This window comes from Mesoplodon bidens (assembly GCF_964165515.1).
Source record: "Mesoplodon bidens genome assembly, contig: HAP1_SCAFFOLD_130, whole genome shotgun sequence".
Classification (NCBI taxonomy): domain Eukaryota; kingdom Metazoa; phylum Chordata; class Mammalia; order Artiodactyla; family Ziphiidae; genus Mesoplodon; species Mesoplodon bidens.
In genome coordinates this window covers 1,311,887-1,456,065 of record NW_027671513.1, presented here as the reverse complement: position 1 = coordinate 1,456,065, position 144,179 = coordinate 1,311,887, and positions in this window count along the sequence as shown.

Genomic DNA, 144,179 nt, shown 5'->3' with positions numbered 1-144,179 from the left:
TGGCAGCAGTTCTCCCTTACCAAATCTGGTTACTAGGGCAACAGAGCCTCAATGGAAGTCATGTTCTAGATGGGAATTTAGAATGGAATGTGCCAGGAGAAAGCCCCTCAAGTTTGTCTCCCTACTTCTTGTTCGTGTTTTTATTTTAATTTTTATCTTTTTTATTACAGCAAATTTGATTACAATGTTTGGCTTGTTGTAGGTGTGGAAGATGTGGTTCTTTTACACATATACAGATGTCTGTTTTTCCTGGTATCCTTTTCCCATGTACGTTATGTCAGAATGTTGCGTAGTCTTTTGGTACTCCGTAGGTCTTTGGTGATTATATATGTCACCTGTGTTTGTATATGTCTGTTAACCCCAATATCGTAATGAAACCAATCCTCACACCTTTCCATGGGTGAACCATAGGTTTGTTTAATGAATCTGTGATTGCCCTTCTCCGTGGAAATATTTGCCCTGGTATCCATTTTTAGGTAACACCTATAAGTGATATGATATGATATGTGTCTTTCACTTTCTGACTTACTACATGTCACGTGATTACCTCTAGACTCATCTACGGTGCTGCAAATGGCATTGTGTCCTTTTTTTCCTTGCCTTCCATTCTGCCTTAGCAAGGTCCATTTTCAACAATGTGATTCCCTGCGGGTTGTGGATTAGCTGACGTGGGCAACCTTATCCTGCCAGCCGGCCCTCCCCAGGTGCGCCTTGTTGAGGTCAATATAAACAGCGCTCCAGGCAGCAATAGCCCCTGAAGCTGTGCCTGACTCCAGATTCTCTGCCCCGCCAGCAGTCTCGGGGCTGTGCTGGTGGGAGGGAGTGAGGGTCCTCAGCTTTGTTGGTGGCCCCGTGTGAGTGGGGTTCTGCTGGCCTTTCTACAGGAGTTGACTGGCTGCCTCCTGTAAAGAATAGGATGTGTCACCCATACCTTCCGCTGGAATTTCTCTCTGGACAGAGGTGAGGAAGGAAAAAAGCAGTGGGGGCCGGGACAGGTGGGGTATCTCAGGCAGGACAATGGAAAGCTTCCGGAAGAGCGCCCGGGTCCAGGACCACCCTGGCTGGCCTGCAGGCACCAAGTTGGCCTGCGTGCTGTCGCTGGTGTGGCTCCACGGCCCTTCCTCCAGTCTTTCAAGCCCTGTTACATATTCATCTGTTTTACCTGGGAATGGTGGGAACAGTTCAGCAGCAGCTGGCCTGGGCCTCAGCACACCTTTATTCAGAGATGCCTCTGCACGGTCCCCCAGCTTTGCAATGAGGATTCTCCTTGTGGGGGGGTGGTTTGCTGGCTGTATGGGAGATGATTCCCCACCTCTGACCAATTTCAGAATTTTTTACCGCTGGAGCAAGTGCCCTGATAGTGATTTCCTCTGTATAACTGGTGGGTTCAGGTTTTTCTTCTTTTATGGTTCAAATTAGCTTTTATTCCTCTTTTATGTATTTATAGATATAAGCATGGAAATAATTCATTCCTATAAATACATCTGTGTGAAGGGAAGAACTTTTTTCTCTTTTATTTTGAAATTTTATTTTTTATAATTTTGAAATTTAATTTTATTTACTTTATTATACAGCAGGTTATTATTAGTTATGTATTTTATGCATATACATGTATACAGGTCAATCTCAATCTCCCAACTCATCCCACCACCACCACCCCATGGCTTCCCACACTTGGTGTCCATACGTTTGTTCTCTACCTCTGTGTTTCTATTTCTTCCTTGCAAACCAGTTCATCTGTACAATTTTTTAGGTTCCCATATATGCATTAATATACAATATTTGTTTTCCTCTTTCTGACTTACTTCATTCTGTTTGACAGTCTCTAGATCCATCGATGTCTCTACAAATGACCCAGTTTCATTCCTTTTTATGGCCGAGTAATATTCCATTTTATACATGTACCCAATCTTTATCCATTCATCTGTCTGTGGGCATTTAGGTTGCTTCCATTACCTGGCTATTGTAAATAGTGTAGCAATGAACATTGTGGTGAATGTGCCTTTTTGATTTATGGTTTTCTTTGGGTATATTCCCAGAAGTGGGATTGCTGGATCAGATGGTAATTCTATTTCTAGATTTTTTAAGGAAACTCCATAGCGTTCTCCGTAGTGACTGTATCAATTTACATTCTCACCAATAGTGGAAGAGGGCTCCTTTTGTCCACACACTCCCAGAATTTGTTGTTTGTAGATTTTCTGATGATGCCGATTCTAACAGGTGCGAGGTGATACCTCATTGTAGTTTTGATTTGCATTTCTCTAATAATTAGTGCTGTTGAGCAGCTTTTCATGTGCGTCTTGGCCATTTCTGTGTCTTCTTTAAAGAAACGTCTCTTTAGATCTACCCATTTTTGTATTGGGTTGCTTGTTTTTTTAATATTAAGATGCATGAGCTGTTTATATATATTGGAGATTAAACCTTTGTCCATTGATTCGTTTGCAACTATTTTCGCCCCTTCTGAGGGATGCCTTTTTCCTTTCTTGTTTTTTTAACCAAAAAAGAAAGAAAGAAAAAGAAGTAGAAAACTAATATGCGTAAAATTTGCCTTTTGAAACGGTCGTTTTGAAATATGGACGTCCTTTAAATTTTTTGGTCGATAAGTGACCCCAGGATTTGTTTTCAGGGCAGGTGTCATTTACAGTTCTGCAATGATTTTGAATATCAAATGACCATTAGCGCTGGGATTAAAGCTGCTGTTGTGTGAAACGGCCACAAGGTGGCAGCAGTTCTCCCTTACCAATTCTGGTTACTAGGGCAACAGAGCCTCAATGGAAGTCGTGTTCTAGAGTGGAATTTAGAATGGAATGTGCCAGGAGAAAGCCCCTCAAGTTTGTCTCCCTACTTCTGGTTCGTGTTTTTGATTTAATTTTTATTTTTTTTTTACAGCAAGTTTGACTACAATGTTTGGCTTGTTGTAGGTGTGGAAGATGTGGTTCTTTTACACATATACAGATGTCTGTTTTTCCTGGGATCCATTTCCCTTGTACGTTATGACAGAATGTTGAGTAGTCTTTTGGTATTCCGTAGGTCTTTGGTGATTATATGTGTCACCTGTGTTTGTATAAGTCTGTTAACCCCGATATCGTAATGAAACCAATCCTCACACCTTTCCATGGGTGAACCATAAGTATGTTTAATGAATCTCTGATTGCCCTTCTCGGTGGAAATATCTGCCCTGTTTTCCATTTTTAGGTAACACCTATAAGTGATATGATATGATTTGTCTTTCACTTTCTGACTTACTATATGTCATGTGATTACTTCTAGAATCATCTACGGTGCTTCAAATGGCATTGTGTCCTTATTTTCCTTGCCTTCTGTTGTGACTTAGCGAGGTCCCTTTTCAACAATGTGATTCCCTGCGGGTTGTGGATTAGCTGACGTGGGCAGCCTTATCCTGCCGGCCGGCCCTCCCCAGGTGTGCCTGGTTGAGGTCGATATAAACAGCGCTCCAGGCAGCAATAGCCCGTGAAGCTGTGGCTGACTCCACATTCTCTGCCCCGTCAGCAGTCTCGGGGCTGTGCTGGTGGGAGGGAGTGAGGGGCCAAAGCTTTGTTTGTGGCCCGGTGTGAGTGGAGTTCTGCTGGCCTTTCTGCAGGAGTTGCCAGGCTGCCTCCTGTAAAGAAGAGGATGTGTCACCCATACCTTCCGCTGGAATTTCTCTCCGGACAGAGGTGAGGAAGGAAAAAAGCAGTGGGACAGGGACAGGTGCCGTATCTCAGGCAGGACAATGGAAAGAATCCGGAAGTGCAGCGCCTGGGGCCAGGACCACCCTGGCTGGCCTGCAGGCACCAAGTTGGACTGCGTGCTGTCACTGGTGTGGCTCCACGGCCTTTCTTCTAGTCTTTCAAGCCCTTGTACATATTCAGGTGTTTTACCTGGGAAGGGTGGGAACAGTTCAGCAGCAGCTGGCCTGGGGCTCAGCTCACCTTTATTCAGAGATGCCTCGGCTCGGTCCCCGAACTTTGCAATGAGGACGCTCCTTGTGTGGGGCGGGTGTTGCTGGCTGTATGGGAGATGATTCCCCACCTCTGACCATTTTCAGAATTGTTTACCACTGCAGCAAGTGCCCTGACAGGGTTTTCCTCTGTATAACTGGTGGTTTCAAGTTTTTCTTCTTTTATGGTTCAAGTTAGCTTTTATTCCTCTTTTATGTATTTATAGATATAAGCATGGAAATAATTCATTCCTATAAATACATCTGTGTGAAGGGAAGAACTTTTTTCTGTTTTATTTTTAAATTTTATTTTTTATAATTTTGAAATTTAATCTTATTTACATTTTTATACAGCAGGTTATTTTTAGTTATGTATTTTATGCATATATATGTATACAGGTCAATCTCAATCTCCCAACTCATCCCACCACCACCACCCCATGGCTTCCCACACTTGGTGTCCATACGTTTGTTCTCTACCTCTGTGTCTCTATTTCTTCCCTGCAAACCAGTTCATCTGTACCATTTTTTAGGTTCCACATATATGCATTAATATACAATATTTGTTTTCCTCTTTCTGACTTACTTCATTCTGTATGACAGTCTCTAGATCCATCGATGTCTCTACAAATGACCCCGTTTCATTCCTTTTTATGGCAGAGTAATATTCCATTTTATATATGTACACCATCATTATCCATTCATCTGTCTGTGGGCATTTAGGTTGCTTCCATTACCTGGCTATTGTAAGTAATGATGCAATGAACATTTTGGTGAATGTGCCTTTTTGATTTATGGTTTTCTCTGGGTATATGCCCAGAAGTGGGATTGCTGGATCAGATGGTAATTATATTTCTAGTTTTTTAACGGAACTCCATACTATTCTCCATAGTGACTGAATCAATTTACATTGCCACCAATAGTGGAAGAGGGCTCCTTTTGTCCACACCCTCCCCAGAATTTGTTGTTTTTAGATTTTCTGATGATGCCGATTCTAACAAATGTGAGGTGATACCTCATTGTAGTTTTGATTTGCAGTTCTCTAATAATTAGTGCTGTTGAACAGCTTTTCATGTGCGTCTTGGCCATGTCTGTGTCTTCTTTAAAGAAACGTCTCTTTAGATCTGCCCATTTTTGTATTGGGTTGTTTGTTTTTTTTAATATTAAGCTGCATGAGCTGTTTATATATATTGGAGATTAAACCTTTGTCCATTGATTCATTTGCAACTGTTTTCGCCCAGTCTGAGGGATGCCTTTTTGCTTTCCGGTTTTTTTAACCAAAAAAGAAAGAAAGAAAAAGAAGTAGAAAACTAATGTGCGTAAAATTTGCCTTTTGAAACGATCGTTTTGAAATATGGACGTCCTTTGAATTTTTTGGTCGATATGTGACCCCAGGATTTGTTTTCAGGGCAGGTGTCATTTACAGGCCTGCAATGATTTTGAATATCAACTGACCATTAGCGCTGGGATTAAAGCTGCTGTTGTGTGAAACGGCCACAAGGTGGCAGCAGTTCTCCCTTACCAATTCTGGTTACTAGGGCAACAGAGCCTCAATGGAAGTCGTGTTCTAGATTGGAATTTAGAATGGAATGTGCCAGGAGAAAGCCCCTCAAGTTTGTCTCCCTAATTCTGGTTCGTGTTTTTAATTTAAATTTTATTTTTTATTACAGCAAGTTTGATTACAATGTTTGGCTTGTTGTAGGTGTGGAAGATGTGGTTCTTTTACACATATACAGATGTCTGTTTTTCCTGGGATCCTTTTCCCATGTACGTTATCACCGAATGTTGAGTAGTCTTTTGGTATTCCGTAGGTCTTTGGTGATTATATGTGTCACCTGTGTTTGTATAAGTCTGTTAACCCCGATATCATAATGAAACCAATCCTCACACCTTTCCATGGGTGAACAATAAGTTTGTTTAATGAATCTCTGATTGCCCTTCTCGGTGGAAATATCTGCCCTGGTATCCATTTTTAGGTAACACCTATAAGTGATATGATATGATGTGTCTTTCACTTTCTGACTTACTATATGTCACGTGATTACCTCTAGACTCATCTACGGCGCTGCAAATGGCATTGTGTCCTTTTTTTCCTTGCCTTCTATTGTGACTTAGCGAGGTCCCTTTTCAACAATGTGATTCCCTGCGGGTTGTGGATTAGCTGACGTGGGCAGCCGTATCCTGCTGGCCGGCCCTCCGCAGGTGTGCCTGGTTGAGGTCGATATAAACAGCGCTCCAGGCAGCAATAGCCCGTGAATCTGTGGCTGACTCCATATTCTCTGCCCCGTCAGCAGTCTCGGGGCTGTGCTGGTGGGAGGGAGTGAGGGGCCACAGCTTTGTTTGTGGCCCGGTGTGACTGGAGTTCTGCTGGGCTTTCTGCAGGAGTTGCCAGGCTGCCTCCTGTAAAGAAGAGGATGTGTCACCCATACCTTCCGCTGGAATTTCTCTCCGGACAGAGTTGAGGAAGGAAAAAAGCAGTGGGGGCCGGGACAGGTGCCGTATCTCAGGCAGGACAAAGGAAAGCTTCCGGAAGAGCAGCGCCCGGGGCCAGGACCACCCTGGCTGGCCTGCAGGAACCAAGGTGGCCTGCGTGCTGTCGCTTGTGGGGCTCCACGGCCTTTCTTCTAGTCTTTCAAGCCCTTGTACATATTCAGGTGTTTTACCTGGGAAAGGTGGGAACAGTTCAGCAGCAGCTGGCCTGGGGCTCAGCTCACCTTTATTCAGAGATGCCTCGGCTCGGTCCCCCAGCTTTGCAATTAGGACGCTCCTTGTGTGGGGGGTGTGTTGCTGGCTGTATGGGAGATGATTCCGCACCTCTGACCATCTTCATAATTGTTTACCACTGCAGCAAGTGCCCTGATAGGGTTTTCCACTATATAACTGGTGGTTTCAAGTTTTTCTTCTTTTATGGTTGAAGTTAGCTTTTATTCCTCTTTTATGTATTTATAGATATAAGCATGGAAATAATTCATTCCTATAAATACATCTGTGTGAAGGGAAGAACTTTTTCTGTTTTATTTTTAAATTTTATTTTTTATAATTTTGAAATTTAATTTTATTTACTTTTTTATACAGCAGGCTATTATTATTTATGTATTTTATGCATATACATGTACACAGGTCAATCTCATTCTCCCAACTCATCCCACCACCACCACCCCATGGCTTCCCACACTTGGTGTCCATACGTTTGTTCTCTACCTCTGTGTCTCTATTTCTTCCCTGCAAACCAGTTCATCTGTACCATTTTTTAGGTTCCACATATATGCATTAATATACAATATTTGTTTTCCTCTTTCTGACTTACTTCATTCTGTATGACAGTCTCTAGATCCATCGATGTCTCTACAAACGACCCACTTTCATTCCTTTTTATGGCCGAGTAATATTCCATTTTATATATGTACCCCATCTATATCCATTCATCTGTCTGTGGGCATTTAGTTTGCTTCCATTACATGGCTATTGTAAATAGTGCTGCAATGAACATTGTGGTGAATGTGCCTTTTTGATTTATGGTTTTCTTTGGGTATATGCCCAGAAGTGGGTTTGCTGGATCAGATGGTAATTCTATTTCTAGACTTTTAAAGGAAACTCCATAGTGTTGTTCATAGTGACTGTATCAATTTACATTCCCAGCAATAGTGGAAGAGGGCTCCTTTTGTCCACACCCTCCCCAGAATTTGTTGTTTTTAGATTTTCTGATGATGCCAATTCTAACAGGTGTGAGGTGATACCTCATTGTAGTTTTGATTTGCATTTCTCTAATAATTAGTGCTGTTGAGCAGCTTTTCTTGTGCGTCTTGGCCATCTCTGTGTCTTCTTTAAAGAAACTTCTCTTTAGATCTGCCCATTTTTGTATTGGGTTGTTTGTTTTTTTTTAATATTAAGCTGCATGAGCTGTTTATATATATTGGAGATTAAACCTTTGTCCATTGATTCGTTTGCAACTATTTTCGCCCTTTCTGAGGGATGCCTTTTTCCTTTCCGGTTTTTTTAACCAAAAAAGAAAGAAAGAAAAAGAAGTAGAAAACTAATGTGCGTAAAATTTGCCTTTTGAAACGATCGTTTTGAAATATGGACGTCCTTTGAATTTTTTGGTCGATATGTGACCCCAGGATTTGTTTTCAGGGCAGGTGTCATTTACAGGCCTGCAATGATTTTGAATATCAACTGACCATTAGCGCTGGGATTAAAGCTGCTGTTGTGTGAAACGGCCACAAGGTGGCAGCAGTTCTCCCTTACCAATTCTGGTTACTAGGGCAACAGAGCCTCAATGGAAATCGTGTTCTAGATTGGAATTTAGAATGGAATGTGCCAGGAGAAAGCCCCTCAAGTTTGTCTCCCTACTTCTTGTTCGTGTTTTTAATTTAATTTTTATTTTTTATTACAGCAAGTTTGATTACAATGTTTGGGTTATTGTAGGTGTGGAAGATGTGGTTCTTTTACACATATACAGATGTCTGTTTTTCCTGGGATCCTTTTCCCATGTACGTTATGACAGAATGTTGAGTAGTCTTTTGGTATTCCGTAGGTCTTTGGTGATTATATGTGTCACCTGTGTTTGTATAAGTCTGTTAACCCTGATATCGTAATGAAACCAATCCTCACACCTTTCCATGGGTGAACAATAAGTTTGTTTAATGAATCTCTGATTGCCCTTCTCGGTGGAAATATCTGCCCTGGTATCCATTTTTAGGTAACACCTATAAGTGATATGATATGATGTGTCTTTCACTTTCTGACTTACTATATGTCACGTGATTACCTCTAGACTCATCTACGGCGCTGCAAATGGCATTGTGTCCTTTTTTCCCTTGCCTTCTATTGTGACTTAGCGAGGTCCCTTTTCAACAATGTGATTCCCTGCGGGTTGTGGATTAGCTGACGTGGGCAGCCTTATCCTGCCGGCCGGCACTCCCCAGGTGTGCCTGGTTGAGGTCGATATAAACAGCGCTCCAGGCAGCAATAGCCCGTGAATCTGTGGCTGACTCCATATTCTCTGCCCCGTCAGCAGTCTCGGGGCTGTGCTGGTGGGAGGGAGTGAGGGGCCACAGCTTTGTTTGTGGCCCGGTGTGACTGGAGTTCTGCTTGCCTTTCTGCAGGAGTTGCCAGGCTGCCTCCTGTAAAGAAGAGGATGTGTCACCCATACCTTCCGCTGGAATTTCTCTCCGGACAGAGGTGAGGAAGGAAAAAAGCAGTGGGGGCCGGGACAGGTGCCGTATCTCAGGCAGGACAATGGAAAGCTTCCGGAAGAGCAGCGCCCAGGGCCAGGACCACCCTGGCTGGCCTGCAGGCACCAAGTTGGCCTGCGTGCTGTCGCTTGTGGGGCTCCACGGCCTTTCTTCTAGTCTTTCAAGCCCTTGTACATATTCAGGTGTTTTACCTGGGAAAGGTGGGAACAGTTCAGCAGCAGCTGGCCTGGGGCTCAGCTCACCTTTATTCAGAGATGCCTCGGCTCGGTCCCCCAGCTTTGCAATGAGGACGCTCCTTGTGTGGGGGGTGTGTTGCTGGCTGTATGGGAGATAATTCCGCACCTCTGACCATCTTCATAATTGTTTACCACTGCAGCAAGTGCCCTGATAGGGTTTTCCACTATATAACTGGTGGTTTCAAGTTTTTCTTCTTTTATGGTTCAAGTTAGCATTTATTCCTCTTTTATGTATTTATAGATATAAGCATGGAAATAATTCATTCCTATAAATACATCTGTGTGAAGGGAAGAACTTTTTTCTGTTTTATTTTTAAATTTTATTTTTTATAATTTTGAAATTTAATTTTATTTACTTTTTTATGCAGCAGGCTATTATTATTTATGTATTTTATGCATATACATGTATACAGGTCAATCTCAATCTCCCAACTCATCCCACCACCACCACCCCATGGCTTCCCTCACTTGGTGTCCATACGTTTGTTCTCTACCTCTGTGTCTCTATTTCTTCCCTGCAAACCAGTTCATCTGTACCATTTTTTAGGTTCCACATATATGCATTAATATACAATATTTGTTTTCCTCTTTCTGACTTACTTCATTCTGTATGACAGTCTCTAGATCCATCGATGTCTCTACAAATGACCCAGTTTCATTCCTTTTTATGGCCGAGTAATACTCCATTTTATATACGTACCCCATCTATATCCATTCATCTGTCTGTGGGCATTTAGTTTGCTTCCATTACCTGGCTATTGTAAATAGTGCTGCAATGAACATTGTGGTGAATGTGCCTTTTTGATTTATGGTTTTCTCTGGGTATATGACCAGAAGTGGGATTGCTGGATCGGATGGTAATTCTATTTCTAGTTTTTTAAAGGAAACTCCATACTGTTCTCCATAGTGACTGTATCAATTTACATTCCCACCAATAGTGGAAGAGGGCTCCTTTTGTCCACACCCTCCCCAGAATTTGTTGTTTGTAGATTTTCTGATGATGCCGATCCTAACTGGTGTGAGGTGATACCTCATTGTAGTTTTGATTTGCATTTCTCTAATAATTAGTGCTGTTGAGCTGCTTTTCATGTGCGTCTTGACCATCTCTGTGTCTTCTTTAAAGAAACGTCTCTTTAGATCTTCTGCCCATTTTTGTATTGGGTTGTTTGTTTTTTTTTTAATATTAAGCTGCATGAGCTGTTTATATATATTGGAGATTAAACCTTTGTCCATTGATTCGTTTGCAACTATTTTCGCCCCTTCTGAGGGATGCCTTTTTCCTTTCCGGTTTTTTTAACCAAAAAAGAAAGAAAGAAAAAGAAGTAGAAAACTAATGTGCGTAAAATTTGCCTTTTGAAACGATCGTTTTGAAATATGGACGTCCTTTGAATTTTTTGGTCGATATGTGACCCCAGGATTTGTTTTCAGGGCAGGTGTCATTTACAGGCCTGCAATGATTTTGAATATCAACTGACCATTAGCGCTGGGATTAAAGCTGCTGTTGTGTGAAACGGCCACAAGGTGGCAGCAGTTCTCCCTTACCAATTCTGGTTACTAGGGCAACAGAGCCTCAATGGAAGTCGTGTTCTAGATTGGAATTTAGAATGGAATGTGCCAGGAGAAAGCCCCTCAAGTTTGTCTCCCTACTTCTGGTTCGTGTTTTTAATTTAATTTTTATTTTTTATTACAGCAAGTTTGATTACAATGTTTGGCTTGTTGTAGGTGTGGAAGATGTGGTTCTTTTACACATATACAGATGTCTGTTTTTCCTGGGATCCTTTCCCCATGTACGTTATGACAGAATGTTGAATAGTCTTTTGGTATTCCGTAGGTCTTTGGTGATTATATGTGTCACCTGTGTTTGTATAAGTCTGTTAACCCCGATATCGTAATGAAACCAATCCTCACACCTTTCCATGGGTGAACCATAAGTTTGTTTAATGAATCTCTGATTGCCCTTCTCGGTGGAAATATCTGCCCTGGTATCCATTTTTAGGTAACACCTATAAGTGATATGATATGATGTGTCTTTCACTTTCTGACTTACTATATGTCACGTGATTACCTCTAGACTCATCTACGGCGCTGCAAATGGCATTGTGTCCTTTTTTCCCTTGCCTTCTATTGTGACTTAGCGAGGTCCCTTTTCAACAATGTGATTCCCTGCGGGTTGTGGATTAGCTGACGTGGGCAGCCTTATCCTGCTGGCCGGCCCTCCCCAGGTGTGCCTGGTTGAGGTCGATATAAACAGCGCTCCAGGCAGCAATAGCCCGTGAATCTGTGGCTGACTCCATATTCTCTGCCCCGTCAGCAGTCTCGGGGCTGTGCTGGTGGGAGGGAGTGAGGGGCCACAGCTTTGTTTGTGGCCCGGTGTGACTGGAGTTCTGCTGGCCTTTCTGCAGGAGTTGCCAGGCTGCCTCCTGTAAAGAAGAGGATGTGTCACCCATACCTTCCGCTGGAATTTCTCTCCGGACAGAGGTGAGGAAGGAAAAAAGCAGTGGGGGCCGGGACAGGTGCCGTATCTCAGGCAGGACAATGGAAAGCTTCCGGAAGAGCAGCGCCCGGGGCCAGGACCACCCTGGCTGGCCTGCAGGCACCAAGTTGGCCTGCGTGCTGTCGCTTGTGGGGCTCCACGGCCTTTCTTCTAGTCTTTCAAGCCCTTGTACATATTCAGGTGTTTTACCTGGGAAAGGTGGGAACAGTTCAGCAGCAGCTGGCCTGGGGCTCAGCTCACCTTTATTCAGAGATGCCTCGGCTCGGTCCCCCAGCTTTGCAATGAGGACGCTCCTTGTGTGGGGGGTGTGTTGCTGGCTGTATGGGAGATGATTCCCCACCTCTGACCATTTTCAGAATTGTTTACCACTGCAGCAAGTGCCCTGATAGGGTTTTCCACTATATAACTGGTGGTTTCAAGTTTTTCTTCTTTTATGGTTCAAGTTAGCTTTTATTCCTCTTTTATGTATTTATAGATATAAGCATGGAAATAATTCATTCCTATAAATACATCTGTGTGAAGGGAAGAACTTTTTCTGTTTTATTTTTAAATTTTATTTTTTATAATTTTGAAATTTAATTTTATTTACTTTTTTATACAGCAGGCTATTATTATTTATGTATTTTATGCATATACATGTATACAGGTCAATCTCAATCTCCCAACTCATCCCACCACCACCACCCCATGGCTTCCCACACTTGGTGTCCATACGTTTGTTCTCTACCTCTGTGTCTCTATTTCTTCCCTGCAAACCAGTTCATCTGTACCATTTTTTAGGTTCCACATATATGCACTAATATACAATATTTGTTTTCCTCTTTTTGACTTACTTCATTCTGTATGACAGTCTCTAGATCCATCGATGTCTCTACAAATGACCCAGTTTCATTCCTTTTTATGGCCGAGTAATATTCCATTTTATATATGTACCCCATCTATATCCATTCATCTGTCTGTGGGCATTTAGTTTGCTTCCATTACCTGGCTATTGTAAATAGTGCTGCAATGAACATTGTGGTGAATGTGCCTTTTTGATTTATGGTTTTCTTTGGGTATATGCCCAGAAGTGGGTTTGCTGGATCAGATGGTAATTCTATTTCTAGATTTTTTAAGGAAACTCCATAGTGTTGTTCATAGTGACTGTATCAATTTACATTCCCAGCAATAGTGGAAGAGGGCTCCTTTTGTCCACACCCTCCCCAGAATTTGTTGTTTTTAGATTTTCTGATGATGCCAATTCTAACAGGTGTGAGGTGATACCTCATTGTAGTTTTGATTTGCATTTCTCTAATAATTAGTGCTGTTGAGCAGCTTTTCATGTGCGTCTTGGCCATCTCTGTGTCTTCTTTAAAGAAACGTCTCTTTAGATCTTCTGCCCATTTTTGTATTGGGTTGTTTGTTTTTTTTAATATTAAGCTGCATGAGCTGTTTATATATATTGGAGATTAAACCTTTGTCCATAGATTCGTTTGCAACTATTTTCGCCCCTTCTGAGGGATGCCTTTTTCCTTTCCGGTTTTTTTAACCAAAAAAGAAAGAAAGAAAAAGAAGTAGAAAACTAATGTGCATAAAATTTGCCTTTTGAAACGATCGTTTTGAAATATGGACGTCCTTTGAATTTTTTGGTCGATATGTGACCCCAGGATTTGTTTTCAGGGCAGGTGTCATTTACAGGCCTGCAATGATTTTGAATATCAACTGACCATTAGCGCTGGGATTAAAGCTGCTGTTGTGTGAAACGGCCACAAGGTGGCAGCAGTTCTCCCTTACCAATTCTGGTTACTAGGGCAACAGAGCCTCAATGGAAGTCGTGTTCTAGATTGGAATTTAGAATGGAATGTGCCAGGAGAAAGCCCCTCAAGTTTGTCTCCCTACTTCTGGTTCGTGTTTTTAATTTAATTTTTATTTTTTATTACAGCAAGTTTGATTACAATGTTTGGCTTGTTGTAGGTGTGGAAGATGTGGTTCTTTTACACATATACAGATGTCTGTTTTTCCTGGGATCCTTTCCCCATGTACGTTATGACAGAATGTTGAATAGTCTTTTGGTATTCCGTAGGTCTTTGGTGATTATATGTGTCACCTGTGTTTGTATAAGTCTGTTAACCCCGATATCGTAATGAAACCAATCCTCACACCTTTCCATGGGTGAACCATAAGTTTGTTTAATGAATCTCTGATTGCCCTTCTCGGTGGAAATATCTGCCCTGGTATCCATTTTTAGGTAACACCTATAAGTGATATGATATGATGTGTCTTTCACTTTCTGACTTACTATATGTCACGTGATTACCTCTAGACTCATCTACGGCGCTGCAAATGGCATTGTGTCCTTTTTTCCCTTGCCTTCTATTGTGACTTAGCGAGGTCCCTTTTCAACAATGTGATTCCCTGCGGGTTGTGGATTAGCTGACGTGGGCAGCCTTATCCTGCTGGCCGGCCCTCCCCAGGTGTGCCTGGTTGAGGTCGATATAAACAGCGCTCCAGGCAGCAATAGCCCGTGAATCTGTGGCTGACTCCATATTCTCTGCCCCGTCAGCAGTCTCGGGGCTGTGCTGGTGGGAGGGAGTGAGGGGCCACAGCTTTGTTTGTGGCCCGGTGTGACTGGAGTTCTGCTTGCCTTTCTGCAGGAGTTGCCAGGCTGCCTCCTGTAAAGAAGAGGATGTGTCACCCATACCTTCCGCTGGAATTTCTCTCCGGACAGAGGTGAGGAAGGAAAAAAGCAGTGGGGGCCGGGACAGGTGCCGTATCTCAGGCAGGACAATGGAAAGCTTCCGGAAGAGCAGCGCCCGGGGCCAGGACCACCCTGGCTGGCCTGCAGGCACCAAGTTGGCCTGCGTGCTGTCGCTTGTGGGGCTCCACGGCCTTTCTTCTAGTCTTTCAAGCCCTTGTACATATTCAGGTGTTTTACCTGGGAAAGGTGGGAACAGTTCAGCAGCAGCTGGCCTGGGGCTCAGCTCACCTTTATTCAGAGATGCCTCGGCTCGGTCCCCCAGCTTTGCAATGAGGACGCTCCTTGTGTGGGGGGTGTGTTGCTGGCTGTATGGGAGATGATTCCCCACCTCTGACCATTTTCAGAATTGTTTACCACTGCAGCAAGTGCCCTGATAGGGTTTTCCACTATATAACTGGTGGTTTCAAGTTTTTCTTCTTTTATGGTTCAAGTTAGCTTTTATTCCTCTTTTATGTATTTATAGATATAAGCATGGAAATAATTCATTCCTATAAATACATCTGTGTGAAGGGAAGAACTTTTTCTGTTTTATTTTTAAATTTTATTTTTTATAATTTTGAAATTTAATTTTATTTACTTTTTTATACAGCAGGCTATTATTATTTATGTATTTTATGCATATACATGTATACAGGTCAATCTCATTCTCCCAAATAATCCCACGACCACCACCCCATGGCTTCCCTCACTTGGTGTCCATACGTTTGTTCTCTACCTCTGTGTCTCTATTTCTTCCCTGCAAACCAGTTCATCTGTACCATTTTTTAGGTTCCACATATATGCATTAATATACAATATTTGTTTTCCTCTTTTTGACTTACTTCATTCTGTATGACAGTCTCTAGATCCATCGATGTCTCTACAAATGACCCAGTTTCATTTCTTTTTATGGCCGTGTAATATTCCATTTTATATATGTACCCCATCTATATCCATTCATCTGTCTGTGGGCATTTAGTTTGCTTCCATTACCTGGCTATTGTAAATAGTGCTGCAATGAACATTGTGGTGAATGTGCCTTTTTGATTTATGGTTTTCTTTGGGTATATGCCCAGAAGTGGGTTTGCTGGATCAGATGGTAATTCTATTTCTAGATTTTTTAAGGAAACTCCATAGTGTTGTTCATAGTGACTGTATCAATTTACATTCCCAGCAATAGTGGAAGAGGGCTCCTTTTGTCCACACCCTCCCCAGAATTTGCTGTTTTTAGATTTTCTGATGATGCCAATTCTAAGAGGTGTGAGGTGATACCTCATTGTAGTTTTGATTTGCATTTCTCTAATAATTAGTGCTGTTGAGCAGCTTTTCATGTGCGACTTGGCCATCTCTGTGTCTTCTTTAAAGAAACGTCTCTTTAGATCTTCTGCCCATTTTTGTATTGGGTTGTTTGTTTTTTTTAATATTAAGCTGCATGAGCTGTTTATATATATTGGAGATTAAACCTTTGTCCATTGATTCGTTTGCAACTATTTTCGCCCCTTCTGAGGGATGCCTTTTTCCTTTCCGGTTTTCTTAACCAAAAAAGAAAGAAAGAAAAAGAAGTAGAAAACTAATGTGCGTAAAATTTGCCTTTTGAAACGATCGTTTTGAAATATGGACGTCCTTTGAATTTTTTGGTCGATATGTGACCCCAGGATTTGTTTTCAGGGCAGGTGTCATTTACAGGCCTGCAATGATTTTGAATATCAACTGACCATTAGCGCTGGGATTAAAGCTGCTGTTGTGTGAAACGGCCACAAGGTGGCAGCAGTTCTCCCTTACCAATTCTGGTTACTAGGGCAACAGAGCCTCAATGGAAGTCGTGTTCTAGATTGGAATTTAGAAAGGAATGTGCCAGGAGAAAGCCCCTCAAGTTTGTCTCCCTACTTCTGGTTCGTGTTTTTAATTTAATTTTTATTTTTTATTACAGCAAGTTTGATTACAATGTTTGGCTTGTTGTAGGTGTGGAAGATGTGGTTCTTTTACACATATACAGATGTCTGTTTTTCCTGGTATCCTTTTCCCATGTACGTTATGACAGAATGTTGAGTAGTCTTTTGGTATTCCGTAGGTCTTTGGTGATTATATGTGTCACCTGTGTTTGTATAAGTCTGTTAACCCCGATATCGTAATGAAACCAATCCTCACACCTTACCATGGGTGAACCATAAGTTTGTTTAATGAATCTCTGATTGCCCTTCTCGGTGGAAATATCTGCCCTGGTATCCATTTTTAGGTAACACCTATAAGTGATATGATATGATGTGTCTTTCACTTTCTGACTTACTATATGTCACGTGATTACCTCTAGACTCATCTACGGCGCTGCAAATGGCATTGTGTCCTTTTTTCCCTTGCCTTCTATTGTGACTTAGCGAGGTCCCTTTTCAACAATGTGATTCCCTGCGGGTTGTGGATTAGCTGACGTGGGCAACCTTATCCTGCCGGCCGGCCCTCCCCAGGTGTGCCTGGTTGAGGTCGATATAAACAGCGCTCCAGGCAGCAATAGCCCGTGAATCTGTGGCTGACTCCATATTCTCTGCCCCGTCAGCAGTCTCGGGGCTGTGCTGGTGGGAGGGAGTGAGGGGCCACAGCTTTGTTTGTGGCCCGGTGTGACTGGAGTTCTGCTGGCCTTTCTGCAGGAGTTGCCAGGCTGCCTCCTGTAAAGAAGAGGATGTGTCACCCATACCTTCCGCTGGAATTTCTCTCCGGACAGAGGTGAGGAAGGAAAAAAGCAGTGGGGGCCGGGACAGGTGCCGTATCTCAGGCAGGACAATGGAAAGCTTCCGGAAGAGCAGCGCCCAGGGCCAGGACCACCCTGGCTGGCCTGCAGGCACCAAGTTGGCCTGCGTGCTGTCGCTTGTGGGGCTCCACGGCCTTTCTTCTAGTCTTTCAAGCCCTTGTACATATTCAGGTGTTTTACCTGGGAAAGGTGGGAACAGTTCAGCAGCAGCTGGCCTGGGGCTCAGCTCACCTTTATTCAGAGATGCCTCGGCTCGGTCCCCCAGCTTTGCAATGAGGACGCTCCTTGTGTGGGGGGTGTGTTGCTGGCTGTATGGGAGATGATTCCCCACCTCTGACCATTTTCAGAATTGTTTACCACTGCAGCAAGAGCCCTGATAGGGTTTTCCACTATATAACTGGTGGTTTCAAGTTTTTCTTCTTTTATGGTTCATGTTAGCTTTTATTCCTCTTTTATGTATTTATAGATATAAGCATGGAAATAATTCATTCCTATAAATTCATCTGTGTGAAGGGAAGAACTTTTCCTGTTTTATTTTTAAATTTTATTTTTTATAATTTTGAAATTTAATTTTATTTACTTTTTTATACAGCAGGCTATTATTATTTATGTATTTTATGCATATACATGTATACAGGTCAATCTCATTCTCCCAACTCATCCCACCACCACCACCCCATGGCTTCCCACACTTGGTGTCCATACGTTTGTTCTCTACCCCTGTGTCTCTATTTCTTCCCTGCAAACCAGTTCATCTGTACCATTTTTTAGGTTCCACATATATGCATTAATATACAATATTTGTTTTCCTCTTTTTGACTTACTTCATTCTGTATGACAGTCTCTAGATCCATCGATGTCTCTACAAATGACCCAGTTTCATTCCTTTTTATGGCCGAGTAATATTCCATTTTATATATGTACCCCATCTATATCCATTCATCTGTCTGTGGGCATTTAGTTTGCTTCCATTACCTGGCTATTGTAAATAGTGCTGCAATGAACATTGTGGTGAATGTGCCTTTTTGATTTATGGTTTTCTTTGGGTATATGCCCAGAAGTGGGTTTGCTGGATCAGATGGTAATTCTATTTCTAGATTTTTTAAGGAAACTCCATAGTGATGTTCATAGTGACTGTATCAATTTACATTCCCAGGAATAGTGGAAGAGGGCTCCTTTTGTCCACACCCTCCCCAGAATTTGTTGTTTTTAGATTTTCTGATGATGCCAATTCTAACAGGTGTGAGGTGATACCTCATTGTAGTTTTGATTTGCATTTCTCTAATAATTAGTGCTGTTGAGCAGCTTTTCATGTGCGTCTTGGCCATGTCTGTGTCTTCTTTAAAGAAACGTCTCTTTAGATCTTCTGTCCATTTTTGTATTGGGTTTTTTGTTTTTTTTAATATTAAGCTGCATGAGCTGTTTATATATATTGGAGATTAAACCTTTGTCCATTGATTCGTTTGCAACTATTTTCGCCCCTTCTGAGGGATGCCTTTTTCCTTTACGGTTTTTTTAACCAAAAAAGAAAGAAAGAAAAAGAAGTAGAAAACTAATGTGCGTAAAATTTGCCTTTTGAAACGATCGTTTTGAAATATGGACGTCCTTTGAATTTTTTGGTCGATATGTGACCCCAGGATTTGTTTTCAGGGCAGGTGTCATTTACAGGCCTGCAATGATTTTGAATATCAACTGACCATTAGCGCTGGGATTAAAGCTGCTGTTGTGTGAAACGGCCACAAGGTGGCAGCAGTTCTCCCTTACCAATTCTGGTTACTAGGGCAACAGAGCCTCAATGGAAGTCGTGTTCTAGATTGGAATTTAGAATGGAATGTGCCAGGAGAAAGCCCCTCAAGTTTGTCTCCCTACTTCTGGTTCGTGTTTTTAATTTAATTTTTATTTTTTATTACAGCAAGTTTGATTACAATGTTTGGCTTGTTGTAGGTGTGGAAGATGTGGTTCTTTTACACATATACAGATGTCTGTTTTTCCTGGGATCCTTTTCCCATGTACGTTATGACAGAATGTTGAGTAGTCTTTTGGTATTCCGTAGGTCTTTGGTGATTATATGTGTCACCTGTGTTTGTATAAGTCTGTTAACCCCGATATCATAATGAAACCAATCCTCACACCTTTCCATGGGTGAACAATAAGTTTGTTTAATGAATCTCTGATTGCCCTTCTCGGTGGAAATATCTGCCCTGGTATCCATTTTTAGGTAACACCTATAAGTGATATGATATGATGTGTCTTTCACTTTCTGACTTACTATATGTCACGTGATTACCTCTAGACTCATCTACGGCGCTGCAAATGGCATTGTGTCCTTTTTTCCCTTGCCTTCTATTGTGACTTAGCGAGGTCCCTTTTCAACAATGTGATTCCCTGCGGGTTGTGGATTAGCTGACGTGGGCAGCCTTATCCTGCCGGCCGGCCCTCCCCAGGTGTGCCTGGTTGAGGTCGATATAAACAGCGCTCCAGGCAGCAATAGCCCGTGAATCTGTGGCTGACTCCATATTCTCTGCCCCGTCAGCAGTCTCGGGGCTGTGCTGGTGGGAGGGAGTGAGGGGCCACAGCTTTGTTTGTGGCCCGGTGTGACTGGAGTTCTGCTTGCCTTTCTGCAGGAGTTGCCAGGCTGCCTCCTGTAAAGAAGAGGATGTGTCACCCATACCTTCCGCTGGAATTTCTCTCCGGACAGAGGTGAGGAAGGAAAAAAGCAGTGGGGGCCGGGACAGGTGCCGTATCTCAGGCAGGACAATGGAAAGCTTCCAGAAGAGCAGCGCCTGGGGCCAGGACCACCCTGGCTGGCCTGCAGGCACCAAGTTCGCCTGCGTTATGTCGCTTGTGGGGCTCCACGGCCTTTCTTCTAGTCTTTCAAGCCCTTGTACATATTCAGGTGTTTTACCTGGGAAAGGTGGGAACAGTTCAGCAGCAGCTGGCCTGGGGCTCAGCTCACCTTTATTCAGAGATGCCTCGGCTCGGTCCCCCAGCTTTGCAATGAGGACGCTCCTTGTGTGGGGGGTGTGTTGCTGGCTGTATGGGAGATGATTCCCCACCTCTGACCATTTTCAGAATTGTTTACCACTGCAGCAAGTGCCCTGATAGGGTTTTCCACTATATAACTGGTGGTTTCAAGTTTTTCTTCTTTTATGGTTCAAGTTAGCTTTTATTCCTCTTTTATGTATTTATAGATATAAGCATGGAAATAATTCATTCCTATAAATACATCTGTGTGAAGGGAAGAACTTTTTCTGTTTTATTGTTAAATTTTATATTTTATAATTTTGAAATTTAATTTTATTTACTTTTTTATACAGCAGGCTATTATTATTTATGTATTTTATGCATATACATGTATACAGGTCAATCTCATTCTCCCAACTCATCCCACCACCACCACCCCATGGCTTCCCACACTTGGTGTCCATACGTTTGTTCTCTACCCCTGTGTCTCTATTTCTTCCCTGCAAACCAGTTCATCTGTACCATTTTTTAGGTTCCACATATATGCATTAATATACAATATTTGTTTTCCTCTTTTTGACTTACTTCATTCTGTATGACAGTCTCTAGATCCATCGATGTCTCTACAAATGACCCAGTTTCGTTTCTTTTTATGGCCGTGTAATATTCCATTTTATATATGTACCCCATCTATATCCATTCATCTGTCTGTGGGCATTTAGTTTGCTTCCATTACCTGGCTATTGTAAATAGTGCCTCAATGAACATTGTGGTGAATGTGCCTTTTTGATTTATGGTTTTCTTTGGGTATATGCCCAGAAGTGGGTTTGCTGGATCAGATGGTAATTCTATTTCTATATATTTAAGGAAACTCCATAGTGTTGTTCATAGTGACTGTATCAATTTACATTCCCAGCAATAGTGGAAGAGGGCTCCTTTTGTCCACACCCTCCCCAGAATTTGTTGTTTTTAGATTTTCTGATGATGCCAATTCTAACAGGTGTGAGGTGATACCTCATTGTAGTTTTGATTTGCATTTCTCTAATAATTAGTGCTGTTGAGCAGCTTTTCATGTGCGTCTTGGCCATCTCTGTGTCTTCTTTAAAGAAACGTCTCTTTAGATCTTCTGCCCATTTTTGTATTGGGTTGTTTGTTTTTTTTAATATTAAGCTGCATGAGCTGTTTATATATATTGGAGATTAAACCTTTGTCCATTGATTCGTTTGCAACTATTTTCGCCCCTTCTGAGGGATGCCTTTTTCCTTTCCGGTTTTCTTAACCAAAAAAGAAAGAAAGAAAAAGAAGTAGAAAACTAATGTGCGTAAAATTTGCCTTTTGAAACGATCGTTTTGAAATATGGACGTCCTTTGAATTTTTTGGTCGATATGTGACCCCAGGATTTGTTTTCAGGGCAGGTGTCATTTACAGGCCTGCAATGATTTTGAATATCAACTGACCATTAGCGCTGGGATTAAAGCTGCTGTTGTGTGAAACGGCCACAAGGTGGCAGCAGTTCTCCCTTACCAATTCTGGTTACTAGGGCAACAGAGCCTCAATGGAAGTCGTGTTCTAGATTGGAATTTAGAATGGAATGTGCCAGGAGAAAGCCCCTCAAGTTTGTCTCCCTACTTCTGGTTCTTGTTTTTAATTTAATTTTTATTTTTTATTACAGCAAGTTTGATTACAATGTTTGGCTTGTTGTAGGTGTGGAAGATGTGGTTCTTTTACACATATACAGATGTCTGTTTTTCCTGGGATCCTTTTCCCATGTACGTTATGACAGAATGTTGAGTAGTCTTTTGGTATTCCGTAGGTCTTTGGTGATTATATGTGTCACCTGTGTTTGTATAAGTCTGTTAACCCCGATATCGTAATGAAACCAATCCTCACACCTTTCCATGGGTGAACAATAAGTTTGTTTAATGAATCTCTGATTGCCCTTCTCGGTGGAAATATCTGCCCTGGTATCCATTTTTAGGTAACACCTATAAGTGATATGATATGATGTGTCTTTCACTTTCTGACTTACTATATGTCACGTGATTACCTCTAGACACATCTACGGCGCTGCAAATGGCATTGTGTCCTTTTTTCCCTTGCCTTCGATTGTGACTTAGCGAGGTCCCTTTTCAACAATGTGATTCCCAGCGGGTTGTGGATTAGCTGACGTGGGCAGCCTTATCCTGCTGTCCGGCCCTCCCCAGGTGTGCCTGGTTGAGGTCGATATAAACAGCGCTCCAGGCAGCAATAGCCCGTGAATCTGTGGCTGACTCCATATTCTCTGCCCCGTCAGCAGTCTCGGGGCTGTGCTGGTGGGAGGGAGTGAGGGGCCACAGCTTTGTTTGTGGCCCGGTGTGACTGGAGTTCTGCTGGCCTTTCTGCAGGAGTTGCCAGGCTGCCTCCTGTAAAGAAGAGGATGTGTCACCCATACCTTCCGCTGGAATTTCTCTCCGGACAGAGGTGAGGATGGAAAAAAGCAGTGGGGGCCGGGACAGGTGGGGTATCTCAGGCAGGACAATAGAAAGCTTCTGGAAGAGCAGCGCCCGGGGCCAGGACCACCCAGGCTGGCCTGCATGCACCAAGTTGGCCTGCGTGTTGTCGCTGGTGTGGCTCCACGGCCCTTCCTCTAGTCTTTCAAGCCCTTGTACATATTCAGGTGTTTTACCTGGGAAGGGTGGGAACAGTTCAGCAGCAGCTGGCCTGGGGCTCAGCTCACATTTATTCAGAGATGCCTCGGCTCGGTCTCCCAGCTTTGCAAAGAGGACGCTCCTTGTGTGGAGTGTGGGTTGCTGGCTGTATGGGAGATGATTCCCCACCTCTGACCAATTTCAGAATTGTTTACCTTTGGAGCAAGTGCCCTGATAGGGTTTTCCTCTGTATAGCTGGTGGGTTCAGGTTTTTCTTCTTTTATGGTTCAATTTAGCTTTTATTCCTCTTTTATGTATTTATAGATATAAGCATGGAAATAATTCATTCCTATGAATACATCTGTGTGACGGGAAGAACTTTTTTCTGTTTTATTTTTAAATTTTATTTTTTATAATTTTGAAATTTAATTTTATTTACTTTTTTATACAGCAGGTTATTATTAGTTATGTATTTTATGCATATAGATGTATACAGGTCAATCTCAATCTCCCAACTCATCCCACCACCACCACCCCATGGCTTCCCACACTTGGTGTCCATACGTTTGTTCTCTTCCTCTGTGTCTCTATTTCTTCCCTGCAAACCAGTTCCTCTGTAAAATTTCTTAGGTTCCACATATATGCATTAATATACAATATTTGTTTTCCTCTTTCTGACTTACTTCATTCTGTATGACAGTCTCTAGATCCATCGATGTCTTTACAAATGACCGAGTTTCATTCATTTTTTATTGCTGAGTAATATTCCATTTTATACATGTACCACATCTTTATCCATTCATCTGTCTGTGGGCATTTAGGTTGCTTCCATTACCTGGCCTTTGTAAATAGTGCTGCAATGAACATTGTGGTGAATGTGCCTTTTTGATTTATGGTTTTCTCTGGGTCTATGCCCAGAAGTGGGATTGCTGGATCAGATGGTAATTCTATTTCTAGTGTTTTTAAGGGAACTCCATAGTGTTCTTCATAGTGACTGTATCAATTTGCATTCCCACGTATAGTGGAAGAGGGATCCTTTTGTCCACACCCTCCCCAGAATTTGTTGTTTGTAGATTTTCTGAAGATGCCGATTCTAACAGTTGTGAGGTGATACCTCATTGTAGTTTTGATTTGCATTTCTCTAATAATTAGTGCTCTTCAGTAGCTTTTCATGTGCATCTTGGCCATCTATGTGTCGTCGTTGAAGAAACCTCTCTTTAGATCTTCTGCCCATTTTTGTATTGGGATTTTTGTTTTTTTAATATTAAGCTGCATGAGCTGTTTATATATATTGGAGATTAAACCTTTGTCCATTGATTCGTTTGCAACGATTTTCGCCCATTCGGAGGGATGCCTTTTTCCATTCCCGTTTTTTTAACAAAAAAGGAAAGCAACAAAAAGAAGCAGAACACTAATGTGCGTAAAATATGGCTTTTGAAACGGTCGTTTTAAAATATGGACGTCCTTTGAATTTTTTGGTCGATATGTGACCCCAGGATTTGTTTTCAGGGCAGGTGTCATTTACCAGCCTGCAATGATTTTGAATATCAACTGACCATTAGCGCAGGGATTAAAGCTGCTGCTGTGTGAAACGGCCACAAGGTGGCAGCTGTTCTCCCTTACCAATTCTGGTTACGAGGGCAACCGTGCCTCAATGCAAGTCGTGTTCTAGATTGGAATTTAGAATGGAATGTGCCAGGAGAAAGCCCCTCAAGTGTGTCTCCCTACTTCTGGTTTGTGTTTTTAATTTAGTTTTTTTTTTTATTACAGCAAGTTTGATTACAATGTTTGGCTTGTTGTAGGTGTGGAAGATGTGGTTCTTTTACACATATACAGATGTCTGTTTTTCCTGGGATCCTTTTCCCATGTACGTTATGACAGAATGTTGAGTAGTCTTGCGGTATTCCATAGGTCTTTGGTGATTATATATGTCACCTGTGTTTGTATAAGTCTGTTAACCCCGATATCGTAATGAAACCAAACCTCACACCTTTCCATGGGTGAACCATATGTGTGTTTAATGAATCTCTGATTGCCCTTCTCCGTGAAAATATCTGCCCTGGTATCCATTTTTAGGTAACACCTATAAGTGATATGATATGATGTGTCTTTCACTTTCTGACTTACTATATGTCACGTGATTACCTCTAGACTCATCTACGGTACTGCAAATGGCATTGTACCCTTTTTTCCCTTGCCTTCTATTGTGACTTAGCGAGGTCCATTTTCAACAATGTGATTCCCTGCGGGTTGTGGATTAGCTGACGTGGGCATCCTTTTCCTGCCGGTCTGCCCTCCCCAGGTTTGCCTGGTTGAGGTTGATATAAACAGCACTCCAGGCAGCAATAGCCCCTGAAGTTGTGGCTGACTCCATATTCTCTGCCCGGTCAGCAGTCTCAGGGCTGTGTTGGTGGGAGGGAGTGAGGCGCCACAGCCTTCTTTGTGGCCCGGTGTGAGTGGAGTTCTGCTGGCCTTACTGCAGGAGTTGCCAGGTTGCCTCCTGTAAAGAAGAGGATGTGTCACCCATACCTTCCGCTGGAATTTCTCTCTGGACAGAGATTTTGAAGGAAAAAAGCAGTGGGGGCCGGCACAGGTGGGGTATCTCAGGCAGGACAATGGAAACCTTCCGGAAGAGCGCTTGGGGCCAGGACCACCCTGGCTGGCCTGCAGGCAACAAGTTGGCCTGCGTGCTGTCACTGGTGTGGCTCAAAGGCCCTTCCTCTAGTCTTTCAAGCCCTTGTACATATTCAGGTGTTTTACCTGGGAAGGGTGTGAACAGTTCAGCAGCAACTGGCCTGGGGCTCAGCTCACCTTTATTCAGAGATGCCTCGGCTCGGTCCCCCAGCTTTGCAATGAGGACGCTCCTTGTGTGGGGTGTGGGTTGCTGGCTGTATGGGAGATGAATCCCCACCTCTGACCAATTTCAGAAGTGTTTACCATTGGAGCAAGTGCCCTGATAGGGTTTTCCTCTGTATAACTGGTGGGTTCAGGTTTTTCTTCTTTTATGGTTCAAGTTAGCTTTTATTCCTCTTTAATGTATTTATAGATATAAGCATGGAAATAATTCATTCCTTTAAATACATCTGTGTGAAGGGAAGAACTTTTTCTGTTTTATTTTTAAATTTTATTTTTCATAATTTTGAAATTTAATTTTATTTACTTTTTTATACAGCAGGCTATTATTAGTTATGTATTTTATGAATATACATGTATACAGGTCAATCTCAATCTCCCAACTTATCCCACCACCACCACCCCATGGCTTCCCACACTTGGTGTCCATACGTTTGTTCTCTACCTCTGTGTCTCTATTTCTTCCCTGCAAACCAGTTCATCTGTACCATTTTTTAGGTTCCACATATATGCATTAATATACAATATTTGTTTCCCTCTTTCTGACTTACTTCATTCTGTATGACAGTCTCTAGATCCATCGATGTCTCTACAAATGACCCATTTTCATTCCTTTATATGGCCGAGTAATATTCCATTTTATATATGTACCCCATCTTTTTCCATTCCTCTGTGTGTGGGCATTTATGTTGCTTCCATTACCTGGCTATTGTAAACAGTGCTGCAATGAATATTGTGGTGAATGTGCCTTTTTTGATTTATGGTTTTCTTTGGGTATATGCCCAGAAGTGGGATTGCTGGATCAGATGGTAATTCTATTTCTAGATTTTTTAAGGAAACTCCATAGTGTTCTCCATAGTGACTGTATCAATTTACATTCCCACCAATAGTGGAAGAGGGCTCCTTTTGTCCACACGCTCCCCAGAATTTGTTGTTTGTAGATTTTCTGATGATGCCGATTCTAACAGGTGTGAGGTGATACCTCATTGTAGTTTTGATTTGCTTTTCTCTAATAATTAGTGCTGTTGAGCAGCTTTTCATGTGCGTCTTGGTCATCTCTGTGTCTTCTTTGAAGAAACGTCTCTTTAGATCTGCCCATTTTTGTTTTGGGTTGTTTGATTTTTTTAATATTAAGCAGCATGAGCTGTTATATATAGTGGAGATTAAACCTTTGTCCTTTGATTCCTTTGCAACTATTTTCGTCCCTTCTGAGGGATGCCTTTTTCCTTTCCGGTTTTTTTAACCAAAAAAGAAAGAAAGAAAAAGAAGTAGAAAACTAATGTGCGTAAAATATGCCTTTTGAAACGGTCGTTTTGAAATATGGACGTCCTTTGAATTTTTTGGTCGATATGTGACCCCAGGATTTGTTTTCAGGGCAGTTGTCACTTACAGGCCTGCAATGATTTTGAATATCAACAGACCATTAGCGCTGGGATTAAAACTGCTCTTGTGTGAAATGGCCACAAGTTGGCAGCAGTTCTCCCTTATCAATTCTGGTTACTAGGGCAACAGAGCCTCAATGGAAGTCGTGTTCTAGATTGGAATTTAGAATGGAATGTGCCAGGAGAAAGCCCCTCATGTTTGTCTCCCTACTTCTTGTTCGTGTTTTTAATTTAATTTTTATTTTTTATTACAGCAAGTTTGATTACAATGTTTGGCTTGTTGTAGGTGTGGAAGATGTGGTTCTTTTACACATATACAGATGTCTGTTTTTCCTGGGATCCTTTTCCTATGTACGTTATGACAGAATGTTGAGTAGTCTTTTGGTATTCCCTCGGTCTTTGGTGATTATATATGTCACCTGTGTTTGTATAAGTATGTTAACCCCGATATCGTAATGAAACCAATCCTCACACCTTTCCATTGGTGAACCATAAGTTTGTTTAATGAATCTCTGATTGCCCTTCTCCGTGGAAATATCTGCCCTGGTATCCATTTTTAGGTAACACCTATAAGTGATATGATATGATATGTGTCTTTCACTTTCTGACTTAGTACATGTCACGTGATTACCTCTAGACTCATCTACGGTGCTGCAAATGGCATTGTGTCCTTTTTTCCTTGCCTTCTGTTCTGACTTAGCGAGGTCCCTTTTCAACAATGTGATTCCCTGAGGGTTGTGGATAAGCTGACGTGTGCAGCCTTATCCTGCCGGCCGACCCTCCTCAGGTGTGCCTGTTTGAGTTCAATATAAACAGCGCTCCAGGCAGCAATAGCCCTTGAAGCTGTTCCTTCCTCCATATTCTCTGCCCCTTCAGCAGTCTCGGGGCTGTGCTGGTGGGAGGGAGTGAGGGGCCAAGGCTTTGTTGGTGGCCCTGTGTGAGTGGGGTTCTGCTGGCCTTTCTGCAGGAGTTGCCAGGCTGCCTCCTGTAAAGAGGAGGATATGTCACTCAGACCTTCTGCTGGAATTTCTCTCCGGACAGAGGTGAGGAAGGAAAAAAGCAGTGGGGACGGGACAGGTGGGGTATCTCAGGCATGACAATGGAAAGCTTCCGGAAGAGCGCCCGGGCCCAGGACCACCCTGGCTGGCCTGCAGGCACCAAGTTGGCTTGCGTGCTGTCGCTGGTGTAGCTCCACGGCCCTTCCTCTAGTCTTTCAAGCCCTTGTACATATTCAGGTGATTTACCTGGGAGGGGTGGGAACAGTTCAGCAGCAGCTGGCCTGGGGCTCAGCTCACCTTTATTCAGAGATGCCTCGGCTCGGTACCCCAGCTTTGCAATGAGAACGCTTCTTGTGTGGGGTGTGGGTTGTTGGCTGTATGGGAGATGATTCCCCACCTCTGACCAATTTCAGAATTGTTTACCGTTGGACCAAGTGCCCTGATAGGGTTTTCCTCTGTATAACTGGTGGGTTCAGGTTTTTCTTCTTTTATGGTTCCAGTTAGCTTTTATTCCTCTTTTTTGTATTTATAGATAGAATCATGGAAATAATTCATTCCTATAAATACATCTGTGTGAAGGGAAGAATATTTTTCTGTTTTATTTTTAAATTTTATTTTTTATAATTTTGAAATTTAATTTTATTTACTTTTTTATACAGCAGGCTATTATTAGTTATGTATTTTATGCATATACATGTATACAGGTCAATCTCAACCTTCCAACTCATCCCACCACCACCACCTCATGGCTTCCCACACTTGGTGTCCATACGTTTGTTCTCTACCTCTGTGTCTCTATTTCTTCCCTGCAAACCAGTTCATCTGTACCATTTTTTAGGTTCCACATATATGCATTAATATACAATATTTGTTTTCCTCTTTCTGACTTACTTCATTCTGTATGACAGTCTCTAGATCCATCGATGTCTCTACAAATGACCCAGTTTCATTCCTTTTTATGGCCGAGTAATATTCCATTTTATATATGTACCCCATCTTTATCCATTCATCTGTGTGTGGGCATTTAGGTTGCTTCCATTACCTAGCTATTGTAAACAGTGCTGCAATGAACATTGTGGTGAATGTGCCTTTTTTGATTTATGGTTTTCTTTGGGTATAGGCCCAGAAGTGGGATTGCTGGATCAGATTGCAATTCTATTTCCAAATTTTTTAAGGAAACTCCATAGTGTCCTCCATAGTGACTGTATCAATTTACATTCCCAGCAATAGTGGAAGAGGGCTCCTTTTGTCCACACCCTCCCCAGAATTTGTTGTTTGTAGATTTTCTAATGATGCCGATTCTAACAGGTGCGAGGTGATACCTCATTGTAGTTTTGATTTGCATTTCTCTAATAATTAGTGCCCTTCAGCAGGTTTTCATGAGTGTCTTGGCCATCTCTATGTCTTCTTTGAAGAATCGTCTCTTTAGCTCTTCTGCCCATTTTTGTATTGGGTTGTTTGTTTTTTTAATATTAAGCTGCATGAGCTGTTTATATATATTGGAGATTAAACCTTTGTCCATTGATTCGTTTGCAACTATTGTCGCCCATTCTGAGGGATGCCTTTTTCCATTCCCATTTTTTTAACCAAAAAAGAAAGAAAGAAAAAGAAGCAGAACAGTAATGTTCGTAAAATATGCCTGTTGAAACGGTCGTTTTGAAATATGGAGGTCCTTTGAATATTTTGGTCGATATGTGACCCCAGGATTTGTTTTCAGGGCAGGAGATATTTACAGGCCTGCAATGATTTTGAATATCAACTGACAATTAGCGCTGGGATTAAAGCTGCTGTTGTGTGAAACGGCCACAAGGTGGCAGCAGTTCTCCCTTACCAATTCTGGTTAGAAGGGCAACAGAGCCTCAATGGAAGTCGTGTTCTAGATTGGAATTTAGAATGGAATGTGCCTGGAGAAAGCCCCTCAAGTTTGTCTCCCTACTTCTTGTTCGTGTTTTTTTTTTTTTTTTTCGGTACGTGGGACTCTCAATGTTGTGGGCTCTCCCATTGCGGAGCACAGGCTCCGGACGCGCAGGCTCAGCGGCCATGATTCACGGGCCCAACTGCTCTGCGGCATGTGGGAACCTCCCGGATTGGGGCATGAACCCGTGTCCCCTGCATCAGCAGGCGGACTCCCAAGCACTGCGCCACCAGGGAAGCCCCGTGTTTTTAATTTAATTTTTATTTTTTATTACAGCAAGTTTGATTACAATGTTTGGCTTGTTGTAGGAGTGGAAGATGTGGTTCTTTTACACATATACAGATGTCTGTTTTTCCTGGGATCCTTTTCCCATGTACGTTATGACAGAATGTTGAGTAGTCTTTTGGTATTCCGTAGGTCTTTGGTGATTATATATGTCACCTGTGTTTGTATAAGTCTGTTAACCCCGATATCTTAATGAAACCAATCCTCACACCTTTCCATTGGTGAACCATAAGTTTGTTTAATGAATCTCTGATTGCCCTTTTTGGTGGAAATATCTGCCCTTGTATCCATTTTTAGGTAACACCTATAAGTGATATGATATGATATATGTCTTTCACTTTCTGACTTACTACATGTCACGTGATTACCTCTAGACTCATCTACGGTGCTGCAAATGGCATTGTGTCCTTTTTTTCCTTGCCTTCTATTCTGACTTAGCGAGGACCCTTTTCAACAATGTGATTCCCTGCGTGTTGTGGATTAGCTGACATGAGCAGCCTTATACTGCCGGCCGGACCTCCCCAGGTGTGCCTCGTTGAGGTCAATAAAAACAGCGCTCCAGGCAGCAATAGCCCCTGAAGCTGTGCCTTACTCCATATTCTCTGCCCCATCAGCAGTCTCGGGGCTGTGCTGGTGGGAGGGAGTGAGGGGCCACAGCTTTGTTGGTGGCCCGGTGTGAGTGGTGTTCTGCTGGCCTTCCTGAAGGAGTTGCCAGGCTGCCTCCTGTAAAGAAGAGGATGTGTCACCCATACCTTCCGCTGGAATTTCTCTCTGGACAGAGGTGAGGAAGGAAAAAAGCAGTGGGGGCCGGGACAGGAGGTGTATCTCAGGCAGGAAAATGGAAAGCTTCCGTAAGAGCGCCCGGTGCCAGGACCACCCTGGCTGGCCTGCAGGCACAAAGTTCGGATGGCCTAGGGAATCTAATTCTGGTATTGATTGGTTTTGGTGATTGATTCCCCTTGTAGTTGATTTCTTCATTATTGTGTAAATTTAGATGATGAGCTCATGTTTAGCTAAACAGCTGACCTTGTATGAGGCTTAGGTGTGAACGCTCGTAAGCTTCACCCGAAAGTCGGCAAAGATTTACATGTGTCCCTCCAATGAGTTGCCCGCGAGGACCCCGTTTTCTACAAGTGTTGGTCCAATACTCCCTCTACTGGCAGGGGCCTCAGAGAGGGCTGTTTGCAGCCCCCGATCTGGGGCAGGGGCTGAGGGCGGCCTGTGGCCCAGGCAGGAACCTCTCCGCGTGTGTCCCAGCGACACATCTGCCTGCGAACTTCGGTCACATGGCAGGAAGCTACGATGCCCAGACTTATGGTTAGCTGTGCAGCGATGTGTACTGCGCGGACAGGTTCCACACACACTTCAAGTAAGTGGGCGGCCTGAGGGGAAAGGTGAGAGTTTGGGCAGCTGTGCAGACAAAGATGGCGCCCTTTGGCCTTGGCCTAAATGCCTGTGGCACCCCACTGGGCCTGCCGGTCTCTGAGGGCCCTGCCCAGGGCCCCCTGCACCCCTGCCCTTTGTTCAGTCACAGCAGAGATGGCCACACCCACTTCCTCAGTGAGGGCAGTGTTCCAACCTCGCTCAGCCTCTCCCCCTCACCCCAGGTTACCATGGACTACAGATGCTGCATTCTGAGGCCTGGGCGTTCCGAGAATGCCAAGGACAGATATGATGACCTTAAAATATTTCCTCTTGTGTCAGTTTTGGTAAACCTTCGGAGCTAGGAAAAAGTCCACTCTACAGAAATATTCAAATATACTTGTATTTTATATATTCTCTGCTATTACATTGTCCTGATTCTTTTGTATATTATTTACTTATGTTTTTGTTTTCCTTAATCAAAGTGTGTCTTTTAAATCTTTCAAAGAATATTCTTTGGACTTACTACATCACCTGAATTTTATACGTTTTCTGTTGTATTAAGTTCTGCTCATATCTTTATTTATCTTTTTTCTATGTTCTCAGGGTTTATTGTTTTGATCTTCTGATGTCAATTAAAACACTTGGTTATTCATTTTAATAAATCTTTTTACTTATAAAGATTTGAACTTTTGAAGATTCCAGTTTACTTGTAAGTTTCTAAGGGTCAGGTCCTCTACATTGTTGCTGGCCTAAGGCTTAGTTCACCATATAGCAATGTATATATTGACCTATTTTCCCCTCGGCTTTCTGTGATTCCCTACATCTCACCTTTCTTTGCAGACAAGCCATTTGAAATACCCTTAACTTATTTCACAGCCAATAAGTCTTTGAAATTATGTGTATTTTTTAGAGAAATCTTCTTATATAATTAGGCAGAAAATCTGACCTGCCACAGTTTTCAAAACAGCATAATTTCACTCTTCTCAATGATGAATCTGTTGTCTTACACAACTTCTGAGTATTTAGCTTTATCAATGACATGTACTTTAAAAATATTTTAGAGATCCTACCAGTCTTTGAAAACATCCTTGTTCCTTGTTTCAGTTCCAGTTTTGTGTATATTTTCTGCCTTGCACCTGATTATTCCAACATCTGATTGATGGCCTAGGGAATCTAATACTGGTATTGATTGTTTTTGCTGATTGTTTCCCCTTGTAACTGATTTCTTCATTATTGTGTAAATTTAGATCAAGAGCTAATGTTTAGCTAAACAGCTGACCTTGTAAGAGGCTTATGTGTGAACGCTCGTAAGCTTCAGCAGAGGGTCCGCAAAGAGTTATTTGTGTTCTTCCAATGAGTTGCTCGCGAGGACCCCGTTTTCTACCAGTGTTGGTCCAATACTCCCTCTAGAGGCAGGGGACTCAGAGAGGGCCGCGTTGCGGCCCTCAATTTGTGGCAGGGGCACTGGGCGGCCTGTGGCCCGGGCAGGAGCGTCTCCGCGTGTGTCCCAGGGACCCATATGCCTGCGAACATCGGTCACCTGGCAGGAAGCTACGATGCCCAGACCTATGGTTAGCTGTGCAGCCAGGTGTACTGCGTGGACAGGTTCAACACACAATTAAAGTAAGAGGCGGAATGAGTGGTAAGGTGAGAGTTTGGGCAGCTGTGCAGATAAAGAAGGTGCACTTTTGCCTGGGCCTAAATGCCTGTGGCACCCCACTGGGCCTGCCGACGTCTGAGGGCCCTGCCTTGGATGCCCTGCTCCCCTGCCCTTTGTACAGTCACAGCAGAGATGGCCACACCCACTCCCTCAGTTTGGGCAGTGTTCCAACCTCCCTAAGCCACGCCTCCTCTCCGCTGGTTACCATGGACTACGGATGCCATATTCTGAGGCCAGGGCGTTCCGAGACTGCCAAGGGAAGACATGATGACATTATATGATTTCCTCTTATGTCAGTTTTGGTAAACTTTACGAGCTAGAAAATGGTCCACTTTACAGAAATGTTTAAATTTACTGGCATTTCAGATATTCTCTGCTCTAACATTGTCCTGATTCTTTCTGTATATTCTTGACCTATGTTTTTGTTTTCCTTAATCAAAGTGTGTCTTTTATATCTTTTCAAAGAATATTCTTTGGATTTATTACATCACCTGAATTTTATCCGTTTTCTGTTGTATTAAGTTCTGCTCATATCTTTATTTATCTTTTTTCTATGTTCTCAGGGTTTTTTGTTTTGATCTGCTGATGTCCATTAAAACACTTGGTTATTCATTTTGGTAAATCTTTTTACTTACAAAGATTTGAACTTTTGAAGATTCCAGCTTACATATAAGTTTCTAAGGGTCAGGTCCTCTACATTATTGTTGGCCTAAGGCTTAGTTCAACCTATAGCAATGTATATATTGACCTATTTTACCCTCGGCTTTCTGTGATTCCCTACATCTCACCTTTCTTTGCAGACAAGCCATTTGAAATACCCTTAACTTATTTCACAGCCAATAAGTCTTTGAAATAATGTGTATTATTTAGAGAAATCTTCTTATATAATTAGGCAGAAAATCTGACCTGCCATAGTTTTCAAAACAGCATAATTTCACTCTTCTCAATGGTGAATCTGTTGTCTTACACAACATCTGACTATTTAGCTTTATCAATGACATGTACTTTAAAAATATTTTAGAGATCCTACTAGTCTTTGAAAACATCCTTGTTCCTTGTTTCAGTTTCAGTTTTGTGTATATTTCCTGCCTTGCACCTGATTATTCCAACATCTGATGGATGGCCTAGGGAATCTAATTCTGGTATTGATTGTTTTTGGTGATTGTTTCCCCTTGTAGCTGATTTCTTCATTATTGTGAAAATTTTGATGATGAGCTCATGTTTAGCTAAACAGCCGACCTTGTATGAGGCTTATGTGTGAACGCTCGTAAGCTTCAGCAGAGGGTGGGCAAAGAGTTATTTGTTTTCTTCCAATGAGTTGCCCGCAAGGGCCCCGTTTTCTACAAGTGTTGGTCCAATACTCCCTCTAGTGGCAGGGGACTCAGAGAGGGCTGTTTCCGGCCCCAGATCTGTGGCAGTGGAAGTGGGCGGCCTGTGGCCAGGGCAGGAATATCTCCAAGTGTGTCCTAGCGAGCCAAATGCCTGCGAACTTCGGTCACCTAGCAGGAAGCTACGATGCCAAGACCTATGGTTAGCTGTTCAGGGAGGTGTACTGCGCGAACAGATTCCACACACACTTCAAGTAAGTGGGCGGCCTGAGGGGAAAGGTGAGAGATTGGGCACCTGTGCAGACAAATAAGGCGTCCTTTGGCCTGGGCCTAAATGCTTGTGACACCCCACTGGGCCTGCCGGGCTCTGAGGGCCCTGCCCTTGGCCCCCTGCTCCCCTGGCCTTTGTTCAGTCACAGCAGAGATGGCCACACCCACTCCCTCAGTGAGGGCAGTGTTCCAGCCTCGCTAATCCCCGCCCACTCTCCGCAGGTTACCATGGACTACAGATGCTGCATTCTGAGGCCAGGGCGTTCCGAGAATGCCAAGGGCAGACATGATGACCTTAAATGATTTCCTCTTGTGTCAGTTTTAGTAAACTTTAGGAGCTAGGAAATGGTCCACTTTACAGAAATGTTCAATTTTACGGGCATATCATATATTCTCTGCTATAACATTGTCCTGATTCTTTTGTATATTCTTTACTTATATTTCTGTTTTCCTTAATCAAAGTGTGTCTTTTAAATCTTTTCAAAGAATATTCTTTGGACTTATAACATCACCTGAATTGTATACGTTTTCTGTTGTATTAAGTTCTGCTCATATCTTTATTTATCTTTTTTCTATGTTCTCTGGGCTTAATGTTTTGATCTTCTGATGTCTATTAAAACCCTTGGTTATTCATTTTAATAAATCTTTTTACTTATAAAGATTTGAAATTTTGATGATTCCAGCTTACATGTAAGTTTCTAAGGGTCAGGTCCTCTACATTGTTGCTGGCCTAAGGCTTAGTTCACCATATATAAATGTATATATTGACCTATTTTCCCCTCGACTTTCTGTGATTCCCTACATCTCACCTTTCTTTGCAGACAGGCCATTTGAAATACCCTTAACTTATTTCACAGCCAATAAGTCTTTGAAATAATGTGTATTTTTTAGAGAAATCTTCTTTTATAATTAGGCAGAAAATCAGACCTGCCATAGTTTTCAAAAGAGCATAATTTCACTCTTCTGAACTATGAATCTGTTGTATTACACAACCTTTGAGTATTTAGCTTTATCAATAACATGTACTTTAAAAATGTTCTGGGCATTTATCAGTCTTTGAAAACATCCTTGTTCCTTGTTTCAGTTCCAGTTTTATGTATATTTTCTGCCTTGCACCTGATTATTCCAACATCTGATGGATGGCCTAGGGAATCTATTTCTGGTATTGATTGTTTTGGTGATTGTCTCCTCTTGTAGCTGATTTCTTCATTATTGTGTAAATTTAGATCATGAGCTCATGTTTAGCTAAACAGCTGACCTTGTAAGAGGCTTAGGGTTGAAACCTCGTAAGCTTCAGCAAAAAGTCAGCAAAGATTTATTAGTGTTCCTCCAATGAGTTGCCCGCGAGGACCCCGTTTTCTATAAGTGTTGATACAATACTCTCTCTAGAAGCAGGGGACTCAGACAGGGCTGCTTTGTGGCCCCGTTCTGGGGCAGGGGCTGTGGGCGGCCTGTGGCCCGGGCAGAAGCCTCTCCGCGTGTGTCCCAGGGACACATCTCCCTGCGAACTTCGGTCACATGGCAGGAAGCTACAATGCCCAGACCTATGGTTAGCTGTGCAGCGAGGTGTACTGCTTTGACAGGTTACACACACACTTCTAGTAAGAGGGCGGCCTGAGGGGAAAAGTGAGAGTCTGGGCAGCTATGCAGACAAAGAAGGCGCCATTCGGCCTGGGCCTAAATGCCTGTGGCAACCCACTGGGCAGGCCGCACTCTGAGGGCACTGCCATGGGCCCCCTGCTCCCATGACCTTTGTTCAGTCACAGCAGAGATGGCCACACGCACTCCCTCAGTGAGGGAAGTGTTCCAACCTCGCTCAGCCTTTCCCCCTCTCCGCAGGTTACCATGGACTACAGATGCTGCATTCTCAGGCCTGGGCATTCCGAGAATGTCAAGGGCAGACATGATGACCTTAAATGATTTCCTCTTTGTCAGTTTTGGTAAACTTTAGGAGCTAGGAAATGGTCCACTTTACAGAAATGTTCAAATTTACTGGCATTTCAGATATTCTCTGCTATAACATTGTCCTGATTCTTTTGCATATTCTTTACTTATGTTTTTGTTTTCCTTAATCAAAGTGTGTCTTTTAAATCTTTCCAAGAATATTCTTTGTACTTACTACATCACCGGAATTTTATACGTTTTCTGTTGTATTAAGTTCTGCTCATATCTTTATTTATCTTTTTTCTATGTTCTCAGGATTTATTGTTTTGATCTTCTGATGTCCATTGAAATACTTGGTTATTAATTTTAATAAATCTTTTTACTTATAAAGATTTGAACTTTTGAAGATTCCACCTTACATGTAAGTTTCTAAGGGTCAGTTCCTCTATATTGTTGCTGGCCTAAGGCTTAGTTCACCATATAGCAATGTATATATTGACCTATTTTCCCCTCGGCTTTCTGTGATTCCCTACATCTCACCTTTCTTTGCAGACAAGCCATTTGAAATACCCTTAACTTATTTCACAGCCAATAAGTCTTTGAAATAATGTGTATTTTTTAGAGAAATCTTCTTATATAATTAGGCAGAAAATCTGACCTGCCATAGTTTTCAAAACAGCATAATTTCACTATTCTCGATGAATCTGTTGTCTTACACAACTTCTGACTATTTAGCGTTATCAATGACATGTACTTTAAAAATGTTTTAGAGATCCTACCAGTCTTTGAAAACATCCTTGTTCCTTGTTTCAGTTCCAGTTTTATGTATATTTTCTGCCTTGCACCTGATTATTCCAACATCTGATGGATGGCCTAGGGAATCTAATTCTGGTATTGATTGTTTTTGCTGATTGTCCTCCCCTTGTAGCTGATTTCTTCATTATTGTGTAAATTTAGATCATGAGCTCATGTTTAGCTAAACAGCGGACCTTGTAAGAGGCTTAGGTGTGAACGCTCGTAAGCTTCATCAGAAAGTCGGCAAAGATTTATTTGTGTCCCTCCAATGAGTTGCCCGCGAGGACCCCGTTTTCTACAAGTGTTGGTCCAATACTTCCGCTAGAGGCAGGGACTCAGACAGGGCTCCTTTGCGGCCCCCGATCTGGGGCAGTGGCAGTGGGCGGCCTGGGGCCCGGGCAGGAGCCTCTCCGCGTGTGTCCCAGGGACCCATCTGCCTGTGAACTTCAGTCACCTGGCAGGAAGATACGATGCCCAGACCTATGGTTAGCTGTGCAGCGAGGTGTATTGCGCGGACAGGTTTCACACACACTTCAAGTAAGAGGGCGGCCTGAGTGGATAGGTTAGAGTTTGGTTGGCTGTGCAGACAAAGAAGGCGCTCTTCGGCCTGGGCCTAAATGCTTGTGACACCCCACTGCGCCTGCAGTGCTCTGAGGGCACTGCCCTGGGCCCCTGCTCCCCTGCCCTTTGTTCAGTCACAGCAGAGATGGCCACTCCCACTCCTTCAGTGAGGGCAGTGTTCCAAACTCCCTCAGCCCCGCCCCCACTCCGCAGGTTACCATGGACTACAGATGCTGCATTCCGAGGCCAGGGCGTTCTGAGAGTGCCAAGGGCACACATGATGACCTTAAATGATTTCCTCTTGTGTCAGTTTTGGTAAACTTTAGGAGCTAGGAAATGGTCCTCTTTAGAGAAATGTTCTAATTTACTGGCATTTCCTATAGTCTCTGCTGTAACATTGTCCTGATTCTTTCTTTATATACTTTACTTATGTTTGTGTTTTCCTAAATCAAAGTGTGTCTTTTAAATCTTTTCAAAGAATATTCTTCGGACTTACTACGTCACCTGAATTTTATACGTTTTCTGTGGTATTAAGTTCTGCTCATATCTTTATTTATCTTTTTTCTATGTTCTCAGGGTTTATTGTTTTGATCTTCTGATGTCAATTAAAACACTTGGTTATTCATTTTAATAAATCTTTTTACTTATAAAGATTTGAACTTTTAATGATTCCAGCTTACTTGTAAGTTTCTAAGGGTCAGGTCCTCTACATTGTTGCTGGCCTAAGGCTTAGTACAACATATAGCAATGTTTATATTTACCTATTTTCCCTTCGACTTTCTGTGATTCCCTACATCTCACCTTTCTTTGCAGACAAGCCATTTGAGATACCCTTACCTTATTTCACAGCCAATAAGTCTTTGAAATAATGTGTAATTTTTAGCGAAATCTTCTTATATAATTAGGCAGAAAATCTGACCTGCCATAGTTTTCAAAACAGCATAATTTCACTCTTCTCAAAGATTAATCTGTTGTATTACACAACCCTTGAATATTTAGCTTTGTCAATGACATGTACTTTAAAAATGTTTTAGAGATCCTCCCAGTCTTTGAAAACATCCTTGTTCCTTTTATCAAATACAGTTTTATGTATATTTTCTGCCTTGCACCTGATTATTCCAACATCTGATGGATGGCCTTGGGAATCTAATTCTGATATTGATTGTTTTTGCTGATTGTCTCCCCTTGTACCTGATTTCTTCATTATTGTGTAAATTTAGATCATGAGCTCTTGTTTAGGTAAACAGCAGACCTGTAAGAGGCTTAGGTGTGAAGGCTCCTAAGCTTCATCAGAAAGTCGGCAAAGATTTAATCGTGTCGCACCAATGAGTTGCCCGCGAGGACGCCGTTTTCTATAACTGTTGGTCCAATACTCCCTCTAGAGGCAGGGACTCAGACAGGGCTGTTTTTCGGCCCCCGATCTTGGGCAGGGGCAGTGGGAGGCCAGGGGCCCGGGCAAGAGCCTCTTCGCGTGGGTGCCAGGCACCCAACTGACTGCCATATTCGTTCCCTGGAAGGAAGCTACAATGCCCAGACCTATGGTTAGCTGTGCAGTGAGGTGTACTGCGCGGACAGGTTCCACACACACTTCAAGTATGAGGGCGGGCTGAGTGGAAAGGTGAGAGTTTGGGCAGCTGTGCAGACAAAGAAGGCACCCTTTGGCCTGGGACTAAATGCTTGTGACACCCCACTGGGACTGCCGGGCTCTGAGGGCAATGCCCTGGGCCCCTTGCTTCCTTGCATTTGTTCAGTCACAGCAGAGATGGCGACACCCACTCCCTCAGTGAGGGCAGTGTTCCAACCTCACTCAGCCCCGCCCCCTCTCCGCAGGTTACCATGGACTACAGATGCTGCATTCTGAGGCCAGTGTGTTCCAAGAATGCCAAGGGCAGACATAATGACCTTAAATGATTTCCTTTTGTGTCAGTTTTGGTAAACTTTAGGAGCTAGGAAATGGTCCACTTTACAGAAATGTTCAAATTTACTGGCATTTCATATATTCTCTGCTATAACATTGTCCTGATTCTTTCTGTATATTTTTTACATATGTTTTTTTTTTCCTTAATCAAAGAGTGTCTTTTAAATCTTCTCTAAGAATATTCTTTGGAATTACGAAATCACCTCAATTTCATACGTTTTCTATTGTATTAAGTTCTGCTCATATCTTTATTTATCTTTTTTCTATGTTCCCAGTGTTTATTGATTTGATCTTCTGATGTCAATTAAAACACTTGATTATTCATTTTAATAAATCTTTTTTCTTATAAAGATTTGAACTTTTGAAGATTCCAGCTTACTAGTAAGTTTCTAAGGTTCAGTTCCTCTACATTGTTCCTGGCCTAAGGCTTAGTTCGCCGTAAAGCAATGTATATATTGACATATATTCCCCACGAATTTCTGTGATTCCCTACATCTCACCTTTCTTTGCAGACAAGCCATTTGAAATACCCTTAACTTATTTCACAGCCAATAAGTCTTTGAAATAATGTGTATTTTTTAGATAAATCTTTTTATATAATTAGGCAGGAAATTTGACCTGCCATAGTTTTCAAAACAGCATAATTTCACTCTTCTCGATGATTAATCTGTTGTAATACACAACCTTTGAGTATTTAGCTTTATCAATGTCATGTACTTTAAAAATGTTTCAGCAGTGGTTGAGAGTCCGCCTGCCGATGCAGGGGACGCAGGTTCGTGTCCCAGTCCAGGAAGATCCCACATGGCGTGGAGCGGCTGGGCCCGTGAGCCATGGCTGCTGAGCCTGCGCGTCCAGAGCCTGTGCTCCGCAACAGAAGAGGCCACAACAGTGAGAGGCCCGCGTACCGCAAAAAAAAAAAAAAAAGAAAAAAAAAAAGAAATATAAAAATGTTTTATAGATCATACCAGTCTTTGAAAACATCCTTGTTCCTTGCTTCAGTTCCAGTTTTATGTATATTTTCTGCCTTGAAGCTGATTATTCCAATATCTGAATAATGGCCTTGGGAATCTAATTCTGGTGTTGATTGTTCTTGCTGATTGTCTCCCCTTGTAGCTCATTTTTCATTATTGTGTAAATTTAGATTATGAGCTCATGTTCAGCTAAACAGCTGACCTTGTAAGAGGCTTAGGTGTGAACGCTCGTAAGCTTCATCAGAAAGTCGGCAAAGATTTAATTTTTTCCCTCCAATGAGTTGCACGCAAGGACCCTGTTTCCTAGAAGTGTTGGTATAATACTCCCTCTAGAGGCAGGAGACTCAGACAGGGCCGCTTTGCGGCCCCCGATCTACAGCACGGTCAGTGGGCCTCCTGTGGACCAGGCAGGAGCATCTCTGCCTGTGTCCCAGGCACCCATCTGCCTGTGAACTTCAGTCTCCTTGCATGAACCAACGATGCCCAGACGTATGGTGAGATGTGCAGCGAGGTGTTGTGCGCGGAAACGCTCCATGCACACTTCATGTAAGAGGGCGGCCTGAGTGGAAAGGTGAGTGTTTGGGCAGCTGTGCAGAAAAGAAGGCGCCCTTTGGTCTGTGGCTAAATGCTTGTGACACCACCCTGGACCTGCGGGGCTCCGAGGGCCCTGATCTGGGCCCCCTGCTCCCCTGCCATTTGTTCAGTCACCGCAGAGATGATCACACCCACGCCCACAGTGACGGCAGTGTTCCAACATCCCTCAGCCCCACCCCCACACTGTTGTTTACCACAGGCTACAGATGCTGCATTTTAGCCTTCTTTGTCTCCACAGATGCCCAACCTCTCATCTTTCCACTAGCAAGCCCTCTTAGTTGAAGTGTGTGTGGAACGTGTCCGCGCAGTACAACTCATTGCACAGCTAACCATAGGTCTGGGCATCATAGCTTCCGGCCTCGTGACCAAAGCTCGCAGTCATATTGGTCCCTGGGAAACACTCAGAGATGTTTCTGCCCGGGCCACAGACTGAACACTGCACCTGCCCCTGAGGGAGGATCGCAAATCAGCCCCATCTGTGTCCCCTGCCTCTATAGGAAGCATTGGACAAACAGTACTCGAAAACAGGCTCCTTGCAGGCAATTCATTGGAGGGACACAAATAAATCTTGGCTCACTTTCTGCTGAAGATTACGAGCGTTCACACCTAAGGCTCAGACAAGGTCAGCTGTTTAGCTAAACATGAGCTCATGATCTAAATTAAAACAATTATGAAGAAATCAGCTACAAGGGGAGACAATCAGCAAAAACAATCAATATCTGAATTATATTACCAAGGACATCCATCTGATGTTGGAATAATCAGGTGCAAGGCAAAAAATATATATATAAAACTGGAACTGAAAAAAGGAACAAGGATGTTTTCAAAGACTGGGAGGATCTCTGAAACCTTTTTAAGGTACATGTCATTGATAAAGCTAAATACTCAAAGGTTGTGTAATACAACAGATTAATCATCTCTAAAAGTGAAATTATGCTGTTTTGAAAATTATGGCAGGTCAGATTTTCTGCCTAATTATATAAGAAGATTTCTCTAAAAAATACACATTATTTCAAAGACTTATTGGCTGTGAAATAAGTTAAGGGTATTTCAAATGTCTTGTCTGCAAAGAAAGGTGAGATGTAGGGAATCACACAAAGTCGAGGGGAAAATAGGTCAATATATACATTGCTATATGTTGAACTAAGCCTTAGGCCAGGAACAATGTAGAGGACCTGACCCTTAGAAACATACAAGTAAGCTGGAATCTTCAAAAGTTCAAATATTTATATGTAAAAAGATTAATTAAAATGAATAACGAAGTGTTTTAATTGACAACAGAATATCAAAACAATAAAACCTGAGAACATAGAAAAAAGATAAAAAAAGATATGAGCAGAACTTAATACAACAGAAAAGGTAAAAAATTCAGGTGATGTAGTAAGAACAAAGAATATTCTTTGAAAAGATTTAAAAGACTCACTTTTATTAAGGAAAAGCAAAACATAAGTAAAGAATATACAAAAGAATCAGGACAATGTTATAGCAGAGAATATATGAAATGCCAGTAAATTTGAACATTTCTGTAAAGTGGACCATTTCCTAGCTCCAAAATTTACCAAAACTGACACCAGAGGAAATCATTTAAGGTCATCATGTCTTCCCTTGGCACAGTCGGAATGCCCTGGCCTCAGTATGCAACATCTGTAGTCCATGGTAAACTGCGGAGAGGGTGCGGGGCTGAGGGAGTTTGGAACACGGCCCTCACTGAGGGAGTGGGTGTGGCCTAATCTGCTGTGACTGAACAAAGTGAAGGGGAACCGTGGGCCCAGGGCAGGGCCCTCAGAGCCCGGCAGGCCCAGTGGGGTGTCACAAGCACTTAGGCCCAGGACAAAGGACGCCTTCTTTGTCTGTACAGCTGCCCAAACTTTAACCTTTCCACTCAGACCGCCCTCTTACTTGAAGTGCGTGTGGACCCGGTCCGCGCAGTACACCTCGCTGCAAAGCTAACCATAGGTCTGGGCATCATAGCTTCCTGCCAGGTGACCGAAGTTCGCAGGCTGATGGGTCGTGGGACACACGTGGGGAGCTTCCTGCCAAGGCCACAGGCCGCCTTAAGCCACTATCCCAGATCGGGGGCAGCAAAGCAGTCCTGTCTGAGTCCCAGCCTCTAGAGGGAATAGTGGACCAACACTTGTAGAAAACGGGGTCCTCGCGGGCCACTCATTGGAGGGACACAAATAAATCTTTGCGGACTTTCTTAGGAAGCTTACAAGTGTTCACAACTAAGCCTCTTACAAGGTCAGCTGTTGAGCTAAACATGAGCTCATGATCTATATTTACACAATAATGAAGAAATCAGCTACAGGGGGAAACAATCAGCAAAAACAATCAATACCAGAATTAGATTCCCTAGGCCATCGATCAGACGTGGGAATAATTAGGAGCAAGGCAGAAAATATACATAAAACTGGAACTGAAACAAGGAACAAGGATGTTTTCAAAGACTGGTAGGATCTCTAAAACATTTTTAAAGTACATGTCATTGATAAAGCTAAATACTCAAAGGTTGTGTAATACAACAGATTCATCATTGAGAAGAGTGAAATTATGCTGTTTTGAAAACTATGGCAGGTCAGATTTTCTGCCTAAATATATAAGAAGATTTCTCTAAAAAATACACATAATTTCAAAGACTTATTGGCTGTGAAAGAAGTTAAGGGTATTTCAAATGGCTTGTCTGCAAAGAAAGGTGAGATGTAGGAAATCACAGAGAGTCGAGGGGAAAATAGGTCAGTATATACTTTGCTATATTGTGAACTAAGCCTTAGGCCAGCCACAATATAGAGGACCTGACCCTTAGAAACTTACAAGTAAGCTGAAATCTTGAAAAGTTGAAATCTTTATAAGTAAGAATATTTATTAAAATGAATAACCAAGTGTTTTAAATGACATCAGAAGATCAAAACAATAAACCCTGAGAACATAGAAAAAAGATAAATGAAGATATGAGGAGAACTTAATACAATAGAATATGTATAAAATTCAGGTGATTTAGTAAGTCTAAGAATATTCTTTGACAAGATTTAAAAGACACACTTTGATTAAGGAAAACCAAAACATAAGTAAAGAATATACAGAAAAATCAGGACAATGTTATAGCAGAGAATATATGAAATGCCAGTAAATTTGAACATTTCTGTAAAGTGGACCATCTCCTAGCTCCTAAAGTTTACCAAAACTGACACAAGAGGAAATCATTTAAGGTCATCATGTCTGCCCTTGGCATTCTCGGAATGCCCTGCACTCAGAATGCAGCATCTGTAGTCCATGGTAACCTGCGGAGAGGGTGCGGGGCTGAGGGAGTTTGGAACACGACCCTCACTGAGGGAGTGGGTGTGGCCAAATCTGCTGTGACTGAACAAAGGGAAGGAGAACAGTGGGCCCAGGGCTGGGCCCTAAGAGCCCGGCAGGCCCAGTGGGGTGTCACAAGCATTTAGGCGCAGGAAAAAGGACGCCTTCTTTGTTTGCACAGCTGCCCAAACTTTAATCTTTCCACTCAGGCCGCCCTCTTACTTGAAGTGCGTGTGGACCCGGTCCGCGCAGTACACCTCGCTTCAAAGCTAACCATAGGTCTGGGCATCATAGCTTCCTGCCAGGTGACCGAAGTTCGCAGGCAGATGGGTCGTGGGAAACACGTGGGGAGCTTCCTGCCCAGGCCACAGGCCGCCCAAAGCCCCTATCCCAGATCGGGGGCAGCAAAGCAGTCCTGTCTGAGTCCCAGCCTCTAGAGGGAGTAGTGGACCAACACTTGTAGAAAACGGGGTCCTCGCGGGCAACTCATTGGAGGGACACAAATAAATCTTTGCGGACTTTCTGAGGAAGCTTACAAGTGTTCACAACTAAGCCTCTTACAAGGTCAGCTGTTGAGCTAAACATGAGCTCATGATCTAACTTTACACAATAATGAAGAAATCAGCTACAGGGGGAAACAATCAGCAAAAACAATCAATACCAGAATTAGATTCCCTACGCCATCGATCAGACGTTGGAATAATCAGGTGCAAGGCAGAAAATATACATAAAACTGGAACTGAAACAAGGAACAAGGATGTTTTCAAAGACTGGTAGGATCTCTAAAACATTTTTAAAGTACATGTCATTGATAAAGCTAAATACTCAAAGGTTGTGTAATACAACAGCTTCATCATTGAGAAGAGTGAAATTATGCTGTTTTGAAAACTATGGCAGGTCAGATTTTCTGCCTAAATATATAAGAAGATTGCTCTAAAAATACACATTATTTCAAAGACTTATTGGCTGTGAAATAAGTTAAGGGTATTTCAAATGGCTTGTCTGCAAAGAAAGGTGAGATGTAGGAAATCACAGAAAGTCGAGGGGAAAATAGGTCTGTATATACTTTGCTATATTGTGAACTAAGCCTTAGGCCAGCCACAATATAGAGGACCTGACCCTTAGAAACTAACAAGTAAGCTGAAATCTTGAAAAGTTGAAATCTTTATAAGTAAGAATATTTATTAAAATGAATAACCAAGTGTTTTAATTGACATCAGAAGATCAAAACAATAAACCATGAGAACATAGAAAAAAGATAAATAAAGATATGAGCAGAACTTAATACCACAGAAAACGTATAAAATTCAGGTGAGGTAGTAAGTCCAAAGAATATTTTTTGAAAAGATTTAAAAGACACACTTTGATTAAGGAAAACCAAAACATAAGTAAAGAATATACAGAAAGAATCAGGACAATGTCATAGCAGAGAATATATGAAATGCCAGTAAATTTGAACATTTGTGTAAAGTGGACCATTTCCTAGCTCCTAAAGTTTACCAAAACTGACACAAGAGGAAATCATTTAAGGTCATCATGTCTGCCCTTGGCATTCTCGGAATGCCCTGGCCTGAGAATGCAACATCTGTAGTCAATGGTAACCTGAGGAGAGGTGCGGGGCTGAGGGAGGTGGGAACACGGCCCTCACTGAGGGAGTGGGTGTGGCCATCTCTGCTGTGACTGAACAAAGGGCAGGGGAGAAGGGGGCAGACGGCAGGGCCCTCAGAGCCCGGCAGACCCAGTCGTGTGTCACAAGCATTTAGGCCCAGGCCAAAGTGCGCCTTCTTTGTCTGCAAAGCTGCCCAAACTCTCACCTTTCCACTCAGGCCACCCTCTAACTTGAAGTGCGTGTGGAACTGGTCCGCGCAGTACACCTCGCTGCAAAGCTAAACATAGGTCTGGGCATCATAGTTTCCTACCAGGTGACCGAAGTTCGCAGGGAGATCGGTCGTGGGACACACGCGGGGAGCCTCCTGCCCAGGCCACAGGCCTCCCAAATCCACTACTCCAGATCGGGGGAAGCAAAACAGTCCTGTCTGAGTCCCAGCCTCCAGAGAGAGTAGTGGACCAACACTTGTAGAAAACGGGGTCCGCGCGGGTAACTCATTGGAGGGACACAAAAAAATCTTTGTGGACTTTCTGCTGAAGCTTACGAGCGTTCACACCTAAGCCTCTTACAAGGTCATCTGTATAGCTAAACATGAGCTCATGATCTAAATTTTCACAATAATGAAGAAATCAGCTACAGGGGGAAACAGTGAGCAAAAACAATCAATACCAGAATTAGATTCCCTAGGCCATCGATCAGACGTTGGAATAATCAGGTGCAAGGCAGAATATATACATAAAACTGGAACTGAAATAAGGAACAAGGATGTTTTTAAAGACTGGTAGGATCTCTAAAACATTTTTAAGGTACATGTCATTGATAAAGCTACATACTCAAAGGTTGTGTAATACAACAGATTCATCATTGAGAAGAGTGAAATTATGCTGTTTTGAAAAGTATGGCAGGTCAGATTTTCTGCCTAAATATATAAGAAGATTTCTCTAAAAAATACACATAATTTCAAAGACTTATTGGCTGTGAAATAAGTTAAGGGTATTTCAAATGGCTTGTCTGCAAAGAAAGGTGAGATGTAGGAAATCACAGAAAGTCGAGGGGAAAATAGGTCAGTATATACTTTGCTATATTGTGAACTAAGCCTTAGGCCAGCCACAATATAGAGGACCTGACCCTTAGAAACTTACAAGTAAGCTGAAATCTTGAAAAGTTGAAATCTTGATAAGTAAGAATATTTATTAAAATGAATAACCAAGTGTTTTAATTGACATCAGAATATCAAAACTATAAACCCAGAGAACATAGAAAAAAGATAAATAAAGATATGAGCAGAACTTAATACCACAGGAAACGTATAAAATTCAGGTGAGGTAGTAAGTCCAAAGAATATTCTTTGAAAAGATTTAAAAGACACACTTTGATTAAGGAAAACCAAAACATAAGTAAAGAATATACAGAAAGAATCAGGACAATGTTATAGCAGAGAATATATGAAATGCCAGTAAATTTGAACATTTCTGTAAAGTGGACCATTTCCTAGCTCCTAAAGTTTACCAAAACTGACACAAGAGGAAATCATTTAAGGTCATCATGTCTGCCCTTGGCATTCTCGGAATGCCCTGCACTCAGAATGCAGCATCTGTAGTCCATGGTAACCTGAGGAGAGGGGGCGGGGCAGAGGGAGTTTGGAACACGGCCCTCACTGAGGGAGTGGGTGTGGCCAATTCTGCTGTAACTGAACAAATGGAAGGGGAAAAGTGGGCCCAGGGCAGGGCCCTCAGAGCCCGGCAGGCCCAGTGGGGTGTCACATGCATTTAGGCGCAGGAAAAAGGACGCCTTCTTTGTCTGCACAGCTGCCCAAACTTTAACCTTTCCACTCAGGCCGCCCTCTTACTTGAAGTGCGTGTGGACCTGGTCCGCGCAGTACACCTCACTGCAAAGCTAACCATAGGTCTGGGCATCATAGCTTCCTGCCAGGTGACCGAAGTTCGCAGGCAGATGTGTCGTGGGACACACGTGGGGTGCTTCCTGCCCAGGCCACAGGCCGCCTTAAGCCACTATCCCAGATCGGGGGCAGCAAAGCAGTCCTGTCTGAGTCCCAGCCTCTAGAGGGAGTAGTGGACCAACACTTGCAGAAAACGGGGTCCTCGCGGGCAACTCATTGGAGGGACACAAATAAATCTTTGCGGACTTTCTGAGGAAGCTTACAAGTGTTCAGAACTAAGCCTCTTACAAGGTCAGCTGTTGAGCTAAACATGAGCTCATGATCTAAATTAACACAATAATGAAGAAATCAGCTACAGGGGGAAACAATCAGCAAAAACAATCAATAACAGAAATAGATTCCCTAGGCCATCGATCAGACGTGGGAATAATCAGGTGCAAGGCAGAAAATATACATAAAACTGGAACTGAAACAAGGAACAAGGATGTTTTCAAAGACTGGTAGGATCTCTAAAACATTTTTAAAGTACCTGTCATTGATAAAGCTAAATACTCAAAGGTTGTGTAATACAACAGATTCATCATTGAGAAGAGTGAAATTATGCTGTTTTGAAAACTATGGCAGGTCAGATTTTCTGCCTAAATATATAAGAAGATTTCTCTAAAAAATACACATTATTTCAAAGACTTATTGGCTGTGAATTAAGTTAAGGGTATTTCAAATGGCTTGTCTGCAAAGAAAGGTGAGATGTAGGAAATCACAGAAAGTCGAGGGGAAAATAGGTCAGTATATACTTTGCTATATTGTGAACTAAGCCTTAGGCCAGCCACAATATAGAGGACCTGACCCTTAGAAACTTACAAGTAAGCTGAAATCTTGAAAAGTTGAAATCTTTATAAGTAAGAATATTTATTAAAATGAATAACCAAGTGTTTTAAATGACATCAGAAGACCAAAACAATAAACACTGAGAACATAGAAAAAATATAAATAAAGATATGAGCAGAACTTAATACCACAGAAAACGTATAAAATTCACGTGGTGTAGTAAGTCCAAAGAATATTCTTTGAAAAGATTTAAAAGACACACTTTGATTAAGGAAAACCAAAACATAAGTAAAGAATATACAGAAAGAATCAGGACAATGTTATAGCAGAGAATATATGAAATGCCAGTAAATTTGAACATTTCTGTAAAGTGGACCATTTCCTAGCTCCTAAAGTTTACCAAAATTGACACAAGAGGACATCATTTAAGGTCATCCTGTCTGCCCTTGGCATTCTCGGAACGCCCTGGCCTCAGAATGCAGCATCTGTAGTCCATGGTAACCTGCGGAGAGGGTGCTAGGCTGAAGGAGGTGGGAACACTGCCCTCACTGTGGGAGTGGTTGTGGCCATCTCTGCAGGGATTGAACAAAGGGCAGGGGAGAAGGGGGCAAACGGCAGGGCCCTCAGAGCCCGGCAGACCCAGTCGTGTGTCACAAGCATTTAGGCCCAGGCCAAAGTGCGCCTTCTTTGTCTGCACAGCTGCCCAAACTCTCACCTTTCCACTCAGGCCGCCCTCTTACTTGAAGTGCGTGTGGAACCGGTCCGCGCACTACACCTCGCTGCAAAGCTAACCATAGGTCTGGGCATCATAGCTTCCTACCAGGTGACCGAAGTTCGCAGGCAGATCAGTCGTGGGACACACGCGGGGAGCCTCCTGCCCAGGCCACAGGCCGCCCAAAGCCACTACCCCAGATCGGGGGAAGCAAAGCAGTCCTGTCTGAGTCCCAGCCTCTAGAGGGAGTAGTGGACCAACACTTGTAGAAAACGGGGTCCGCGCGGGTAACTCATTGGAGGGACACAAAAAAATCTTTGTGGACTTTCTGCTGAAGCTTACGAGCGTTCACACCTAAGCCTCTTACAAGGTCAGCTGTTTAGCTAAACATGAGCTCATGATCTAAATTTACACATTAATGAAGAAAGCAGCTACAAGGGGAGACAAGCAGCAAAAACAATCAATACCAGAATTAGATTCCCTAGGTCATCCATCAGATGTTGGAATAATCAGGTGCAAGGCAGAATGTATACACAAAACTGGAACTGAAACAAGGAACAAGGATGTTTTCAAAGACTGGTAGGATCTCTAAAACATTTTTTAAGTACATGTCATTGATAAAGCTAAATACTCAAAGGTTGTGTCATACAACAGATTCATCATTGAGAAGAGTGAAATTATGCTGTTTTGAAAACGATGGCAGGTCAGATTTTCTGCCTAATTATATAAGAAGATTTCTCTAAAAAATACACATTATTTCAAAGACTTATTGGCTGTGAAAGAAGTTAAGGGTATTTCAAATGGCTTGTCTGCAAAGAAAGGTGAGATGTAGGGAATCACAGAAAGTCGAGGGGAAAATAGGTCAATATATACATTGCTATATGGTGAACTAAGCCTTAGGCCAGCAACAATGTAGAGGACCTGACCCTTAGAAACTTACAAGTAAGCTGAAATCTTGAAAAGTTGAAATCTTTATAAGAAAAACATTTATTAAAATGAATAACCAAGTGTTTTAATTGACATCAGAAGATCAAAACAATAAACCTGAGAACATAGAAAAAAGATAAATAAAGATATGAGGAGAACTTAATACAATAGAAAATGTATAAAATTCAGGTGATGTAGTAAGTCTAAGAATATTCTTTGACAAGATTTAAAAGACACACTTTGATTAAGGAAAACCAAAACATAAGTAAAGAATATACAGAAAAATCAGGACAATGTTATAGAAGAGAATATATGAAATGCCAATAAATTTGAACATTTCTGTAAAGTGGACCATTTCCTAGCTCCTAAAGTTTACCAAAACTGACACAAGAGGAAATCATTTAAGGTCATCATGTCTGCCCTTGGCATTCTCGGTATGCCCTGCACTCAGAATGCAGCATCTGTAGTCCATGGAAACCTGCGGAGAGGGGGCGGGGCTGAGGGAGCTTGGAACACGGCCCTCACTGAGGGAGTGGGTGAGGCCAATTCTGCTGTAACTGAACAAAGGGAAGGGGAACAGTGGGCCCAGGGCAGGGCCCTCAGAGCCCGGCAGGCCCAGTGGGGTGTCACAAGCATTTAGGCCCACGACCAAGGACGCCTTCTTTGTCTGCACAGCTGCCCAAACTTTAATCTTTCCACTCAGGCCGCCCTCTTACTTGAAGTGCGTGTGGACCCGGTCCGCGCAGTACACCTCGCTGCAAAGCTAACCATAGGTCTGTGCATCATAGCTTCCTGCCAGGTGACCGAAGTTCGCAGGCAGATGGGTCGTGGGACACACGTGGGGAGCTTCCTGCCCAGGCCACAGGCCGCCCAAAGCCACTATCCCAGATCGGGGGCAGCAAAGCAGTCCTGTCTGAGTCCCAGCCTTTAGAGGGAGTAGTGGACCAACACTTCTAGAAAACGGTGTCCTCGCGGGCAACTCATTGGCGGGACACAAATAAATCTTTGCGGACTTTCTGAGGAAGCTTACAAGTGTTCACAACTAAGCCTCTTACAAGGTCAGCTGTTGAGCTAAACATGAGCTCATGATCTAAATTTACACAATAATGAAGAAATCAGCTACAGGGGGAAACAATCAGCAAAAACAATCAATACCAGAATTAGATTCCCTAGGCCATCGATCAGACGTTGGAATAATCAGGTGCAAGGCAGAAAATATACATAAAACTGGAACTGAAACAAGGAACAAGGATGCTTTCAAAGACTGGTAGGATCTCTAAAACATTTTTAAAGTACATGTCATTGATAAAGCTAAATACTCAAAGGTTGTGTAATACAACAGATTCATCATTGAGAAGAGTGAAATTATGCTCTTTTGAAAACTAAGGCAGGTCAGATTTTATGCCTAAATATATAAGAAGATTTCTCTAAAAAATACACATTATTTCAAAGACTTATTGGCTGTGAATTAAGTTAAGGGTATTTCAAATGGCTTGTCTGCAAAGAAAGGTGAGATGTAGGAAATCACAGAAAGTCGAGGGGAAAATAGGTCAGTATATACTTTGCTATATTGTGAACTAAGCCGTAGGCCAGCCACAATATAGAGGACCTGACCCTTAGAAACTTACAAGTAAGCTGAAATCTTGAAAAGTTGAAATCTTTATAAGTAAGAATATTTATTAAAATGAATAACCAAGTGTTTTAAATGACATCAGAAGACCAAAACAATAAACCCTGAGAACATAGAAAAAATATAAATAAAGATATGAGCAGAATTTAATACCACAGAAAACGTATAAAATTCACGTGGTGTAGTAAGTCCAAAGAATATTCTTTGAAAAGATTTAAAAGACACACTTTGATTAAGGAAAACCAAAACATAAGTAAAGAATATACAGAAAGAATCAGGACAATGTTATAGCAGAGAATATATGAAATGCCAGTAAATTTGAACATTTCTGTAAAGTGGACCATTTCCTAGCTCCTAAAGTTTACCAAAATTGACACAAGAGGAAATCATTTAAGGTCATCCTGTCTGCCCTTGGCATTCTCGGAACGCCCTGGCCTCAGAATGCAGCATCTGTAGTCCATGGTAACCTGCGGAGAGGGTGCTGGGCTGAAGGAGGTGGGAACACTGCCCTCACTGTGGGAGTGGTTGTGGCCATCTCTGCAGGGATTCAACAAAGGGCAGGGGAGAAGGGGGCAAACGGCAGGGCCCTCAGAGCCCGGCAGACCCAGTCGTGTGTCACAAGCATTTAGGCCCAGGCCAAAGTGCGCCTTCTTTGTCTGCACAGCTGCCCAAACTCTCACCTTTCCACTCAGGCCGCCCTCTTACTTGAAGTGCGTGTGGAACCGGTCCGCGCAGTACACCTCGCTGCAAAGCTAACCATAGGTCTGGGCATCATAGCTTCCTACCAGGTGACCGAAGTTCGCAGGCAGATCGGTCGTGGGACACACGCGGGGAGCCTCCTGCCCAGGCCACAGGCCGCCCAAAGCCACTACCCCAGATCGGGGGAAGCAAAGCAGTCCTGTCTGAGTCCCAGCCTCTAGAGGGAGTAGTGGACCAACACTTGTAGAAAACGGGGTCCGCGCGGGTAACTCATTGGAGGGACACAAAAAAATCTTTGTGGACTTTCTGCTGAAGCTTACGAGCGTTCACACCTAAGCCTCTTACAAGGTCAGCTGTTTAGCTAAACATGAGCTCATGATCTAAATTTACACAATAATGAAGAAATCAGCTACAAGGGGAGACAAGCAGCAAAAACAATCAATACCAGAATTAGATTCCCTAGGTCATCCATCAGATGTTGGAATAATCAGGTGCAAGGCAGAATGTATACACAAAACTGGAACTGAAACAAGGAACAAGGATGTTTTCAAAGACTGGTAGGATCTCTAAAACATTTTTTAAGTACATGTCATTGATAAAGCTAAATACTCAAAGGTTGTGTCATACAACAGATTCATCATTGAGAAGAGTGAAATTATGCTGTTTTGAAAACGATGGCAGGTCAGATTTTCTGCCAAATTATATAAGAAGATTTCTCTAAAAAATACACATTATTTCAAAGACTTATTGGCTGTGAAAGAAGTTAAGTGTATTTCAAATGGCTTGTCTGCAAAGAAAGGTGAGATGTAGGGAATCACAGAAAGTCGAGGGGAAAATAGGTCAATATATACATTGCTATATGGTGAACTAAGCCTTAGGCCAGCAACAATGTAGAGGACCTGACCCTTAGAAACTTACAAGTAAGCTGAAATCTTGAAAAGTTGAAATCTTTATAAGAAAAACATTTATTAAAATGAATAACCAAGTGTTTTAATTGACATCAGAAGATCAAAACAATAAACCTGAGAACATAGAAAAAAGATAAATAAAGATATGAGGAGAACTTAATACAATAGAAAATGTATAAAATTCAGGTGATGTAGTAAGTCTAAGAATATTCTTTGACAAGATTTAAAAGACACACTTTGATTAAGGAAAACCAAAACATAAGTAAAGAATATACAGAAAAATCAGGACAATGTTATAGAAGAGAATATATGAAATGCCAGTAAATTTGAACATTTCTGTAAAGTGGACCATCTCCTAGCTCCTAAAGTTTACCAAAACTGACACAAGAGGAAATCATTTAAGGTCATCATGTCTGCCCTTGGCATTCTCGGAATGCCCTGCACTCAGAATGCAGCATCTGTAGTCCATGGTAACCTCCGGAGAGGGTGCGGGGCTGAGGGAGTTTGGAACACGGCCCTCACTGAGGGAGTGTGTGTGGCCAAATCTGCTGTAACTGAACAAAGGGAAGGGGAACAGTGGGCCCAGGGCAGGGCCCTCAGAGCCCGGCAGGCCCAGTGGGGTGTCACAAGCATTTAGGCACAGGACAAAGGACGCCTTCTTTGTCTGCACAGCTGCCCAAACTTTAACCTTTCCACTCAGGCCGCCCTCTTACTTGAAGTGCGTGTGGACCCGGTCCGCGCAGTACACCTCGCTGCAAAGCTAACCATAGGTCTGGGCATCATAGCTTCCTGCCAGGTGACCGAAGTTCGCAGGCAGATGGGTCGTGGGACACACGTGGGGAGCTTCCTGCCCAGGCCACAGGCCGCCTTAAGCCACTATCCCAGATCGGGGGCAGCAAAGCAGTCCTGTCTGAGTCCCAGCCTCTAGAGGGAGTAGTGGACAAACACTTGTAGAAAACGGGGTCCTCGCGGGCAACTCATTGGAGGGACACAAATAAATCTTTGCGCACTTTCTGAGGAAGCTTACAAGTGTTCATATCTAAGCCTCTTACATGGTCAGCTGTTGAGCTAAACATGAGCTCATGATCTAAATTTACACAATAATGAATAAATCAGCTACAGGGGGAAACAATCAGCAAAAACAATCAATACCAGAATTAGATTCCCTAGGCCATCGATCAGACGTTGGAATAATCAGGTGCAAGGCAGAAAATATACATAAAACTGGAACTGAAACAAGGAACAAGGATGTTTTCAAAGACTGGTAGGATCTCTCAAACATTTTTAAAGTACATGTCATTGATAAAGCTAAATACTCAAAGGTTGTGTAATACAACAGATTCATCATTGAGAAGAGTGAAATTATGCTGTTTTGAAAACTATGGCAGGTCAGATTTTCTGCCTAAATATATAAGAAGATTTCTCTAAAAAATACACATTATTTCAAAGACTTATTGGCTGTGAAATAAGTTAAGCGTATTTCAAATGGCTTGTCTGCAAAGAAAGGTGAGATGTAGGAAATCACAGAAAGTCGAGGGGAAAATAGGTCAGTATATACTTTGCTATATTGTGAACTAAGCCTTAGGCCAGCCACAATATAGAGGACCTGACACTTAGAAACTTACAAGTAAGCTGAAATCTTGAAAAGTTGAAATCTTTATAAGTAAGAATATTTATTAAAATGAATAACCAAGTGTTTTAAATGACATCAGAAGATGAAAACAATAAACCCTGAGAACATAGAAAAAAGATAAATAAAGATATGAGCAGAACTTAATACCACAGAAAACGTATAAAATTCAGGTGAGGTAGTAAGTCCAAAGAATATTCTTTGAAAAGATTTAAAAGACACACTTTGATTAAGGTAAACCAAAACATAAGTAAAGAATATACAGAAAGAATCAGGACAATGTCATAGCAGAGAATATATGAAATGCCAGTAAATTTGAACATTTCTGTAAAGTGGACCATTTCCTAGCTCCTAAAGTTTACCAAAATTGACACAAGAGGAAATCATTTAAGGTCATCCTGTCTGCCCTTGGCATTCTCGGAACGCCCTGGCCTCAGAATGCAGCATCTGTAGTCCATGGTAACCTGCGGAGAGGGGGCGGGGCTGAAGGAGGTGGGAACACTGCCCTCACTGTGGGGGTGGGTGTGGCCATCTCTGCTGTGACTGAACAAAGGGCAGGGGAGAAGAGGGCAAACGGCAGGGCCCTCAGAGCCCGGCAGACCCAGTCGTGTGTCACAAGCATTTAGGCCCAGGCCAAAGTGCGCCTTCTTTGTCTGCACAGCTGCCCAAACTCTCACCTTTCCACTCAGGCCGCCCTCTTACTTGAAGTGCGTGTGGAACCGGTCCGCGCAGTACACCGCGCTGCAAAGTTAACCATAGGTCTGGGCATCATAGCTTCCTACCAGGTGACCGAAGTTCGCAGGCAGATCGGTCGTGGGACACACGCGGGGAGCCTCCTGCCCAGGCCACAGGCCGCCCAAAGCCACTACCCCAGATCGGGGGAAGCAAAGCAGTCCTGTCTGAGTCCCAGCCTCTAGAGGGAGTAGTGGACCAACACTTGTAGAAAACGGGGTCCGCGCGGGTAACTCATTGGAGGGACACAAAAAAATCTTTGTGGACTTTCTGCTGAAGCTTACGAGCGTTCACACCTAAGCCTCTTACAAGGTCAGCTGTTTAGCTAAACATGAGCTCATGATCTAAATTTACACAATAATGAAGAAATCAGCTACAAGGGGAGACAAGCAGCAAAAACAATCAATACCAGAATTAGATTCCCTAGGTCATCCATCAGATGTTGGAATAATCAGGTGCAAGGCAGAATGTATACACAAAACTGGAACTGAAACAAGGAACAAGGATGTTTTCAAAGACTGGTAGGATCTCTAAAACATTTTTTAAGTACATGTCATTGATAAAGCTAAATACTCAAAGGTTGTGTCATACAACAGATTCATCATTGAGAAGAGTGAAATTATGCTGTTTTGAAAACGATGGCAGGTCAGATTTTCTGCCAAATTATATAAGAAGATTTCTCTAAAAAATACACATTATTTCAAAGACTTATTGGCTGTGAAAGAAGTTAAGGGTATTTCAAATGGCTTGTCTGCAAAGAAAGGTGAGATGTAGGGAATCACAGAAAGTCGAGGGGAAAATAGGTCAATATATACATTGCTATATGGTGAACTAAGCCTTAGGCCAGCAACAATGTAGAGGACCTGACCCTTAGAAACTTACAAGTAAGCTGAAATCTTGAAAAGTTGAAATCTTTATAAGAAAAACATTTATTAAAATGAATAACCAAGTGTTTTAATTGACATCAGAAGATCAAAACAATAAACCTGAGAACATAGAAAAAAGATAAATAAAGATATGAGGAGAACTTAATACAATAGAAAATGTATAAAATTCAGGTGATGTAGTAAGTCTAAGAATATTCTTTGACAAGATTTAAAAGACACACTTTGATTAAGGAAAACCAAAACATAAGTAAAGAATATACAGAAAAATCAGGACAATGTTATAGAAGAGAATATATGAAATGCCAGTAAATTTGAACATTTCTGTAAAGTGGACCATCTCCTAGCTCCTAAAGTTTACCAAAACTGACACAAGAGGAAATCATTTAAGGTCATCATGTCTGCCCTTGGCATTCTCGGAATGCCCTGCCCTCAGAATGCAGCATCTGTAGTCCATGGTAACCTCCGGAGAGGGTGCGGGGCTGAGGGAGTTTGGAACACGGCCCTCACTGAGGGAGTGGGTGTGGCCAAATCTGCTGTAACTGAACAAAGGGAAGGGGAACAGTGGGCCCAGGGCAGGGCCCTCAGAGCCCGGCAGGCCCAGTGGGGTGTCACAAGCATTTAGGCCCAGGACAAAGGACGCCTTCTTTGTCTGCACAGCTGCCCAAACTTTAACCTTTCCACTCAGGCCGCCCTCTTACTTGAAGTGCGTGTGGACCCGGTCCGCGCAGTACACCTCGCTGCAAAGCTAACCATAGGTCTGGGCATCATAGCTTCCTGCCAGGTGACCGAAGTTCGCAGGCAGATGGGTCGTGGGACACACGTGGGGAGCTTCCTGCCCAGGCCACAGGCCGCCTTAAGCCACTATCCCAGATCGGGGGCAGCAAAGCAGTCCTGTCTGAGTCCCAGCCTCTAGAGGGAGTAGTGGACAAACACTTGTAGAAAACGGGGTCCTCGCGGGCAACTCATTGGAGGGACACAAATAAATCTTTGCGGACATTCTGAGGAAGCTTACAAGTGTTCATATCTAAGCCTCTTACATGGTCAGCTGTTGAGCTAAACATGAGCTCATGATCTAAATTTACACAATAATGAATAAATCAGCTACAGGGGGAAACAATCAGCAAAAACAATCAATACCAGAATTAGATTCCCTAGGCCATCGATCAGACGTTGGAATAATCAGGTGCAAGGCAGAAAATATACATAAAACTGGAACTGAAACAAGGAACAAGGATGTTTTCAAAGACTGGTAGGATCTCTAAAACATTTTTAAAGTACATGTCATTGATAAAGCTAAATGGTCAAAGGTTGTGTAATACAACAGATTCATCATTGAGAAGAGTGAAATTATGCTGTTTTGAAAACTATGGCAGGTCAGATTTTCTGCCTAAATATATAAGAAGATTTCTCTAAAAAATACACATTATTTCAAAGACTTATTGGCTGTGAAATAAGTTAAGCGTATTTCAAATGGCTTGTCTGCAAAGAAAGGTGAGATGTAGGAAATCACAGAAAGTCGAGGGGAAAATAGGTCAGTATATACTTTGCTATATGGTGAACTAAGCCTTAGGCCAGCCACAATATAGAGGACCTGACCCTTAGAAACTTACAAGTAAGCTGAAATCTTGAAAAGTTGAAATCTTTATAAGTAAGAATATTTATTAAAATGAATAACCAAGTGTTTTAAATGACATCAGAAGATGAAAACAATAAACCCTGAGAACATAGAAAAAAGATAAATAAAGATATGAGCAGAACTTAATACCACAGAAAACGTATAAAATTCAGGTGAGGTAGTAAGTCCAAAGAATATTCTTTGAAAAGATTTAAAAGACACACTTTGATTAAGGAAAACCAAAACATAAGTAAAGAATATACAGAAAGAATCAGGACAATGTCATAGCAGAGAATATATGAAATGCCAGTAAATTTGAACATTTCTGTAAAGTGGACCATTTCCTAGCTCCTAAAGTTTACCAAAATTGACACAAGAGGAAATCATTTAAGGTCATCCTGTCTGCCCTTGGCATTCTCGGAACGCCCTGGCCTCAGAATGCAGCATCTGTAGTCCATGGTAACCTGCGGAGAGGGGGCGGGGCTGAAGGAGGTGGGAACACTGCCCTCACTGTGGGAGTGGGTGTGGCCATCTCTGCTGTGACTGAACAAAGGGCAGGGGAGAAGAGGGCAAACGGCAGGGCCCTCAGAGCCCGGCAGACCCAGTCGTGTGTCACAAGCATTTAGGCCCAGGCCAAAGTGCGCCTTCTTTGTCTGCACAGCTGCCCAAACTCTCACCTTTCCACTCAGGCCGCCCTCTTACTTGAAGTGCGTGTGGAACCGGTCCGCGCAGTACACCGCGCTGCAAAGTTAACCATAGGTCTGGGCATCATAGCTTCCTACCAGGTGACCGTAGTTCGCAGGCAGATCGGTCGTGGGACACACGCGGGGAGCCTCCTGCCCAGGCCACAGGCCGCCCAAAGCCACTACCCCAGATCGGGGGAAGCAAAGCAGTCCTGTCTGAGTCCCAGCCTCTAGAGGGAGTAGTGGACCAACACTTGTAGAAAACGGGGTCCGCGCGGGTAACTCATTGGAGGGACACAAAAAAATCTTTGTGGACTTTCTGCTGAAGCTTACGAGCGTTCACATCTAAGCCTCTTACAAGGTCAGCTGTTTAGGTAAACATGAGCTCATGATCTAAATTTACACATTAATGAAGAAATCTGCTACAAGGGGATACAAGCAGCAAAAACAATCAATACCAGAATTAGATTCCCTAGGTCATCCATCAGATGTTGGAATAATCAGGTGCAAGGCAGAATGTATACACAAAACTGGAACTGAAACAAGGAACAAGGATGTTTTCAAAGACTGGTAGGATCTCTAAAACATTTTTTAAGTACATGTCATTGATAAAGCTAAATACTCAAAGGTTGTGTCATACAACAGATTCATCATTGAGAAGAGTGAAATTATGCTGTTTTGAAAACGATGGCAGGTCAGATTTTCTGCCTAATTATATAAGAAGATTTCTCTAAAAAATACACATTATTTCAAAGACTTATTGGCTGTGAAAGAAGTTAAGGGTATTTCAAATGGCTTGTCTGCAAAGAAAGGTGAGATGTAGGGAATCACAGAAAGTCGAGGGGAAAATAGGTCAATATATACATTGCTATATGGTGAACTAAGCCTTAGGCCAGCAACAATGTAGAGGACCTGACCCTTAGAAACTTACAAGTAAGCTGAAATCTTGAAAAGTTGAAATCTTTATAAGAAAAACATTTATTAAAATGAATAACCAAGTGTTTTAATTGACATCAGAAGATCAAAACAATAAACCTGAGAACATAGAAAAAAGATAAATAAAGATATGAGGAGAACTTAATACAATAGAAAATGTATAAAATTCAGGTGATGTAGTAAGTCTAAGAATATTCTTTGACAAGATTTAAAAGACACACTTTGATTAAGGAAAACCAAAACATAAGTAAAGAATATACAGAAAAATCAGGACAATGTTATAGAAGAGAATATATGAAATGCCAGTAAATTTGAACATTTCTGTAAAGTGGACCATCTCCTAGCTCCTAAAGTTTACCAAAACTGACACAAGAGGAAATCATTTAAGGTCATCATGTCTGCCCTTGGCATTCTCGGAATGCCCTGCACTCAGAATGCAGCATCTGTAGTCAATGGTAACCTGCGGAGAGGTTGCGGGGCTGAGGGAGTTTGGAACACGGCCCTCACTGAGGGAGTGTGTGTGGCCAAATCTGCTGTAACTGAACAAAGGGAAGGGGAACAGTGGGCCCAGGGCAGGGACCTCAGAGCCCGGCAGGCCCAGTGGGGTGTCACAAGCATTTAGGCCCAGGACAAAGGACGCCTTCTTTGTCTGCACAGCTGCCCAAACTTTAACCTTTCCACTCAGGCCGCCCTCTTACTTGAAGTGCGTGTGGACCCGGTCCGCGCAGTACACCTCGCTGCAAAGCTAACCATAGGTCTGGGCATCATAGCTTCCTGCCAGGTGACCGTAGTTCGCAGGCAGATGGGTCGTGGGACACACGTGGGGAGCTTCCTGCCCAGGCCACAGGCCGCCTTAAGCCACTATCCCAGATCGGGGTCAGCAAAGCAGTCCTGTCTGAGTCCCAGCCTCTAGAGGGAGTAGTGGACAAACACTTGTAGAAAACGGGGTCCTCGCGGGCAACTCATTGGAGGGACAAAAATAAATCTTTGCGGACTTTCTGAGGAAGCTTACAAGTGTTCACATCTAAGCCTCTTACATGGTCAGCTGTTGAGCTAAACATGAGCTCATGATCTAAATTTACACAATAATGAATAAATCAGCTACAGGGGGAAACAATCAGCAAAAACAATCAATACCAGAATTAGATTCCCTAGGCCATCGATCAGACGTTGGAATAATCAGGTGCAAGGCAGAAAATATACATAAAACTGGAACTGAAACAAGGAACAAGGATGTTTTCAAAGACTGGTAGGATCTCTAAAACATTTTTAAAGTACATGTCATTGATAAAGCTAAATGGTCAAAGGTTGTGTAATACAACAGATTCATCATTGAGAAGAGTGAAATTATGCTGTTTTGAAAACTATGGCAGGTCAGATTTTCTGCCTAAATATATAAGAAGATTTCTCTAAAAAATACACATTATTTCAAAGACTTATTGGCTGTGAAATAAGTTAAGCGTATTTCAAATGGCTTGTCTGCAAAGAAAGGTGAGATGTAGGAAATCACAGAAAGTCGAGGGGAAAATAGGTCAGTATATACTTTGCTATATGGTGAACTAAGCCTTAGGCCAGCCACAATATAGAGGACCTGACCCTTAGAAACTTACAAGTAAGCTGAAATCTTGAAAAGTTGAAATCTTTATAAGTAAGAATATTTATTAAAATGAATAACCAAGTGTTTTAAATGACATCAGAAGATGAAAACAATAAACCCTGAGAACATAGAAAAAAGATAAATAAAGATATGAGCAGAACTTAATACCACAGAAAACGTATAAAATTCAGGTGAGGTAGTAAGTCCAAAGAATATTCTTTGAAAAGATTTAAAAGACACACTTTGATTAAGGAAAACCAAAACATAAGTAAAGAATATACAGAAAGAATCAGGACAATGTCATAGCAGAGAATATATGAAATGCCAGTAAATTTGAACATTTCTGTAAAGTGGACCATTTCCTAGCTCCTAAAGTTTACCAAAATTGACACAAGAGGAAATCATTTAAGGTCATCCTGTCTGCCCTTGGCATTCTCGGAACGCCCTGGCCTCAGAATGCAGCATCTGTAGTCCATGGTAACCTGCGGAGAGGGGGCGGGGCTGAAGGAGGTGGGAACACTGCCCTCACTGTGGGAGTGGGTGTGGCCATCTCTGCTGTGACTGAACAAAGGGCAGGGGAGAAGAGGGCAAACGGCAGGGCCCTCAGAGCCCGGCAGACCCAGTCGTGTGTCACAAGCATTTAGGCCCAGGCCAAAGTGCGCCTTCTTTGTCTGCACAGCTGCCCAAACTCTCACCTTTCCACTCAGGCCGCCCTCTTACTTGAAGTGCGTGTGGAACCGGTCCGCGCAGTACACCGCGCTGCAAAGTTAACCATAGGTCTGGGCATCATAGCTTCCTACCAGGTGACCGAAGTTCGCAGGCAGATCGGTCGTGGGACACACGCGGGGAGCCTCCTGCCCAGGCCACAGGCCGCCCAAAGCCACTACCCCAGATCGGGGGAAGCAAAGCAGTCCTGTCTGAGTCCCAGCCTCTAGAGGGAGTAGTGGACCAACACTTGTAGAAAACGGGGTCCGCGCGGGTAACTCATTGGAGGGACACAAAAAAATCTTTGTGGACTTTCTGCTGAAGCTTACGAGCGTTCACACCTAAGCCTCTTACAAGGTCAGCTGTTTAGGTAAACATGAGCTCATGATCTAAATTTACACATTAATGAAGAAATCTGCTACAAGGGGATACAAGCAGCAAAAACAATCAATACCAGAATTAGATTCCCTAGGTCATCCATCAGATGTTGGAATAATCAGGTGCAAGGCAGAATGTATACACAAAACTGGAACTGAAACAAGGAACAAGGATGTTTTCAAAGACTGGTAGGATCTCTAAAACATTTTTTAAGTACATGTCATTGATAAAGCTAAATACTCAAAGGTTGTGTCATACAACAGATTCATCATTGAGAAGAGTGAAATTATGCTGTTTTGAAAACGATGGCAGGTCAGATTTTCTGCCTAATTATATAAGAAGATTTCTCTAAAAAATACACATTATTTCAAAGACTTATTGGCTGTGAAAGAAGTTAAGGGTATTTCAAATGGCTTGTCTGCAAAGAAAGGTGAGATGTAGGGAATCACAGAAAGTCGAGGGGAAAATAGGTCAATATATACATTGCTATATGGTGAACTAAGCCTTAGGCCAGCAACAATGTAGAGGACCTGACCCTTAGAAACTTACAAGTAAGCTGAAATCTTGAAAAGTTGAAATCTTTATAAGAAAAACATTTATTAAAATGAATAACCAAGTGTTTTAATTGACATCAGAAGATCAAAACAATAAACCTGAGAACATAGAAAAAAGATAAATAAAGATATGAGGAGAACTTAATACAATAGAAAATGTATAAAATTCAGGTGATGTAGTAAGTCTAAGAATATTCTTTGACAAGATTTAAAAGACACACTTTGATTAAGGAAAACCAAAACATAAGTAAAGAATATACAGAAAAATCAGGACAATGTTATAGAAGAGAATATATGAAATGCCAGTAAATTTGAACATTTCTGTAAAGTGGACCATCTCCTAGCTCCTAAAGTTTACCAAAACTGACACAAGAGGAAATCATTTAAGGTCATCATGTCTGCCCTTGGCATTCTCGGAATGCCCTGCACTCAGAATGCAGCATCTGTAGTCAATGGTAACCTGCGGAGAGGTTGCGGGGCTGAGGGAGTTTGGAACACGGCCCTCACTGAGGGAGTGTGTGTGGCCAAATCTGCTGTAACTGAACAAAGGGAAGGGGAACAGTGGGCCCAGGGCAGGGACCTCAGAGCCCGGCAGGCCCAGTGGGGTGTCACAAGCATTTAGGCCCAGGACAAAGGACGCCTTCTTTGTCTGCACAGCTGCCCAAACTTTAACCTTTCCACTCAGGCCGCCCTCTTACTTGAAGTGCGTGTGGACCCGGTCCGCGCAGTACACCTCGCTGCAAAGCTAACCATAGGTCTGGGCATCATAGCTTCCTGCCAGGTGACCGTAGTTCGCAGGCAGATGGGTCGTGGGACACACGTGGGGAGCTTCCTGCCCAGGCCACAGGCCGCCTTAAGCCACTATCCCAGATCGGGGGCAGCAAAGCAGTCCTGTCTGAGTCCCAGCCTCTAGAGGGAGTAGTGGACAAACACTTGTAGAAAACGGGGTCCTCGCGGGCAACTCATTGGAGGGACAAAAATAAATCTTTGCGGACTTTCTGAGGAAGCTTACAAGTGTTCACATCTAAGCCTCTTACATGGTCAGCTGTTGAGCTAAACATGAGCTCATGATCTAAATTTACACAATAATGAATAAATCAGCTACAGGGGGAAACAATCAGCAAAAACAATCAATACCAGAATTAGATTCCCTAGGCCATCGATCAGACGTTGGAATAATCAGGTGCAAGGCAGAAAATATACATAAAACTGGAACTGAAACAAGGAACAAGGATGTTTTCAAAGACTGGTAGGATCTCTAAAACATTTTTAAAGTACATGTCATTGATAAAGCTAAATGGTCAAAGGTTGTGTAATACAACAGATTCATCATTGAGAAGAGTGAAATTATGCTGTTTTGAAAACTATGGCAGGTCAGATTTTCTGCCTAAATATATAAGAAGATTTCTCTAAAAAATACACATTATTTCAAAGACTTATTGGCTGTGAAATAAGTTAAGCGTATTTCAAATGGCTTGTCTGCAAAGAAAGGTGAGATGTAGGAAATCACAGAAAGTCGAGGGGAAAATAGGTCAGTATATACTTTGCTATATGGTGAACTAAGCCTTAGGCCAGCCACAATATAGAGGACCTGACCCTTAGAAACTTACAAGTAAGCTGAAATCTTGAAAAGTTGAAATCTTTATAAGTAAGAATATTTATTAAAATGAATAACCAAGTGTTTTAAATGACATCAGAAGATGAAAACAATAAACCCTGAGAACATAGAAAAAAGATAAATAAAGATATGAGCAGAACTTAATACCACAGAAAACGTATAAAATTCAGGTGAGGTAGTAAGTCCAAAGAATATTCTTTGAAAAGATTTAAAAGACACACTTTGATTAAGGAAAACCAAAACATAAGTAAAGAATATACAGAAAGAATCAGGACAATGTCATAGCAGAGAATATATGAAATGCCAGTAAATTTGAACATTTCTGTAAAGTGGACCATTTCCTAGCTCCTAAAGTTTACCAAAATTGACACAAGAGGAAATCATTTAAGGTCATCCTGTCTGCCCTTGGCATTCTCGGAACGCCCTGGCCTCAGAATGCAGCATCTGTAGTCCATGGTAACCTGCGGAGAGGGGGCGGGGCTGAAGGAGGTGGGAACACTGCCCTCACTGTGGGAGTGGGTGTGGCCATCTCTGCTGTGACTGAACAAAGGGCAGGGGAGAAGAGGGCAAACGGCAGGGCCCTCAGAGCCCGGCAGACCCAGTCGTGTGTCACAAGCATTTAGGCCCAGGCCAAAGTGCGCCTTCTTTGTCTGCACAGCTGCCCAAACTCTCACCTTTCCACTCAGGCCGCCCTCTTACTTGAAGTGCGTGTGGAACCGGTCCGCGCAGTACACCGCGCTGCAAAGTTAACCATAGGTCTGGGCATCATAGCTTCCTACCAGGTGACCGAAGTTCGCAGGCAGATCGGTCGTGGGACACACGCGGGGAGCCTCCTGCCCAGGCCACAGGCCGCCCAAAGCCACTACCCCAGATCGGGGGAAGCAAAGCAGTCCTGTCTGAGTCCCAGCCTCTAGAGGGAGTAGTGGACCAACACTTGTAGAAAACGGGGTCCGCGCGGGTAACTCATTGGAGGGACACAAAAAAATCTTTGTGGACTTTCTGCTGAAGCTTACGAGCGTTCACACCTAAGCCTCTTACAAGGTCAGCTGTTTAGCTAAACATGAGCTCATGATCTAAATTTACACAATAATGAAGAAATCAGCTACAAGGGGAGACAAGCAGCAAAAACAATCAATACCAGAATTAGATTCCCTAGGTCATCCATCAGATGTTGGAATAATCAGGTGCAAGGCAGAATGTATACACAAAACTGGAACTGAAACAAGGAACAAGGATGTTTTCAAAGACTGGTAGGATCTCTAAAACATTTTTTAAGTACATGTCATTGATAAAGCTAAATACTCAAAGGTTGTGTCATACAACAGATTCATCATTGAGAAGAGTGAAATTATGCTGTTTTGAAAACGATGGCAGGTCAGATTTTCTGCCAAATTATATAAGAAGATTTCTCTAAAAAATACACATTATTTCAAAGACTTATTGGCTGTGAAAGAAGTTAAGGGTATTTCAAATGGCTTGTCTGCAAAGAAAGGTGAGATGTAGGGAATCACAGAAAGTCGAGGGGAAAATAGGTCAATATATACATTGCTATATGGTGAACTAAGCCTTAGGCCAGCAACAATGTAGAGGACCTGACCCTTAGAAACTTACAAGTAAGCTGAAATCTTGAAAAGTTGAAATCTTTATAAGAAAAACATTTATTAAAATGAATAACCAAGTGTTTTAATTGACATCAGAAGATCAAAACAATAAACCTGAGAACATAGAAAAAAGATAAATAAAGATATGAGGAGAACTTAATACAATAGAAAATGTATAAAATTCAGGTGATGTAGTAAGTCTAAGAATATTCTTTGACAAGATTTAAAAGACACACTTTGATTAAGGAAAACCAAAACATAAGTAAAGAATATACAGAAAAATCAGGACAATGTTATAGAAGAGAATATATGAAATGCCAGTAAATTTGAACATTTCTGTAAAGTGGACCATCTCCTAGCTCCTAAAGTTTACCAAAACTGACACAAGAGGAAATCATTTAAGGTCATCATGTCTGCCCTTGGCATTCTCGGAATGCCCTGCACTCAGAATGCAGCATCTGTAGTCCATGGTAACCTCCGGAGAGGGTGCGGGGCTGAGGGAGTTTGGAACACGGCCCTCACTGAGGGAGTGGGTGTGGCCAAATCTGCTGTAACTGAACAAAGGGAAGGGGAACAGTGGGCCCAGGGCAGGGCCCTCAGAGCCCGGCAGGCCCAGTGGGGTGTCACAAGCATTTAGGCCCAGGACAAAGGACGCCTTCTTTGTCTGCACAGCTGCCCAAACTTTAACCTTTCCACTCAGGCCGCCCTCTTACTTGAAGTGCGTGTGGACCCGGTCCGCGCAGTACACCTCGCTGCAAAGCTAACCATAGGTCTGGGCATCATAGCTTCCTGCCAGGTGACCGAAGTTCGCAGGCAGATGGGTCGTGGGACACACGTGGGGAGCTTCCTGCCCAGGCCACAGGCCGCCTTAAGCCACTATCCCAGATCGGGGGCAGCAAAGCAGTCCTGTCTGAGTCCCAGCCTCTAGAGGGAGTAGTGGACAAACACTTGTAGAAAACGGGGTCCTCGCGGGCAACTCATTGGAGGGACACAAATAAATCTTTGCGGACATTCTGAGGAAGCTTACAAGTGTTCATATCTAAGCCTCTTACATGGTCAGCTGTTGAGCTAAACATGAGCTCATGATCTAAATTTACACAATAATGAATAAATCAGCTACAGGGGGAAACAATCAGCAAAAACAATCAATACCAGAATTAGATTCCCTAGGCCATCGATCAGACGTTGGAATAATCAGGTGCAAGGCAGAAAATATACATAAAACTGGAACTGAAACAAGGAACAAGGATGTTTTCAAAGACTGGTAGGATCTCTAAAACATTTTTAAAGTACATGTCATTGATAAAGCTAAATGGTCAAAGGTTGTGTAATACAACAGATTCATCATTGAGAAGAGTGAAATTATGCTGTTTTGAAAACTATGGCAGGTCAGATTTTCTGCCTAAATATATAAGAAGATTTCTCTAAAAAATACACATTATTTCAAAGACTTATTGGCTGTGAAATAAGTTAAGCGTATTTCAAATGGCTTGTCTGCAAAGAAAGGTGAGATGTAGGAAATCACAGAAAGTCGAGGGGAAAATAGGTCAGTATATACTTTGCTATATGGTGAACTAAGCCTTAGGCCAGCCACAATATAGAGGACCTGACCCTTAGAAACTTACAAGTAAGCTGAAATCTTGAAAAGTTGAAATCTTTATAAGTAAGAATATTTATTAAAATGAATAACCAAGTGTTTTAAATGACATCAGAAGATGAAAACAATAAACCCTGAGAACATAGAAAAAAGATAAATAAAGATATGAGCAGAACTTAATACCACAGAAAACGTATAAAATTCAGGTGAGGTAGTAAGTCCAAAGAATATTCTTTGAAAAGATTTAAAAGACACACTTTGATTAAGGAAAACCAAAACATAAGTAAAGAATATACAGAAAGAATCAGGACAATGTCATAGCAGAGAATATATGAAATGCCAGTAAATTTGAACATTTCTGTAAAGTGGACCATTTCCTAGCTCCTAAAGTTTACCAAAATTGACACAAGAGGAAATCATTTAAGGTCATCCTGTCTGCCCTTGGCATTCTCGGAACGCCCTGGCCTCAGAATGCAGCATCTGTAGTCCATGGTAACCTGCGGAGAGGGGGCGGGGCTGAAGGAGGTGGGAACACTGCCCTCACTGTGGGAGTGGGTGTGGCCATCTCTGCTGTGACTGAACAAAGGGCAGGGGAGAAGAGGGCAAACGGCAGGGCCCTCAGAGCCCGGCAGACCCAGTCGTGTGTCACAAGCATTTAGGCCCAGGCCAAAGTGCGCCTTCTTTGTCTGCACAGCTGCCCAAACTCTCACCTTTCCACTCAGGCCGCCCTCTTACTTGAAGTGCGTGTGGAACCGGTCCGCGCAGTACACCGCGCTGCAAAGTTAACCATAGGTCTGGGCATCATAGCTTCCTACCAGGTGACCGAAGTTCGCAGGCAGATCGGTCGTGGGACACACGCGGGGAGCCTCCTGCCCAGGCCACAGGCCGCCTAAAGCCACTACCCCAGATCGGGGGAAGCAAAGCAGTCCTGTCTGAGTCCCAGCCTCTAGAGGGAGTAGTGGACCAACACTTGTAGAAAACGGGGTCCGCGCGGGTAACTCATTGGAGGGACACAAAAAAATCTTTGTGGACTTTCTGCTGAAGCTTACGAGCGTTCACACCTAAGCCTCTTACAAGGTCAGCTGTTTAGCTAAACATGAGCTCATGATCTAAATTTACACAATAATGAAGAAATCAGCTACAAGGGGAGACAAGCAGCAAAAACAATCAATACCAGAATTAGATTCCCTAGGTCATCCATCAGATGTTGGAATAATCAGGTGCAAGGCAGAATGTATACACAAAACTGGAACTGAAACAAGGAACAAGGATGTTTTCAAAGACTGGTAGGATCTCTAAAACATTTTTTAAGTACATGTCATTGATAAAGCTAAATACTCAAAGGTTGTGTCATACAACAGATTCATCATTGAGAAGAGTGAAATTATGCTGTTTTGAAAACGATGGCAGGTCAGATTTTCTGCCAAATTATATAAGAAGATTTCTCTAAAAAATACACATTATTTCAAAGACTTATTGGCTGTGAAAGAAGTTAAGGGTATTTCAAATGGCTTGTCTGCAAAGAAAGGTGAGATGTAGGGAATCACAGAAAGTCGAGGGGAAAATAGGTCAATATATACATTGCTATATGGTGAACTAAGCCTTAGGCCAGCAACAATGTAGAGGACCTGACCCTTAGAAACTTACAAGTAAGCTGAAATCTTGAAAAGTTGAAATCTTTATAAGAAAAACATTTATTAAAATGAATAACCAAGTGTTTTAATTGACATCAGAAGATCAAAACAATAAACCTGAGAACATAGAAAAAAGATAAATAAAGATATGAGGAGAACTTAATACAATAGAAAATGTATAAAATTCAGGTGATGTAGTAAGTCTAAGAATATTCTTTGACAAGATTTAAAAGACACACTTTGATTAAGGAAAACCAAAACATAAGTAAAGAATATACAGAAAAATCAGGACAATGTTATAGAAGAGAATATATGAAATGCCAGTAAATTTGAACATTTCTGTAAAGTGGACCATCTCCTAGCTCCTAAAGTTTACCAAAACTGACACAAGAGGAAATCATTTAAGGTCATCATGTCTGCCCTTGGCATTCTCGGAATGCCCTGCACTCAGAATGCAGCATCTGTAGTCCATGGTAACCTCCGGAGAGGGTGCGGGGCTGAGGGAGTTTGGAACACGGCCCTCACTGAGGGAGTGGGTGTGGCCAAATCTGCTGTAACTGAACAAAGGGAAGGGGAACAGTGGGCCCAGGGCAGGGCCCTCAGAGCCCGGCAGGCCCAGTGGGGTGTCACAAGCATTTAGGCCCAGGACAAAGGACGCCTTCTTTGTCTGCACAGCTGCCCAAACTTTAACCTTTCCACTCAGGCCGCCCTCTTACTTGAAGTGCGTGTGGACCCGGTCCGCGCAGTACACCTCGCTGCAAAGCTAACCATAGGTCTGGGCATCATAGCTTCCTGCCAGGTGACCGAAGTTCGCAGGCAGATGGGTCGTGGGACACACGTGGGGAGCTTCCTGCCCAGGCCACAGGCCGCCTTAAGCCACTATCCCAGATCGGGGGCAGCAAAGCAGTCCTGTCTGAGTCCCAGCCTCTAGAGGGAGTAGTGGACAAACACTTGTAGAAAACGGGGTCCTCGCGGGCAACTCATTGGAGGGACACAAATAAATCTTTGCGGACATTCTGAGGAAGCTTACAAGTGTTCATATCTAAGCCTCTTACATGGTCAGCTGTTGAGCTAAACATGAGCTCATGATCTAAATTTACACAATAATGAATAAATCAGCTACAGGGGGAAACAATCAGCAAAAACAATCAATACCAGAATTAGATTCCCTAGGCCATCGATCAGACGTTGGAATAATCAGGTGCAAGGCAGAAAATATACATAAAACTGGAACTGAAACAAGGAACAAGGATGTTTTCAAAGACTGGTAGGATCTCTAAAACATTTTTAAAGTACATGTCATTGATAAAGCTAAATGGTCAAAGGTTGTGTAATACAACAGATTCATCATTGAGAAGAGTGAAATTATGCTGTTTTGAAAACTATGGCAGGTCAGATTTTCTGCCTAAATATATAAGAAGATTTCTCTAAAAAATACACATTATTTCAAAGACTTATTGGCTGTGAAATAAGTTAAGCGTATTTCAAATGGCTTGTCTGCAAAGAAAGGTGAGATGTAGGAAATCACAGAAAGTCGAGGGGAAAATAGGTCAGTATATACTTTGCTATATGGTGAACTAAGCCTTAGGCCAGCCACAATATAGAGGACCTGACCCTTAGAAACTTACAAGTAAGCTGAAATCTTGAAAAGTTGAAATCTTTATAAGTAAGAATATTTATTAAAATGAATAACCAAGTGTTTTAAATGACATCAGAAGATGAAAACAATAAACCCTGAGAACATAGAAAAAAGATAAATAAAGATATGAGCAGAACTTAATACCACAGAAAACGTATAAAATTCAGGTGAGGTAGTAAGTCCAAAGAATATTCTTTGAAAAGATTTAAAAGACACACTTTGATTAAGGAAAACCAAAACATAAGTAAAGAATATACAGAAAGAATCAGGACAATGTCATAGCAGAGAATATATGAAATGCCAGTAAATTTGAACATTTCTGTAAAGTGGACCATTTCCTAGCTCCTAAAGTTTACCAAAATTGACACAAGAGGAAATCATTTAAGGTCATCCTGTCTGCCCTTGGCATTCTCGGAACGCCCTGGCCTCAGAATGCAGCATCTGTAGTCCATGGTAACCTGCGGAGAGGGGGCGGGGCTGAAGGAGGTGGGAACACTGCCCTCACTGTGGGAGTGGGTGTGGCCATCTCTGCTGTGACTGAACAAAGGGCAGGGGAGAAGAGGGCAAACGGCAGGGCCCTCAGAGCCCGGCAGACCCAGTCGTGTGTCACAAGCATTTAGGCCCAGGCCAAAGTGCGCCTTCTTTGTCTGCACAGCTGCCCAAACTCTCACCTTTCCACTCAGGCCGCCCTCTTACTTGAAGTGCGTGTGGAACCGGTCCGCGCAGTACACCGCGCTGCAAAGTTAACCATAGGTCTGGGCATCATAGCTTCCTACCAGGTGACCGAAGTTCGCAGGCAGATCGGTCGTGGGACACACGCGGGGAGCCTCCTGCCCAGGCCACAGGCCGCCCAAAGCCACTACCCCAGATCGGGGGAAGCAAAGCAGTCCTGTCTGAGTCCCAGCCTCTAGAGGGAGTAGTGGACCAACACTTGTAGAAAACGGGGTCCGCGCGGGTAACTCATTGGAGGGACACAAAAAAATCTTTGTGGACTTTCTGCTGAAGCTTACGAGCGTTCACACCTAAGCCTCTTACAAGGTCAGCTGTTTAGGTAAACATGAGCTCATGATCTAAATTTACACATTAATGAAGAAATCTGCTACAAGGGGATACAAGCAGCAAAAACAATCAATACCAGAATTAGATTCCCTAGGTCATCCATCAGATGTTGGAATAATCAGGTGCAAGGCAGAATGTATACACAAAACTGGAACTGAAACAAGGAACAAGGATGTTTTCAAAGACTGGTAGGATCTCTAAAACATTTTTTAAGTACATGTCATTGATAAAGCTAAATACTCAAAGGTTGTGTCATACAACAGATTCATCATTGAGAAGAGTGAAATTATGCTGTTTTGAAAACGATGGCAGGTCAGATTTTCTGCCTAATTATATAAGAAGATTTCTCTAAAAAATACACATTATTTCAAAGACTTATTGGCTGTGAAAGAAGTTAAGGGTATTTCAAATGGCTTGTCTGCAAAGAAAGGTGAGATGTAGGGAATCACAGAAAGTCGAGGGGAAAATAGGTCAATATATACATTGCTATATGGTGAACTAAGCCTTAGGCCAGCAACAATGTAGAGGACCTGACCCTTAGAAACTTACAAGTAAGCTGAAATCTTGAAAAGTTGAAATCTTTATAAGAAAAACATTTATTAAAATGAATAACCAAGTGTTTTAATTGACATCAGAACATCAAAACAATAAACCTGAGAACATAGAAAAAAGATAAATAAAGATATGAGGAGAACTTAATACAATAGAAAATGTATAAAATTCAGGTGATGTAGTAAGTCTAAGAATATTCTTTGACAAGATTTAAAAGACACACTTTGATTAAGGAAAACCAAAACATAAGTAAAGAATATACAGAAAAATCAGGACAATGTTATAGAAGAGAATATATGAAATGCCAGTAAATTTGAACATTTCTGTAAAGTGGACCATCTCCTAGCTCCTAAAGTTTACCAAAACTGACACAAGAGGAAATCATTTAAGGTCATCATGTCTGCCCTTGGCATTCTCGGAATGCCCTGCACTCAGAATGCAGCATCTGTAGTCAATGGTAACCTGCGGAGAGGTTGCGGGGCTGAGGGAGTTTGGAACACGGCCCTCACTGAGGGAGTGTGTGTGGCCAAATCTGCTGTAACTGAACAAAGGGAAGGGGAACAGTGGGCCCAGGGCAGGGACCTCAGAGCCCGGCAGGCCCAGTGGGGTGTCACAAGCATTTAGGCCCAGGACAAAGGACGCCTTCTTTGTCTGCACAGCTGCCCAAACTTTAACCTTTCCACTCAGGCCGCCCTCTTACTTGAAGTGCGTGTGGACCCGGTCCGCGCAGTACACCTCGCTGCAAAGCTAACCATAGGTCTGGGCATCATAGCTTCCTGCCAGGTGACCGTAGTTCGCAGGCAGATGGGTCGTGGGACACACGTGGGGAGCTTCCTGCCCAGGCCACAGGCCGCCTTAAGCCACTATCCCAGATCGGGGTCAGCAAAGCAGTCCTGTCTGAGTCCCAGCCTCTAGAGGGAGTAGTGGACAAACACTTGTAGAAAACGGGGTCCTCGCGGGCAACTCATTGGAGGGACAAAAATAAATCTTTGCGGACTTTCTGAGGAAGCTTACAAGTGTTCACATCTAAGCCTCTTACATGGTCAGCTGTTGAGCTAAACATGAGCTCATGATCTAAATTTACACAATAATGAATAAATCAGCTACAGGGGGAAACAATCAGCAAAAACAATCAATACCAGAATTAGATTCCCTAGGCCATCGATCAGACGTTGGAATAATCAGGTGCAAGGCAGAAAATATACATAAAACTGGAACTGAAACAAGGAACAAGGATGTTTTCAAAGACTGGTAGGATCTCTAAAACATTTTTAAAGTACATGTCATTGATAAAGCTAAATGGTCAAAGGTTGTGTAATACAACAGATTCATCATTGAGAAGAGTGAAATTATGCTGTTTTGAAAACTATGGCAGGTCAGATTTTCTGCCTAAATATATAAGAAGATTTCTCTAAAAAATACACATTATTTCAAAGACTTATTGGCTGTGAAATAAGTTAAGCGTATTTCAAATGGCTTGTCTGCAAAGAAAGGTGAGATGTAGGAAATCACAGAAAGTCGAGGGGAAAATAGGTCAGTATATACTTTGTTATATGGTGAACTAAGCCTTAGGCCAGCCACAATATAGAGGACCTGACCCTTAGAAACTTACAAGTAAGCTGAAATCTTGAAAAGTTGAAATCTTTATAAGTAAGAATATTTATTAAAATGAATAACCAAGTGTTTTAAATGACATCAGAAGATGAAAACAATAAACCCTGAGAACATAGAAAAAAGATAAATAAAGATATGAGCAGAACTTAATACCACAGAAAACGTATAAAATTCAGGTGAGGTAGTAAGTCCAAAGAATATTCTTTGAAAAGATTTAAAAGACACACTTTGATTAAGGAAAACCAAAACATAAGTAAAGAATATACAGAAAGAATCAGGACAATGTCATAGCAGAGAATATATGAAATGCCAGTAAATTTGAACATTTCTGTAAAGTGGACCATTTCCTAGCTCCTAAAGTTTACCAAAATTGACACAAGAGGAAATCATTTAAGGTCATCCTGTCTGCCCTTGGCATTCTCGGAACGCCCTGGCCTCAGAATGCAGCATCTGTAGTCCATGGTAACCTGCGGAGAGGGGGCGGGGCTGAAGGAGGTGGGAACACTGCCCTCACTGTGGGAGTGGGTGTGGCCATCTCTGCTGTGACTGAACAAAGGGCAGGGGAGAAGAGGGCAAACGGCAGGGCCCTCAGAGCCCGGCAGACCCAGTCGTGTGTCACAAGCATTTAGGCCCAGGCCAAAGTGCGCCTTCTTTGTCTGCACAGCTGCCCAAACTCTCACCTTTCCACTCAGGCCGCCCTCTTACTTGAAGTGCGTGTGGAACCGGTCCGCGCAGTACACCGCGCTGCAAAGTTAACCATAGGTCTGGGCATCATAGCTTCCTACCAGGTGACCGAAGTTCGCAGGCAGATCGGTCGTGGGACACACGCGGGGAGCCTCCTGCCCAGGCCACAGGCCGCCCAAAGCCACTACCCCAGATCGGGGGAAGCAAAGCAGTCCTGTCTGAGTCCCAGCCTCTAGAGGGAGTAGTGGACCAACACTTGTAGAAAACGGGGTCCGCGCGGGTAACTCATTGGAGGGACACAAAAAAATCTTTGTGGACTTTCTGCTGAAGCTTACGAGCGTTCACACCTAAGCCTCTTACAAGGTCAGCTGTTTAGGTAAACATGAGCTCATGATCTAAATTTACACATTAATGAAGAAATCTGCTACAAGGGGATACAAGCAGCAAAAACAATCAATACCAGAATTAGATTCCCTAGGTCATCCATCAGATGTTGGAATAATCAGGTGCAAGGCAGAATGTATACACAAAACTGGAACTGAAACAAGGAACAAGGATGTTTTCAAAGACTGGTAGGATCTCTAAAACATTTTTTAAGTACATGTCATTGATAAAGCTAAATACTCAAAGGTTGTGTCATACAACAGATTCATCATTGAGAAGAGTGAAATTATGCTGTTTTGAAAACGATGGCAGGTCAGATTTTCTGCCTAATTATATAAGAAGATTTCTCTAAAAAATACACATTATTTCAAAGACTTATTGGCTGTGAAAGAAGTTAAGGGTATTTCAAATGGCTTGTCTGCAAAGAAAGGTGAGATGTAGGGAATCACAGAAAGTCGAGGGGAAAATAGGTCAATATATACATTGCTATATGGTGAACTAAGCCTTAGGCCAGCAACAATGTAGAGGACCTGACCCTTAGAAACTTACAAGTAAGCTGAAATCTTGAAAAGTTGAAATCTTTATAAGAAAAACATTTATTAAAATGAATAACCAAGTGTTTTAATTGACATCAGAACATCAAAACAATAAACCTGAGAACATAGAAAAAAGATAAATAAAGATATGAGGAGAACTTAATACAATAGAAAATGTATAAAATTCAGGTGATGTAGTAAGTCTAAGAATATTCTTTGACAAGATTTAAAAGACACACTTTGATTAAGGAAAACCAAAACATAAGTAAAGAATATACAGAAAAATCAGGACAATGTTATAGAAGAGAATATATGAAATGCCAGTAAATTTGAACATTTCTGTAAAGTGGACCATCTCCTAGCTCCTAAAGTTTACCAAAACTGACACAAGAGGAAATCATTTAAGGTCATCATGTCTGCCCTTGGCATTCTCGGAATGCCCTGCACTCAGAATGCAGCATCTGTAGTCAATGGTAACCTGCGGAGAGGTTGCGGGGCTGAGGGAGTTTGGAACACGGCCCTCACTGAGGGAGTGTGTGTGGCCAAATCTGCTGTAACTGAACAAAGGGAAGGGGAACAGTGGGCCCAGGGCAGGGACCTCAGAGCCCGGCAGGCCCAGTGGGGTGTCACAAGCATTTAGGCCCAGGACAAAGGACGCCTTCTTTGTCTGCACAGCTGCCCAAACTTTAACCTTTCCACTCAGGCCGCCCTCTTACTTGAAGTGCGTGTGGACCCGGTCCGCGCAGTACACCTCGCTGCAAAGCTAACCATAGGTCTGGGCATCATAGCTTCCTGCCAGGTGACCGTAGTTCGCAGGCAGATGGGTCGTGGGACACACGTGGGGAGCTTCCTGCCCAGGCCACAGGCCGCCTTAAGCCACTATCCCAGATCGGGGGCAGCAAAGCAGTCCTGTCTGAGTCCCAGCCTCTAGAGGGAGTAGTGGACAAACACTTGTAGAAAACGGGGTCCTCGCGGGCAACTCATTGGAGGGACAAAAATAAATCTTTGCGGACTTTCTGAGGAAGCTTACAAGTGTTCACATCTAAGCCTCTTACATGGTCAGCTGTTGAGCTAAACATGAGCTCATGATCTAAATTTACACAATAATGAATAAATCAGCTACAGGGGGAAACAATCAGCAAAAACAATCAATACCAGAATTAGATTCCCTAGGCCATCGATCAGACGTTGGAATAATCAGGTGCAAGGCAGAAAATATACATAAAACTGGAACTGAAACAAGGAACAAGGATGTTTTCAAAGACTGGTAGGATCTCTAAAACATTTTTAAAGTACATGTCATTGATAAAGCTAAATGGTCAAAGGTTGTGTAATACAACAGATTCATCATTGAGAAGAGTGAAATTATGCTGTTTTGAAAACTATGGCAGGTCAGATTTTCTGCCTAAATATATAAGAAGATTTCTCTAAAAAATACACATTATTTCAAAGACTTATTGGCTGTGAAATAAGTTAAGCGTATTTCAAATGGCTTGTCTGCAAAGAAAGGTGAGATGTAGGAAATCACAGAAAGTCGAGGGGAAAATAGGTCAGTATATACTTTGCTATATGGTGAACTAAGCCTTAGGCCAGCCACAATATAGAGGACCTGACCCTTAGAAACTTACAAGTAAGCTGAAATCTTGAAAAGTTGAAATCTTTATAAGTAAGAATATTTATTAAAATGAATAACCAAGTGTTTTAAATGACATCAGAAGATGAAAACAATAAACCCTGAGAACATAGAAAAAAGATAAATAAAGATATGAGCAGAACTTAATACCACAGAAAACGTATAAAATTCAGGTGAGGTAGTAAGTCCAAAGAATATTCTTTGAAAAGATTTAAAAGACACACTTTGATTAAGGAAAACCAAAACATAAGTAAAGAATATACAGAAAGAATCAGGACAATGTTATAGCAGAGAATATATGAAATGCCAGTAAATTTGAACATTTCTGTAAAGTGGACCATTTCCTAGCTCCTAAAGTTTACCAAAATTGACACAAGAGGAAATCATTTAAGGTCATCCTGTCTGCCCTTGGCATTCTCGGAACGCCCTGGCCTCAGAATGCAGCATCTGTAGTCCATGGTAACCCGCGGAGAGGGGGCGGGGCTGAAGGAGGTGGGAACACTGCCCTCACTGTGGGAGTGGGTGTGGCCATCTCTGCTGTGACTGAACAAAGGGCAGGGGAGAAGAGGGCAAACGGCAGGGACCTCAGAGCCCGGCAGACCCAGTCGTGTGTCACAAGCATTTAGGCCCAGGCCAAAGTGCGCCTTCTTTGTCTGCACAGCTGCCCAAACTCTCACCTTTCCACTCAGGCCGCCCTCTTACTTGAAGTGCGTGTGGAACCGGTCCGCGCAGTACACCGCGCTGCAAAGTTAACCGTAGGTCTGGGCATCATAGCTTCCTACCAGGTGACCGAAGTTCGCAGGCAGATCGGTCGTGGGACACACGCGGGGAGCCTCCTGCCCAGGCCACAGGCCGCCCAAAGCCACTACCCCAGATCGGGGGAAGCAAAGCAGTCCTGTCTGAGTCCCAGCCTCTAGAGGGAGTAGTGGACCAACACTTGTAGAAAACGGGGTCCGCGCGGGTAACTCATTGGAGGGACACAAAAAAATCTTTGTGGACTTTCTGCTGAAGCTTACGAGCGTTCACACCTAAGCCTGTTACAAGGTCAGCTGTTTAGCTAAACATGAGCTCATGATCTAAATTTACACATTAATGAAGAAATCAGCTACAAGGGGAGACAAGCAGCAAAAACAATCAATACCAGAATTAGATTCCCTAGGTCATCCATCAGATGTTGGAATAATCAGGTGCAAGGCAGAATGTATACACAAAACTGGAACTGAAACAAGGAACAAGGATGTTTTCAAAGACTGGTAGGATCTCTAAAACATTTTTTAAGTACATGTCATTGATAAAGCTAAATACTCAAAGGTTGTGTCATACAACAGATTCATCATTGAGAAGAGTGAAATTATGCTGTTTTGAAAACGATGGCAGGTCAGATTTTCTGCCTAATTATATAAGAAGATTTCTCTAAAAAATACACATTATTTCAAAGACTTATTGGCTGTGAAAGAAGTTAAGGGTATTTCAAATGGCTTGTCTGCAAAGAAAGGTGAGATGTAGGGAATCACAGAAAGTCGAGGGGAAAATAGGTCAATATATACATTGCTATATGGTGAACTAAGCCTTAGGCCAGCAACAATGTAGAGGACCTGACCCTTAGAAACTTACAAGTAAGCTGAAATCTTGAAAAGTTGAAATCTCTATAAGAAAAACATTTATTAAAATGAATAACCAAGTGTTTTAATTGACATCAGAACATCAAAACAATAAACCTGAGAACATAGAAAAAAGATAAATAAAGATATGAGGAGAACTTAATACAATAGAAAATGTATAAAATTCAGGTGATGTAGTAAGTCTAAGAATATTCTTTGACAAGATTTAAAAGACACACTTTGATTAAGGAAAACCAAAACATAAGTAAAGAATATACAGAAAAATCAGGACAATGTTATAGAAGAGAATATATGAAATGCCAGTAAATTTGAACATTTCTGTAAAGTGGACCATCTCCTAGCTCCTAAAGTTTACCAAAACTGACACAAAAGGAAATCATTTAAGGTCATCATGTCTGCCCTTGGCATTCTCGGAATGCCCTGCACTCAGAATGCAGCATCTGTAGTCCATGGTAAACTGCGGAGAGGGTGCGGGGCTGAGGGAGTTTGGAACACGGCCCTCACTGAGGGAGTGGGTGTGGCCAAATCTGCTGTAACTGAACAAAGGGAAGGGGAACAGTGGGCCCAGGGCAGGGCCCTCAGAGCCCGGCAGGCCCAGAGGGGTGTCACAAGCATTTAGGCCCAGGACAAAGGACGCCTTCTTTGTCTGCACAGCTGCCCAAACTTTAACCTTTCCACTCAGGCCGCCCTCTTACTTGAAGTGCGTGTGGACCCGGTCCGCGCAGTACACCTCGCTGCAAAGCTAACCATAGGTCTGGGCATCATAGCTTCCTGCCAGGTGACCGAAGTTCGCAGGCAGATGGGTCGTGGGACACACGTGGGGAGCTTCCTGCCCAGGCCACAGGCCGCCCAAAGCCACTATCCCAGATCGGGGGCAGCAAAGCAGTCCTGTCTGAGTCCCAGCCTCTAGAGGGAGTAGTGGACAAACACTTGTAGAAAACCGGGTCCTCGCGGGCAACTCATTGGAGGGACACAAATAAATCTTTGCGGACTTTCTGAGGAAGCTTACAAGTGTTCATATCTAAGCCTCTTACATGGTCAGCTGTTGAGCTAAACATGAGCTCATGATCTAAATTTACACAATAATGAATAAATCAGCTACAGGGGGAAACAATCAGCAAAAACAATCAATACCAGAATTAGATTCCCTAGGCCATCGATCAGACGTTGGAATAATCAGGTGCAAGGCAGAAAATATACATAAAACTGGAACTGAAACAAGGAACAAGGATGTTTTCAAAGACTGGTAGGATCTCTCAAACATTTTTAAAGTACATGTCATTGATAAAGCTAAATGCTCAAAGGTTGTGTAATACAACAGATTCATCATTGAGAAGAGTGAAATTATGCTGTTTTGAAAACGATGGCAGGTCAGATTTTCTGCCTAATTATATAAGAAGATTTCTCTAAAAAATACACATTATTTCAAAGACTTATTGGCTGTGAAAGAAGTTAAGGGTATTTCAAATGGCTTGTCTGCAAAGAAAGGTGAGATGTAGGGAATCACAGAAAGTCGAGGGGAAAATAGGTCAATATATACATTGCTATATGGTGAACTAAGCCTTAGGCCAGCAACAATGTAGAGGACCTGACCCTTAGAAACTTACAAGTAAGCTGAAATCTTGAAAAGTTGAAATCTTTATAAGAAAAACATTTATTAAAATGAATAACCAAGTGTTTTAAATGACATCAGAAGATGAAAACAATAAACCCTGAGAACATAGAAAAAAGATAAATAAAGATATGAGCAGAACTTAATACCACAGAAAACGTATAAAATTCAGGTGAGGTAGTAAGTCCAAAGAATATTCTTTGAAAAGATTTAAAAGACACACTTTGATTAAGGAAAACCAAAACATAAGTAAAGAATATACAGAAAGAATCAGGACAATGTTATAGCAGAGAATATATGAAATGCCAGTAAATTTGAACATTTCTGTAAAGTGGACCATTTCCTAGCTCCTAAAGTTTACCAAAATTGACACAAGAGGAAATCATTTAAGGTCATCCTGTCTGCCCTTGGCATTCTCGGAACGCCCTGGCCTCAGAATGCAGCATCTGTAGTCCATGGTAACCTGCGGAGAGGGGGCGGGGCTGAAGGAGGTGGGAACACTGCCCTCACTGTGGGAGTGGGTGTGGCTATCTCTGCTGTGACTGAACAAAGGGCAGGGGAGAAGGGGGCAAACGGACGGGCCCTCAGAGCCCGGCAGACCCAGTCGTGTGTCACAAGCATTTAGGCCCAGGCCAAAGTGCGCCTTCTTTGTCTGCACAGCTGCCCAAACTCTCACCTTTCCACTCAGGCCGCCCTCTTACTTGAAGTGCGTGTGGAACCGGTCCGCGCAGTACACCGCGCTGCAAAGCTAACCATAGGTCTGGGCATCATAGCTTCCTACCAGGTGACCGAAGTTCGCAGGCAGATCGGTCGTGGGACACACGCGGGGAGCCTCCTGCCCAGGCCACAGGCCGCCCAAAGCCACTACCCCAGATCGGGGGAAGCAAAGCAGTCCTGTCTGAGTCCCAGCCTCTAGAGGGAGTAGTGGACCAACACTTGTAGAAAACGGGGTCCGCGCGGGTAACTCATTGGAGGGACACAAAAAAATCTTTGTGGACTTTCTGCTGAAGCTTACGAGCGTTCACACCTAAGCCTCTTACAAGGTCAGCTGTTTAGCTAAACATGAGCTCATGATCTAAATTTACACAATAATGAAGAAATCAGCTACAAGGGGAGACAAGCAGCAAAAACAATCAATACCAGAATTAGATTCCCTAGCTCATCCATCAGATGTTGGAATAATCAGGTGCAAGGCAGAATGTATACACAAAACTGGAACTGAAACAAGGAACAAGGATGTTTTCAAAGACTGGTAGGATCTCTAAAACATTTTTTAAGTACATGTCATTGATAAAGCTAAATACTCAAAGGTTGTGTCATACAACAGATTCATCATTGAGAAGAGTGAAATTATGCTGTTTTGAAAACGATGGCTGGTCAGATTTTCTGCCTAATTATATAAGAAGATTTCTCTAAAAAATACACATTATTTCAAAGACTTATTGGCTGTGAAAGAACTTAAGGGTATTTCAAATGGCTTGTCTGCAAAGAAAGGTGAGATGTAGGGAATCACAGAAAGTCGAGGGGAAAATAGGTCAATATATACATTGCTATATGGTGAACTAAGCCTTAGGCCAGCAACAATGTAGAGGACCTGACCCTTAGAAACTTACAAGTAAGCTGAAATCTTGAAAAGTTGAAATCTCTATAAGAAAAACATTTATTAAAATGAATAACCAAGTGTTTTAATTGACATCAGAACATCAAAACAATAAACCTGAGAACATAGAAAAAAGATAAATAAAGATATGAGGAGAACTTAATACAATAGAAAATGTATAAAATTCAGGTGATGTAGTAAGTCTAAGAATATTCTTTGACAAGATTTAAAAGACACACTTTGATTAAGGAAAACCAAAACATAAGTAAAGAATATACAGAAAAATCAGGACAATGTTATAGAAGAGAATATATGAAATGCCAGTAAATTTGAACATTTCTGTAAAGTGGACCATCTCCTAGCTCCTAAAGTTTACCAAAACTGACACAAAAGGAAATCATTTAAGGTCATCATGTCTGCCCTTGGCATTCTCGGAATGCCCTGCACTCAGAATGCAGCATCTGTAGTCCATGGTAAACTGCGGAGAGGGTGCGGGGCTGAGGGAGTTTGGAACACGGCCCTCACTGAGGGAGTGGGTGTGGCCAAATCTGCTGTAACTGAACAAAGGGAAGGGGAACAGTGGGCCCAGGGCAGGGCCCTCAGAGCCCGGCAGGCCCAGAGGGGTGTCACAAGCATTTAGGCCCAGGACAAAGGACGCCTTCTTTGTCTGCACAGCTGCCCAAACTTTAACCTTTCCACTCAGGCCGCCCTCTTACTTGAAGTGCGTGTGGACCCGGTCCGCGCAGTACACCTCGCTGCAAAGCTAACCATAGGTCTGGGCATCATAGCTTCCTGCCAGGTGACCGAAGTTCGCAGGCAGATGGGTCGTGGGACACACGTGGGGAGCTTCCTGCCCAGGCCACAGGCCGCCCAAAGCCACTATCCCAGATCGGGGGCAGCAAAGCAGTCCTGTCTGAGTCCCAGCCTCTAGAGGGAGTAGTGGACAAACACTTGTAGAAAACCGGGTCCTCGCGGGCAACTCATTGGAGGGACACAAATAAATCTTTGCGGACTTTCTGAGGAAGCTTACAAGTGTTCATATCTAAGCCTCTTACATGGTCAGCTGTTGAGCTAAACATGAGCTCATGATCTAAATTTACACAATAATGAATAAATCAGCTACAGGGGGAAACAATCAGCAAAAACAATCAATACCAGAATTAGATTCCCTAGGCCATCGATCAGACGTTGGAATAATCAGGTGCAAGGCAGAAAATATACATAAAACTGGAACTGAAACAAGGAACAAGGATGTTTTCAAAGACTGGTAGGATCTCTCAAACATTTTTAAAGTACATGTCATTGATAAAGCTAAATGCTCAAAGGTTGTGTAATACAACAGATTCATCATTGAGAAGAGTGAAATTATGCTGTTTTGAAAACGATGGCAGGTCAGATTTTCTGCCTAATTATATAAGAAGATTTCTCTAAAAAATACACATTATTTCAAAGACTTATTGGCTGTGAAAGAAGTTAAGGGTATTTCAAATGGCTTGTCTGCAAAGAAAGGTGAGATGTAGGGAATCACAGAAAGTCGAGGGGAAAATAGGTCAATATATACATTGCTATATGGTGAACTAAGCCTTAGGCCAGCAACAATGTAGAGGACCTGACCCTTAGAAACTTACAAGTAAGCTGAAATCTTGAAAAGTTGAAATCTTTATAAGAAAAACATTTATTAAAATGAATAACCAAGTGTTTTAAATGACATCAGAAGATGAAAACAATAAACCCTGAGAACATAGAAAAAAGATAAATAAAGATATGAGCAGAACTTAATACCACAGAAAACGTATAAAATTCAGGTGAGGTAGTAAGTCCAAAGAATATTCTTTGAAAAGATTTAAAAGACACACTTTGATTAAGGAAAACCAAAACATAAGTAAAGAATATACAGAAAGAATCAGGACAATGTTATAGCAGAGAATATATGAAATGCCAGTAAATTTGAACATTTCTGTAAAGTGGACCATTTCCTAGCTCCTAAAGTTTACCAAAATTGACACAAGAGGAAATCATTTAAGGTCATCCTGTCTGCCCTTGGCATTCTCGGAACGCCCTGGCCTCAGAATGCAGCATCTGTAGTCCATGGTAACCTGCGGAGAGGGGGCGGGGCTGAAGGAGGTGGGAACACTGCCCTCACTGTGGGAGTGGGTGTGGCTATCTCTGCTGTGACTGAACAAAGGGCAGGGGAGAAGGGGGCAAACGGACGGGCCCTCAGAGCCCGGCAGACCCAGTCGTGTGTCACAAGCATTTAGGCCCAGGCCAAAGTGCGCCTTCTTTGTCTGCACAGCTGCCCAAACTCTCACCTTTCCACTCAGGCCGCCCTCTTACTTGAAGTGCGTGTGGAACCGGTCCGCGCAGTACACCGCGCTGCAAAGCTAACCATAGGTCTGGGCATCATAGCTTCCTACCAGGTGACCGAAGTTCGCAGGCAGATCGGTCGTGGGACACACGCGGGGAGCCTCCTGCCCAGGCCACAGGCCGCCCAAAGCCACTACCCCAGATCGGGGGAAGCAAAGCAGTCCTGTCTGAGTCCCAGCCTCTAGAGGGAGTAGTGGACCAACACTTGTAGAAAACGGGGTCCGCGCGGGTAACTCATTGGAGGGACACAAAAAAATCTTTGTGGACTTTCTGCTGAAGCTTACGAGCGTTCACACCTAAGCCTCTTACAAGGTCAGCTGTTTAGCTAAACATGAGCTCATGATCTAAATTTACACAATAATGAAGAAATCAGCTACAAGGGGAGACAAGCAGCAAAAACAATCAATACCAGAATTAGATTCCCTAGCTCATCCATCAGATGTTGGAATAATCAGGTGCAAGGCAGAATGTATACACAAAACTGGAACTGAAACAAGGAACAAGGATGTTTTCAAAGACTGGTAGGATCTCTAAAACATTTTTTAAGTACATGTCATTGATAAAGCTAAATACTCAAAGGTTGTGTCATACAACAGATTCATCATTGAGAAGAGTGAAATTATGCTGTTTTGAAAACGATGGCTGGTCAGATTTTCTGCCTAATTATATAAGAAGATTTCTCTAAAAAATACACATTATTTCAAAGACTTATTGGCTGTGAAAGAACTTAAGGGTATTTCAAATGGCTTGTCTGCAAAGAAAGGTGAGATGTAGGGAATCACAGAAAGTCGAGGGGAAAATAGGTCAATATATACATTGCTATATGGTGAACTAAGCCTTAGGCCAGCAACAATGTAGAGGACCTGACCCTTAGAAACTTACAAGTAAGCTGAAATCTTGAAAAGTTGAAATCTTATAAGTAAAACATTTATTAAAATGAATAACCAAGTGTTTTAATTGACATCAGAAGATCAAAACAATAAACCTGAGAACATAGAAAAAAGATAAATAAAGATATGAGGAGAACTTAATACAATAGAAAATGTATAAAATTCAGGTGATGTAGTAAGTCTAAGAATATTCTTTGACAAGATTTAAAAGACACACTTTGATTAAGGAAAACCAAAACATAAGTAAAGAATATACAGAAAGAATCAGGACAATGTTATAGCAGAGAATATATGAAATGCCAGTAAAATTGAACATTTCTGTAAAGTGGACCATTTCCTAGCTCCTAAAGTTTACCAAACCTGACACAAGAGGAAATCATTTAAGGTCATCATGTCTGCCCTTGGCATTCTCGGTATGCCCTGCACTCAGAATGCAGCATCTGTAGTCCATGGAAACCTGCGGAGAGGGTGCGGGGCTGAGGGAGTTTAGAACACGGCCCTCACTGAGGGAGTGGGTGTGGCCAATTCTGCTGTAACTGAACAAAGGGAAGGGGAACAGTGGGCCCAGGGCAGGGCCCTCAGAGCCCGGCAGGCCCAGTGGGGTGTCACAAGCATTTAGGCCCAGGACAAAGGACGCCTTCTTTGTCTGCACAGCTGCCCAAAGTTTAACCTTTCCACTCAGGCCGCCCTCTTACTTGAAGTGCGTGTCGACCCGGTCCGCGCAGTACACCTCGCTGCAAAGCTAACCATAGGTCTGTGCATCATAGCTTCCTACCAGGTGACCGAAGTTCGCAGGCAGATCGGTCGTGGGACACACGTGGGGAGCTTCCTGCCCAGGCCACAGGCCGCCCAAAGCCACTATCCCAGATCGGGGGCAGCAAAGCAGTCCTGTCTGAGTCCCAGCCTCTAGAGGGAGTAGTGGACCAACACTTGTAGAAAACGGGGTCCTCGCGGGCAACTCATTGGAGGGACACAAATAAATCTTTGCGGACTTTCTGAGGAAGCTTACAAGTGTTCACAACTAAGCCTCTTACAAGGTCAGCTGTTGAGCTAAACATGAGCTCATGATCTAAATTTACACAATAATGAAGAAATCAGCTACAGGGGGAAACAATCAGCAAAAACAATCAATACCAGGATTAGATTCCCTAGCCCATCGATCAGACGTTGGAATAATCAGGTGAAAGGCAGAAAATATACATAAAACTGGAACTGAAACAAGGAACAAGGATGCTTTCAAAGACTGGTAGGATCTCTAAAACATTTTTAAAGTACATGTCATTGATAAAGCTAAATACTCAAAGGTTGTGTAATACAACAGATTCATCATTGAGAAGAGTGAAATTATGCTGTTTTGAAAACTAAGGCAGGTCAGATTTTATGCCTAAATATATAAGAAGATTTCTCTAAAAAATACACATTATTTCAAAGACTTATTGGCTGTGAAAGAACTTAAGGGTATTTCAAATGGCTTGTCTGCAAAGAAAGGTGAGATGTAGGGAATCACAGAAAGTCGAGGGGAAAATAGGTCAATATATACATTGCTATATGGTGAACTAAGCCTTAGGCCAGCAACAATGTAGAGGACCTGACCCTTAGAAACTTACAAGTAAGCTGAAATCTTGAAAAGTTGAAATCTTTATAAGTAAAACATTTATTAAAATGAATAACCAAGTGTTTTAATTGACATCAGAAGATCAAAACAATAAACCTGAGAACATAGAAAAAAGATAAATAAAGATATGAGGAGAACTTAATACAATAGAAAATGTATAAAATTCAGGTGATGTAGTAAGTCTAAGAATATTCTTTGACAAGATTTAAAAGACACACTTTGATTAAGGAAAACCAAAACATAAGTAAAGAATATACAGAAAAATCAGGACAATGTTATAGAAGAGAATATATGAAATGCCAGTAAATTTGAACATTTCTGTAAAGTGGACCATCTCCTAGCTCCTAAAGTTTACCAAAACTGACACAAGAGGAAATCATTTAAGGTCATCATGTCTGCCCTTGGCATTCTCGGAATGCCCTGCACTCAGAATGCAGCATCTGTAGTCCATGGTAACCTGCGGAGAGGGTGCGGGGCTGAGGGAGTTTGGAACACGGCCCTCACTGAGGGAGTGGGTGTAGCCAAATCTGCTGTAACTGAACAAAGGGAAGGGGAACAGTGGGCCCAGGGCAGGGCCCTCAGAGCCCGGCAGGCCCAGTGGGGTGTCACAAGCATTTAGGCCCAGGACAAAGGACGCCTTCTTTGTCTGCACAGCTGCCCAAACTTTAACCTTTCCACTCAGGCCGCCCTCTTACTTGAAGTGCGTGTGGACCCGGTCCGCGCAGTACACCTCGCTGCAAAGCTAACCATAGGTCTGGGCATCATAGCTTCCTGCCAGGTGACCGAAGTTCGCAGGCAGATGGGTCGTGGGACACACGTGGGGAGCTTCCTGCCCAGGCCACAGGCCGCCTTAAGCCACTATCCCAGATCGGGGGCAGCAAAGCAGTCCTGTCTGAGTCCCAGCCTCTAGAGGGAGTAGTGGACCAACACTTGTAGAAAACGGGGTCCTCGCGGGCAACTCATTGGAGGGACACAAATAAATCTTTGCGGACTTTCTGAGGAAGCTTACAAGTGTTCACATCTAAGCCTCTTACATGGTCAGCTGTTGAGCTAAACATGAGCTCATCATCTAAATTTACACAATAATGAATAAATCAGCTACAGGGGGAAACAATCAGCAAAAACAATCAATACCAGAATTAGATTCCCTAGGCCATCGATCAGACGTTGGAATAATCAGGTGCAAGGCAGAAAATATACATAAAACTGGAACTGAAACAAGGAACAAGGATGTTTTCAAAGACTGGTAGGATCTCTAAAACATTTTTAAAGTACATGTCATTGATAAAGCTAAATGCTCAAAGGTTGTGTAATACAACAGATTCATCATTGAGAAGAGTGAAATTATGCTGTTTTGAAAACTATGGCAGGTCAGATTTTCTGCCTAAATATATAAGAAGATTTCTCTAAAAAATACACATTATTTCAAAGACTTATTGGCTGTGAAATAAGTTAAGCGTATTTCAAATGGCTTGTCTGCAAAGAAAGGTGAGATGTAGGAAATCACAGAAAGTCGAGGGGAAAATAGGTCAGTATATACTTTGCTATATTGTGAACTAAGCCTTAGGCCAGCCACAAGATAGAGGACCTGACCCTTAGAAACTTACAAGTAAGCTGAAATCTTGAAAAGTTGAAATCTTTATAAGTAAGAATATTTATTAAAATGAATAACCAAGTGTTTTAAATGACATCAGAAGATGAAAACAATAAACCCTGAGAACATAGAAAAAAGATAAATAAAGATACGAGCAGAACTTAATACCACAGAAAACGTATAAAATTCAGGTGAGGTAGTAAGTCCAAAGAATATTCTTTGAAAAGATTTAAAAGACACACTTTGATTAATTTGGAAAACCAAAACATAAGTAAAGAATATACAGAAAGAATCAGGACAATGTTATAGCAGAGAATATATGAAATGCCAGTAAATTTGAATATTTGTGTAAAGTGGACCATTTCCTAGTTCCTAAAGTTTACCAAAATTGACACAAGAGGAAATCATTTAAGGTCATCATGTCTGCCCTTGGCATTCTCGGAATGCCCTGGGTTCAGAATGCAGCATCTGTAGTCCATGGTAACCTGCGGAGAGGGGGCGGGGCTGATGGAGGTGGGAACACTGCCCTCACTGTGGGAGTGGGTGTGGCCATGTCTGCTGTGACTGAACAAAGGGCAGGGGAGAAGGGGGCAAACGGCAGGGCCCTCAGAGCCCGGCAGACCCAGTCGTGTGTCACAAGCATTTAGGCCCAGGCCAAAGTGCGCCTTCTTTGTCTGCACAGCTGCCCAAACTCTCACCTTTCCACTCAGGCCGCCCTCTTACTTGAAGTGCTGGTGGAACCGGTCCGCGAAGTACACCTCGCTGCAAAGCTAACCATAGGTCTGGGCATCATAGCTTCCTGCCAGGTGACCGAAGTTCGCAGGCAGATCGGTCGTGGGACACACGCGGGGAGCCTCCTGCCCAGGCCACAGGCCGCCCAAAGCCACTACCCCAGATCGGGGGAAGCAAAGCAGTCCTGTCTGAGTCCCAGCCTCTAGAGGGAGTAGTGGACCAACACTTGTAGAAAACGGGGTCCGCGCGGGTAACTCATTGGAGGGACACAAATAAATCTTTGTGGACTTTCTGCTGAAGCTTACGAGCGTTCACACCTAAGCCTGTTACAAGGTCAGCTGTTTAGCTAAACATGAGCTCATGATCTAAATTTACACATTAATGAAGAAATCAGCTACAAGGGGAGACAAGCAGCAAAAACAATCAATACCAGAATTAGATTCCCTAGGTCATCCATCAGATGTTGGAATAATCAGGTGCAAGGCAGAATGTATACACAAAACTGGAACTGAAACAAGGAACAAGGATGTTTTCAAAGACTGGTAGGATCTCTAAAACATTTTTTAAGTACATGTCATTGATAAAGCTAAATACTCAAAGGTTGTGTCATACAACAGATTCATCATTGAGAAGAGTGAAATTATGCTGTTTTGAAAACGATGGCAGGTCAGATTTTCTGCCTAATTATATAAGAAGATTTCTCTAAAAAATACACATTATTTCAAAGACTTATTGGCTGTGAAAGAAGTTAAGGGTATTTCAAATGGCTTGTCTGCAAAGAAAGGTGAGATGTAGGGAATCACAGAAAGTCGAGGGGAAAATAGGTCAATATATACATTGCTATATGGTGAACTAAGCCTTAGGCCAGCAACAATGTAGAGGACCTGACCCTTAGAAACTTACAAGTAAGCTGAAATCTTGAAAAGTTGAAATCTCTATAAGAAAAACATTTATTAAAATGAATAACCAAGTGTTTTAATTGACATCAGAAGATCAAAACAATAAACCTGAGAACATAGAAAAAAGATAAATAAAGATATGAGGAGAACTTAATACAATAGAAAATGTATAAAATTCAGGTGATGTAGTAAGTCTAAGAATATTCTTTGACAAGATTTAAAAGACACACTTTGATTAAGGAAAACCAAAACATAAGTAAAGAATATACAGAAAAATCAGGACAATGTTATAGAAGAGAATATATGAAATGCCAGTAAATTTGAACATTTCTGTAAAGTGGACCATCTCCTAGCTCCTAAAGTTTACCAAAACTGACACAAAAGGAAATCATTTAAGGTCATCATGTCTGCCCTTGGCATTCTCGGAATGCCCTGCACTCAGAATGCAGCATCTGTAGTCCATGGTAAACTGCGGACAGGGTGCGGGGCTGAGGGAGTTTGGAACACGGCCCTCACTGAGGGAGTGGGTGTGGCCAAATCTGCTGTAACTGAACAAAGGGAAGGGGAACAGTGGGCCCAGGGCAGGGCCCTCAGAGCCCGGCAGGCCCAGAGGGGTGTCACAAGCATTTAGGCCCAGGACAAAGGACGCCTTCTTTGTCTGCACAGCTGCCCAAACTTTAACCTTTCCACTCAGGCCGCCCTCTTACTTGAAGTGCGTGTGGACCCGGTCCGCGCAGTACACCTCGCTGCAAAGCTAACCATAGGTCTGGGCATCATAGCTTCCTGCCAGGTGACCGAAGTTCGCAGGCAGATGGGTCGTGGGACACACGTGGGGAGCTTCCTGCCCAGGCCACAGGCCGCCCAAAGCCACTATCCCAGATCGGGGGCAGCAAAGCAGTCCTGTCTGAGTCCCAGCCTCTAGAGGGAGTAGTGGACAAACACTTGTAGAAAACCGGGTCCTCGCGGGCAACTCATTGGAGGGACACAAATAAATCTTTGCGGACTTTCTGAGGAAGCTTACAAGTGTTCATATCTAAGCCTCTTACATGGTCAGCTGTTGAGCTAAACATGAGCTCATGATCTAAATTTACACAATAATGAATAAATCAGCTACAGGGGGAAACAATCAGCAAAAACAATCAATACCAGAATTAGATTCCCTAGGCCATCGATCAGACGTTGGAATAATCAGGTGCAAGGCAGAAAATATACATAAAACTGGAACTGAAACAAGGAACAAGGATGTTTTCAAAGACTGGTAGGATCTCTAAAACATTTTTAAAGTACATGTCATTGATAAAGCTAAATGCTCAAAGGTTGTGTCATACAACAGATTCATCATTGAGAAGAGTGAAATTATGCTGTTTTGAAAACTATGGCAGGTCAGATTTTCTGCCTAATTATATAAGAAGATTTCTCTAAAAAATACACATTATTTCAAAGACTTATTGGCTGTGAAAGAAGTTAAGGGTATTTCAAATGGCTTGTCTGCAAAGAAAGGTGAGATGTAGGGAATCACAGAAAGTCGAGGGGAAAATAGGTCAATATATACATTGCTATATGGTGAACTAAGCCTTAGGCCAGCAACAATGTAGAGGACCAGACCCTTAGAAACTTACAAGTAAGCTGAAATCTTGAAAAGTTGAAATCTTTATAAGTAAGAATATTTATTAAAATGAATAACCAAGTGTTTTAAATGACATCAGAAGACCAAAACAATAAACCCTGAGAACATAGAAAAAAGATAAATAAAGATATGAGCAGAACTTAATACCACAGAAAACGTATAAAGTTCACGTGGGGTAGTAAGTCCAAAGAATATTCTTTGAAAAGATTTAAAAGACACACTTTGATTAAGGAAAACCAAAACATAAGTAAAGAATATACAGAAAGAATCAGGACAATGTTATAGAAGAGAATATATGAAATGCCAGTAAATTTGAACATTTCTGTAAAGTGGACCATTTCCTAGCTCCTAAAGTTTACCAAAATTGACACAAGAGGAAATCATTTAAGGTCATCCTGTCTGCCCTTGGCATTCTCGGAACGCCCTGGCCTCAGAATGCAGCATCTGTAGTCCATGGTAAACTGCGGAGAGGGTGCGGGGCTGAAGGAGGTGGGAACACTGCCCTCACTGTGGGAGTGGGTGTGGCCATCTCTGCTGTGATTGAACAAAGGGCAGGGGAGAAGGGGGCAAACGGCAGGGCCCTCAGAGCCCGGCAGACCCAGTCGTGTGTCACAAGCATTTAGGCCCAGGCCAAAGTGCGCCTTCTTTGTCTGCACAGCTGCCCAAACTCTCACCTTTCCACTCAGGCCGCCCTCTTACTTGAAGTGCGTGTGGAACCGGTCCGCGCAGTATACCTCGCTGCAAAGCTAACCATAGGTCTGGGCATCATAGCTTCCTACCAGGTGACCGAAGTTCGCAGGCAGATCGGTCGTGGGACACACGCGGGGAGCCTCCTGCCCAGGCCACAGGCCGCCCAAAGCCACTACCCCAGATCGGGGGAAGCAAAGCAGTCCTGTCTGAGTCCCAGCCTCTAGAGGGAGTAGTGGACCAACACTTGTAGAAAACGGGGTCCGCGCGGGTAACTCATTGGAGGGACACAAAAAAATCTTTGTGGACTTTCTGCTGAAGCTTACGAGCGTTCACACCTAAGCCTCTTACAAGGTCAGCTGTTTAGCTAAACATGAGCTCATGATCTAAATTTACACATTAATGAAGTAATCTGCTACAAGGGGAGACAAGCAGCAAAAACAATCAATACCAGAATTAGATTCCCTAGGTCATCCATCAGATGTTGGAATAATCAGGTGCAAGGCAGAATGTATACACAAAACTGGAACTGAAACAAGGAACAAGGATGTTTTCAAAGACTGGTAGGATCTCTAAAACATTTTTTAAGTACATGTCATTGATAAAGCTAAATACTCAAAGGTTGTGTCATACAACAGATTCATCATTGAGAAGAGTGAAATTATGCTGTTTTGAAAACGATGGCAGGTCAGATTTTCTGCCTAATTATATAAGAAGATTTCTCTAAAAAATACACATTATTTCAAAGACTTATTGGCTGTGAAAGAAGTTAAGGGTATTTCAAATGGCTTGTCTGCAAAGAAAGGTGAGATGTAGGGAATCACAGAAAGTCGAGGGGAAAATAGGTCAATATATACATTGCTATAAGGTGAACTAAGCCTTAGGCGAGCAACAATGTAGAGGACCTGACCTTTAGAAACTTACAAGTAAGCTGAAATCTTGAAAAGTTGAAATCTTTATAAGTAAAACATTTATTAAAATGAATAACCAAGTGTTTTAATTGACATCAGAAGATCAAAACAATAAACCTGAGAACATAGAAAAAAGATAAATAAAGATATGAGGAGAACTTAATACAATAGAAAATGTATAAAATTCAGGTGATGTAGTAAGTCTAAGAATATTCTTTGACAAGATTTAAAAGACACACTTTGATTAAGGAAAACCAAAACATAAGTAAAGAATATACAGAAAAATCAGGACAATGTTATAGAAGAGAATATATGAAATGCCAGTAAATTTGAACATTTCTGTAAAGTGGACCATCTCCTAGCTCCTAAAGTTTACCAAAACTGACACAAGAGGAAATCATTTAAGGTCATCATGTCTGCCCTTGGCATTCTCGGAATGCCCTGCACTCAGAATGCAGCATCTGTAGTCCATGGTAACCTGCGGAGAGGGTGCGGGGCTGAGGGAGTTTGGAACACGGCCCTCACTGAGGGAGTGGGTGTGGCCAAATCTGCTGTAACTGAACAAAGGGAAGGGGAACAGTGGGCCCAGGGCAGGGACCTCAGAGCCCGGCAGGCCCAGTGGGGTGTCACAAGCATTTAGGCCCAGGACAAAGGACGCCTTCTTTGTCTGCACAGCTGCCCAAACTTTAACCTTTCCACTCAGGCCGCCCTCTTACTTGAAGTGCGTGTGGACCCGGTCCGCGCAGTACACCTCGCTGCAAAGCTAACCATAGGTCTGGGCATCATAGCTTCCTGCCAGGTGACCGAAGTTCGCAGGCAGATGGGTCGTGGGACACACGTGGGGAGCTTCCTGCCCAGGCCACAGGCCGCCTTAAGCCACTATCCCAGATCGGGGGCAGCAAAGCAGTCCTGTCTGAGTCCCAGCCTCTAGAGGGAGTAGTGGACCAACACTTGTAGAAAACGGGGTCCTCGCGGGCAACTCATTGGAGGGACACAAATAAATCTTTGCGGACTTTCTGAGGAAGCTTACAAGTGTTCACATCTAAGCCTCTTACATGGTCAGCTGTTGAGCTAAACATGAGCTCATGATCTAAATTTACACAATAATGAATAAATCAGCTACAGGGGGAAACAATCAGCAAAAACAATCAATACCAGAATTAGATTCCCTAGGCCATCGATCAGACGTTGGAATAATCAGGTGCAAGGCAGAAAATATACATAAAACTGGAACTGAAACAAGGAACAAGGATGTTTTCAAAGACTGGTAGGATCTCTAAAACATTTTTAAAGTACATGTCATTGATAAAGCTAAATGGTCAAAGGTTGTGTAATACAACAGATTCATCATTGAGAAGAGTGAAATTATGCTGTTTTGAAAACTATGGCAGGTCAGATTTTCTGCCTAAATATATAAGAAGATTTCTCTAAAAAATAAACATTATTTCAAAGACTTATTGGCTGTGAAATAAGTTAAGCGTATTTCAAATGGCTTGTCTGCAAAGAAAGGTGAGATGTAGGAAATCACAGAAAGTCGAGGGGATAATAGGTCAGTATATACTTTGCTATATTGTGAACTAAGCCTTAGGCCAGCCACAATATAGAGGACCTGACCCTTAGAAACTTACAAGTAAGCTGAAATCTTGAAAAGTTGAAATCTTTATAAGTAAGAATATTTATTAAAATGAATAACCAAGTGTTTTAAATGACATCAGAAGATGAAAACAATAAACCCTGAGAACATAGAAAAAAGATAAATAAAGATATGAGCAGAACTTAATACCACAGAAAACGTATAAAATTCAGGTGAGGTAGTAAGTCCAAAGAATATTCTTTGAAAAGATTTAAAAGACACACTTTGATTAAGGAAAACCAAAACATAAGTAAAGAATATACAGAAAGAATCAGGACAATGTTATAGCAGAGAATATATGAAATGCCAGTAAATTTGAACATTTCTGTAAAGTGGACCATTTCCTAGCTCCTAAAGTTTACCAAAATTGACACAAGAGGAAATCATTTAAGGTCATCCTGTCTGCCCTTGGCATTCTCGGAACGCCCTGGCCTCAGAATGCAGCATCTGTAGTCCATGGTAACCTGCGGAGAGGGGGCGGGGCTGAAGGAGGTGGGAACACTGCCCTCACTGTGGGAGTGGGTGTGGCCATCTCTGCTGTGACTGAACAAAGGGCAGGGGAGAAGAGGGCAAACGGCAGGGCCCTCAGAGCCCGGCAGACCCAGTCGTGTGTCACAAGCATTTAGGCCCAGGCCAAAGTGCGCCTTCTTTGTCTGCACAGCTGCCCAAACTCTCACCTTTCCACTCAGGCCGCCCTCTTACTTGAAGTGCGTGTGGAACCGGTCCGCGCAGTACACCGCGCTGCAAAGTTAACCATAGGTCTGGGCATCATAGCTTCCTACCAGGTGACCGAAGTTCGCAGGCAGATCGGTCGTGGGACACACGCGGGGAGCCTCCTGCCCAGGCCACAGGCCGCCCAAAGCCACTACCCCAGATCGGGGGAAGCAAAGCAGTCCTGTCTGAGTCCCAGCCTCTAGAGGGAGTAGTGGACCAACACTTGTAGAAAACGGGGTCCGCGCGGGTAACTCATTGGAGGGACACAAAAAAATCTTTGTGGACTTTCTGCTGAAGCTTACGAGCGTTCACACCTAAGCCTCTTACAAGGTCAGCTGTTTAGCTAAACATGAGCTCATGATCTAAATTTACACATTAATGAAGAAATCAGCTACAAGGGGAGACAAGCAGCAAAAACAATCAATACCAGAATTAGATTCCCTAGGTCATCCATCAGATGTTGGAATAATCAGGTGCAAGGCAGAATGTATACACAAAACTGGAACTGAAACAAGGAACAAGGATGTTTTCAAAGACTGGTAGGATCTCTAAAACATTTTTTAAGTACATGTCATTGATAAAGCTAAATACTCAAAGGTTGTGTCATACAACAGATTCATCATTGAGAAGAGTGAAATTATGCTGTTTTGAAAACGATGGCAGGTCAGATTTTCTGCCTAATTATATAAGAAGATTTCTCTAAAAAATACACATTATTTCAAAGACTTATTGGCTGTGAAAGAAGTTAAGGGTATTTCAAATGGCTTGTCTGCAAAGAAAGGTGAGATGTAGGGAATCACAGAAAGTCGAGGGGAAAATAGGTCAATATATACATTGCTATATGGTGAACTAAGCCTTAGGCCAGCAACAATGTAGAGGACCTGACCCTTAGAAACTTACAAGTAAGCTGAAATCTTGAAAAGTTGAAATCTCTATAAGAAAAACATTTATTAAAATGAATAACCAAGTGTTTTAATTGACATCAGAAGATCAAAACAATAAACCTGAGAACATAGAAAAAAGATAAATAAAGATATGAGGAGAACTTAATACAATAGAAAATGTATAAAATTCAGGTGATGTAGTAAGTCTAAGAATATTCTTTGACAAGATTTAAAAGACACACTTTGATTAAGGAAAACCAAAACATAAGTAAAGAATATACAGAAAAATCAGGACAATGTTATAGAAGAGAATATATGAAATGCCAGTAAATTTGAACATTTCTGTAAAGTGGACCATCTCCTAGCTCCTAAAGTTTACCAAAACTGACACAAAAGGAAATCATTTAAGGTCATCATGTCTGCCCTTGGCATTCTCGGAATGCCCTGCACTCAGAATGCAGCATCTGTAGTCCATGGTAAACTGCGGAGAGGGTGCGGGGCTGAGGGAGTTTGGAACACGGCCCTCACTGAGGGAGTGGGTGTGGCCAAATCTGCTGTAACTGAACAAAGGGAAGGGGAACAGTGGGCCCAGGGCAGGGCCCTCAGAGCCCGGCAGGCCCAGAGGGGTGTCACAAGCATTTAGGCCCAGGACAAAGGACGCCTTCTTTGTCTGCACAGCTGCCCAAACTTTAACCTTTCCACTCAGGCCGCCCTCTTACTTGAAGTGCGTGTGGACCCGGTCCGCGCAGTACACCTCGCTGCAAAGCTAACCATAGGTCTGGGCATCATAGCTTCCTGCCAGGTGACCGAAGTTCGCAGGCAGATGGGTCGTGGGACACACGTGGGGAGCTTCCTGCCCAGGCCACAGGCCGCCCAAAGCCACTATCCCAGATCGGGGGCAGCAAAGCTGTCCTGTCTGAGTCCCAGCCTCTAGAGGGAGTAGTGGACAAACACTTGTAGAAAACCGGGTCCTCGCGGGCAACTCATTGGAGGGACACAAATAAATCTTTGCGGACTTTCTGAGGAAGCTTACAAGTGTTCATATCTAAGCCTCTTACATGGTCAGCTGTTGAGCTAAACATGAGCTCATGATCTAAATTTACACAATAATGAATAAATCAGCTACAGGGGGAAACAATCAGCAAAAACAATCAATACCAGAATTAGATTCCCTAGGCCATCGATCAGACGTTGGAATAATCAGGTGCAAGGCAGAAAATATACATAAAACTGGAACTGAAACAAGGAACAAGGATGTTTTCAAAGACTGGTAGGATCTCTAAAACATTTTTAAAGTACATGTCATTGATAAAGCTAAATGCTCAAAGGTTGTGTCATACAACAGATTCATCATTGAGAAGAGTGAAATTATGCTGTTTTGAAAACTATGGCAGGTCAGATTTTCTGCCTAATTATATAAGAAGATTTCTCTAAAAAATACACATTATTTCAAAGACTTATTGGCTGTGAAAGAAGTTAAGGGTATTTCAAATGGCTTGTCTGCAAAGAAAGGTGAGATGTAGGGAATCACAGAAAGTCGAGGGGAAAATAGGTCAATATATACATTGCTATATGGTGAACTAAGCCTTAGGCCAGCAACAATGTAGAGGACCAGACCCTTAGAAACTTACAAGTAAGCTGAAATCTTGAAAAGTTGAAATCTTTATAAGTAAGAATATTTATTAAAATGAATAACCAAGTGTTTTAAATGACATCAGAAGACCAAAACAATAAACCCTGAGAACATAGAAAAAAGATAAATAAAGATATGAGCAGAACTTAATACCACAGAAAACGTATAAAGTTCACGTGGGGTAGTAAGTCCAAAGAATATTCTTTGAAAAGATTTAAAAGACACACTTTGATTAAGGAAAACCAAAACATAAGTAAAGAATATACAGAAAGAATCAGGACAATGTTATAGAAGAGAATATATGAAATGCCAGTAAATTTGAACATTTCTGTAAAGTGGACCATTTCCTAGCTCCTAAAGTTTACCAAAATTGACACAAGAGGAAATCATTTAAGGTCATCCTGTCTGCCCTTGGCATTCTCGGAACGCCCTGGCCTCAGAATGCAGCATCTGTAGTCCATGGTAAACTGCGGAGAGGGTGCGGGGCTGAAGGAGGTGGGAACACTGCCCTCACTGTGGGAGTGGGTGTGGCCATCTCTGCTGTGATTGAACAAAGGGCAGGGGAGAAGGGGGCAAACGGCAGGGCCCTCAGAGCCCGGCAGACCCAGTCGTGTGTCACAAGCATTTAGGCCCAGGCCAAAGTGCGCCTTCTTTGTCTGCACAGCTGCCCAAACTCTCACCTTTCCACTCAGGCCGCCCTCTTACTTGAAGTGCGTGTGGAACCGGTCCGCGCAGTATACCTCGCTGCAAAGCTAACCATAGGTCTGGGCATCATAGCTTCCTACCAGGTGACCGAAGTTCGCAGGCAGATCGGTCGTGGGACACACGCGGGGAGCCTCCTGCCCAGGCCACAGGCCGCCCAAAGCCACTACCCCAGATCGGGGGAAGCAAAGCAGTCCTGTCTGAGTCCCAGCCTCTAGAGGGAGTAGTGGACCAACACTTGTAGAAAACGGGGTCCGCGCGGGTAACTCATTGGAGGGACACAAAAAAATCTTTGTGGACTTTCTGCTGAAGCTTACGAGCGTTCACACCTAAGCCTCTTACAAGGTCAGCTGTTTAGCTAAACATGAGCTCATGATCTAAATTTACACATTAATGAAGTAATCTGCTACAAGGGGAGACAAGCAGCAAAAACAATCAATACCAGAATTAGATTCCCTAGGTCATCCATCAGATGTTGGAATAATCAGGTGCAAGGCAGAATGTATACACAAAACTGGAACTGAAACAAGGAACAAGGATGTTTTCAAAGACTGGTAGGATCTCTAAAACATTTTTTAAGTACATGTCATTGATAAAGCTAAATACTCAAAGGTTGTGTCATACAACAGATTCATCATTGAGAAGAGTGAAATTATGCTGTTTTGAAAACGATGGCAGGTCAGATTTTCTGCCTAATTATATAAGAAGATTTCTCTAAAAAATACACATTATTTCAAAGACTTATTGGCTGTGAAAGAAGTTAAGGGTATTTCAAATGGCTTGTCTGCAAAGAAAGGTGAGATGTAGGGAATCACAGAAAGTCGAGGGGAAAATAGGTCAATATATACATTGCTATAAGGTGAACTAAGCCTTAGGCGAGCAACAATGTAGAGGACCTGACCTTTAGAAACTTACAAGTAAGCTGAAATCTTGAAAAGTTGAAATCTTTATAAGTAAAACATTTATTAAAATGAATAACCAAGTGTTTTAATTGACATCAGAAGATCAAAACAATAAACCTGAGAACATAGAAAAAAGATAAATAAAGATATGAGGAGAACTTAATACAATAGAAAATGTATAAAATTCAGGTGATGTAGTAAGTCTAAGAATATTCTTTGACAAGATTTAAAAGACACACTTTGATTAAGGAAAACCAAAACATAAGTAAAGAATATACAGAAAAATCAGGACAATGTTATAGAAGAGAATATATGAAATGCCAGTAAATTTGAACATTTCTGTAAAGTGGACCATCTCCTAGCTCCTAAAGTTTACCAAAACTGACACAAGAGGAAATCATTTAAGGTCATCATGTCTGCCCTTGGCATTCTCGGAATGCCCTGCACTCAGAATGCAGCATCTGTAGTCCATGGTAACCTGCGGAGAGGGTGCGGGGCTGAGGGAGTTTGGAACACGGCCCTCACTGAGGGAGTGGGTGTGGCCAAATCTGCTGTAACTGAACAAAGGGAAGGGGAACAGTGGGCCCAGGGCAGGGACCTCAGAGCCCGGCAGGCCCAGTGGGGTGTCACAAGCATTTAGGCCCAGGACAAAGGACGCCTTCTTTGTCTGCACAGCTGCCCAAACTTTAACATTTCCACTCAGGCCGCCCTCTTACTTGAAGTGCGTGTGGACCCGGTCCGCGCAGTACACCTCGCTGCAAAGCTAACCATAGGTCTGGGCATCATAGCTTCCTGCCAGGTGACCGAAGTTCGCAGGCAGATGGGTCGTGGGACACACGTGGGGAGCTTCCTGCCCAGGCCACAGGCCGCCTTAAGCCACTATCCCAGATCGGGGGCAGCAAAGCAGTCCTGTCTGAGTCCCAGCCTCTAGAGGGAGTAGTGGACCAACACTTGTAGAAAACGGGGTCCTCGCGGGCAACTCATTGGAGGGACACAAATAAATCTTTGCGGACTTTCTGAGGAAGCTTACAAGTGTTCACATCTAAGCCTCTTACATGGTCAGCTGTTGAGCTAAACATGAGCTCATGATCTAAATTTACACAATAATGAATAAATCAGCTACAGGGGGAAACAATCAGCAAAAACAATCAATACCAGAATTAGATTCCCTAGGCCATCGATCAGACGTTGGAATAATCAGGTGCAAGGCAGAAAATATACATAAAACTGGAACTGAAACAAGGAACAAGGATGTTTTCAAAGACTGGTAGGATCTCTAAAACATTTTTAAAGTACATGTCATTGATAAAGCTAAATGGTCAAAGGTTGTGTAATACAACAGATTCATCATTGAGAAGAGTGAAATTATGCTGTTTTGAAAACTATGGCAGGTCAGATTTTCTGCCTAAATATATAAGAAGATTTCTCTAAAAAATAAACATTATTTCAAAGACTTATTGGCTGTGAAATAAGTTAAGCGTATTTCAAATGGCTTGTCTGCAAAGAAAGGTGAGATGTAGGAAATCACAGAAAGTCGAGGGGAAAATAGGTCAGTATATACTTTGCTATATTGTGAACTAAGCCTTAGGCCAGCCACAATATAGAGGACCTGACCCTTAGAAACTTACAAGTAAGCTGAAATCTTGAAAAGTTGAAATCTTTATAAGTAAGAATATTTATTAAAATGAATAACCAAGTGTTTTAAATGACATCAGAAGATGAAAACAATAAACCCTGAGAACATAGAAAAAAGATAAATAAAGATATGAGCAGAACTTAATACCACAGAAAACGTATAAAATTCAGGTGAGGTAGTAAGTCCAAAGAATATTCTTTGAAAAGATTTAAAAGACACACTTTGATTAAGGAAAACCAAAACATAAGTAAAGAATATACAGAAAGAATCAGGACAATGTTATAGCAGAGAATATATGAAATGCCAGTAAATTTGAACATTTCTGTAAAGTGGACCATTTCCTAGCTCCTAAAGTTTACCAAAATTGACACAAGAGGAAATCATTTAAGGTCATCCTGTCTGCCCTTGGCATTCTCGGAACGCCCTGGCCTCAGAATGCAGCATCTGTAGTCCATGGTAACCTGCGGAGAGGGGGCGGGGCTGAAGGAGGTGGGAACACTGCCCTCACTGTGGGAGTGGGTGTGGCCAACTCTGCTGTGACTGAACAAAGGGCAGGGGAGAAGAGGGCAAACGGCAGGGCCCTCAGAGCCCGGCAGACCCAGTCGTGTGTCACAAGCATTTAGGCCCAGGCCAAAGTGCGCCTTCTTTGTCTGCACAGCTGCCCAAACTCTCACCTTTCCACTCAGGCCGCCCTCTTACTTGAAGTGCGTGTGGAACCGGTCCGCGCAGTACACCGCGCTGCAAAGTTAACCATAGGTCTGGGCATCATAGCTTCCTACCAGGTGACCGAAGTTCGCAGGCAGATCGGTCGTGGGACACACGCGGGGAGCCTCCTGCCCAGGCCACAGGCCGCCCAAAGCCACTACCCCAGATCGGGGGAAGCAAAGCAGTCCTGTCTGAGTCCCAGCCTCTAGAGGGAGTAGTGGACCAACACTTGTAGAAAACGGGGTCCGCGCGGGTAACTCATTGGAGGGACACAAAAAAATCTTTGTGGACTTTCTGCTGAAGCTTACGAGCGTTCACACCTAAGCCTCTTACAAGGTCAGCTGTTTAGCTAAACATGAGCTCATGATCTAAATTTACACATTAATGAAGAAATCAGCTACAAGGGGAGACAAGCAGCAAAAACAATCAATACCAGAATTAGATTCCCTAGGTCATCCATCAGATGTTGGAATAATCAGGTGCAAGGCAGAATGTATACACAAAACTGGAACTGAAACAAGGAACAAGGATGTTTTCAAAGACTGGTAGGATCTCTAAAACATTTTTTAAGTACATGTCATTGATAAAGCTAAATACTCAAAGGTTGTGTCATACAACAGATTCATCATTGAGAAGAGTGAAATTATGCTGTTTTGAAAACGATGGCAGGTCAGATTTTCTGCCTAATTATATAAGAAGATTTCTCTAAAAAATACACATTATTTCAAAGACTTATTGGCTGTGAAAGAAGTTAAGGGTATTTCAAATGGCTTGTCTGCAAAGAAAGGTGAGATGTAGGGAATCACAGAAAGTCGAGGGGAAAATAGGTCAATATATACATTGCTATATGGTGAACTAAGCCTTAGGCCAGCAACAATGTAGAGGACCTGACCCTTAGAAACTTACAAGTAAGCTGAAATCTTGAAAAGTTGAAATCTCTATAAGAAAAACATTTATTAAAATGAATAACCAAGTGTTTTAATTGACATCAGAAGATCAAAACAATAAACCTGAGAACATAGAAAAAAAATAAATAAAGATATGAGGAGAACTTAATACAATAGAAAATGTATAAAATTCAGGTGATGTAGTAAGTCTAAGAATATTCTTTGACAAGATTTAAAAGACACACTTTGATTAAGGAAAACCAAAACATAAGTAAAGAATATACAGAAAAATCAGGACAATGTTATAGAAGAGAATATATGAAATGCCAGTAAATTTGAACATTTCTGTAAAGTGGACCATCTCCTAGCTCCTAAAGTTTACCAAAACTGACACAAAAGGAAATCATTTAAGGTCATCATGTCTGCCCTTGGCATTCTCGGAATGCCCTGCACTCAGAATGCAGCATCTGTAGTCCATGGTAAACTGCGGAGAGGGTGCGGGGCTGAGGGAGTTTGGAACACGGCCCTCACTGAGGGAGTGGGTGTGGCCAAATCTGCTGTAACTGAACAAAGGGAAGGGGAACAGTGGGCCCAGGGCAGGGCCCTCAGAGCCCGGCAGGCCCAGAGGGGTGTCACAAGCATTTAGGCCCAGGACAAAGGACGCCTTCTTTGTCTGCACAGCTGCCCAAACTTTAACCTTTCCACTCAGGCCGCCCTCTTACTTGAAGTGCGTGTGGACCCGGTCCGCGCAGTACACCTCGCTGCAAAGCTAACCATAGGTCTGGGCATCATAGCTTCCTGCCAGGTGACCGAAGTTCGCAGGCAGATGGGTCGTGGGACACACGTGGGGAGCTTCCTGCCCAGGCCACAGGCCGCCCAAAGCCACTATCCCAGATCGGGGGCAGCAAAGCAGTCCTGTCTGAGTCCCAGCCTCTAGAGGGAGTAGTGGACAAACACTTGTAGAAAACCGGGTCCTCGCGGGCAACTCATTGGAGGGACACAAATAAATCTTTGCGGACTTTCTGAGGAAGCTTACAAGTGTTCATATCTAAGCCTCTTACATGGTCAGCTGTTGAGCTAAACATGAGCTCATGATCTAAATTTACACAATAATGAATAAATCAGCTACAGGGGGAAACAATCAGCAAAAACAATCAATACCAGAATTAGATTCCCTAGGCCATCGATCAGACGTTGGAATAATCAGGTGCAAGGCAGAAAATATACATAAAACTGGAACTGAAACAAGGAACAAGGATGTTTTCAAAGACTGGTAGGATCTCTAAAACATTTTTAAAGTACATGTCATTGATAAAGCTAAATGCTCAAAGGTTGTGTCATACAACAGATTCATCATTGAGAAGAGTGAAATTATGCTGTTTTGAAAACTATGGCAGGTCAGATTTTCTGCCTAATTATATAAGAAGATTTCTCTAAAAAATACACATTATTTCAAAGACTTATTGGCTGTGAAAGAAGTTAAGGGTATTTCAAATGGCTTGTCTGCAAAGAAAGGTGAGATGTAGGGAATCACAGAAAGTCGAGGGGAAAATAGGTCAATATATACATTGCTATATGGTGAACTAAGCCTTAGGCCAGCAACAATGTAGAGGACCAGACCCTTAGAAACTTACAAGTAAGCTGAAATCTTGAAAAGTTGAAATCTTTATAAGTAAGAATATTTATTAAAATGAATAACCAAGTGTTTTAAATGACATCAGAAGACCAAAACAATAAACCCTGAGAACATAGAAAAAAGATAAATAAAGATATGAGCAGAACTTAATACCACAGAAAACGTATAAAGTTCACGTGGGGTAGTAAGTCCAAAGAATATTCTTTGAAAAGATTTAAAAGACACACTTTGATTAAGGAAAACCAAAACATAAGTAAAGAATATACAGAAAGAATCAGGACAATGTTATAGAAGAGAATATATGAAATGCCAGTAAATTTGAACATTTCTGTAAAGTGGACCATTTCCAAGCTCCTAAAGTTTACCAAAATTGACACAAGAGGAAATCATTTAAGGTCATCCTGTCTGCCCTTGGCATTCTCGGAACGCCCTGGCCTCAGAATGCAGCATCTGTAGTCCATGGTAAACTGCGGAGAGGGTGCGGGGCTGAAGGAGGTGGGAACACTGCCCTCACTGTGGGAGTGGGTGTGGCCATCTCTGCTGTGATTGAACAAAGGGCAGGGGAGAAGGGGGCAAACGGCAGGGCCCTCAGAGCCCGGCAGACCCAGTCGTGTGTCACAAGCATTTAGGCCCAGGCCAAAGTGCGCCTTCTTTGTCTGCACAGCTGCCCAAACTCTCACCTTTCCACTCAGGCCGCCCTCTTACTTGAAGTGCGTGTGGAACCGGTCCGCGCAGTATACCTCGCTGCAAAGCTAACCATAGGTCTGGGCATCATAGCTTCCTACCAGGTGACCGAAGTTCGCAGGCAGATCGGTCGTGGGACACACGCGGGGAGCCTCCTGCCCAGGCCACAGGCCGCCCAAAGCCACTACCCCAGATCGGGGGAAGCAAAGCAGTCCTGTCTGAGTCCCAGCCTCTAGAGGGAGTAGTGGACCAACACTTGTAGAAAACGGGGTCCGCGCGGGTAACTCATTGGAGGGACACAAAAAAATCTTTGTGGACTTTCTGCTGAAGCTTACGAGCGTTCACACCTAAGCCTCTTACAAGGTCAGCTGTTTAGCTAAACATGAGCTCATGATCTAAATTTACACATTAATGAAGTAATCTGCTACAAGGGGAGACAAGCAGCAAAAACAATCAATACCAGAATTAGATTCCCTAGGTCATCCATCAGATGTTGGAATAATCAGGTGCAAGGCAGAATGTATACACAAAACTGGAACTGAAACAAGGAACAAGGATGTTTTCAAAGACTGGTAGGATCTCTAAAACATTTTTTAAGTACATGTCATTGATAAAGCTAAATACTCAAAGGTTGTGTCATACAACAGATTCATCATTGAGAAGAGTGAAATTATGCTGTTTTGAAAACGATGGCAGGTCAGATTTTCTGCCTAATTATATAAGAAGATTTCTCTAAAAAATACACATTATTTCAAAGACTTATTGGCTGTGAAAGAAGTTAAGGGTATTTCAAATGGCTTGTCTGCAAAGAAAGGTGAGATGTAGGGAATCACAGAAAGTCGAGGGGAAAATAGGTCAATATATACATTGCTATAAGGTGAACTAAGCCTTAGGCGAGCAACAATGTAGAGGACCTGACCTTTAGAAACTTACAAGTAAGCTGAAATCTTGAAAAGTTGAAATCTTTATAAGTAAAACATTTATTAAAATGAATAACCAAGTGTTTTAATTGACATCAGAAGATCAAAACAATAAACCTGAGAACATAGAAAAAAGATAAATAAAGATATGAGGAGAACTTAATACAATAGAAAATGTATAAAATTCAGGTGATGTAGTAAGTCTAAGAATATTCTTTGACAAGATTTAAAAGACACACTTTGATTAAGGAAAACCAAAACATAAGTAAAGAATATACAGAAAAATCAGGACAATGTTATAGAAGAGAATATATGAAATGCCAGTAAATTTGAACATTTCTGTAAAGTGGACCATCTCCTAGCTCCTAAAGTTTACCAAAACTGACACAAGAGGAAATCATTTAAGGTCATCATGTCTGCCCTTGGCATTCTCGGAATGCCCTGCACTCAGAATGCAGCATCTGTAGTCCATGGTAACCTGCGGAGAGGGTGCGGGGCTGAGGGAGTTTGGAACACGGCCCTCACTGAGGGAGTGGGTGTGGCCAAATCTGCTGTAACTGAACAAAGGGAAGGGGAACAGTGGGCCCAGGGCAGGGACCTCAGAGCCCGGCAGGCCCAGTGGGGTGTCACAAGCATTTAGGCCCAGGACAAAGGACGCCTTCTTTGTCTGCACAGCTGCCCAAACTTTAACCTTTCCACTCAGGCCGCCCTCTTACTTGAAGTGCGTGTGGACCCGGTCCGCGCAGTACACCTCGCTGCAAAGCTAACCATAGGTCTGGGCATCATAGCTTCCTGCCAGGTGACCGAAGTTCGCAGGCAGATGGGTCGTGGGACACACGTGGGGAGCTTCCTGCCCAGGCCACAGGCCGCCTTAAGCCACTATCCCAGATCGGGGGCAGCAAAGCAGTCCTGTCTGAGTCCCAGCCTCTAGAGGGAGTAGTGGACCAACACTTGTAGAAAACGGGGTCCTCGCGGGCAACTCATTGGAGGGACACAAATAAATCTTTGCGGACTTTCTGAGGAAGCTTACAAGTGTTCACATCTAAGCCTCTTACATGGTCAGCTGTTGAGCTAAACATGAGCTCATGATCTAAATTTACACAATAATGAATAAATCAGCTACAGGGGGAAACAATCAGCAAAAACAATCAATACCAGAATTAGATTCCCTAGGCCATCGATCAGACGTTGGAATAATCAGGTGCAAGGCAGAAAATATACATAAAACTGGAACTGAAACAAGGAACAAGGATGTTTTCAAAGACTGGTAGGATCTCTAAAACATTTTTAAAGTACATGTCATTGATAAAGCTAAATGGTCAAAGGTTGTGTAATACAACAGATTCATCATTGAGAAGAGTGAAATTATGCTGTTTTGAAAACTATGGCAGGTCAGATTTTCTGCCTAAATATATAAGAAGATTTCTCTAAAAAATAAACATTATTTCAAAGACTTATTGGCTGTGAAATAAGTTAAGCGTATTTCAAATGGCTTGTCTGCAAAGAAAGGTGAGATGTAGGAAATCACAGAAAGTCGAGGGGAAAATAGGTCAGTATATACTTTGCTATATGGTGAACTAAGCCTTAGGCCAGCCACAATATAGAGGACCTGACCCTTAGAAACTTACAAGTAAGCTGAAATCTTGAAAAGTTGAAATCTTTATAAGTAAGAATATTTATTAAAATGAATAACCAAGTGTTTTAAATGACATCAGAAGATGAAAACAATAAACCCTGAGAACATAGAAAAAAGATAAATAAAGATATGAGCAGAACTTAATACCACAGAAAACGTATAAAATTCAGGTGAGGTAGTAAGTCCAAAGAATATTCTTTGAAAAGATTTAAAAGACACACTTTGATTAAGGAAAACCAAAACATAAGTAAAGAATATACAGAAAGAATCAGGACAATGTTATAGCAGAGAATATATGAAATGCCAGTAAATTTGAACATTTCTGTAAAGTGGACCATTTCCTAGCTCCTAAAGTTTACCAAAATTGACACAAGAGGAAATCATTTAAGGTCATCCTGTCTGCCCTTGGCATTCTCGGAACGCCCTGGCCTCAGAATGCAGCATCTGTAGTCCATGGTAACCTGCGGAGAGGGGGCGGGGCTGAAGGAGGTGGGAACACTGCCCTCACTGTGGGAGTGGGTGTGGCCAACTCTGCTGTGACTGAACAAAGGGCAGGGGAGAAGAGGGCAAACGGCAGGGCCCTCAGAGCCCGGCAGACCCAGTCGTGTGTCACAAGCATTTAGGCCCAGGCCAAAGTGCGCCTTCTTTGTCTGCACAGCTGCCCAAACTCTCACCTTTCCACTCAGGCCGCCCTCTTACTTGAAGTGCGTGTGGAACCGGTCCGCGCAGTACACCGCGCTGCAAAGTTAACCATAGGTCTGGGCATCATAGCTTCCTACCAGGTGACCGAAGTTCGCAGGCAGATCGGTCGTGGGACACACGCGGGGAGCCTCCTGCCCAGGCCACAGGCCGCCCAAAGCCACTACCCCAGATCGGGGGAAGCAAAGCAGTCCTGTCTGAGTCCCAGCCTCTAGAGGGAGTAGTGGACCAACACTTGTAGAAAACGGGGTCCGCGCGGGTAACTCATTGGAGGGACACAAAAAAATCTTTGTGGACTTTCTGCTGAAGCTTACGAGCGTTCACACCTAAGCCTGTTACAAGGTCAGCTGTTTAGCTAAACATGAGCTCATGATCTAAATTTACACATTAATGAAGAAATCAGCTACAAGGGGAGACAAGCAGCAAAAACAATCAATACCAGAATTAGATTCCCTAGGTCATCCATCAGATGTTGGAATAATCAGGTGCAAGGCAGAATGTATACACAAAACTGGAACTGAAACAAGGAACAAGGATGTTTTCAAAGACTGGTAGGATCTCTAAAACATTTTTTAAGTACATGTCATTGATAAAGCTAAATACTCAAAGGTTGTGTCATACAACAGATTCATCATTGAGAAGAGTGAAATTATGCTGTTTTGAAAACGATGGCAGGTCAGATTTTCTGCCTAATTATATAAGAAGATTTCTCTAAAAAATACACATTATTTCAAAGACTTATTGGCTGTGAAAGAAGTTAAGGGTATTTCAAATGGCTTGTCTGCAAAGAAAGGTGAGATGTAGGGAATCACAGAAAGTCGAGGGGAAAATAGGTCAATATATACATTGCTATATGGTGAACTAAGCCTTAGGCCAGCAACAATGTAGAGGACCTGACCCTTAGAAACTTACAAGTAAGCTGAAATCTTGAAAAGTTGAAATCTCTATAAGAAAAACATTTATTAAAATGAATAACCAAGTGTTTTAATTGACATCAGAAGATCAAAACAATAAACCTGAGAACATAGAAAAAAGATAAATAAAGATATGAGGAGAACTTAATACAATAGAAAATGTATAAAATTCAGGTGATGTAGTAAGTCTAAGAATATTCTTTGACAAGATTTAAAAGACACACTTTGATTAAGGAAAACCAAAACATAAGTAAAGAATATACAGAAAAATCAGGACAATGTTATAGAAGAGAATATATGAAATGCCAGTAAATTTGAACATTTCTGTAAAGTGGACCATCTCCTAGCTCCTAAAGTTTACCAAAACTGACACAAAAGGAAATCATTTAAGGTCATCATGTCTGCCCTTGGCATTCTCGGAATGCCCTGCACTCAGAATGCAGCATCTGTAGTCCATGGTAAACTGCGGAGAGGGTGCGGGGCTGAGGGAGTTTGGAACACGGCCCTCACTGAGGGAGTGGGTGTGGCCAAATCTGCTGTAACTGAACAAAGGGAAGGGGAACAGTGGGCCCAGGGCAGGGCCCTCAGAGCCCGGCAGGCCCAGAGGGGTGTCACAAGCATTTAGGCCCAGGACAAAGGACGCCTTCTTTGTCTGCACAGCTGCCCAAACTTTAACCTTTCCACTCAGGCCGCCCTCTTACTTGAAGTGCGTGTGGACCCGGTCCGCGCAGTACACCTCGCTGCAAAGCTAACCATAGGTCTGGGCATCATAGCTTCCTGCCAGGTGACCGAAGTTCGCAGGCAGATGGGTCGTGGGACACACGTGGGGAGCTTCCTGCCCAGGCCACAGGCCGCCCAAAGCCACTATCCCAGATCGGGGGCAGCAAAGCAGTCCTGTCTGAGTCCCAGCCTCTAGAGGGAGTAGTGGACAAACACTTGTAGAAAACCGGGTCCTCGCGGGCAACTCATTGGAGGGACACAAATAAATCTTTGCGGACTTTCTGAGGAAGCTTACAAGTGTTCATATCTAAGCCTCTTACATGGTCAGCTGTTGAGCTAAACATGAGCTCATGATCTAAATTTACACAATAATGAATAAATCAGCTACAGGGGGAAACAATCAGCAAAAACAATCAATACCAGAATTAGATTCCCTAGGCCATCGATCAGACGTTGGAATAATCAGGTGCAAGGCAGAAAATATACATAAAACTGGAACTGAAACAAGGAACAAGGATGTTTTCAAAGACTGGTAGGATCTCTAAAACATTTTTAAAGTACATGTCATTGATAAAGCTAAATGCTCAAAGGTTGTGTCATACAACAGATTCATCATTGAGAAGAGTGAAATTATGCTGTTTTGAAAACTATGGCAGGTCAGATTTTCTGCCTAATTATATAAGAAGATTTCTCTAAAAAATACACATTATTTCAAAGACTTATTGGCTGTGAAAGAAGTTAAGGGTATTTCAAATGGCTTGTCTGCAAAGAAAGGTGAGATGTAGGGAATCACAGAAAGTCGAGGGGAAAATAGGTCAATATATACATTGCTATATGGTGAACTAAGCCTTAGGCCAGCAACAATGTAGAGGACCAGACCCTTAGAAACTTACAAGTAAGCTGAAATCTTGAAAAGTTGAAATCTTTATAAGTAAGAATATTTATTAAAATGAATAACCAAGTGTTTTAAATGACATCAGAAGACCAAAACAATAAACCCTGAGAACATAGAAAAAAGATAAATAAAGATATGAGCAGAACTTAATACCACAGAAAACGTATAAAGTTCACGTGGGGTAGTAAGTCCAAAGAATATTCTTTGAAAAGATTTAAAAGACACACTTTGATTAAGGAAAACCAAAACATAAGTAAAGAATATACAGAAAGAATCAGGACAATGTTATAGAAGAGAATATATGAAATGCCAGTAAATTTGAACATTTCTGTAAAGTGGACCATTTCCTAGCTCCTAAAGTTTACCAAAATTGACACAAGAGGAAATCATTTAAGGTCATCCTGTCTGCCCTTGGCATTCTCGGAACGCCCTGGCCTCAGAATGCAGCATCTGTAGTCCATGGTAAACTGCGGAGAGGGTGCGGGGCTGAAGGAGGTGGGAACACTGCCCTCACTGTGGGAGTGGGTGTGGCCATCTCTGCTGTGATTGAACAAAGGGCAGGGGAGAAGGGGGCAAACGGCAGGGCCCTCAGAGCCCGGCAGACCCAGTCGTGTGTCACAAGCATTTAGGCCCAGGCCAAAGTGCGCCTTCTTTGTCTGCACAGCTGCCCAAACTCTCACCTTTCCACTCAGGCCGCCCTCTTACTTGAAGTGCGTGTGGAACCGGTCCGCGCAGTATACCTCGCTGCAAAGCTAACCATAGGTCTGGGCATCATAGCTTCCTACCAGGTGACCGAAGTTCGCAGGCAGATCGGTCGTGGGACACACGCGGGGAGCCTCCTGCCCAGGCCACAGGCCGCCCCAAGCCACTACCCCAGATCGGGGGAAGCAAAGCAGTCCTGTCTGAGTCCCAGCCTCTAGAGGGAGTAGTGGACCAACACTTGTAGAAAACGGGGTCCGCGCGGGTAACTCATTGGAGGGACACAAAAAAATCTTTGTGGACTTTCTGCTGAAGCTTACGAGCGTTCACACCTAAGCCTCTTACAAGGTCAGCTGTTTAGCTAAACATGAGCTCATGATCTAAATTTACACATTAATGAAGTAATCTGCTACAAGGGGAGACAAGCAGCAAAAACAATCAATACCAGAATTAGATTCCCTAGGTCATCCATCAGATGTTGGAATAATCAGGTGCAAGGCAGAATGTATACACAAAACTGGAACTGAAACAAGGAACAAGGATGTTTTCAAAGACTGGTAGGATCTCTAAAACATTTTTTAAGTACATGTCATTGATAAAGCTAAATACTCAAAGGTTGTGTCATACAACAGATTCATCATTGAGAAGAGTGAAATTATGCTGTTTTGAAAACGATGGCAGGTCAGATTTTCTGCCTAATTATATAAGAAGATTTCTCTAAAAAATACACATTATTTCAAAGACTTATTGGCTGTGAAAGAAGTTAAGGGTATTTCAAATGGCTTGTCTGCAAAGAAAGGTGAGATGTAGGGAATCACAGAAAGTCGAGGGGAAAATAGGTCAATATATACATTGCTATAAGGTGAACTAAGCCTTAGGCGAGCAACAATGTAGAGGACCTGACCTTTAGAAACTTACAAGTAAGCTGAAATCTTGAAAAGTTGAAATCTTTATAAGTAAAACATTTATTAAAATGAATAACCAAGTGTTTTAATTGACATCAGAAGATCAAAACAATAAACCTGAGAACATAGAAAAAAGATAAATAAAGATATGAGGAGAACTTAATACAATAGAAAATGTATAAAATTCAGGTGATGTAGTAAGTCTAAGAATATTCTTTGACAAGATTTAAAAGACACACTTTGATTAAGGAAAACCAAAACATAAGTAAAGAATATACAGAAAAATCAGGACAATGTTATAGAAGAGAATATATGAAATGCCAGTAAATTTGAACATTTCTGTAAAGTGGACCATCTCCTAGCTCCTAAAGTTTACCAAAACTGACACAAGAGGAAATCATTTAAGGTCATCATGTCTGCCCTTGGCATTCTCGGAATGCCCTGCACTCAGAATGCAGCATCTGTAGTCCATGGTAACCTGCGGAGAGGGGGCGGGGCTGAAGGAGGTGGGAACACTGCCCTCAGTGTGGGAGTGGGTGTGGCCATCTCTGCTGTGACTGAACAAAGGGCAGGGGAGAAGAGGGCAAACGGCAGGGCCCTCAGAGCCCGGCAGACCCAGTCGTGTGTCACAAGCATTTAGGCCCAGGCCAAAGTGCGCCTTCTTTGTCTGCACAGCTGCCCAAACTCTCACCTTTCCACTCAGGCCGCCCTCTTACTTGAAGTGCGTGTGGAACCGGTCCGCGCAGTACACCGCGCTGCAAAGTTAACCATAGGTCTGGGCATCATAGCTTCCTACCAGGTGACCGAAGTTCGCAGGCAGATCGGTCGTGGGACACACGCGGGGAGCCTCCTGCCCAGGCCACAGGCCGCCCAAAGCCACTACCCCAGATCGGGGGAAGCAAAGCAGTCCTGTCTGAGTCCCAGCCTCTAGAGGGAGTAGTGGACCAACACTTGTAGAAAACGGGGTCCGCGCGGGTAACTCATTGGAGGGACACAAAAAAATCTTTGTGGACTTTCTGCTGAAGCTTACGAGCGTTCACACCTAAGCCTCTTACAAGGTCAGCTGTTTAGCTAAACATGAGCTCATGATCTAAATTTACACATTAATGAAGTAATCTGCTACAAGGGGAGACAAGCAGCAAAAACAATCAATACCAGAATTAGATTCCCTAGGTCATCCATCAGATGTTGGAATAATCAGGTGCAAGGCAGAATGTATACACAAAACTGGAACTGAAACAAGGAACAAGGATGTTTTCAAAGACTGGTAGGATCTCTAAAACATTTTTTAAGTACATGTCATTGATAAAGCTAAATACTCAAAGGTTGTGTCATACAACAGATTCATCATTGAGAAGAGTGAAATTATGCTGTTTTGAAAACGATGGCAGGTCAGATTTTCTGCCTAATTATATAAGAAGATTTCTCTAAAAAATACACATTATTTCAAAGACTTATTGGCTGTGAAAGAAGTTAAGGGTATTTCAAATGGCTTGTCTGCAAAGAAAGGTGAGATGTAGGGAATCACAGAAAGTCGAGGGGAAAATAGGTCAATATATACATTGCTATATGGTGAACTAAGCCTTAGGCCAGCAACAATGTAGAGGACCTGACCCTTAGAAACTTACAAGTAAGCTGAAATCTTGAAAAGTTGAAATCTCTATAAGAAAAACATTTATTAAAATGAATAACCAAGTGTTTTAATTGACATCAGAAGATCAAAACAATAAACCTGAGAACATAGAAAAAAGATAAATAAAGATATGAGGAGAACTTAATACAATAGAAAATGTATAAAATTCAGGTGATGTAGTAAGTCTAAGAATATTCTTTGACAAGATTTAAAAGACACACTTTGATTAAGGAAAACCAAAACATAAGTAAAGAATATACAGAAAAATCAGGACAATGTTTTAGAAGAGAATATATGAAATGCCAGTAAATTTGAACATTTCTGTAAAGTGGACCATCTCCTAGCTCCTAAAGTTTACCAAAACTGACACAAAAGGAAATCATTTAAGGTCATCATGTCTGCCCTTGGCATTCTCGGAATGCCCTGCACTCAGAATGCAGCATCTGTAGTCCATGGTAAACTGCGGAGAGGGTGCGGGGCTGAGGGAGTTTGGAACACGGCCCTCACTGAGGGAGTGGGTGTGGCCAAATCTGCTGTAACTGAACAAAGGGAAGGGGAACAGTGGGCCCAGGGCAGGGCCCTCAGAGCCCGGCAGGCCCAGAGGGGTGTCACAAGCATTTAGGCCCAGGACAAAGGACGCCTTCTTTGTCTGCACAGCTGCCCAAACTTTAACCTTTCCACTCAGGCCGCCCTCTTACTTGAAGTGCGTGTGGACCCGGTCCGCGCAGTACACCTCGCTGCAAAGCTAACCATAGGTCTGGGCATCATAGCTTCCTGCCAGGTGACCGAAGTTCGCAGGCAGATGGGTCGTGGGACACACGTGGGGAGCTTCCTGCCCAGGCCACAGGCCGCCCAAAGCCACTATCCCAGATCGGGGGCAGCAAAGCAGTCCTGTCTGAGTCCCAGCCTCTAGAGGGAGTAGTGGACAAACACTTGTAGAAAACCGGGTCCTCGCGGGCAACTCATTGGAGGGACACAAATAAATCTTTGCGGACTTTCTGAGGAAGCTTACAAGTGTTCATATCTAAGCCTCTTACATGGTCAGCTGTTGAGCTAAACATGAGCTCATGATCTAAATTTACACTATAATGAATAAATCAGCTACAGGGGGAAACAATCAGCAAAAACAATCAATACCAGAATTAGATTCCCTAGGCCATCGATCAGACGTTGGAATAATCAGGTGCAAGGCAGAAAATATACATAAAACTGGAACTGAAACAAGGAACAAGGATGTTTTCAAAGACTGGTAGGATCTCTAAAACATTTTTAAAGTACATGTCATTGATAAAGCTAAATGCTCAAAGGTTGTGTCATACAACAGATTCATCATTGAGAAGAGTGAAATTATGCTGTTTTGAAAACTATGGCAGGTCAGATTTTCTGCCTAATTATATAAGAAGATTTCTCTAAAAAATACACATTATTTCAAAGACTTATTGGCTGTGAAAGAAGTTAAGGGTATTTCAAATGGCTTGTCTGCAAAGAAAGGTGAGATGTAGGGAATCACAGAAAGTCGAGGGGAAAATAGGTCAATATATACATTGCTATATGGTGAACTAAGCCTTAGGCCAGCAACAATGTAGAGGACCAGACCCTTAGAAACTTACAAGTAAGCTGAAATCTTGAAAAGTTGAAATCTTTATAAGTAAGAATATTTATTAAAATGAATAACCAAGTGTTTTAAATGACATCAGAAGACCAAAACAATAAACCCTGAGAACATAGAAAAAAGATAAATAAAGATATGAGCAGAACTTAATACCACAGAAAACGTATAAAGTTCACGTGGGGTAGTAAGTCCAAAGAATATTCTTTGAAAAGATTTAAAAGACACACTTTGATTAAGGAAAACCAAAACATAAGTAAAGAATATACAGAAAGAATCAGGACAATGTTATAGAAGAGAATATATGAAATGCCAGTAAATTTGAACATTTCTGTAAAGTGGACCATTTCCTAGCTCCTAAAGTTTACCAAAATTGACACAAGAGGAAATCATTTAAGGTCATCCTGTCTGCCCTTGGCATTCTCGGAACGCCCTGGCCTCAGAATGCAGCATCTGTAGTCCATGGTAAACTGCGGAGAGGGTGCGGGGCTGAAGGAGGTGGGAACACTGCCCTCACTGTGGGAGTGGGTGTGGCCATCTCTGCTGTGATTGAACAAAGGGCAGGGGAGAAGGGGGCAAACGGCAGGGCCCTCAGAGCCCGGCAGACCCAGTCGTGTGTCACAAGCATTTAGGCCCAGGCCAAAGTGCGCCTTCTTTGTCTGCAGAGCTGCCCAAACTCTCACCTTTCCACTCAGGCCGCCCTCTTACTTGAAGTGCGTGTGGAACCGGTCCGCGCAGTATACCTCGCTGCAAAGCTAACCATAGGTCTGGGCATCATAGCTTCCTACCAGGTGACCGAAGTTCGCAGGCAGATCGGTCGTGGGACACACGCGGGGAGCCTCCTGCCCAGGCCACAGGCCGCCCAAAGCCACTACCCCAGATCGGGGGAAGCAAAGCAGTCCTGTCTGAGTCCCAGCCTCTAGAGGGAGTAGTGGACCAACACTTGTAGAAAACGGGGTCCGCGCGGGTAACTCATTGGAGGGACACAAAAAAATCTTTGTGGACTTTCTGCTGAAGCTTACGAGCGTTCACACCTAAGCCTCTTACAAGGTCAGCTGTTTAGCTAAACATGAGCTCATGATCTAAATTTACACATTAATGAAGTAATCTGCTACAAGGGGAGACAAGCAGCAAAAACAATCAATACCAGAATTAGATTCCCTAGGTCATCCATCAGATGTTGGAATAATCAGGTGCAAGGCAGAATGTATACACAAAACTGGAACTGAAACAAGGAACAAGGATGTTTTCAAAGACTGGTAGGATCTCTAAAACATTTTTTAAGTACATGTCATTGATAAAGCTAAATACTCAAAGGTTGTGTCATACAACAGATTCATCATTGAGAAGAGTGAAATTATGCTGTTTTGAAAACGATGGCAGGTCAGATTTTCTGCCTAATTATATAAGAAGATTTCTCTAAAAAATACACATTATTTCAAAGACTTATTGGCTGTGAAAGAAGTTAAGGGTATTTCAAATGGCTTGTCTGCAAAGAAAGGTGAGATGTAGGGAATCACAGAAAGTCGAGGGGAAAATAGGTCAATATATACATTGCTATAAGGTGAACTAAGCCTTAGGCGAGCAACAATGTAGAGGACCTGACCTTTAGAAACTTACAAGTAAGCTGAAATCTTGAAAAGTTGAAATCTCTATAAGAAAAACATTTATTAAAATGAATAACCAAGTGTTTTAATTGACATCAGAAGATCAAAACAATAAACCTGAGAACATAGAAAAAAGATAAATAAAGATATGAGGAGAACTTAATACAATAGAAAATGTATAAAATTCAGGTGATGTAGTAAGTCTAAGAATATTCTTTGACAAGATTTAAAAGACACACTTTGATTAAGGAAAACCAAAACATAAGTAAAGAATATACAGAAAAATCAGGACAATGTTATAGAAGAGAATATATGAAATGCCAGTAAATTTGAACATTTCTGTAAAGTGGACCATTTCCTAGCTCCTAAAGTTTACCAAAACTGACACAAGAGGAAATCATTTAAGGTCATCATGTCTGCCCTTGGCATTCTCGGAATGCCCTGCACTCAGAATGCAGCATCTGTAGTCCATGGTAACCTGCGGAGAGGGTGCGGGGCTGAGGGAGTTTGGAACACGGCCCTCACTGAGGGAGTGGGTGTGGCCAAATCTGCTGTAACTGAACAAAGGGAAGGGGAACAGTGGGCCCAGGGCAGGGACCTCAGAGCCCGGCAGGCCCAGTGGGGTGTCACAAGCATTTAGGCCCAGGACAAAGGACGCCTTCTTTGTCTGCACAGCTGCCCAAACTTTAACCTTTCCACTCAGGCCGCCCTCTTACTTGAAGTGCGTGTGGACCCGGTCCGCGCAGTACACCTCGCTGCAAAGCTAACCATAGGTCTGGGCATCATAGCTTCCTGCCAGGTGACCGAAGTTCGCAGGCAGATGGGTCGTGGGACACACGTGGGGAGCTTCCTGCCCAGGCCACAGGCCGCCTTAAGCCACTATCCCAGATCGGGGGCAGCAAAGCAGTCCTGTCTGAGTCCCAGCCTCTAGAGGGAGTAGTGGACCAACACTTGTAGAAAACGGGGTCCTCGCGGGCAACTCATTGGAGGGACACAAATAAATCTTTGCGGACTTTCTGAGGAAGCTTACAAGTGTTCACATCTAAGCCTCTTACATGGTCAGCTGTTGAGCTAAACATGAGCTCATGATCTAAATTTACACAATAATGAATAAATCAGCTACAGGGGGAAACAATCAGCAAAAACAATCAATACCAGAATTAGATTCCCTAGGCCATCGATCAGACGTTGGAATAATCAGGTGCAAGGCAGAAAATATACATAAAACTGGAACTGAAACAAGGAACAAGGATGTTTTCAAAGACTGGTAGGATCTCTAAAACATTTTTAAAGTACATGTCATTGATAAAGCTAAATGGTCAAAGGTTGTGTAATACAACAGATTCATCATTGAGAAGAGTGAAATTATGCTGTTTTGAAAACTATGGCAGGTCAGATTTTCTGCCTAAATATATAAGAAGATTTCTCTAAAAAATAAACATTATTTCAAAGACTTATTGGCTGTGAAATAAGTTAAGCGTATTTCAAATGGCTTGTCTGCAAAGAAAGGTGAGATGTAGGAAATCACAGAAAGTCGAGGGGAAAATAGGTCAGTATATACTTTGCTATATTGTGAACTAAGCCTTAGGCCAGCCACAATATAGAGGACCTGACCCTTAGAAACTTACAAGTAAGCTGAAATCTTGAAAAGTTGAAATCTTTATAAGTAAGAATATTTATTAAAATGAATAACCAAGTGTTTTAAATGACATCAGAAGATGAAAACAATAAACCCTGAGAACATAGAAAAAAGATAAATAAAGATATGAGCAGAACTTAATACCACAGAAAACGTATAAAATTCAGGTGAGGTAGTAAGTCCAAAGAATATTCTTTGAAAAGATTTAAAAGACACACTTTGATTAAGGAAAACCAAAACATAAGTAAAGAATATACAGAAAGAATCAGGACAATGTTATAGCAGAGAATATATGAAATGCCAGTAAATTTGAACATTTCTGTAAAGTGGACCATTTCCTAGCTCCTAAAGTTTACCAAAATTGACACAAGAGGAAATCATTTAAGGTCATCCTGTCTGCCCTTGGCATTCTCGGAACGCCCTGGCCTCAGAATGCAGCATCTGTAGTCCATGGTAACCTGCGGAGAGGGGGCGGGGCTGAAGGAGGTGGGAACACTGCCCTCACTGTGGGAGTGGGTGTGGCCAACTCTGCTGTGACTGAACAAAGGGCAGGGGAGAAGAGGGCAAACGGCAGGGCCCTCAGAGCCCGGCAGACCCAGTCGTGTGTCACAAGCATTTAGGCCCAGGCCAAAGTGCGCCTTCTTTGTCTGCACAGCTGCCCAAACTCTCACCTTTCCACTCAGGCCGCCCTCTTACTTGAAGTGCGTGTGGAACCGGTCCGCGCAGTACACCGCGCTGCAAAGTTAACCATAGGTCTGGGCATCATAGCTTCCTACCAGGTGACCGAAGTTCGCAGGCAGATCGGTCGTGGGACACACGCGGGGAGCCTCCTGCCCAGGCCACAGGCCGCCCAAAGCCACTACCCCAGATCGGGGGAAGCAAAGCAGTCCTGTCTGAGTCCCAGCCTCTAGAGGGAGTAGTGGACCAACACTTGTAGAAAACGGGGTCCGCGCGGGTAACTCATTGGAGGGACACAAAAAAATCTTTGTGGACTTTCTGCTGAAGCTTACGAGCGTTCACACCTAAGCCTGTTACAAGGTCAGCTGTTTAGCTAAACATGAGCTCATGATCTAAATTTACACATTAATGAAGAAATCAGCTACAAGGGGAGACAAGCAGCAAAAACAATCAATACCAGAATTAGATTCCCTAGGTCATCCATCAGATGTTGGAATAATCAGGTGCAAGGCAGAATGTATACACAAAACTGGAACTGAAACAAGGAACAAGGATGTTTTCAAAGACTGGTAGGATCTCTAAAACATTTTTTAAGTACATGTCATTGATAAAGCTAAATACTCAAAGGTTGTGTCATACAACAGATTCATCATTGAGAAGAGTGAAATTATGCTGTTTTGAAAACGATGGCAGGTCAGATTTTCTGCCTAATTATATAAGAAGATTTCTCTAAAAAATACACATTATTTCAAAGACTTATTGGCTGTGAAAGAAGTTAAGGGTATTTCAAATGGCTTGTCTGCAAAGAAAGGTGAGATGTAGGGAATCACAGAAAGTCGAGGGGAAAATAGGTCAATATATACATTGCTATATGGTGAACTAAGCCTTAGGCCAGCAACAATGTAGAGGACCTGACCCTTAGAAACTTACAAGTAAGCTGAAATCTTGAAAAGTTGAAATCTCTATAAGAAAAACATTTATTAAAATGAATAACCAAGTGTTTTAATTGACATCAGAAGATCAAAACAATAAACCTGAGAACATAGAAAAAAGATAAATAAAGATATGAGGAGAACTTAATACAATAGAAAATGTATAAAATTCAGGTGATGTAGTAAGTCTAAGAATATTCTTTGACAAGATTTAAAAGACACACTTTGATTAAGGAAAACCAAAACATAAGTAAAGAATATACAGAAAAATCAGGACAATGTTATAGAAGAGAATATATGAAATGCCAGTAAATTTGAACATTTCTGTAAAGTGGACCATCTCCTAGCTCCTAAAGTTTACCAAAACTGACACAAAAGGAAATCATTTAAGGTCATCATGTCTGCCCTTGGCATTCTCGGAATGCCCTGCACTCAGAATGCAGCATCTGTAGTCCATGGTAAACTGCGGAGAGGGTGCGGGGCTGAGGGAGTTTGGAACACGGCCCTCACTGAGGGAGTGGGTGTGGCCAAATCTGCTGTAACTGAACAAAGGGAAGGGGAACAGTGGGCCCAGGGCAGGGCCCTCAGAGCCCGGCAGGCCCAGAGGGGTGTCACAAGCATTTAGGCCCAGGACAAAGGACGCCTTCTTTGTCTGCACAGCTGCCCAAACTTTAACCTTTCCACTCAGGCCGCCCTCTTACTTGAAGTGCGTGTGGACCCGGTCCGCGCAGTACACCTCGCTGCAAAGCTAACCATAGGTCTGGGCATCATAGCTTCCTGCCAGGTGACCGAAGTTCGCAGGCAGATGGGTCGTGGGACACACGTGGGGAGCTTCCTGCCCAGGCCACAGGCCGCCCAAAGCCACTATCCCAGATCGGGGGCAGCAAAGCAGTCCTGTCTGAGTCCCAGCCTCTAGAGGGAGTAGTGGACAAACACTTGTAGAAAACCGGGTCCTCGCGGGCAACTCATTGGAGGGACACAAATAAATCTTTGCGGACTTTCTGAGGAAGCTTACAAGTGTTCATATCTAAGCCTCTTACATGGTCAGCTGTTGAGCTAAACATGAGCTCATGATCTAAATTTACACAATAATGAATAAATCAGCTACAGGGGGAAACAATCAGCAAAAACAATCAATACCAGAATTAGATTCCCTAGGCCATCGATCAGACGTTGGAATAATCAGGTGCAAGGCAGAAAATATACATAAAACTGGAACTGAAACAAGGAACAAGGATGTTTTCAAAGACTGGTAGGATCTCTAAAACATTTTTAAAGTACATGTCATTGATAAAGCTAAATGCTCAAAGGTTGTGTCATACAACAGATTCATCATTGAGAAGAGTGAAATTATGCTGTTTTGAAAACTATGGCAGGTCAGATTTTCTGCCTAATTATATAAGAAGATTTCTCTAAAAAATACACATTATTTCAAAGACTTATTGGCTGTGAAAGAAGTTAAGGGTATTTCAAATGGCTTGTCTGCAAAGAAAGGTGAGATGTAGGGAATCACAGAAAGTCGAGGGGAAAATAGGTCAATATATACATTGCTATATGGTGAACTAAGCCTTAGGCCAGCAACAATGTAGAGGACCAGACCCTTAGAAACTTACAAGTAAGCTGAAATCTTGAAAAGTTGAAATCTTTATAAGTAAGAATATTTATTAAAATGAATAACCAAGTGTTTTAAATGACATCAGAAGACCAAAACAATAAACCCTGAGAACATAGAAAAAAGATAAATAAAGATATGAGCAGAACTTAATACCACAGAAAACGTATAAAGTTCACGTGGGGTAGTAAGTCCAAAGAATATTCTTTGAAAAGATTTAAAAGACACACTTTGATTAAGGAAAACCAAAACATAAGTAAAGAATATACAGAAAGAATCAGGACAATGTTATAGAAGAGAATATATGAAATGCCAGTAAATTTGAACATTTCTGTAAAGTGGACCATTTCCTAGCTCCTAAAGTTTACCAAAATTGACACAAGAGGAAATCATTTAAGGTCATCCTGTCTGCCCTTGGCATTCTCGGAACGCCCTGGCCTCAGAATGCAGCATCTGTAGTCCATGGTAAACTGCGGAGAGGGTGCGGGGCTGAAGGAGGTGGGAACACTGCCCTCACTGTGGGAGTGGGTGTGGCCATCTCTGCTGTGATTGAACAAAGGGCAGGGGAGAAGGGGGCAAACGGCAGGGCCCTCAGAGCCCGGCAGACCCAGTCGTGTGTCACAAGCATTTAGGCCCAGGCCAAAGTGCGCCTTCTTTGTCTGCACAGCTGCCCAAACTCTCACCTTTCCACTCAGGCCGCCCTCTTACTTGAAGTGCGTGTGGAACCGGTCCGCGCAGTATACCTCGCTGCAAAGCTAACCATAGGTCTGGGCATCATAGCTTCCTACCAGGTGACCGAAGTTCGCAGGCAGATCGGTCGTGGGACACACGCGGGGAGCCTCCTGCCCAGGCCACAGGCCGCCCAAAGCCACTACCCCAGATCGGGGGAAGCAAAGCAGTCCTGTCTGAGTCCCAGCCTCTAGAGGGAGTAGTGGACCAACACTTGTAGAAAACGGGGTCCGCGCGGGTAACTCATTGGAGGGACACAAAAAAATCTTTGTGGACTTTCTGCTGAAGCTTACGAGCGTTCACACCTAAGCCTCTTACAAGGTCAGCTGTTTAGCTAAACATGAGCTCATGATCTAAATTTACACATTAATGAAGTAATCTGCTACAAGGGGAGACAAGCAGCAAAAACAATCAATACCAGAATTAGATTCCCTAGGTCATCCATCAGATGTTGGAATAATCAGGTGCAAGGCAGAATGTATACACAAAACTGGAACTGAAACAAGGAACAAGGATGTTTTCAAAGACTGGTAGGATCTCTAAAACATTTTTTAAGTACATGTCATTGATAAAGCTAAATACTCAAAGGTTGTGTCATACAACAGATTCATCATTGAGAAGAGTGAAATTATGCTGTTTTGAAAACGATGGCAGGTCAGATTTTCTGCCTAATTATATAAGAAGATTTCTCTAAAAAATACACATTATTTCAAAGACTTATTGGCTGTGAAAGAAGTTAAGGGTATTTCAAATGGCTTGTCTGCAAAGAAAGGTGAGATGTAGGGAATCACAGAAAGTCGAGGGGAAAATAGGTCAATATATACATTGCTATAAGGTGAACTAAGCCTTAGGCGAGCAACAATGTAGAGGACCTGACCTTTAGAAACTTACAAGTAAGCTGAAATCTTGAAAAGTTGAAATCTTTATAAGTAAAACATTTATTAAAATGAATAACCAAGTGTTTTAATTGACATCAGAAGATCAAAACAATAAACCTGAGAACATAGAAAAAAGATAAATAAAGATATGAGGAGAACTTAATACAATAGAAAATGTATAAAATTCAGGTGATGTAGTAAGTCTAAGAATATTCTTTGACAAGATTTAAAAGACACACTTTGATTAAGGAAAACCAAAACATAAGTAAAGAATATACAGAAAAATCAGGAAAATGTTATAGAAGAGAATATATGAAATGCCAGTAAATTTGAACATTTCTGTAAAGTGGACCATCTCCTAGCTCCTAAAGTTTACCAAAACTGACACAAGAGGAAATCATTTAAGGTCACCATGTCTGCCCTTGGCATTCTCGGAATGCCCTGCACTCAGAATGCAGCATCTGTAGTCCATGGTAACCTGCGGAGAGGGTGCGGGGCTGAGGGAGTTTGGAACACGGCCCTCACTGAGGGAGTGCGTGTGGCCAAATCTGCTGTAACTGAACAAAGGGAAGGGGAACAGTGGGCCCAGGGCAGGGACCTCAGAGCCCGGCAGGCCCAGTGGGGTGTCACAAGCATTTAGGCCCAGGACAAAGGACGCCTTCTTTGTCTGCACAGCTGCCCAAACTTTAACCTTTCCACTCAGGCCGCCCTCTTACTTGAAGTGCGTGTGGACCCGGTCCGCGCAGTACACCTCGCTGCAAAGCTAACCATAGGTCTGGGCATCATAGCTTCCTGCCAGGTGACCGAAGTTCGCAGGCAGATGGGTCGTGGGACACACGTGGGGAGCTTCCTGCCCAGGCCACAGGCCGCCTTAAGCCACTATCCCAGATCGGGGGCAGCAAAGCAGTCCTGTCTGAGTCCCAGCCTCTAGAGGGAGTAGTGGACCAACACTTGTAGAAAACCGGGTCCTCGCGGGCAACTCATTGGAGGGACACAAATAAATCTTTGCGGACTTTCTGAGGAAGCTTACAAGTGTTCACATCTAAGCCTCTTACATGGTCAGCTGTTGAGCTAAACATGAGCTCATGATCTAAATTTACACAATAATGAATAAATCAGCTACAGGGGGAAACAATCAGCAAAAACAATCAATACCAGAATTAGATTCCCTAGGCCATCGATCAGACGTTGGAATAATCAGGTGCAAGGCAGAAAATATACATAAAACTGGAACTGAAACAAGGAACAAGGATGTTTTCAAAGACTGGTAGGATCTCTAAAACATTTTTAAAGTACATGTCATTGATAAAGCTAAATGGTCAAAGGTTGTGTAATACAACAGATTCATCATTGAGAAGAGTGAAATTATGCTGTTTTGAAAACTATGGCAGGTCAGATTTTCTGCCTAAATATATAAGAAGATTTCTCTAAAAAATAAACATTATTTCAAAGACTTATTGGCTGTGAAATAAGTTAAGCGTATTTCAAATGGCTTGTCTGCAAAGAAAGGTGAGATGTGGGAAATCACAGAAAGTCGAGGGGAAAATAGGTCAGTATATACTTTGCTACATTGTGAACTAAGCCTTAGGCCAGCCACAATATAGAGGACCTGACCCTTAGAAACTTACAAGTAAGCTGAAATCTTGAAAAGTTGAAATCTTTATAAGTAAGAATATTTATTAAAATGAATAACCAAGTGTTTTAAATGACATCAGAAGACCAAAACAATAAACCCTGAGAACATAGAAAAAAGATAAATAAAGATATGAGCAGAACTTAATACCACAGAAAACGTATAAAATTCAGGTGAGGTAGTAAGTCCAAAGAATATTCTTTGAAAAGATTTAAAAGACACACTTTGATTAAGGAAAACCAAAACATAAGTAAAGAATATACAGAAAGAATCAGGACAATGTTATAGCAGAGAATATATGAAATGCCAGTAAATTTGAACATTTCTGTAAAGTGGACCATTTCCTAGCTCCTAAAGTTTACCAAAATTGACACAAGAGGAAATCATTTAAGGTCATCCTGTCTGCCCTTGGCATTCTCGGAACGCCCTGGCCTCAGAATGCAGCATCTGTAGTCCATGGTAACCTGCGGAGAGGGGGCGGGGCTGAAGGAGGTGGGAACACTGCCCTCACTGTGGGAGTGGGTGTGGCCATCTCTGCTGTGACTGAACAAAGGGCAGGGGAGAAGAGGGCAAACGGCAGGGCCCTCAGAGCCCGGCAGACCCAGTCGTGTGTCACAAGCATTTAGGCCCAGGCCAAAGTGCGCCTTCTTTGTCTGCACAGCTGCCCAAACTCTCACCTTTCCACTCAGGCCGCCCTCTTACTTGAAGTGCGTGTGGAACCGGTCCGCGCAGTACACCGCGCTGCAAAGTTAACCATAGGTCTGGGCATCATAGCTTCCTACCAGGTGACCGAAGTTCGCAGGCAGATCGGTCATGGGACACACGCGGGGAGCCTCCTGCCCAGGCCACAGGCCGCCCAAAGCCACTACCCCAGATCGGGGGAAGCAAAGCAGTCCTGTCTGAGTCCCAGCCTCTAGAGGGAGTAGTGGACCAACACTTGTAGAAAACGGGGTCCGCGCGGGTAACTCATTGGAGGGACACAAAAAAATCTTTGTGGACTTTCTGCTGAAGCTTACGAGCGTTCACACCTAAGCCTGTTACAAGGTCAGCTGTTTAGCTAAACATGAGCTCATGATCTAAATTTACACATTAATGAAGAAATCAGCTACAAGGGGAGACAAGCAGCAAAAACAATCAATACCAGAATTAGATTCCCTAGGTCATCCATCAGATGTTGGAATAATCAGGTGCAAGGCAGAATGTATACACAAAACTGGAACTGAAACAAGGAACAAGGATGTTTTCAAAGACTGGTAGGATCTCTAAAACATTTTTAAAGTACATGTCATTGATAAAGCTAAATACTCAAAGGTTGTGTCATACAACAGATTCATCATTGAGAAGAGTGAAATTATGCTGTTTTGAAAACGATGGCAGGTCAGATTTTCTGCCTAATTATATAAGAAGATTTCTCTAAAAAATACACATTATTTCAAAGACTTATTGGCTGTGAAAGAAGTTAAGGGTATTTCAAATGGCTTGTCTGCAAAGAAAGGTGAGATGTAGGGAATCACAGAAAGTCGAGGGGAAAATAGGTCAATATATACATTGCTATATGGTGAACTAAGCCTTAGGCCAGCAACAATGTAGAGGACCAGACCCTTAGAAACTTACAAGTAAGCTGAAATCTTGAAAAGTTGAAATCTTTATAAGTAAGAATATTTATTAAAATGAATAACCAAGTGTTTTAAATGACATCAGAAGACCAAAACAATAAACCCTGAGAACATAGAAAAAAGATAAATAAAGATATGAGCAGAACTTAATACCACAGAAAACGTATAAAGTTCACGTGGGGTAGTAAGTCCAAAGAATATTCTTTGAAAAGATTTAAAAGACACACTTTGATTAAGGAAAACCAAAACATAAGTAAAGAATATACAGAAAGAATCAGGACAATGTTATAGAAGAGAATATATGAAATGCCAGTAAATTTGAACATTTCTGTAAAGTGGACCATTTCCTAGCTCCTAAAGTTTACCAAAATTGACACAAGAGGAAATCATTTAAGGTCATCCTGTCTGCCCTTGGCATTCTCGGAACGCCCTGGCCTCAGAATGCAGCATCTGTAGTCCATGGTAAACTGCGGAGAGGGTGCGGGGCTGAAGGAGGTGGGAACACTGCCCTCACTGTGGGAGTGGGTGTGGCCATCTCTGCTGTGATTGAACAAAGGGCAGGGGAGAAGGGGGCAAACGGCAGGGCCCTCAGAGCCCGGCAGACCCAGTCGTGTGTCACAAGCATTTAGGCCCAGGCCAAAGTGCGCCTTCTTTGTCTGCACAGCTGCCCAAACTCTCACCTTTCCACTCAGGCCGCCCTCTTACTTGAAGTGCGTGTGGAACCGGTCCGCGCAGTATACCTCGCTGCAAAGCTAACCATAGGTCTGGGCATCATAGCTTCCTACCAGGTGACCGAAGTTCGCAGGCAGATCGGTCGTGGGACACACGCGGGGAGCCTCCTGCCCAGGCCACAGGCCGCCCAAAGCCACTACCCCAGATCGGGGGAAGCAAAGCAGTCCTGTCTGAGTCCCAGCCTCTAGAGGGAGTAGTGGACCAACACTTGTAGAAAACGGGGTCCGCGCGGGTAACTCATTGGAGGGACACAAAAAAATCTTTGTGGACTTTCTGCTGAAGCTTACGAGCGTTCACACCTAAGCCTCTTACAAGGTCAGCTGTTTAGCTAAACATGAGCTCATGATCTAAATTTACACATTAATGAAGTAATCTGCTACAAGGGGAGACAAGCAGCAAAAACAATCAATACCAGAATTAGATTCCCTAGGTCATCCATCAGATGTTGGAATAATCAGGTGCAAGGCAGAATGTATACACAAAACTGGAACTGAAACAAGGAACAAGGATGTTTTCAAAGACTGGTAGGATCTCTAAAACATTTTTTAAGTACATGTCATTGATAAAGCTAAATACTCAAAGGTTGTGTCATACAACAGATTCATCATTGAGAAGAGTGAAATTATGCTGTTTTGAAAACGATGGCAGGTCAGATTTTCTGCCTAATTATATAAGAAGATTTCTCTAAAAAATACACATTATTTCAAAGACTTATTGGCTGTGAAAGAAGTTAAGGGTATTTCAAATGGCTTGTCTGCAAAGAAAGGTGAGATGTAGGGAATCACAGAAAGTCGAGGGGAAAATAGGTCAATATATACATTGCTATAAGGTGAACTAAGCCTTAGGCGAGCAACAATGTAGAGGACCTGACCTTTAGAAACTTACAAGTAAGCTGAAATCTTGAAAAGTTGAAATCTTTATAAGTAAAACATTTATTAAAATGAATAACCAAGTGTTTTAATTGACATCAGAAGATCAAAACAATAAACCTGAGAACATAGAAAAAAGATAAATAAAGATATGAGGAGAACTTAATACAATAGAAAATGTATAAAATTCAGGTGATGTAGTAAGTCTAAGAATATTCTTTGACAAGATTTAAAAGACACACTTTGATTAAGGAAAACCAAAACATAAGTAAAGAATATACAGAAAAATCAGGAAAATGTTATAGAAGAGAATATATGAAATGCCAGTAAATTTGAACATTTCTGTAAAGTGGACCATCTCCTAGCTCCTAAAGTTTACCAAAACTGACACAAGAGGAAATCATTTAAGGTCACCATGTCTGCCCTTGGCATTCTCGGAATGCCCTGCACTCAGAATGCAGCATCTGTAGTCCATGGTAACCTGCGGAGAGGGTGCGGGGCTGAGGGAGTTTGGAACACGGCCCTCACTGAGGGAGTGCGTGTGGCCAAATCTGCTGTAACTGAACAAAGGGAAGGGGAACAGTGGGCCCAGGGCAGGGACCTCAGAGCCCGGCAGGCCCAGTGGGGTGTCACAAGCATTTAGGCCCAGGACAAAGGACGCCTTCTTTGTCTGCACAGCTGCCCAAACTTTAACCTTTCCACTCAGGCCGCCCTCTTACTTGAAGTGCGTGTGGACCCGGTCCGCGCAGTACACCTCGCTGCAAAGCTAACCATAGGTCTGGGCATCATAGCTTCCTGCCAGGTGACCGAAGTTCGCAGGCAGATGGGTCGTGGGACACACGTGGGGAGCTTCCTGCCCAGGCCACAGGCCGCCTTAAGCCACTATCCCAGATCGGGGGCAGCAAAGCAGTCCTGTCTGAGTCCCAGCCTCTAGAGGGAGTAGTGGACCAACACTTGTAGAAAACCGGGTCCTCGCGGGCAACTCATTGGAGGGACACAAATAAATCTTTGCGGACTTTCTGAGGAAGCTTACAAGTGTTCACATCTAAGCCTCTTACATGGTCAGCTGTTGAGCTAAACATGAGCTCATGATCTAAATTTACACAATAATGAATAAATCAGCTACAGGGGGAAACAATCAGCAAAAACAATCAATACCAGAATTAGATTCCCTAGGCCATCGATCAGACGTTGGAATAATCAGGTGCAAGGCAGAAAATATACATAAAACTGGAACTGAAACAAGGAACAAGGATGTTTTCAAAGACTGGTAGGATCTCTAAAACATTTTTAAAGTACATGTCATTGATAAAGCTAAATGGTCAAAGGTTGTGTAATACAACAGATTCATCATTGAGAAGAGTGAAATTATGCTGTTTTGAAAACTATGGCAGGTCAGATTTTCTGCCTAAATATATAAGAAGATTTCTCTAAAAAATAAACATTATTTCAAAGACTTATTGGCTGTGAAATAAGTTAAGCGTATTTCAAATGGCTTGTCTGCAAAGAAAGGTGAGATGTGGGAAATCACAGAAAGTCGAGGGGAAAATAGGTCAGTATATACTTTGCTACATTGTGAACTAAGCCTTAGGCCAGCCACAATATAGAGGACCTGACCCTTAGAAACTTACAAGTAAGCTGAAATCTTGAAAAGTTGAAATCTTTATAAGTAAGAATATTTATTAAAATGAATAACCAAGTGTTTTAAATGACATCAGAAGAACAAAACAATAAACCCTGAGAACATAGAAAAAAGATAAATAAAGATATGAGCAGAACTTAATACCACAGAAAACGTATAAAATTCAGGTGAGGTAGTAAGTCCAAAGAATATTCTTTGAAAAGATTTAAAAGACACACTTTGATTAAGGAAAACCAAAACATAAGTAAAGAATATACAGAAAGAATCAGGACAATGTTATAGCAGAGAATATATGAAATGCCAGTAAATTTGAACATTTCTGTAAAGTGGACCATTTCCTAGCTCCTAAAGTTTACCAAAATTGACACAAGAGGAAATCATTTAAGGTCATCCTGTCTGCCCTTGGCATTCTCGGAACGCCCTGGCCTCAGAATGCAGCATCTGTAGTCCATGGTAACCTGCGGAGAGGGGGCGGGGCTGAAGGAGGTGGGAACACTGCCCTCACTGTGGGAGTGGGTGTGGCCATCTCTGCTGTGACTGAACAAAGGGCAGGGGAGAAGAGGGCAAACGGCAGGGCCCTCAGAGCCCGGCAGACCCAGTCGTGTGTCACAAGCATTTAGGCCCAGGCCAAAGTGCGCCTTCTTTGTCTGCACAGCTGCCCAAACTCTCACCTTTCCACTCAGGCCGCCCTCTTACTTGAAGTGCGTGTGGAACCGGTCCGCGCAGTACACCGCGCTGCAAAGTTAACCATAGGTCTGGGCATCATAGCTTCCTACCAGGTGACCGAAGTTCGCAGGCAGATCGGTCATGGGACACACGCGGGGAGCCTCCTGCCCAGGCCACAGGCCGCCCAAAGCCACTACCCCAGATCGGGGGAAGCAAAGCAGTCCTGTCTGAGTCCCAGCCTCTAGAGGGAGTAGTGGACCAACACTTGTAGAAAACGGGGTCCGCGCGGGTAACTCATTGGAGGGACACAAAAAAATCTTTGTGGACTTTCTGCTGAAGCTTACGAGCGTTCACACCTAAGCCTGTTACAAGGTCAGCTGTTTAGCTAAACATGAGCTCATGATCTAAATTTACACATTAATGAAGAAATCAGCTACAAGGGGAGACAAGCAGCAAAAACAATCAATACCAGAATTAGATTCCCTAGGTCATCCATCAGATGTTGGAATAATCAGGTGCAAGGCAGAATGTATACACAAAACTGGAACTGAAACAAGGAACAAGGATGTTTTCAAAGACTGGTAGGATCTCTAAAACATTTTTTAAGTACATGTCATTGATAAAGCTAAATACTCAAAGGTTGTGTCATACAACAGATTCATCATTGAGAAGAGTGAAATTATGCTGTTTTGAAAACGATGGCAGGTCAGATTTTCTGCCTAATTATATAAGAAGATTTCTCTAAAAAATACACATTATTTCAAAGACTTATTGGCTGTGAAAGAAGTTAAGGGTATTTCAAATGGCTTGTCTGCAAAGAAAGGTGAGATGTAGGGAATCACAGAAAGTCGAGGGGAAAATAGGTCAATATATACATTGCTATATGGTGAACTAAGCCTTAGGCCAGCAACAATGTAGAGGACCTGACCCTTAGAAACTTACAAGTAAGCTGAAATCTTGAAAAGTTGAAATCTCTATAAGAAAAACATTTATTAAAATGAATAACCAAGTGTTTTAATTGACATCAGAAGATCAAAACAATAAACCTGAGAACATAGAAAAAAGATAAATAAAGATATGAGGAGAACTTAATACAATAGAAAATGTATAAAATTCAGGTGATGTAGTAAGTCTAAGAATATTCTTTGACAAGATTTAAAAGACACACTTTGATTAAGGAAAACCAAAACATAAGTAAAGAATATACAGAAAAATCAGGACAATGTTATAGAAGAGAATATATGAAATGCCAGTAAATTTGAACATTTCTGTAAAGTGGACCATCTCCTAGCTCCTAAAGTTTACCAAAACTGACACAAAAGGAAATCATTTAAGGTCATCATGTCTGCCCTTGGCATTCTCGGAATGCCCTGCACTCAGAATGCAGCATCTGTAGTCCATGGTAAACTGCGGAGAGGGTGCGGGGCTGAGGGAGTTTGGAACACGGCCCTCACTGAGGGAGTGGGTGTGGCCAAATCTGCTGTAACTGAACAAAGGGAAGGGGAACAGTGGGCCCAGGGCAGGGCCCTCAGAGCCCGGCAGGCCCAGAGGGGTGTCACAAGCATTTAGGCCCAGGACAAAGGACGCCTTCTTTGTCTGCACAGCTGCCCAAACTTTAACCTTTCCACTCAGGCCGCCCTCTTACTTGAAGTGCGTGTGGACCCGGTCCGCGCAGTACACCTCGCTGCAAAGCTAACCATAGGTCTGGGCATCATAGCTTCCTGCCAGGTGACCGAAGTTCGCAGGCAGATGGGTCGTGGGACACACGTGGGGAGCTTCCTGCCCAGGCCACAGGCCGCCCAAAGCCACTATCCCAGATCGGGGGCAGCAAAGCAGTCCTGTCTGAGTCCCAGCCTCTAGAGGGAGTAGTGGACAAACACTTGTAGAAAACCGGGTCCTCGCGGGCAACTCATTGGAGGGACACAAATAAATCTTTGCGGACTTTCTGAGGAAGCTTACAAGTGTTCATATCTAAGCCTCTTACATGGTCAGCTGTTGAGCTAAACATGAGCTCATGATCTAAATTTACACAATAATGAATAAATCAGCTACAGGGGGAAACAATCAGCAAAAACAATCAATACCAGAATTAGATTCCCTAGGCCATCGATCAGACGTTGGAATAATCAGGTGCAAGGCAGAAAATATACATAAAACTGGAACTGAAACAAGGAACAAGGATGTTTTCAAAGACTGGTAGGATCTCTAAAACATTTTTAAAGTACATGTCATTGATAAAGCTAAATGCTCAAAGGTTGTGTCATACAACAGATTCATCATTGAGAAGAGTGAAATTATGCTGTTTTGAAAACTATGGCAGGTCAGATTTTCTGCCTAATTATATAAGAAGATTTCTCTAAAAAATACACATTATTTCAAAGACTTATTGGCTGTGAAAGAAGTTAAGGGTATTTCAAATGGCTTGTCTGCAAAGAAAGGTGAGATGTAGGGAATCACAGAAAGTCGAGGGGAAAATAGGTCAATATATACATTGCTATATGGTGAACTAAGCCTTAGGCCAGCAACAATGTAGAGGACCAGACCCTTAGAAACTTACAAGTAAGCTGAAATCTTGAAAAGTTGAAATCTTTATAAGTAAGAATATTTATTAAAATGAATAACCAAGTGTTTTAAATGACATCAGAAGACCAAAACAATAAACCCTGAGAACATAGAAAAAAGATAAATAAAGATATGAGCAGAACTTAATACCACAGAAAACGTATAAAGTTCACGTGGGGTAGTAAGTCCAAAGAATATTCTTTGAAAAGATTTAAAAGACACACTTTGATTAAGGAAAACCAAAACATAAGTAAAGAATATACAGAAAGAATCAGGACAATGTTATAGAAGAGAATATATGAAATGCCAGTAAATTTGAACATTTCTGTAAAGTGGACCATTTCCTAGCTCCTAAAGTTTACCAAAATTGACACAAGAGGAAATCATTTAAGGTCATCCTGTCTGCCCTTGGCATTCTCGGAACGCCCTGGCCTCAGAATGCAGCATCTGTAGTCCATGGTAAACTGCGGAGAGGGTGCGGGGCTGAAGGAGGTGGGAACACTGCCCTCACTGTGGGAGTGGGTGTGGCCATCTCTGCTGTGATTGAACAAAGGGCAGGGGAGAAGGGGGCAAACGGCAGGGCCCTCAGAGCCCGGCAGACCCAGTCGTGTGTCACAAGCATTTAGGCCCAGGCCAAAGTGCGCCTTCTTTGTCTGCACAGCTGCCCAAACTCTCACCTTTCCACTCAGGCCGCCCTCTTACTTGAAGTGCGTGTGGAACCGGTCCGCGCAGTATACCTCGCTGCAAAGCTAACCATAGGTCTGGGCATCATAGCTTCCTACCAGGTGACCGAAGTTCGCAGGCAGATCGGTCGTGGGACACACGCGGGGAGCCTCCAGCCCAGGCCACAGGCCGCCCAAAGCCACTACCCCAGATCGGGGGAAGCAAAGCAGTCCTGTCTGAGTCCCAGCCTCTAGAGGGAGTAGTGGACCAACACTTGTAGAAAACGGGGTCCGCGCGGGTAACTCATTGGAGGGACACAAAAAAATCTTTGTGGACTTTCTGCTGAAGCTTACGAGCGTTCACACCTAAGCCTCTTACAAGGTCAGCTGTTTAGCTAAACATGAGCTCATGATCTAAATTTACACAATAATGAAGAAATCAGCTACAAGGGGAGACAAGCAGCAAAAACAATCAATACCAGAATTAGATTCCCTAGGTCATCCATCAGATGTTGGAATAATCAGGTGCAAGGCAGAATGTATACACAAAACTGGAACTGAAACAAGGAACAAGGATGTTTTCAAAGACTGGTAGGATCTCTAAAACATTTTTTAAGTACATGTCATTGATAAAGCTAAATACTCAAAGGTTGTGTCATACAACAGATTCATCATTGAGAAGAGTGAAATTATGCTGTTTTGAAAACGATGGCAGGTCAGATTTTCTGCCTAATTATATAAGAAGATTTCTCTAAAAAATACACATTATTTCAAAGACTTATTGGCTGTGAAAGAAGTTAAGGGTATTTCAAATGGCTTGTCTGCAAAGAAAGGTGAGATGTAGGGAATCACAGAAAGTCGAGGGGAAAATAGGTCAATATATACATTGCTATAAGGTGAACTAAGCCTTAGGCGAGCAACAATGTAGAGGACCTGACCTTTAGAAACTTACAAGTAAGCTGAAATCTTGAAAAGTTGAAATCTTTATAAGTAAAACATTTATTAAAATGAATAACCAAGTGTTTTAATTGACATCAGAAGATCAAAACAATAAACCTGAGAACATAGAAAAAAGATAAATAAAGATATGAGGAGAACTTAATACAATAGAAAATGTATAAAATTCAGGTGATGTAGTAAGTCTAAGAATATTCTTTGACAAGATTTAAAAGACACACTTTGATTAAGGAAAACCAAAACATAAGTAAAGAATATACAGAAAAATCAGGACAATGTTATAGAAGAGAATATATGAAATGCCAGTAAATTTGAACATTTCTGTAAAGTGGACCATCTCCTAGCTCCTAAAGTTTACCAAAACTGACACAAGAGGAAATCATTTAAGGTCATCATGTCTGCCCTTGGCATTCTCGGAATGCCCTGCACTCAGAATGCAGCATCTGTAGTCCATGGTAACCTGCGGAGAGGGTGCGGGGCTGAGGGAGTTTGGAACACGGCCCTCACTGAGGGAGTGGGTGTGGCCAAATCTGCTGTAACTGAACAAAGGGAAGGGGAACAGTGGGCCCAGGGCAGGGACCTCAGAGCCCGGCAGGCCCAGTGGGGTGTCACAAGCATTTAGGCCCAGGACAAAGGACGCCTTCTTTGTCTGCACAGCTGCCCAAACTTTAACCTTTCCACTCAGGCCGCCCTCTTACTTGAAGTGCGTGTGGACCCGGTCCGCGCAGTACACCTCGCTGCAAAGCTAACCATAGGTCTGGGCATCATAGCTTCCTGCCAGGTGACCGAAGTTCGCAGGCAGATGGGTCGTGGGACACACGTGGGGAGCTTCCTGCCCAGGCCACAGGCCGCCTTAAGCCACTATCCCAGATCGGGGGCAGCAAAGCAGTCCTGTCTGAGTCCCAGCCTCTAGAGGGAGTAGTGGACCAACACTTGTAGAAAACGGGGTCCTCGCGGGCAACTCATTGGAGGGACACAAATAAATCTTTGCGGACTTTCTGAGGAAGCTTACAAGTGTTCACATCTAAGCCTCTTACATGGTCAGCTGTTGAGCTAAACATGAGCTCATGATCTAAATTTACACAATAATGAATAAGTCAGCTACAGGGGCAAACAATCAGCAAAAACAATCAATACCAGAATTAGATTCCCTAGGCCATCGATCAGACGTTGGAATAATCAGGTGCAAGGCAGAAAATATACATAAAACTGGAACTGAAGCAAGGAACAAGGATGTTTTCAAAGACTGGTAGGATCTCTAAAACATTTTTAAAGTACATGTCATTGATAAAGCTAAATGGTCAAAGGTTGTGTCATACAACAGATTCATCATTGAGAAGAGTGAAATTATGCTGTTTTGAAAACTATGGCAGGTCAGATTTTCTGCCTAAATATATAAGAAGATTTCTCTAAAAAATAAACATTATTTCAAAGACTTATTGGCTGTGAAATAAGTTAAGCGTATTTCAAATGGCTTGTCTGCAAAGAAAGGTGAGATGTAGGAAATCACAGAAAGTCGAGGGGAAAATAGGTCAGTATATACTTTGCTATATTGTGAACTAAGCCTTAGGCCAGCCACAATATAGAGGACCTGACCCTTAGAAACTTACAAGTAAGCTGAAATCTTGAAAAGTTGAAATCTTTATAAGTAAGAATATTTATTAAAATGAATAACCAAGTGTTTTAAATGACATCAGAAGATGAAAACAATAAACCCTGAGAACATAGAAAAAAGATAAATAAAGATATGAGCAGAACTTAATACCACAGAAAACGTATAAAATTCAGGTGAGGTAGTAAGTCCAAAGAATATTCTTTGAAAAGATTTAAAAGACACACTTTGATTAAGGAAAACCAAAACATAAGTAAAGAATATACAGAAAGAATCAGGACAATGTTATAGCAGAGAATATATGAAATGCCAGTAAATTTGAACATTTCTGTAAAGTGGACCATTTCCTAGCTCCTAAAGTTTACCAAAATTGACACAAGAGGAAATCATTTAAGGTCATCCTGTCTGCCCTTGGCATTCTCGGAACGCCCTGGCCTCAGAATGCAGCATCTGTAGTCCATGGTAACCTGCGGAGAGGGGGCGGGGCTGAAGGAGGTGGGAACACTGCCCTCACTGTGGGAGTGGGTGTGGCCATCTCTGCTGTGACTGAACAAAGGGCAGGGGAGAAGAGGGCAAACGGCAGGGCCCTCAGAGCCCGGCAGACCCAGTCGTGTGTCACAAGCATTTAGGCCCAGGCCAAAGTGCGCCTTCTTTGTCTGCACAGCTGCCCAAACTCTCACCTTTCCACTCAGGCCGCCCTCTTACTTGAAGTGCGTGTGGAACCGGTCCGCGCAGTACACCGCGCTGCAAAGTTAACCATAGGTCTGGGCATCATAGCTTCCTACCAGGTGACCGAAGTTCGCAGGCAGATCGGTCGTGGGACACACGCGGGGAGCCTCCTGCCCAGGCCACAGGCCGCCCAAAGCCACTACCCCAGATCGGGGGAAGCAAAGCAGTCCTGTCTGAGTCCCAGCCTCTAGAGGGAGTAGTGGACCAACACTTGTAGAAAACGGGGTCCGCGCGGGTAACTCATTGGAGGGACACAAAAAAATCTTTGTGGACTTTCTGCTGAAGCTTACGAGCGTTCACACCTAAGCCTCTTACAAGGTCAGCTGTTTAGCTAAACATGAGCTCATGATCTAAATTTACACATTAATGAAGAAATCAGCTACAAGGGGAGACAAGCAGCAAAAACAATCAATACCAGAATTAGATTCCCTAGGTCATCCATCAGATGTTGGAATAATCAGGTGCAAGGCAGAATGTATACACAAAACTGGAACTGAAACAAGGAACAAGGATGTTTTCAAAGACTGGTAGGATCTCTAAAACATTTTTTAAGTACATGTCATTGATAAAGCTAAATACTCAAAGGTTGTGTCATACAACAGATTCATCATTGAGAAGAGTGAAATTATGCTGTTTTGAAAACGATGGCAGGTCAGATTTTCTGCCTAATTATATAAGAAGATTTCTCTAAAAAATACACATTATTTCAAAGACTTATTGGCTGTGAAAGAAGTTAAGGGTATTTCAAATGGCTTGTCTGCAAAGAAAGGTGAGATGTAGGGAATCACAGAAAGTCGAGGGGAAAATAGGTCAATATATACATTGCTATAAGGTGAACTAAGCCTTAGGCGAGCAACAATGTAGAGGACCTGACCTTTAGAAACTTACAAGTAAGCTGAAATCTTGAAAAGTTGAAATCTTTATAAGTAAAACATTTATTAAAATGAATAACCAAGTGTTTTAATTGACATCAGAAGATCAAAACAATAAACCTGAGAACATAGAAAAAAGATAAATAAAGATATGAGGAGAACTTAATACAATAGAAAATGTATAAAATTCAGGTGATGTAGTAAGTCTAAGAATATTCTTTGACAAGATTTAAAAGACACACTTTGATTAAGGAAAACCAAAACATAAGTAAAGAATATACAGAAAAATCAGGAAAATGTTATAGAAGAGAATATATGAAATGCCAGTAAATTTGAACATTTCTGTAAAGTGGACCATCTCCTAGCTCCTAAAGTTTACCAAAACTGACACAAGAGGAAATCATTTAAGGTCATCATGTCTGCCCTTGGCATTCTCGGAATGCCCTGCACTCAGAATGCAGCATCTGTAGTCCATGGTAACCTGCGGAGAGGGTGCGGGGCTGAGGGAGTTTGGAACACGGCCCTCACTGAGGGAGTGGGTGTGGCCAAATCTGCTGTAACTGAACAAAGGGAAGGGGAACAGTGGGCCCAGGGCAGGGACCTCAGAGCCCGGCAGGCCCAGTGGGGTGTCACAAGCATTTAGGCCCAGGACAAAGGACGCCTTCTTTGTCTGCACAGCTGCCCAAACTTTAACCTTTCCACTCAGGCCGCCCTCTTACTTGAAGTGCGTGTGGACCCGGTCCGCGCAGTACACCTCGCTGCAAAGCTAACCATAGGTCTGGGCATCATAGCTTCCTGCCAGGTGACCGAAGTTCGCAGGCAGATGGGTCGTGGGACACACGTGGGGAGCTTCCTGCCCAGGCCACAGGCCGCCTTAAGCCACTATCCCAGATCGGGGGCAGCAAAGCAGTCCTGTCTGAGTCCCAGCCTCTAGAGGGAGTAGTGGACCAACACTTGTAGAAAACGGGGTCCTCGCGGGCAACTCATTGGAGGGACACAAATAAATCTTTGCGGACTTTCTGAGGAAGCTTACAAGTGTTCACATCTAAGCCTCTTACATGGTCAGCTGTTGAGCTAAACATGAGCTCATGATCTAAATTTACACAATAATGAATAAATCAGCTACAGGGGCAAACAATCAGCAAAAACAATCAATACCAGAATTAGATTCCCTAGGCCATCGATCAGACGTTGGAATAATCAGGTGCAAGGCAGAAAATATACATAAAACTGGAACTGAAACAAGGAACAAGGATGTTTTCAAAGACTGGTAGGATCTCTAAAACATTTTTAAAGTACATGTCATTGATAAAGCTAAATGGTCAAAGGTTGTGTAATACAACAGATTCATCATTGAGAAGAGTGAAATTATGCTGTTTTGAAAACTATGGCAGGTCAGATTTTCTGCCTAAATATATAAGAAGATTTCTCTAAAAAATAAACATTATTTCAAAGACTTATTGGCTGTGAAATAAGTTAAGCGTATTTCAAATGGCTTGTCTGCAAAGAAAGGTGAGATGTAGGAAATCACAGAAAGTCGAGGGGAAAATAGGTCAGTATATACTTTGCTATATTGTGAACTAAGCCTTAGGCCAGCCACAATATAGAGGACCTGACCCTTAGAAACTTACAAGTAAGCTGAAATCTTGAAAAGTTGAAATCTTTATAAGTAAGAATATTTATTAAAATGAATAACCAAGTGTTTTAAATGACATCAGAAGATGAAAACAATAAACCCTGAGAACATAGAAAAAAGATAAATAAAGATATGAGCAGAACTTAATACCACAGAAAACGTATAAAATTCAGGTGAGGTAGTAAGTCCAAAGAATATTCTTTGAAAAGATTTAAAAGACACACTTTGATTAAGGAAAACCAAAACATAAGTAAAGAATATACAGAAAGAATCAGGACAATGTTATAGCAGAGAATATATGAAATGCCAGTAAATTTGAACATTTCTGTAAAGTGGACCATTTCCTAGCTCCTAAAGTTTACCAAAATTGACACAAGAGGAAATCATTTAAGGTCATCCTGTCTGCCCTTGGCATTCTCGGAACGCCCTGGCCTCAGAATGCAGCATCTGTAGTCCATGGTAACCTGCGGAGAGGGGGCGGGGCTGAAGGAGGTGGGAACACTGCCCTCACTGTGGGAGTGGGTGTGGCCATCTCTGCTGTGACTGAACAAAGGGCAGGGGAGAAGAGGGCAAACGGCAGGGCCCTCAGAGCCCGGCAGACCCAGTCGTGTGTCACAAGCATTTAGGCCCAGGCCAAAGTGCGCCTTCTTTGTCTGCACAGCTGCCCAAACTCTCACCTTTCCACTCAGGCCGCCCTCTTACTTGAAGTGCGTGTGGAACCGGTCCGCGCAGTACACCGCGCTGCAAAGTTAACCATAGGTCTGGGCATCATAGCTTCCTACCAGGTGACCGAAGTTCGCAGGCAGATCGGTCATGGGACACACGCGGGGAGCCTCCTGCCCAGGCCACAGGCCGCCCAAAGCCACTACCCCAGATCGGGGGAAGCAAAGCAGTCCTGTCTGAGTCCCAGCCTCTAGAGGGAGTAGTGGACCAACACTTGTAGAAAACGGGGTCCGCGCGGGTAACTCATTGGAGGGACACAAAAAAATCTTTGTGGACTTTCTGCTGAAGCTTACGAGCGTTCACACCTAAGCCTGTTACAAGGTCAGCTGTTTAGCTAAACATGAGCTCATGATCTAAATTTACACATTAATGAAGAAATCAGCTACAAGGGGAGACAAGCAGCAAAAACAATCAATACCAGAATTAGATTCCCTAGGTCATCCATCAGATGTTGGAATAATCAGGTGCAAGGCAGAATGTATACACAAAACTGGAACTGAAACAAGGAACAAGGATGTTTTCAAAGACTGGTAGGATCTCTAAAACATTTTTTAAGTACATGTCATTGATAAAGCTAAATACTCAAAGGTTGTGTCATACAACAGATTCATCATTGAGAAGAGTGAAATTATGCTGTTTTGAAAACGATGGCAGGTCAGATTTTCTGCCTAATTATATAAGAAGATTTCTCTAAAAAATACACATTATTTCAAAGACTTATTGGCTGTGAAAGAAGTTAAGGGTATTTCAAATGGCTTGTCTGCAAAGAAAGGTGAGATGTAGGGAATCACAGAAAGTCGAGGGGAAAATAGGTCAATATATACATTGCTATATGGTGAACTAAGCCTTAGGCCAGCAACAATGTAGAGGACCTGACCCTTAGAAACTTACAAGTAAGCTGAAATCTTGAAAAGTTGAAATCTCTATAAGAAAAACATTTATTAAAATGAATAACCAAGTGTTTTAATTGACATCAGAAGATCAAAACAATAAACCTGAGAACATAGAAAAAAGATAAATAAAGATATGAGGAGAACTTAATACAATAGAAAATGTATAAAATTCAGGTGATGTAGTAAGTCTAAGAATATTCTTTGACAAGATTTAAAAGACACACTTTGATTAAGGAAAACCAAAACATAAGTAAAGAATATACAGAAAAATCAGGACAATGTTATAGAAGAGAATATATGAAATGCCAGTAAATTTGAACATTTCTGTAAAGTGGACCATCTCCTAGCTCCTAAAGTTTACCAAAACTGACACAAAAGGAAATCATTTAAGGTCATCATGTCTGCCCTTGGCATTCTCGGAATGCCCTGCACTCAGAATGCAGCATCTGTAGTCCATGGTAAACTGCGGACAGGGTGCGGGGCTGAGGGAGTTTGGAACACGGCCCTCACTGAGGGAGTGGGTGTGGCCAAATCTGCTGTAACTGAACAAAGGGAAGGGGAACAGTGGGCCCAGGGCAGGGCCCTCAGAGCCCGGCAGGCCCAGAGGGGTGTCACAAGCATTTAGGCCCAGGACAAAGGACGCCTTCTTTGTCTGCACAGCTGCCCAAACTTTAACCTTTCCACTCAGGCCGCCCTCTTACTTGAAGTGCGTGTGGACCCGGTCCGCGCAGTACACCTCGCTGCAAAGCTAACCATAGGTCTGGGCATCATAGCTTCCTGCCAGGTGACCGAAGTTCGCAGGCAGATGGGTCGTGGGACACACGTGGGGAGCTTCCTGCCCAGGCCACAGGCCGCCCAAAGCCACTATCCCAGATCGGGGGCAGCAAAGCAGTCCTGTCTGAGTCCCAGCCTCTAGAGGGAGTAGTGGACAAACACTTGTAGAAAACCGGGTCCTCGCGGGCAACTCATTGGAGGGACACAAATAAATCTTTGCGGACTTTCTGAGGAAGCTTACAAGTGTTCATATCTAAG